Source organism: Eretmochelys imbricata, chromosome 6, assembly GCF_965152235.1.
Source record: "Eretmochelys imbricata isolate rEreImb1 chromosome 6, rEreImb1.hap1, whole genome shotgun sequence".
Lineage (NCBI taxonomy): Eukaryota > Metazoa > Chordata > Testudines > Cheloniidae > Eretmochelys > Eretmochelys imbricata.
The window spans coordinates 78,832,927-78,965,274 of record NC_135577.1 but is presented as its reverse complement, the minus strand read 5'-3'; the positions used below and the strand labels follow the sequence as shown (position 1 = coordinate 78,965,274).

Below are 132,348 nucleotides of genomic sequence, written 5' to 3'. Positions count from 1 at the left end.
AAGGCAATGTTAGATATCAGTACCTCTCAGGAAAGATAAAAGTCTTTGCAACCTGAAATTCCAGCAAGTATTTTTGATATCTCTAAGTCAACTGAGTCAGAAGGAATAATGAAAAGAACAAGTGGCATAATTCATTTTGAATCTGATGTGCTCACTGTACCCCAAGCCACTTTAGAGGCAAAATCCGAATCTCCACAGAAATCTAGACCAGTGCCAGCCCTTCCTAAGGTACAGGCATCTACCCAAGGCAAAAGAAAATGTAAAAGGTTACAGCAAAACCCTACACCTAAATTATCTACTGTTGAAGTTGCCCAAACTTGGGAGATACCAATTCCTCTAGAGAAAAAGAAACCTAGACTCCCCAATATAACCATGAAGGAGAAGAAAGAATCAATTTCTAATGCGGAACCAGTAGAATACAGTAATCATGTCTCTCCAATAGCCATGGTAACACATGTCATTAGAAGTTATCGCAAAAATGGGCTGATGAAAAAAGGAGATCCAGTGGCTGCCCACGCAGCACATTTAGAAACAGTAGTGAAACTGTTGCTGATAGATTAAGAGAATTTGGATAAGATTCTACAGTTAACTGTAGATAGAGCCTTATGGAATATGTTGCCACCAAAACTTCAGGAAGGGAAAAAATCATTCAAAAAGACTGTGTGACTGTTAGAAAGAACTATGCACCCAGGCCAGGAGTTACTTTGGTAGTTAACAGGAAGCAACATGATGGTGAGTCACTGCATGAATTTCATAATAAACTTTCTGCAGCTTGGATAGCTAATGAAATGCCTGGAAAGGAAACAGAACCACAGTATATTAATTTGCTTGTTAACAATTCATTACAAGCAGTTTGGGGTAAGTAATAATGCATGTCAACCCCAGGAGCACTCTTCCAGAAGTGCTGGACTTTTTGTCTAAAGCCCATATTCAAACCCAACAGAAAGGTTCCAAAAGAACTCACCCTCCTATAGCAGTTGCTCAAGAAGCCTCAGGCAAACCAGTAATTAAAGTAGAAGGCCCACAAACTACGACACAAGGACAATCACCTGGTCCAAGAGGGTTGGATAAGATTATTAAAATCAGATCAGACCCATTATGTCCTCGAATTCAAAATCCCATATACTATGACTGGAAACATGACATAAAGGAATAGGGACATGCTCCTTACTGTCTTCACCAACCACAAGCAGGAAACAATTCATGCCTGACATGAATCGTTACTGATCTCACCTGAGAAGCCTGACCTATCGACCCCCTAGTCTTATAATGGACATAATTATTAAAGAACTCTGTCAAACAGGGAAAACACTAGATTCTCACAAGCATGAAATGCAAAAAAATACAGCAGCAAATCAATTCCAGGTTGTTGAACAACCAGCACACCCCATCCCAACCCACTGCTGTAGCAACTGAACCGGCACTCTGGATTTCAACTCCATGCGTGGAGAATGAGAACCACCAAGCAGAGAAAAATGTAAATCCAGAAAAACAGAATGGGTGATGCCAAAAGTCCCCATGCAAAGTTGTAGCTTCTTTAGAAAAAGATGCAAATGGGAAACCCACAGTATCAACAATGGTGAGGGGCCACCATTTTCAATTTATTATTGACACTGAAGCCTCAATCAGCATAATCAATTATAAAAATCCAAAAGCATCCCCTAGATCATCAGGACAACCCAGAGTGTTAGCAACATTTGCAAGTAACCAAATCACAGCTGAGTTCTCAAAATCAGTAGTGACAGAAATAGGGGACATAAAAAAACCACATGTATTTGCACTAGCGAATTTGAAAGAACCCTACAATTTACTGGGAGTAGATTTTCTGAGGAAACATGGATGCATTATAGATTTGACCAATCGCTTGCTATGCATAACTACAGTACAGGCATTAGACAATCAACCTGTTTTCATTTCCATTTGTGACATTGTTTCAACTAACAAAACCAGAAATGTATATCCTAGAAAACATTGCAAAAGGGAGAACTAATGTGCAGGCTTTAGTAACTAAGCATGTTGATGCTTTTGCTAAATACAAGCATGAATGTGAAATGATGGATGTAACTGCTAAAATTTCAGGAGAAAATTTTCCCCCACAGAAGCAATCTCTTTTCTGGATCAGGCCAGACCTTACAGTGCTAAAACCATTGAATCTCTGTTTCAAGAAGGAATCATTCATAAGTGTACTTCAGTATGCAATTCTCCAATTTGTCCAGCCCAAAAGCCAGATGGGTTATGGTGTCTCATTATTGATTATCGGAAATTGAATCACATGACTCCAGCTTGTCCAGCTATTGTATCCAAAATGTCTAACCTAATTAAATCTTTGAATCCCAAAGCAAAATGGTTTTCTACCATTAATATTGACAATGGTTATTGGTCAGTTCCTGTTTCTAAGGAAAGTCAACACCGTCTAGCTTTTACAGTAGAAAGGGTTCAATACACTTTTCAAATTTTACCTCAAGGACTTCATAATAGTTCAGCTATCTTCAATGGACATATAAAACAAATTCTGTCTAGGTTTTCCAAACCATCTGTTTTATTTCAGTATGTAAACAACATTTGTTTAGCTACAGAGACTCAAGAGGAACATCTGGAGTGCCTGGATGAACTCCCCCAAATCATCAAGGAAGCAGGACGAAGCATAACACAACAAAGGTAAGCCTAATGGTCTCAGGAGTTTCTTTTTTAGGCATCACATGGTCTCAGAAAGGTCGAACACCTGCCCAACAGAAGGTGAATGTGATTCCGGAATTGCCTATGCCCACTGATATAACTTCTTTATGCTCTTTTTCAGGCTTAGCAGAATACCATAGGGACTTCATCCCTAACTTTGCTCGCATTGCAGGTCCACCCTATATTCTCTTGAAAAAGGGAGTTGCTTGGGTCTGAACAACATGTAAATACATTCATCAGGTTAAAGGAACCCATAATGCAGGCACCTGTGCTGATCACCCCAGATCCCAGCAAACCATAGCATCTAGAGGTATCTGTGAGCACAGCTGCACTTGCAGCAGTAGCTTCTCAAGAGAAACATGGAAAAATCAAACCAGTGGCATATGCTTCTAGAAAAGTGAGTCCAGTGAAATTTAAATATTCCACTTGCAAGAAGTGCTTGTCAGCCACCAACTGGGCAATCAAACATTTTGCATTTTTGATTGGCTTAAATCCAGTAGTCTTGCATTCTATGTTCTTGCTTTCTAATCAAGTCAAAGACGAACAAGTGTCTAATGCTGAACTGGCACACTGTTATTGCAGGGCAAAGATACAACAGTGACCCCAGAACAGATTCAATCTCCATTGCCAGAGGCTCTGTTATGTTCTGAAAACCCTCATGTGTGTCCAAATGTAGATCAAAAGAAACTCTTAAATCAATTCCTCACATTAATGCCATCCCATATAAAAATCACAATCTTATTGCTTTTTCATTGATGAATCCAGCTATCATGATCAAAGGAAAGTATGTGCAGGATTTGGAATTTATGGTATCCCTCCAAAATCAAATACCTACTCTACCAATGTCCAGATTAAAGTAAATCCGAGGGAAACGGACATGATTTGGGAAGTATCACACAAGTGTGTTCCACATCCTGCTCAATATGTGAAACTTGCAGCAGTAGCATGTGTATTGGAAAAGTGCCAAAAACGATTTATCACTGCAGAGAGCCACCTCTTAATTATTTTTTCAGATTCAGCTTGGGTATGTAATTCACTTACAGATTTTTTAGTAGTATGGGATGCTTACGAATTTACATCCTCAGATGGAGCTCAACTTAAATATGCATCACTTTTACAATATATTGTCAAACTGGCTGTACAAGTATCCACTCTAGAACAGCAACACATAATTCGAAAGGTGCATAGTAACATAGGGCCATATGCTGAGGAAAATCATCATGCTGATTTGTTAACCAAAAAAAGAAGCCTGTAGTGGAATTCTATGGGAAAAACCCAGGCAAATAGATCCTGGGGGAAATTCAAATTTGACCCCAGTCGGAGCAGCAAAAGAACAATTCAACACAGGGGTACCAGATCTAAAAGCTCTGCAGGCAAAGAATCAGAAGATAGTAAAAATAATCAGACAATTGTCAAAAGCAGAGAACAAACAAAGAGCTTGAAGTTCTCTATCAGAAGATTCCTACGTCAAAAGTACAAATCAGAGATGTATATAAATAAGGTATATTGATGTATCTCGAAGAGCATTTTCCAGTGTGGGTAGTCCCATCCTAGTTGTGTAGGAAAATGATCTACCTGGTCTATGACACAGGATCAGGACAACATCAAGGGGTAAATAAAACCATGCAGCACCTCACCTCCGTGGGTTGGTGGCCATGTATGAAAACAGATGTGCAACAGTATTGTGAAAATCGTTTGGCTTGTGAACAAAACAATCATATCCCCACAAAAAAGAATGCTCCCTTAACATCTCAAATGTATAAAAGTCCATGGCAAGCTTTGCAAATTAATTTTGTGGGACCTTTATCAAAAACTCAAAGAGGAAACCAATACCTTTTGGTCATCATTGATCCATTCTCTAAATGGGTAGAAGCATTTCCTTTAAAAGCAAACACTGCTTTGGCAACAGCAAAAATCTTAATGAAACAAGTCTTTTCTTGCTGGAAACTACCTGCTAGGATCATGTCAGACAGAGGAGCACATTTTACTGGACAAATGTTCCAGAAATGCCTATAATTGTTGGAAGTGCAACAAAAATTGCATATTTCATACAGACCTCAATCATCAGGGATAGCAGAGTGAACAAATGGCACCATCAAACTCATGCTGCGAAAACTGGTAGATGCCAACGGACACGATAGGAACACCCTGATTCCACTCATTTTAATGGCACTCAGGGCGACTCCAGCTGCCTCCACAACTCATACGCTCATTGAGGTAATAACTGAACAAATGATGCCAATGCCTAAACATCTTGTGTAGCATACCAGTGGCACACAGCTAAAGAAAATCAAACTAAAAACCTATCTGCAAGCATTACAAAAAAACATTTAAATCAGATCCACTTGCAGGTAGCTGTCAAACTGGAAAAATTCAGACAAAAGGCAAAACCTATTTTAATAAGAATCAAAGAGAAAATGCTTGGGAAATTGGAGACCAAGTTATGCTTTTATCTTTTATGCTGTACCTGAACACAATTCATGTCATCAATGGACTGGGCCACATGTTATTGTGAATAGACTCAGTACTTCAAAAGAACATAAGAACATGAGAGCGGCCATACTGGGTGAGACCAAAGGTCCATCTAGCCCAGTATTCTGTCGTCTGACAGTGGCCAATGCCAGGTGCCCCAGAGAGAGTGAACAGAACAAGTAATCATCAAGAGATCCACCCTCTGTCACCCATTCCCAGCTTCTGGCAAACAGAGGTTAGGGACACCATCCCTGTCCATTCTAGCTAACAGCTACTGATGGACCTAACCTCCATGAATTTATCTAGTTCTTTTTTGAACCGTTCTAGTTTTGGCCTTCACAACATCCTCTGGCAAAGAGTTCTGCAGGTTGACTGCGCATTGTGTGAAGCAATCAAACAGGGTGCGTGGAAGCAGGGGTGAGAATGAGCAAGGAGGGTGTAGCCTTCCCACAGCAGCTATACGCCAGCACCTTATACAAGCACCAGAAGCAGCTGGACTGTTAGCACCACAGGGGTGGAGCCAGGAGAGGCTGGGAATTGCTCTGCCTGAGGAGACACACAGGAAGAGGAGACACACTGCTTCCAAGAGCTTCTGATTCCACAAGGTCCTCCCAGGAAAGCTCCTGGCCTCCCGATACTCCCCTTCCCCACCCCCTCGCACTTGCTATCTCCCCAGCTTTACACTTCATGGCACTGTTGGGGTGTGGCGTACAGGTTCTCCGTCATCAGCTTCTCCAGATCCAAGGGGAGTGAACCACAGCTAGTGACTCAGGGTTTTCAGCGTCCCCTGCTAGGGTCCCCTAGTGCTTTGCCAGGGTCCCTTAGCGCCCTCCCATTACAGCAGCCCCCGCTGGGGTCCCTTAGCACCTTCCCGGGCTCACTGCTGAGCCCTCCTGTTACAGGCATTTTATACCTCTGAGTATAAAATTAGAATCTTACAGGGAAACAAAAAAAGTTAATAAATTCTACCATGCAAATCAGTTAAAACTGTGTTAGAAAAAAAATATTTTTTCACAGGCGCAGCAACCAGAAACAATAATTGTGCAAGAAAGCCAATACAATCATCCCAGTAACAGAAACTAGAAAAAATGCAAAGCACGACACTAATCCTATACTTCTGCTTGAATGCTGCCATCCAAACTGAATCACAACTGTTTCACCACAAGGAACACAAACCGTTAGTGTAAATCAAAATGTTGCATTGGGACTGGATTCAAATTTGCCTATTGAAACTAAAGATTTGCAAACAACAGTAACTGGGGAACGAAAAAGAATGAAACCAGGCCAAGATCAATCTGAAATACCATGCCAATCAACTACAATTTTCTTTAAATGGAATTATCAACCAAACCAAGAACAGTTTATATATAAAACTCGAAATAAAACTTTGTTTACTGCATCAACTAGTAGTACAATTGTAACAATGCATAAAGTAACAAATCATATGTCACATCTGTATAAATTGGAATTACATATGGTATTAAAAGAAGGGCAAAAACTGGTATTATGGAAACATTTCCCACTGATGGTTCAAAGATGTGGAGAAAGGTATGTACACTATTTTCCAAAAAAAATTAGGCAGCCAAATACTTCATCAAACCACTCATAACAAATTTTACCCACATGTTAAAGAAATAATAGGGAAACATATTGTTCTTGCATAGAATATAAAAGAAAATGAATACATGCCTTAGTAAATTGGAAACAAATCTCCCCCTTACTGGAGGAATCTAGAGAGGGAAGAATGTAAAACATATATTCCAGGAAAAATTCACTCTTTGCCAATCAGTAATGGAATTCCATATGAATCATGGAAAAACAGAACCAAATGTCAAAGTTTGGTAAAATGTGAAGCAATAATCATATACAATCTAAAGCATAAAAATAAGAAAGGATATGAAGCCTGTATCCAAATTAAGGTTTTGGATAAAGTCAAAGTTATTATAACTCAAAGAACAGGTATAGGCAATAATAGTGAAAAAAACCCACATAATGCACAGAATTCAGTGGAATGTCTAGAATTGCAGAAAGGCCCTCACTGCCACACCTATGCCAGGGGTGTTAACCAATCAAGTATAATTCATGCATATCCCTGTTGTGTTAAATTTATCTAAATTGGCAAATGAGCGAATTTTGTTACTGTAAAGACACCAAAGTGGCATCTTTTTTTCCAGTACTCCTTGTGGATAAAATTACTGTTTATCAAATTGGGCACAGGACATTGATAATCTGGGTTTGGAGATACACAGTAATCTGTATGCTCCTAAAAGAAAACAAAAAACAAGTACTTTGGAAATTCTAAATACCATTACAGGATTGTTTGGTACCGAAACATTAATTTGGAATAAGGTGAATGTTAAAAATATCAAAAAGCATATCAATTATGTAATTCAGGAAGAAGCTAATCAAGTAATTAATCCAATGTTAAAAGGAATTTATGGCTTATCAACTAAGGAACTATTTATAGTATACAATGTGCATGAAATCACTAAACTGTTTAATAAAACAACAAAAAAATAATCAACTGGTAAACTATAATAATGATCAGAACAAAAATCATTATCTTGGGAAAAATTAATTATTCAGCATATAAAAATATGTAATCAACACTATTAAGAATACCTTACAGTTTTTAAAACTAAAAAGATACCAAAATTAATTAAAAACCAGCAAATTTTAAATTGGTATTGCCCACAATGTATTTAAAAGTGAGGAGAAAAGTTAAATGCCAAATGAACTGTAAAAATATTATTATTCGGGGCAATAAAAAACTTGGGATCTGTGACACAACATCCAAATCATAATACATGTTATTTAAGGAAACCTTGTGACATGTCACAATCCTTATATGTTTCGTTCGCTTTATCACTACCCAGACAGGGCCGGCTCCAAGCACCAGCTTTCCAAGCAGGTGCTTGGGGCGGCATTCAGAATGGGGCGGCAGTCCCGTGTCCCATGGCTGCAATTCGGCAGCAGATCCATTGCTCTTCTGGTCACCGTGGCAATTCGGAGGCAGCTCCGCCGCTGCTGTGGAGGCAGCAATTCGGCGGCGACTGCTTGGGGCAGCAAAATTGGTAGAGCCGCCCCTGTACCCAGATACAGTGTTCAATCCAGCTAAAAATGTGTTTGACCAATTAGCTACTGTCCAGACCATAGGCCACCTAAAAACCAATATTTATAAAAAACAAATGCAAGTGTATCATGTAACAAGCTGATGGTGTATCATCATGATACCCAAACACGAAAAGTCCCGCAGATGGCTTGTTGCTCTTAAAAGGGGTGTCAATGTATCTGTAGGTGTAATGTGTTTAAGGTAATAACTCCACTAGGTGGTCAGCTGGAAAGGTACCAACAAGATTTACTGGCAGTGAATGCAACAGAAATATGTCCAGTACAACTAAGCAAATGGAATCTCCTATGGAACAAATAGCATATGCAAAAGAAGGGCAGTATTGCATAGTAACTAAATCATAAAAAAATTCTATCATGATCAACGTAAATGAATGATCACAAATCCAAACTTTTGTTTTAAACCACAAGTGCCTACAACAATTGGTCATACAACAATATCTCCAGTGCACACTTTAAAAAATAAAAATAAAACTGTTATTCTAAGTAACCCTAATTATCAGAAAGAAAAGGAGTACTTGTGGCACCTTAGAGACTAACCAATTTATTTGAGCATGAGCTTTCGTGAGCTACAGCTCACTTCATCAGAGCTGTAGCTCACGAAAGCTCATGCTCAAATAAATTGGTTAGTCTCTAAGGTGCCACAAGTACTCCTTTTCTTTTTGCGAATACAGACTAACACGGCTGTTACTCTGAAACCTAATTATCAGGATTTAACTAAACAAAGTACTCCAGTTTTTCATGCATATATACCACCACTAACCTTACAACTAAAACAATTGTTAAAAAAAAAGACTCACATTTAATTAAAATTAGTAACATGAATAAAGTAAATCAAGCAAGTGTTAAAATTTTAAATAGTGGCAGTTCACAAGATAGTACACCTAAAGAAATGAAAACTGAATGAAAAGGATGAATTATTGGTCACAGTATCCTTACTATGTGCACCATCCTAGCCCTATGTCACATGGAAGGAAAACTTAAATCACCACGCACAAGAAGCGTTAACCCCTGCCGCATATAACTCAGCCTGTTTCCTTTCCCTTGTTGTCAACTGTCACAGCCGCAGCAGAAGCCAAAGCTAATATAAAAAAAAGTACACAAGGAAGTTAATACTTATAAAAAATGCAAAGTATAAGTCCACATCAAGTCCCAAAAGCTCCATATAATTGTAATTATGTACCACTATGCAGAGGAGCAATTGCTCCCCCCGTGCAAAAATACCTAAAAAACCCCCAAAAAACAATCCCTAATAATATAAAAGAATGGCATGCAAACAGAGTTAAGTTACATATAATCTTTAGGCATTGTCAAGGTTCCTTCCCCACTCTGAACTCTAGGGTACAGATGTGGGGACCTGCATGAAAACCCTCTAAGCTTATTTTTACCAGCTTAGGTTAAAACTTCCCCAAGGTACAAACTATTTTACCTTTTGCCCTTGGACTTTATCACTGCCACCACCAAGCGTCTAACAAATATATAACAGGGAAAGAGCCCGCTTGGAAACATCCCCCCCCCAAATCCTCCCCAAACCCTACACCCCCTTTCCTGGGGAAGGCTTGATAAAAACCCTCACCAATTTGCATAGGTGAACACAGACCCAAGCGCTTGGATCTTAAGAACAACGAAAAAGCAATCAGGTTCTTAAAAGAAGAACTTTAATTGAAGAAAAAAGTAAAAGAATCACCTCTGTAAAATCAGGATGGTAAATACCTTACAGGGTAATCAGATTCCAAACATAGAGAATCCCTGTGGGCAAAACCTTAAGTTACAAAAAGACACAAAAACAGGAATATACATTCCATTCAGCACAGCTTATTTTATCAGCCATTTAAACAAAACAGAATCTAACGCATATCTAACTAGATTACTTACTAAGTTCTAAGACTCCATTCCTTTTCTGTTCCCGGCAAAAGCATCACACAGACAGACTCAGACCCTTTGTTTCTCCCCTTTCCAGCTTTGAAAGTATCTTGTCTCTTCATTGGTCATTGTGGTCAGGTGCCAGCGAGGTTATCCTAAATTCTTAACCCTTTACAGGTGGAAGGGTTTTTCCTCTGGCCAGGAGGGATTTTAAAGGTGTTTACCCTTCCCTTTATATTTATGACAAGCATAAATTTAAATTACATGTAATACTGAAACATTACATCAATTAAATTTCTTATGTGCTATTGTATTAATCATTACTGTCATATGTATGTAACAGGGCTCTTATCTAATTGTTGCTTAACAACAAGATAACACACCCTGTCAAGGTGGGGAATGTGGCCAATGATTTTAGTTTCGTATCCATTTATCATGTGATGTTATGATTAATCAATATGTTATATGACATATAAACACTATGTTAATTAGAGTAATCTGTAGGATTATAAAAGTATAAGATTGATCAGTATTTAAAAGGAACTATGTGGTAGACATAAGTAAGGCAAGCTGAAACACAAAAACCCATAGGCCGAGGCCTGCAAGACCTTACCTTAGCTATTTTGGGCTTTGGAGACAAAAAATAATAGCACAAGTCAATGATCGAGAAATAACCCAAAAGATAATGGAAAAGAGGTACCAACTGGTAATATTGCAAAAGTATAGCTGGAAAGATTAAATTAAGTTATAAAATGCTGTGACAACAAATATTGTCTCTAACACATACAATAACCACAGAATAAAGGTGGTACATCAATGTTAACAAAAACCTACCCAGCCTATAGAATTCGGGGTCCCTTGTGTTTTCAGGGGACACAAACCAATAAGAAAAAGAAGGTTGACACTTTTATGTACATGCGGAGAATGTAGGTATAGACAAACTCACAGTATAAAAAAGGTTGCTCAAAACAGGAAAATTGAGCTTCCTAGGGAAAACTCCAGCAGGAACCACTCCCATGTTAAGGGTCAAAGTCTCCCAGCAGCACCATAAAAGGGCCATCTAGAAAAATGTAAGTATGTCTGTAGTTATAACTGGTCCATTATATTTATCTTTAGAAATTGTATATGCTGTAACATTTATAGCTTTGTCAGTAATTTTAATAAAATTTCACTAACAAATAATGTAGTTGTATGTGTTGTTTTCCTATGGTTTCATGTGTTCCTATGAACTTTAAATATAAAACAGAGGTAACTCTGTTGAACTTAAAACTATAGCCACCAGAGCCAAACCCACTGAAGTATAATTAACCTTAAATAAAGTAAAAGACTACAGTCATAACATTTTAACAGTGAGGATAATTAACTATTAGAATAATTTACCAACAGCTGTGATGGGTTTGCCATCACGGGCAATTTTAAAATCAAGATTGGTTTAGCTTATGCTCTAGTCCAGATGGAATTACTTCAGGGAAGTTCTCTGGCCTGTGTAATACAGGAGGTCAGACTAGATGATCACAACGGTCCTATCTGGCCTTGAAATCTAGAACTCTATGCTGGCCGTCCAGAAACACCATTATGCAGCTAGAGCTCCCCTGTGTCCAAAGGGTCATGACAGAGTCGTGTAAAGCTTGCCATGCCAGCCAGAGATTCTGCTGAAAAAGGGGAAAATCCCAGCTACCTTGTTATGGTAGCGTTAGATCTCCCATGCTGCAGAGCAGCATAAGGGGGATTGTTCAGAACTGAGGATCTGGCCTACAGTCTTCAGGGATGGCTCTGGCAGCAGCATTTCAGTTCAGTAAACATCCTCTCTTTTCTACCTCAGGGAGAGGAGAAGAGGGAAACATCCATAGGGAGCCTAAGATGGATTTTAATAAATATATGGGTGGGATTCTGTGTGACAACATGGAGCTTGGTCAAGGACTGGAAAGGATCTGTTGGCTTACATGTCCTATGTGATAGTCTGGGTCCTTCAGTGCTAGGTATTTCTTAGCAGGGCTCAGATCCAGAAAGGTTTTGCTACAGTGTGATAGACACAGTCCTGACATTAGTAGTGCCCAATTGACAGGGCCGGCTCTACCATTTTTGCCACTACAAGCAGTGAAAAAACCTGTCGCTGCCGAATTGCTGCCGCGGCTGGCGGAACAGAATTGCAGCCACGGAAACTCTGCCGCCCCTTTCTGATTGCCGCCCCAAGCACCTGCTTGGAATGCTGGTGCCTGGAGCCGGCCCTGCCAATGGAAACAACAATAGTTTGGAGAAGGCCATGTGATGGAAGTAGCGTAACTGGAGAGGGGAAAAAAATCAGTGCTCCAAAATCCCCAATGGACTGTTGCTGTGTTTGTATCAGTCACACATTCACTTTAAATATTTCCAAATTCCTCTGATATAGTTCAGATTTTTTTTTAACCTTTTTCTTTTGTTGGGAAAAGACAAATATGACAGCATTTCTGTAGTTGGTGAGACACTTTCATTTTACACCTCAATTTGCTATTTTGGATTACCTTACAGTAAATAAAAGGTATTTGTCATACCATAAGAAATTTTGCAGGTGACTTTTCTCATTCTTGGATAGCTCAAAGAAAGAATATTTCTTCATTCCACCACCCAAAAATATTCCAGCAGGTAGCCCAGCTGCATGCCAGTTACAGGCTTTGGCTCGGATCACAGATATTTAAATTCTACATCCTACATTCAAGATATATACATGGTAATCTGAATCTTATATTGCCATCTCTTGTGCAATTACAATCACAAATTATCATCAATTGCCACTGAATTTTTATTTTCATTAATAAAATTTTCACTGTAAACTATATTAATGCAATATTATGATTGCATTATGATTAAATGTACAGAAGTCATGAAATTCATAGTTATGGCTTTCACAGCATCCTTGACGTGGACATATTGCAGATATATTTCTAATTTTGGAGTTAACCTGCGCAGGAAGCAGAGAGTCCTTTTCCATTAGCTCTCGTCCAACCGCATCTTCCCTGAACAGCTCCATAACTTCCAATTATAGCAAAACATTTTTGTCTTTTAGAGCTTCATGAGGCTAACCTTTACTCTGAATAGATAAGCACGCAGTGCCAGCAATCTCACAAATTACTGCTCAGTTTCCAATCTCTCTTTCTTAAGCAAGTTAATTGAAAAGTTAACTAAAAATAGGCTGTAACTAGCCTCTCTGTTGCCAACATCCATCCCAATAAGGCTTCATGCCAGGACATGGTGGAGAGACAGCCCTTGTCACTCTGGTGAATGACCTCCTCATGCCCATAGTTTGGGGCGGGGGCGGGAAGGGGGAGGAAGCAGGAGAGGAAGCACATAGCTACTCAATGTTTTGGAGTCACCATGGCATGTGAAATGGTCGACAACCTAATTCTGCCATTCTATCTACAAGGCTGAAATTGCTCAGGTCTTTCTGAGGACAACTGTTCCTCACTCTCCAGGACTCTCACATGCAGGATCCTTCAAGGCTCCATGCTTTCCCTCATCCTATTCAGTAGCTATACAGATATATTCACTGAGCTGTCTCCTTAGTCCATTGACTCGTAAGCTTTTGTCCTGAGAAAATCCTATAAAATCAGAGTCCATCTTTGGCAATTTGTGTTACTTTATGTTTATCCAAGTTAAAGATCATCTGCCATACACTTAACCAGTTCCCCAATGTGTTTAAATCTATCTGGAGCTCCACATCATTCTTCATAGCTTTTACTAAATTAAATAACCTAGAGTCTCCAGCAACCCTCATCAACCTGCTGTCCATGTCCTCCTTCAAATTATTAGTACATTAAATAATACTGATATCAGTACTGACCCCTTGAAGTGTTCTACTATTCATTTCTCTGCAGCCTGAGGGGCATCCATTCACTATCACTGGATTTTGTCCCTAACCACATAGTTCTTTATTCTCCTTACACGTAAAAAACCACAGACTATGCCTACATACCTGATTTAGGTGCTGAGCCAGCAAAGCACTTTGGCACGTTCTTAACTTTAAGAACCGGAGTTGTCCCCATTGACTTGAATGCAATTACTTGGGATCTTAATATTAAGCCTGTGATTAAATGTTTTGTTGGGTTGGGCCTTTATGCACATACAATTCCCGGTCACGTTTAAATTCTGTAATATTAATAACACTTTGCATTTTGATAGCATATTTCACCCACAAATCTCAATGTGCTTTAAAGAACCTACTAAATTAAGCTTCCCTTTATCTGCATTTTAACAGACAGAAATTGATGTGAGGCCAAAGGTCAAAAGCAAGTCAGTTGCATAACTAGGAACTGACCTTTGAACTCAGGGAGGACACTGAGGGGACATGCTTTAAACACACACAGACAGACACACACTGTCACTAATTTAGAGATTGCCTTTGAAAGTTTGAGTTGGCCAAGCATTGTAGGTGACAGATTTGTACTGTCCATGTAAAGTAATCCCTCTCCTATTCATCATACTTCTTAGACTTACTCTAATGAACTACATCCTACCACCAGAAGCTGAAGACACAGATTTAAACTGGGTTTTCAAGGTGGAGGTCAGTTATGGCATTTAATTAAGGTGATCTAAAGAAAAAGAGGAGATGGGTAAGGGTGCAGGAGCTAAAAGGATATTTTGTGCCAAACACAAAGCTGCCAAAGAGAAGAGGATGGAGAGAAGTCAGCAGACAGGGAGAATCAGGCACATGAGAGGCATGCGTTACAAAGAGGCAGAGACGCAGCCATCAGCTTTTACAGATTTGATTAGTGAACCATTTTATTGTAACCTCACTGATTATTTTGCATATTATTCTTAGGGTTTTTGGCTTTAGGTGGAGACTAATCAAACTACAGAAAGCCCCTCTTCAGCAAAAATTGGAGAAGAGACTTTTTTAAAGATACTGGTCACTTCAAATTGGTAGTGTATGTTACATGTATATTTGTTCCACAGGCACAACCGCTAGGAGAGGTTAAGGTGGAAATTTCCCCCATAAGTTTCAGGTGTGGGTGGGGGAGCTGCAATGTTCTTCCCCCCTGCAAATATGCATCGGTGACAGCAGGGAGGCAAGAAAGGGAAAGGGAGACCATTTCTAACTTCCCAAATGCCGCTGTGTGCGGCAGCAGCTGTCTCAGCATTACTTGACAGTTGAGGAGTAGAGATGAAAGGCTCAGTTACCTAACTTATAGACAATATCACTTCAGACAGCAGGAGGAGCCAGAGAGAAGAGACCTGCTTGCCTCCTCCAGTCCTCTCCCCAAAGGACTGTAGCACATGGCATGGGACGGGACAAGCACCCCCTTCCCTGTTAAAGAAGAAAGGTCTGGCTGGGAGGGAGACAGAGATGGCCTGCTGGGGAGATTGAACAGAGACCAAAGGGGAATACACAGTGCTGTGGGTGATGTGACACAGAAAGATGCTTGGACACTACAGGGAGGACACTGCGGGGACGTGCTTTACACAGACACACACATGGACAGACACAGCCATACAAAACTGCACATATAGACTTTCAGATACACATAAAGGTGGAACAACATGGTGCTGCTGGGGGACTTTTGGGAGGATGGGAACTGAGCTCATCTGTGAAGCCAGATCCTTGCCCCGCGCAACTTGGAGATGAACAAAATGACTCAACGTTGTCTTCCCCCCAGAATTTATTTTTTTGTGGTTGCATTGACGATTCCCTTAAAAAAACTTTGTTAAAGTTTTTTAAGGTGGAAAGGTTGCAAAAGGGTGTTAATCCTGACTACAAAACAACACCCAGGCACATATACTTACATCTCTGTCACACACTCTGCTTGTAAGACAACTCCTCATATAATGCCTCCCCTCCTCAGGTCTAATGCCTTCAATCACTGCTCTCTGCACACTGCCTTCCAGCTCCAGTTGCCCACAATAGCACAGTCCCTCATACAAAACAGCAGCTCAGATGGTGCATCCTGGGAAATTAAACTTTAAACTAGGGCTGTCAAATGATTAAAAAAATAATCGCAATTAATCGTGAGATTAAAAAAAAAGTTGTGATTAATCACAGTTTTAATTGTACAGTTAATAATAATAGAATAGCAATTTAAATTCAGCATGGAAGCATGTCCTCTGGAATGGAGGTCAAAACACGAAGGGGCATATGAACGTTTAGCATATCTGGCATGTAAATACCTTGCAACGCCTCCTCTCACTTTCAGGTGACATTGCAAATAAGAAGCAGACAGCATTATCTCCTGTAAATGTAAACAAACTTGTTTGTCTTAGCGATTGGCTGAACAAGAAGTAGGACTAGTGGACTTGTAGGCTCTAAAGTTTTACATTGTTTTGTTTTTGAGTGAAGTTGTGTAAAAAATATAATTCTACACTTGTAAGTTGCACTTTTACAAGAAAGAGATTGCACTTCAGTACTTGTCTGAGGTGAATTGAAAAATACTATTTCATTTTTTTTTTTTACAGTGCAACTATTTGTAATCAAAATAATAAATACTTTGTATTCTGTGTTGTAATTGAAACCAATACATTTGAAAATGTAGAAAAACATCCAAAATACTTAATAAATTAAAATTGGTATTTTATTAACAGCTAGTAAAACTGCAATTAATGGAGATCTTTTAAAAATCTAGTTAACTTGTTTTGTGTTAATTGCTCGAGTTAACTGCAACTAATTGACTGTTCTACTTTAAACAATTAAATTTGCCTGCCTGTGAATTTTGCACTAATGGGGAGAGCCAGGGGCTAAGGGGATTGGATTTAGAATGGTCTCCTCTCCCCGTGGTGCACTTGAGTTTAGATCAGAGATGCTCTCTCCTCCCATATTCTCCTCTTCTTCCCCAGCGGAGTCCCTGAGCAGAGGCCTGGAGGAGAGATCCAGAGCTCATGTCACCCAGGCGACATATAGTGTATTTATAATGTATACATTTTTACTGCAAACATGTATTACCAGGTACAATTGCACCACAGCAATAGTTACTTGTATCAGCTCTATATCTTTGTAATTCCCTCTCACAACTTTCCTAAAACATTAAAAAGCACCAATTTGGAGCAAGGCCACCAAAACAAAATAAAATTGTAATTTGCAGGGCAAACCTCTTTCAGAGAAAAAAATCAGCATTAGAAAATATTATCATAATTGAAAGGCTCCTCATATACCAAGCCGTAAGATTTCCAGAATCCCTCTACAACTTTTGAAATTGAAACAAATTGAAACAAACTGTCCAAAATAAGGACAGAATTTAGGTAAGATGCGTAATGTACGTCAGATGGATTTATTTCATATTGATGAAATTAGATGGGTGTATTAAGTTTGGGTTTATAAGAGAAGCTTGCTTCAAACTTTAACTCTGGAGTTATAACCTGTCTTCCCATAAATATACGTGTATATATGTAGACAAAGAGAATATATAATTTATTTCATACAATAAGGAGCCACACATTTCCTAGAGTCATCAGTAAATCTTGATTCAGCTCAGAATTTTATAGCAGGGCACTGTGTACAGGACTGAGTGATAAGTCAGCAACAGCAGCTGTCCTCGATGCCTCCTCTCATTACATAGTGCAGGCTGATAGAATGCCAGTGGGTGAACGCTGTGGGAGTAGGGAGCAATTTAGGACAGCTGGCCCACTACTGAAGTCTGAGCTGTATGCATGCGAGAGATTAGGACCTACTGCATTAGAAACCTCTGTGCTCAGTGGGGATTAAATCAGCTTGCGAATGGGAACATACATTAACAGAATCTGAATTATGTTTGGATCATTTGGTACCTATGAGTGAGCCTAAGGAGTCCAGGAGTGATGGGAATGGATAGTCAGGCTAGGGGCACCAAGTCAGCTCAGTTTCACTTCTAAACTGGAGGGGAGAAGGCAGGGCACAGGTTACTTTAATCTGAGCCTTGTACTTCCTTCAGGTTATACTGGCTCATTGATTTCTATGACAGGATGTGACAGTTTTCAAAAATGCAAACTGAAGCAGCATGGCAGATACTAAGGGCTTAGTCCTCAACTGAGCCAAGCTTACATACAATGCAGCTGGGAAAAAGTTCTCTCTAAGACACCTCTCTTTCCTCTGATCCTGAGCTGACCACCTCTATCTACTAAATTACATTGGCTGGAGCAGCCCCTTAGAGATTTCTGTTTTGGCCAAAGATCTAGCGGAGCCCCACGTGTCCCGCCCACTCCTAGTCCTAAATTTTCCTTGTTACATGCTTAAATGCTATAGTGATTAGAGCAATAGACAAATCTAGATAGATGCACATCACACTCACTCTTGTCAGTAGAATTCTCATGCTAAGGAATGACTTTAACAGTCCCCACAAGGTATGTATGTAATGTTCTACTTTAGGGTGCATACCAAGACAACTGAGCTAATAAAACTGGAAGTCAATCTTTTTTGCAGTAAAGGTTTTCTCTATAGGCGGGGCACTGAGCATAGGCACATTCTCCTCATTTATAAGCAATTCCAGAGTCATGAAAGATAGTAATAATTTCCAACATACATCCTTGCTAACCTAAGCCACTCTTTTTCAAAAATACTTGTTACAAAAATTTCATTTTAAAAGTGACTTACAAATGAGACTGGGGCTCAGATCCTCAAAACATATTTAGCTTGTATTGATTTCAATGGCAATCAGGTGCCTAGATACCACTGAGAATCTGGGCCTTAGACACTTGAAAAGGCTTCCTGAAAAAACAGTTTCCAACATGCAAAATGAACACAAACTTTTACCATTCAGTGGGGTCTTTGTCTCAACCAGGTCCTTTCATTTCTCAGGGTGGTTATTCTGGACCACTCACTGAAGGGTATAGATACTTCACCAATATCAAGGTTTAAGGTTATTTTATGCAGTGTTATATAAATAGATTCTGTTCAAGCTCACACACTCTTAAATATGGTGAATAAAAACACTGACCGGGCAATATCCATTCATATTTCCAAACAGTAGCCAATACATGTCCAAAAGGAAGACTCCTTGGCAACTAAGCATTCTCCCAATACTCTTGTTTCAGTATTCTTGTATGTGTCCTCAGCTAAAGGGGATGATTTTTTAAGGACCTCTCTCTCCCTATCCAACTCAGCATCCCAAATGTATGTGGTAGGTCTCACTTTAGAAAACACAGTGTTATATTGTTCAATAGGATGGGGAGGTTGCTTACTGTAACTGGAGGTTCTTCGAGATGTATGGTCCCTATTTGGATTCCAAAGGCGGCGTGCATGCACGCCATGCGCCGAAACTGTTTGTAGTAGTATCCATTGACTCTCACGTGTTTCGGCCGTGTGGTGCGTCTAAGGCTTTAAGAGGGGATGGAGGGAGGGTATTGGAATCCAAATAAGGACCACACATTTCAAAGAACCTCCAGTTACAGTAAGCAACCTCCCCTTCTTCTTCTTCGAGTGCTGGTCCCTATATGGATTCCAGACATGGGAGACTAGAGAGCAGTGTTCAGCACGGAGGTGGGTGCGAAGACACGCAAGAAGTCACAGTCTGTAGAATGGCATGGCCAACTGCCACATCCGCTCCTGGGGCAATGGCATCATGAGTGGAAAAGATGTGGACAGAAGACCACATGGCCACCTTACAAATGTCCTGCCATGGTACATCTGCGAGGAAGGCATTAAAAAATGGGAACATCTATAGCTCTTAGGGTTTTGTAAAAAGTGCTTATTTACAGTTTGCATTTCAGTCAACTTGGGACAATGAAAATATATTATTCAATTTCATTATCTGTCTCTCATTCATTAGCACAACGCTGCAAACACTAAAAGGAGATGTTAAATCCCAAGAAAATACTGTCTTTCAAAAACAAGGCACCAAGACCTAAATTACGGACTTGAACTTGTGTTATATTTTCATATGAGAAAAAAGGTCAACAGTAACTATATGCATTTTTGGAGGAAAGATTTCAATATATTTAAATCATGAAGGCTGTTGGCTTTGAATGGAAGGATTCAAAAAGCCAAAGCTTTCCAACCATTCAGTAAACTATCCATTCTCCCAAACTTCAGAAATTTGATCCCCTCCCCTTTCAATAAAATGAAGCCTATCACACTCCCCCTACATTAGAAATGTACATTGGTATACCGACCTAACCGTTGACCTAGCTACCACCTCTCAGTGGATTACCTATGTAGATGGGAGAACCTCTCCTGTCGGTGTAGATAACATCTATACTGAAGCACTACAGCAGGACTACTTCAGCATTTTAAGTGAAGACATACCCTAAGTTTATAGACCTTTAACTCTTCTCCCCTCCCACTCCTTACCTTGTTAGTCCCTCAAACCCCCAGGGAGGCATGCCCCAGCCTTTGGGAAATGAAGATGCAGTAAAGCAGTAATTCAAATGTTTGCTATTTGTACTAAACTATCTCTGTTCCCTTCCAGTGGCAATCCCCTTCACAACTCTCCCCACCATTTTAGGAGCAAATCTATACCCATACTCTCTGGGTCTAGCAGGGCTCTGGACACAGCAGAACAATTACAAATTGCTTCACATACACTGGGGAGCCAAGTCTCCTGGAGACCATGCAGAAGGGTCTGCACATGTAGCACAGCTCAACATAGACTGTGTGCGCATCAGCGTGTGGGGTGGGCATGCGGAAATAGCCAGGGGGCCTGCAAATACATTCAAAAGTATCTTCTCATTCCTTTATTCCTTCTACATCTTCTCCAGTTGCTGTAGGCATTCAGTCAGGCTCTGTACTCGTTACTGAGATAGTTCCTGACTCCATATTGTCGCCCAGTGGGCCAGTTTACCTCTATTATATTCTCTGATTTTCATTATACTCTGCTTTATTATATTCAGCAGTAATTCAAGGAACCTAGAGGCTTGTAAACTGTAAGACACTGGCTTTAGCAGTTAGCATAAGGCTTGACGCCTACAAACTTTGGCATAGATAAACTTAGGAAACCCATAAATTTTGGAGAACAGGAAGTAGAATGTAATGGGGAATTTTGTCTATAATGACATCAGCCAACCACAGAAATACGAGCTAACACCAGCTTCTGGAAAGTTTTGGACAGAACATCCAACTGCAAGAGTGCCAGAGCAACAAATTAACATATATGATAATGACATGAAATCAAATATATTAACCTATTAAAAAAAGGACACCTTAACATTGGTAAGGGGAGGAAATAGAAATAAGGAAGAGGGGGAAAACCCCTAATGAATAGACATGGTGACAGCATAACATATTATAAAAGGAGCATCCCAGGGCAGTAGGAGAGGGAGATGCAGACCTTGGGAGAGGCCAGAATGATGACGAAGGTGATGGTGATGAGGAAGATGATGGCTAACATTTCAGGTTGTTCTGCAAGGGATGGTGAGAGTATGGATGTTCAGATGTACTTGCTGTATTATCTCTATCTATCTTATTGAGTTAGAGTGTTTGTGACTTTGCTAAATGTATTAATAAATTTGTAAATATAAGCATTCCTATAGTGTGAATGTTGCATCTGTGCACATAATTTCCCAACTATATAATAATTTTAATAATACTGGGCCTGATCTTGGGACAAGAACCTGTCAACTCTCAAAGTGATAACTGTAAATTCTTATTCCTAATCTATAGACCAGGCTACAATATTCAACTACCTATTTTAGATAACCCCCCCTTTAGTTGCTTCATTAATTATGTACAAGTACCGCATGCTCCCGCTCCAATTTTTTTTTTTTTTTTTTAAAGAACCAAGATAGATTGTCAGACACTCAAATATTTATAGAAAATAGGTTGGAAAGCAGAGATGACCCTCAGCTGAGCTGGTCACATGTTGCTCGAAGGCCTTGTACTATTCATCCCTGATTAAACATATGCATGTTAGTTTATGAAACTGTATCACCCATATATTTAACTCTGCACCATTCACCCCTCCACTAGCAGATAGAAAAAAAATGCACAGGTTCTTTTTAAATTTTCTGGTAAAAGTGATGGATGGAGACACACACACACACACACACGTTTCACAAGTGATTCATTTGCTGGTTTGGCTGAGAGTTCAGAAAACAAACGTAGCAGCTCGCTAGATATTGTGACGTGCAATAGTGGAGACATGGGAAGGGAGATTCATTTTAATGAAGATGATGGGGGTGGGGTTCTCCTCATACATCATGTTGGCAGTGTGTGTGTGTTCAAGTTTTGCTTCTAATTGTATTTCTTTACATTTGATTCTCATTTTACTATAAAGATATTAAGAAAACTTAATGTTTTAAGCTTCATTAGTATGAATGATTCTCTTGTCTATATTTTGTGAGGAACTCTTGTTGGCAATTTCACAACTGAATATCTTTCCTTTGCCAGCAAAGAATATGAAGGATGGTCCTATGCTTACTGCTTTGTCTGCAAATCTACTAGGAAAGAAGCGTGTGTTTCATTGAATCACTTGCCAAGTTGGCAGACGCTGATGCCGAATCAGCGGAAAACCTTTTACTCCCTAGGAGCTTATGAAGGATGCACGTTTGGAAGTTACCCCAGAAAATCCACTCAAGCACTGTCTCAATACATGTTTGATGTTTTGCAGACCCAGTTCCTATGGGTGGAAAACAACCTTCACCTTTACTCAATGTTACTTTATCATGGGCAATTACTGTCTCTTAAAATAAAGATGAAAGTTTTTCTATTGCCTATGACGACATACTAGGAACAGTAACAGAAGGCAGCAATGAAACGAGCACAGCTAGCACATGGTCTTATGCTGCTCTCAAAGCCCCAGTTCAGCAAAGCACTTAAGTCTGTATTTAACTCCCCTGGAAGTCAATGGCACTACTCATATGTCTAACTTTAGGCACATGCTTAAGTGTCTTGCTGAATTAGGGCCCACACCCACATCTCTGCATAGAAGCATAGGCAGTTTGGTTCCGAACCTCTCCACTGTACACTTTATATGTAAGCGTTAGGGAAAGTGAATGTGAAGTGGGCCTGAAGATAATTACTTAAAATCACTAGAAGTTTGATGGTTGAATCAGTGAACATATTAAAAATTTCTACTTTTTCTATCTAAATCATTAAAAACAAGTATAAAAACATTTTTACTAAATGAGTCATGAAAGAAAAGCACTTGTCACTTGAGATGAATAACTACAAAGTATTGATACTGATAAGAATTCAGTACCCATTAATATTTAACACTGTTTACCATTCATTAAATTTGTTGACTGAAATATTCAGTGAAAAATATGCGGAACAGGTCGCATTACACAGCCAGCTATTAATAAGGTCCAACTTATTTTTGCTCTGTCACCATCTCCAGTCGGTGCCCAAAACATATTGAGGGTAAAGATCACTTTTCAGTCTCAGTCTCAGCTTCACTGTCTTCACTATCACTATCTCTTCCTGGATGCTCTGGCATTTTCCGATGCTCTCCCTCTTCTTTCACCGTCTCTCCCTCTTCCTTCACTGTCTCTTCACTCTCCACTGGTGTGCTCTTGGTTTCAACTTCCACTTCTGCTTCCTGTTGAACTGTTTCACTTTCTTCAACCAGGGCGGGTGGGGGCAATAAATCCTGCTAATATAAGAGGAGGATTATTCAACACACACAACTTCAGGTTTTATGATGACTTGCATACCAATTTCTGTTTTAGCTCTAATTGCTCACTTTAGATCTAAGACCTAAATACCTTTAATCATTTGTGCATAAAATCAGAAACACTAACCACCAAAGTCATAAATGTCTTTCTCCCTTACATTCACAAGTATTTACTGTTTCTGAACGTTAGGGAACAATTAATGAAACCCCTATAGAGATATGAATGAAAATGAATTTAGCATATACTCATGTCTTACCAGTTCATCCTTCTTTCCAGATTAATTAAATCTTATAAAAGAAGGGGGAAAATTCACCCCTAGTAAATTGGGGGTAGTGGAATTCACTCAAACACCCAGATAAGGATAAAAGGGGTAAAAAACCAAAGGTGATGTCATGGAGGGGTCTACTATAGACAACCTAAGTAGGAAGAAAAGGTGGATTACACATTTTTTAAACTAACAAAATCATCCAAAACACAGGACTTGGTGGTGATGGGGGACTTCAACTACCCAGACATCTGTTGGGGAAACAATACAGCAGAGCACAGATTATCCAGCAAGTTCTTGGAATATACCGGAGACAACTTTTTATTACAGAAGGTGGAGAAAGTGACTAGGGGAGAAGCTATTCTGGATTTGATTCTGACAAACAGGGAGGAACCGAGAATCTGAAGGTGAAAGGCAGCTCGGGTGAAAGCAATCATGTAATGACAGAGTTCATGATTCTAAGGAATGGTAGGAGGCAAAACAGTAGAATACAGAAATTGGATTTCAAGAAGGCAAATGTCAAACTCAGTGAATTGGTAGGTAAGATCCCATTGGAAGCAAGTCTAAGGGAAAGAACGGTTCAAGAGAGTTAACAGTTTTTTAGAGACATTATTAAGGACACAAGAGTAAACTATACCAATGCATAGGAAAGATAGGAACTATGGTAGAAAGCCACCCTGGCTTAAACAGGAGATCTTAAGTGACTTGAAACTCAAAAGGGTCCTCTGCAAGAAGTGGAAACTAGGTCCAATTACAAAGGATGAATATAAAAAAACAACACAAGCATGTAGGGACAAAATTAGGAAGGCCAAGGCACAAAAACAGGTTAAACTAGCTAAGGATATAAAGGGTAACAAGAAAGCATTTTACAAATATATGAGAAGCAAGAGGATACCCAAGGACAGGGTTAGGCCCATTACTAAATGAGGAAGGAAAGACAACGACAGAAAAGGTAGTGATGGCCAAAGTCTTAAATGTATTTTTTTGCTTCAGTTTTCACCAAAAAAGTTAGCAGCAATTGGACGACTAACATAGTGAACATCATTGTAAATGGGGTAGGATCTAAGGCTAAAATACGAAAGAACAAGTTACGAATTACTTAGATGTCTTCTAGTCAGCAGGGCCTGATAAAACATATCCTAGAACACTTAAGGAACAGGCTGAGATTTCTGAGCCACTAAGTGATTATCTCTGAGAACTCGTAGAGGATGAGAGATACACCAGAGGACTGGAAAAGGGCCAGTATAGTACCTATCTATAAACAGGAGAATAAGTATTCCTGAGGGAATTGTGCACCAAACACAAACATTCTGTGCAAAATATTTTAAAATGCTGCATATTTTATTTGTCAATAAATAAATGTGGAGGCTCCAGCATGGCAGTGGGGAGCACAGCACGCTGGCTGCACGGAGGTAGGAGATCACCCTGCAGCCTCCGCCAACTCCTCCCCCACCCTCGGGACATGGACTCCGCGGTGAACCTGCACCCGACCCTGACACGGCGCAAGGGCCTGGCCTGCCTCAGAAACACCCCAGGGACCTGGCGCTTCTGCACCAGGAGCACCAAGATAGCGAGCGGGAGGGACACAGTTCTGCATGTATGCCCAGCCCTGGCCCCCAATCCAAGTGTGGAGCAGGCAGGTTCAGTCCGGCTGAATCCAAGTGTGGAGTGGCTAAGTGTGGGGGGATCCAGGTGCGGGGTTAGAAGGTTCTGTGTGGGGCAACTGGAGTGTGGGTGGCTTGGTGGGGGGCATCCGGGGGTGTGTGTGTGTGTGTGTGTGGTGGGGGGCAATCTGGATACACAGGAGCTCACTGGGGGTTTCTGGGTGCAGGATGAATAGAACTCTGCAGGGGGGTCCAAGTGAAGGTAGTTGGGACTCAGCGGGGGCATGTGGATGTGAGGGGAATGGTGCTCGGCGGGGGGTCTGGGTGCAGGGGGGTTCGGGGTCCCGCGGGTGGGGGTTTGAGTGGAGCGGCTCAGCGGGGGTCTGGATGCAGGGGGGTGGAGCTTGGCAGGGAGGTCTGGGTGCAGGGAAGGGTGGGGCTTGGCAGGGTGCAGTTTGGGTGTGGGGTTTCTGGGTGTGGGGCAGTGAGGCTCATCGGGAGGGTCTGCGTATGGCGGAGTCTGGATGCAGGGGGGTTGGGTGGACAGGGGAGCAGCTTTCCATACATACAATGGCCCCTTCCCCATTGCTCCTCAGCCACAGGAAACAGAAAATGGGGGGAGGAGAGGTGTGCGTAGCTTCCTGCAGCTGGGGGAGGTTCTGCCTTAGCCCTGGCCACTCCTTACAGGGGAAGAGCAAATCCCATTTCCCCTCCCAGCACAGCTGACACCAGCCGTGAAACTAGATGGAAAACCCAGGGAATCATAGACCAGTCACCTTAACTTTGGCTCCCAGAAAGATAATGCAGCAAACAATCAAACTATCAATTTGTAAGCACATAGAAGAAAATAAGGTGATAGGTAACAGTCAACATGGATTTCTCAAGAACAAATCATATCAAGCCAACCTAATATATTTCTTTTACAGGGCAAAAAGCCTTGTGTATAGAGGAAAGCAGTAGATGTCATATTTCTCTACTTTAGTAAGGCTTTTGTCTCACATAACTTTCTCATAAACAAACAAGATAAATATAGCCTAGAAGAACCTATTATAAGATGGGTGCACTACGGGTTGGAAAACTGTACTCAGAGAGTAGTTATCAATGGCTCTCAAATGAGCTGCAAGGGCATATCAAGTGGCTCCCACAGAGATCTGTTCTGAGTCCACTTCTATTCAGTATCTTCATAAGTGACTTGCATAGAGTACACTTATAAACTTTGCTGATGATACCAAGGAAGGAGGCGCTGCAAGCACTCTGGAGGACAAGGTTAGAATTCAAAATGATCTTGACAAATTGGAGATATGGTCTGAAATAAAGAGGATGAAATTCAACAATGACAAATGCAAAGTACCTCACTTAAGGAATAAAGAACTACAAAAACACAAAATGGGAAATGACTGCTTAAGAAGGAATACTGCAGAAAAGGAACTGAAAGTTATAGTGGATCAACCTAAATATGAGCCAAGAATGTAATATTGTCACAAAAAAACAAAACATCATTCTGGGATGTATTAGCACATGGATCTGAAACTCAGATCACCACGAGGAACACATAAGGACTAGTACATTGGCCCAAGGGCCGCATCACTAAAACCTTTTCATACAACGATACAAAAGTATAGTCAAAAACAAAGAAAAATGAAGAGTAATATAGTATGCTATTAAAAGTCAATGTATTAACTTTTTAAAAACTGTAATACAAAGAGGGGTTTTAATAAAATATAAACACCTGTAACTATTCCTTATGTGGTCGGTAACATTGATGATGATCTACACTAACAGTCTATCCACACAGCTGTAATGGTAGGAACTTTTTAAAGTAACTATTCATATAAAATACTTTGCCACTTTTAACAAACATTCTTCCCAACTACTCACAGCAAAGAATCATACATGCTGAACTTCATTCCTCAGATTGCTCGTCTAGTCCATGAGGCCCTGCCCCTACCCCGCTCCCTCCTTGCCCCTATTCCAAGCCCTGCCCCAAATCCCTGCCTCCTCTCCGCCTCCTCCCCTGAGCGCCCCTCCTGGAAAGTTCTAAGCACTGCCGAACAGCTGTTTGGTGGCAGGAAGCGCTGGGAGCTAGGCAGAGGAGCGGGGACGCAGAGCACTCAGGGAGGGGAGCTTAGCAGCGCCTATGGCGGGCCACCGAAATAACTCCAGGGGCCGCATGCGGCCTGTGTGTTTGAGACCCCTGTATTAGCAGGAGTGTTGTAAGCAAGATACACTTCTACTTTACTCAGCACTGAGGCAGCCTCAACTGGACTACTGCATCTAGTTCTGGGCACCACACTTCAGGAAAGAAGTGGACAATCTGGAGAAAGTCCAGAGAAGAGCAACAAAAATTATTCGAGGCCTAGAAAACAACCTACGATGAAAGATTGAAAAAATTGGGTTTATTTAGTCTGCAGAAGAGAAAGCTGAGGGGGGAAGACACAATAATTCTTCAAGTACGTAAAAGGTTGTTAAAAAGGGGAAGGTGATAAATTGTTCCTCTTAACCTCTGAGGACAGGACAAGAAGTAATGGGCTTAAATTGCAGCAAGGGAGATTTAGGTTAGACATTAGGAAAAACTTGCTACCTGTCTAGGTAGTTAAACATTGGAACAAATTACCTAGAACCAAATTACCTAAGTTGTGGAATTTCCATCATTGGAGGTTTTTTAAGAGCAAGTTAGACAAACACCTGTAAGGGATGGTCTAGATTATGTGCAGTCCTGCCTCAGTGTAGTGCACTGGACCTATTAAGGTCCCTTTCAGTCCTGCATTTCTATGATTCTAAGGAACATCAGTGGGCTGCGCTATGCCTTCTTCCTACTCCACGTATGGCTTGAAACAGGAAGCACAGCCCCTTCACAAACCTTCGCTCAGACATTTACAACCACTGGGTATTCTTGAGATCTGATCCAGAAATCCTTTTCCAGGTCTGTCTTCAACAACTCTCTGTACCATCCTATTTGTAGCCTATATGTAGCTAGCACAATGCCCCTTCCAGGGAAACGCTATCACACAGATTAAAAGGTGTGGAACGTGTTGTACAGGCTACACTTGTGTGATTTTTATCCAAAACAAAGAACTTAGAACAGTAAGTCTGAGTAGTTGATAGAGCAATCCTTAGACACCCCATATTCCATCACAGCAGTATTGTGAAGATTATTTAATATATGCAAAGTGTTTTTGTCATCAGGTGGGAAGGCACTAAGTAAGTACGAAGCATTAAGAGCAGTAGTATGGATAACAGCACTATGGATACCTGGCAGAGAAGACTGAAGATACGATCAGCTGAAAAAGATTGCTAGTGCTGGGCACAACTCCAGGTTGAGGAGAGATGTGAATGTATGATTCAGCTACATGATGGGCACTTTCTGGTAATACTGAGAATGGTTTTAATGAACTCAAAGTTCAGACAGCTCCAAAAAGAGCATTGTTTAGTTGTGTTTGCCTAAAGGGAGTTTTCCTTCACACTATAAATTATATATTTAATTACAGTGAAATCTTATCTACAATTAGCTGACATTGCTATTACGTGTTTATGACAACGATGATGAGATCTATGTAGCTGTTATTATGGCTAATTATGAAGGTAGAGAAATAATCTTATGAATTTAGAAGTTACCATATGGGTCTTTATAATGTATGGTGAATACCAATTATGGACATGTGAAAAAGATTAATTTCTCGAACTGAGATTCTTTTATCCTTACTAAAGATATGCTTCCTGTGAAGGCAGATGTAAACTGGGACTCCTGTGATGCACCTGGTCCCATTTTGCCTCCCGTGTGATTACTGACATTTCTTTTTTGTAAGAATGGATTACTATAAAATCAAAAGTAACCTCTTGTACTAAAATGGATTATGGAAAACACATTACAATGCTTTCTAATATCTGCATTTCCCCCCAGTTTTTGGCTCCATTTTTTCCTGCAGGGAGAGCGTGACTCATTGTCACAGTAGGAAACAAGTAGTTGCACTGCTAGTGTGGCTATTAAGGAGTTAGTTTTAGATGCTAGCAATGGTACAGCAACTCCTCACTTAACGTCCTAGTTACGTGTTCTTGCAAAATGCAACTTTAAGCGAAATGATGTCAGGAGAATCCAATTTCCCCATAAGAATTAATGTAAACGGGGATGGGGGGGGGTTAGGTTCCAGGAAAAAAAATTTCACCAGACAAAAGACATATACACACACGTGTGTGTATGTATGTGTATATATATATATACACACACACACACACACACACACAGATATATATATTATACACATATATATATACACACACACAGATATACAGTATAAGTTTTAAGTAATTTTAAACAAACAATTTAATACTGTACTCACCAATGATGATTGTGAAGCTTGGTTGAGGCAGGGGCGTAGCGGGGTCAGGGGTTTTCCCACTTGCCAGCAGGACCACTGGGTGGGCGGAGAAGCCCCCACGCCCCAGCCCCACTTCCCGGCAGGAACACCGGGTGGGCAGAACGGAGCAAGCCCCCGTGCCCTGACCCGGGCACCGGCAAGAACGCCAGGTGGGCAGAGCGGGGGGAGCCAAGCAGTATTATAAGGGAACATTGCAGGACTTTAAAGGAGTATGTTCTCTAATAGGTCAGCAACCTAATAGCGAAATGTTAACTGGGAGGACTTTAAGTGTGGAGTTACTTTAGTTAGATGCTAGCAAAATTATGAAAGCATCTGTAAGTTCTTTTACATTCTTAGGTGCAAAGAGCTATGCAAGTGCAAAATATCATCTTTAGTGCCTGATGCCACACACAACTGTTTCTAGCATGAGCACTACTTAATGATTATTTTTATTATTTCAACTGCTGTAGGACCCTAATCAATGATCAAGAACCCACTATACAAATCACCACAAAGACTGTTCCCGCCCCAGAGAGCTCACAAACTACAATTTAGACAATAAGCAGCAGGTGAATAAACTGACAAATGAGGAAGGAAGGGATAAGAAGGGGAAAAAGAGGCAGAGACATGTGTTTGCATAAATTAGTGCCCACTGATGATTGCTGTGTTGGCTGCTAATCAATACTTGGACCCTTCTGCATAATTATCTGCTAGCAAACCCTATCCCTGACTCTTTGCATAAATGATGAACCATCTCTACCTACCATATGGAACTGCAGAACCACATCATCACCACCACATAGCAAGAGAAAGAAAGACGCATTTACATAGGTTTTGGATAGTTGTGGAGATAGCCAGACAACTGGCTGCGGTGGGAAGAGGAGTGGACTGGTCTGCCTCAGGTGAGAGTGGCGGTATTGGAAGAGAAGAACTAACTAGGGGACAAACTCCATACCACATGATGTGTATATTCTATTTTCCTTTAAAAATGAAGATTTTTATTATTGCAACTGTTTCTTTTTAAAAACATTGGTCTTCCACTGAGTTTGATGGATGAGGTAGTCACTTATTGTGGATCCTGGGATGAGACCAAAGTCCATTTTCAGACTTGCAGCCCCATCTGCAAGTGCTACAGGTGAAGACAATTGTAGATGAATGTGGGCTGCTTTTAACTTTGCAGATTACACCTCTCTCCTTGACTGCAGCAATCAGCATGCTCTTAAAATTTTTCGTTCTGAGGTGGCAGAGCTACCACCATTGGGCCTTGTCATGGACCTAAGAGCTCCCTGGTCAACACTGACAGACAGGCCTTGAGAGAGTCTTTGTAATGTTTTCTTGGTCTGCCCCTAAAATGAGTTCCAGTCTGCCATTCTCTGTAAAAGACCATCTTCAGTATTCTGTCAGCTATATGGACCACATGACTGCAGCACCTTAGCTGCGCTCTCATTATAAAAGCTTCAATGCCTGTGATGTTGCAGCATTCAAGGGCTTTGGTGTTTGGAACCAAATCTTGCCATTTAATTCCCAATATCTGCTGTAGACATCATAGGTGGGATTGGTCCAAGTGTTCTATGTGGCATTGATAGTCCACATATCTCAGCCATAGAGGAATCTGGTGATGACGATTGCACAGCAAACATCAATTTTTGTTTGCAGTCTGGCACCGTGTTCATTCCAAAGATGACACTAAAGTTTACCGAAGGCATTGCTGGCTGCCCCAATGTACTTTCTAATGTTGTCGTCAAATCATTCCATTTGGTGAAGCTACACTGCCTAGGTAGCAGAATTTGTCAATGACCTTGAATGATACATCATCAATAGACACATCTGCCTTTCCTTTTGTAAAGGTGAATAATGTTGGAATCTGTAAGTTTCTGTGGCACAGTCTCCCTTTTCTAAAACCTTAAGTAGAGGTCAGTGATGTTCCTGATCAGCTCGTGGTCTCCATATTTGAAGATCTCCATAGGAATACCAGCTGGATCCACTGCTTCACCATTTACCACCTGCTTGACAACTTTCCATACTTCACATATGTTCGGTGGAACTGAGAGTTGGTCTTGAACTGAAAGTTCTTCAAGATCATCAAGTGCTGATGCTGATTGTAATGTATGGACAGTTCAGAACCTTATTAAAGTGTTCAGCCATCTTTTCAGAATTTGACCACAGTCCTCCTTTAGCAGAGACTCAGCCGCATTCCATACAGGGGTGATACCATTACACTGCGGGACATATGCAGTCTTCAGCTCATCAAAAAAAAAAACATTTGGAGTCTTTTTGGTCTGCCAGTGATTGAAGCTGTTCAGCTTTCGTTTTCCACCAGCTGTTCTTCATATGGGGAAGCTTAGCTTGCATGTTATATTTTAAATAGCTCATTAACTACACAATACATTGTTCTACACTTTCTCCCACATACCTAGCACAAATTTGTTTTTAAAAAATAACTCTTGTATGAAGAGAGGCCACTGCTCAGAAATGTTAAACTTCTTTAGTCCACTGATGGACAACTTCCAGCTGTGTTACCCCAGTAACTGCTGCATTGATACTATTGTACTTGAAGACACCCGAATAATATATCAGTGTTGGTTGTGTTTTTTGTTTTTTTTTAAACATAAAACAGTTCTTGCTCCTTCCTCCAAATAACTCTTGCCAGCAATAAAATTTGATTCCTTACCACCATTTTGTTTCTATCCATCACACTCATATATTTGCTAATACAAAGGGAGTTTTGAGTGATTGTGTTGCAGGAAGCTTTTTTAATTAAAAAAGGAATCACTTCCACCCTGCCTCACTGATCTAAAAAGCTACAGGGACTATGGAAACCAATGTAAGATAAGAGGAGGTACATCAAATTTTAGCCTACCCATCTCAAAAGCATCCCTTGAATGGGTTATTTTCTACAGTGAATTACATTTTAAATGCATGCTTCCCAAAATTTATAAGCCTGCTTACCTGTCTGTAGTGGCGTGTACTCTGTATCATGTGCATATACATGTTGTACACAAAGTTAGCCATCTGAGGCATGTTCTTTATAACATGTACTTGGTGAGAAGGTCTTTCTCCATTCTAGGGGAAAAATAAGAACAGTTAACGTTCAGTAATACAGAAACACCACAATGGATCTTCAGACAGGTGCTTTTCCCATGTTAGGGAAGACCTGGAAAAGCTCTAAAGTGAAATTAAATGTATTTTAAACAAGACTGTGTGGAGGGAAGGGGACTAGGTTCTTGTCTAGATATGCAGCTCCTATAAATGTAATGGAAGGTTATCTATCTATGCATCAAGAGAAAGATGCATCATTTGATTTGGAAAATTTGTAAAGGCATAGGCAAAAAAATTACAAAAATAGTCACCTTAGAAACACCTTTATTTTTTTACATGCGCATATTGCCATAGGGGCTGAAAGTCCCATTGCTATGCAGCATCAACTGTTTCATTTAATTTACGGTAGCAATATTAACCTACAGGTTCGGAACATTAACCTCTTGATTCCAAGATACCAAAGTGGCCACTTGCAAAAGGAGGAACAAATACCATTATAATCTAGACGCACAGACTAAAATTCCACTGTTATATTTGTAACTTCTATCCTATCATTCCAGGAAAACACATCTATTAGATTCCAGATATCTCAATTCAATATATGTGACACAATCACACAAAAGAATTCAAGTAAAAGACAGTGATGATTAATAGATCAAACAATACTTCTCAATATGTTGTGTCAAATGTTCAGTGTATACTTCTCTTATTAAGAAGCCACGTGTTTTATTTCAGAAAATTTATATGACTCCTAGTAGTGGTTTTTGCTGGAACAAAATATACAACATACTGTACTCATTGTACTGAAGTGTTTAATGTAAAATAAAATATATTGTAGATTCACAGTGTTGCACAAGAAAGCTCAATAAGAAAACATGCACAACTGAACGAAATTATGCCTATAACTAAAATACAAACAATTCAATTAATGACAGCTGGTGCAACATGGCAAATTCCTGGGCCATAATTATCCAAATGACATTTGTCTGTAAAGAGTAAGCTTTGCAATCCTGTCTCTTTTACTATGCACCCAGTGAAGAAAGTGGACTGCTAACACACTATTCTACGTAGTACAATTTAGAACAGATGTGCTTACCTGTCTGATCGTTGGAAAATACTCTGAGGGAATTATATGCAGTTGAAGGGGTCGAGCTGCGAGTTGGCTGAAAGCTGGAGTTAGCTCAAAGCAGTTCTGGAACAGGGATACTCTTGCAAAGATATAAAGCCCAAGCCGGGCTCTTGACATAGCAACCACTAGACGTCTGACATCCCTTCAGGAAACAAAACATCAAATAGATCATGGTCTTTTTACTACCTACAGTGCTTTGATTGCCACTGAAATGTCTTCATAGAACATTAATCTCACAGCCACACATAATTAAAGGACATATACTGCATTAGGAAATCTGTAGATATAAGGGAATATCTTTCTCAGTTTTTTCAAGTTTATTCTAGTATTTACAGTAAAGGTTTACATTTGAGTTCATATACAGTAACAAGACGTTTCTACAAAACTGTGTCCATCTTTTTCCTCCAAAGGCTCTTTTCTCCTCCACAGCTGAAGTGCAGATATTCTAAAACGTGCACATCAGAAGGGAACGTCAAAAAGGCCAAACACCTCTCAGATACAAATCAAGCCCAGACAGACCATTTTCTCAAGATTATTTCAAGCCTTTACTTGAACTAGCATTGCATTCCCTACTATTTTAATAACGTAATATTAAGTTCACTGTACCTACAATAATATGCACAAATTACAGTATTTAGATAAAACCCAATAGTGAAGGGCAAAGTGGCTGTGAAGTGGGTACCAGACAGCTATATATGAATTAGTTTTGAGCTTCTTTCAATAAGTCACATTAAACTTTGTTACTACAATTTATTACATAATTTGTACATGTAATATGGACAGTCCTTACCAGAAATTCTACTCTGGTAAAATTAGGCAAAGTGAATAATGCATTTTAATGTATTTGGGAAGTTATTTTCTTACATACCTAAGATGACCAACAGCTTTGGTTCGCACTAATGAAAGGATAATATAATCATTTTGTTGACCTTGAAATCTGTCTACAGTTGTCACCTAAAAGGTAAAAAGAAAGATAAATTAAGATTAACTCATCTACTGTATCTTCCAAAAAATATTTGCACTTCCAAAGGTATTAAGAACAACTTAGAATTGTAGAAGCAAACTGGCCTCCTGCAGCAAAAAGTTTCATGCCAAACTGATGCTGAACGTTGACATGACTTGGGGAGAGGGGAAGAGCATGCCTTCTCTCTCTCTGTTATGGTTCATTTCTTACTACTGCCTCAAAAACATCAACCTTTATGGGCTGGAACTATGACAAACACAATTCCCCCCCCCCCTTTTTTTTTTACTAGAGAGATTGCAGTGGCTTGAAGACTATGAAAGAATGCAAAACAAAAATCAAGGAAGGTATCAATAATATTTGTATTTAGCTCTGATTCAGAGATGAGGCGAGTACCTGCAATTTCCAAAGAAATTAAGATGAGTTGAACACCTTTAACATTCATTGATGTCTTTTTAAATGTTGGAATACTACTTCTAACGGGACACCCATAAAATCAGCCTCATGAGCTTCCAGCTATCCTTAGTGGTTACTGGCAAGCGAAAACAAACCTATGTATTTGGGGCTGAATCTATGTTCTTTTATATTTAGCCTGCTGTTAACCATTTTCCTCATATAGTTTTGACATCTGCCATTTAAAGTTCACTGTCACTCAGCTGACCAGCTAACATATCAATTCTAATTGAGCAGCAACAACTGTTAAACAATGGATCTCCGACACTCACCTCTCTATCTTACTTGTTAAGACGAAGTCAAAAGTCACCACTCCCTTGTTGGCAGCAAAACAAGCTTTTGTTTGAGGTATCGAATTATTTCTCAGCCCTATATCTACATGCTCCGTTCAACCAACTAACATTGGGGTAATATTACCAGCAGATTTTGCTATGGCATCACTCTCTTAATACATCAAAAAGCTCATCATAGCCTAAAATCCTGCAACAGATATTCCAAGGTAAATTCAGTGCCCCTTTTGCAGAAATTGGTGTTGTGCATGCAGAATTTCTTTTTCCCCACAGAAATCGGCTGCAGTGCTGCTGGCTGCCACTAGAGGCCGCTGTGGAGGGGTGGGGAGAAGAAGGGAAGAGATGGGTGTCTGGGCTGGGGCGGCCACAGCTGGGCTCTGGTGGGTGGTGGGTGCCTGGGCTCCGGGGTGTATGTGTGGAATCTGGGCAAGAGGGGGCCCTGTGGCTGCGCTCTACGAGGAAGGGGGTTTGGGTGTATTGGGTGTGGGGGCATTGTGGCTGGGCTCCGGCAGGGGCAGGGGGTTGTGGGTGTCTGGTCCCCCAGCTGGGCTCTGGAGGCATGGGGAAGAGGGCAGAAAACAGGGACTGAGTTGTCATAGGGGTTTCTTTAACTTTCTACTCCTGGGAGAATTTGTGAGTGTGTCTGTATTGTTACAGACATACTCGCCGACAGGTATTTTGCAGACATACTCGCCGACAGGTATTTTGAAATAAATTACCAAAATAATTGAAGTGTGTGTGATTAGTAGTGTTATTTTGACAAATAAAATTTGCAGAATTTTAAAATATTGTGAGCAGAATTTTTATTTTTTTGGCGCAGAATGCCCCTAGGAGTAAACGGACTCCTACAATTATTTCTGTTAATTAGGATGTTTAACCAGATATTTCACCAAGTGGGCACCTACACTCTGGAAAGATCTTTTGTTAGTAATTCTGGTCCTTCTGTTATGTAACACTGATAGCCATCTAATTTATCCTTCCTGTATAGCTTGCAACCTGGGAGCACCATATTTCATCTAGTTATACAGCCTACGCAAGAGTCCAAATAAACAAAAGTAAGCAAAGAAATTAATGTACTGTTGAGTAACATCTTGGGAACAGTGGTCTATCCACAGTATCCCAGTGAATATAACATTTGTAGTCATCAAAGAACCCATCACGTAGATATTGGTGAAACTATATTATTATATTGTTTTGTAATTTATAATTCTAAAAAGTCAGAGAATGATAAGTTATTTTGAAAATTACCTTGTTTGGTCGGCCTATAATTGGGTTAGTCCCACAACGCTGATTAATGATATCCCGGATCAGGTGCTTTTGTCCATTATAGGTTGTCAGAATACTTATCTTGTCGGCAGGGTAACCAAGCAGGCACATGTACATGAAGAGTGCTACAACATACTCTGCTTCACCAAGATTCTGCATTTTAAAAGGAAAATAAAATGTTAGTTGGCTCATTTGTGCCTCTGACTTTGGGAGTGAGTTGACACTACTGAGGCATCCTGGTGCATTCAGAAGACACACTGGAAAAGAAGCGAATTGTAGAAAAAAAGAGGAATAAACCAGATAGCCTTAAGTTTCATCCATCTAATTTAGTTTTCTAAAGGGATCGCTGAAAATCCTTAAGTTACCATATTATTGTTAACTGATGTTTCTGTGGTTACAACTGCTGATGCGCTGAGCAATTAAAAATACATAAATTGAATAAAAATTCTTCTGTGACTATGGGTGTATGAACAGATGAATCAAGGAAATATTTACATGAAAAGCTTAATGCTAATAAGCTATGTGTAAATATGCTTAATCAGTCCCACCAACCAATAACTTCTTCAAAATGCTCAAATACTCTTAGTTCATTTCAATATAGGATTAAAACTGAAGTTATCAGAAGTCCTTGAATCAGGGATTGTGTCTTGCTTTGTACAGTGGGGTCCTGATCGGGACCTTTGAGTACTACAATATACAAACTAATTTTTCATTTCTTCCTCACGGGAGACAATGTGAAGTTACAACTCTTATTTATACTGCCTCAAAACCATGGAATCATGGTATACAGATACCTCCAATTAAGTAAGTATCATAGTTTTGAATAAGTTTTACGGCTGAGATTTTTCAAAAGTGCTTAGCAGTGATTTAACTCTGATCCTACTGAAGCCATTGGTAAAATGCTGACTTCATTGGCAGCAGAACTAATCTAATGCTGAGGATGTTTGAAAATCCCACCCTCAACCATTCATCCAAAGAACATCATATTACAATTTCAAATTGTTATATTTATATAAATACAGGCTGCAACTCGTCCCTCTTTTCCCTGTTTCATTTCTGATTTACTTGGTTGAATTTATTGCTACAAATACTAGAACACTTTACTCATGGTCTACAAATTCTGGTCACCGTTAAGTCTATACAAAAAGACATATTCTTACATTCATGAACACAAATAGCATTCTGAAAGCCATATTCATCACTGGCTATTAACAAACCTTGAATCACCAATTACACATTCCATGTGCTATAAATACGCACACAGTGTGTACAAAAACCTCACATTAAAAAAAAAATCAGAAATTACATGGAAAGGATAAAAACTACTATGATGAGAAAGCGTCTACATTTTTTAGTATTATATCTTCCACAAACTACAGAACAATTAAGTTCTTATGAATAAAGAAAATGAAGGGAAGCTGGTGTTATAGCAGTGATATATTCACTATACCTGAATATTGGTTTAATTTTTAAAAAAGTAAAAGAAGACCTCAGCCATAGTCTACAAACATCTTTATACACCTTAGAAAAATTAAAAGATTCAAAAATAAAATCTTCACAGACACACTCTTGAAAATCCTTACCTGTGTAAATTATATCCAAGACTTACACAATAGGAACCATAACATAGGATCCTATTTTTGTACATCTGTACCACAGTTTTTAATACAAAGCTTTAGGTAAGAAAGGAACAAAGAGTTGATGGTTTGGGGCATTTGATTTTCAGCGCAATAGAGGATGCACGTGTGATTAATGGGGCCAGATGAAGATTGCGCTTTATCTAAGCCGGTTGTTGGCTGCGGTATAGCATTTGACATAATTGAATTGTGAATTTCCTAGTGTTTTAATGTTTGCTTTGATGGTGGTTATACTTGAGGAGCCTGAACTGTTCCACAACATTGTGCTGAAATATACATATCCATGCACACAATATACACATAGTACAGTTTGATCCTTTTGTGAAGGCTGGTTTGGGAAACCATTTTTTGGAACACTATACACAGATCAATAAAAACTGTGACTCTTCCAGTCTGGACGTGTATCTCAAAGCAAATCCTCCTTCTTCTAAGGACAGAGAAGCTCTGCCACATATTTTAATGATGAAGCAGATAAACAGGATTATAATTGGCTATAATTGGCACTGGTACAAAAAACTATTTATCTGCAACAAAATATGCAGTCAACAACAAAAAAAGGTGAAATTACTTCTACTTTTCGGGGGTCGGGAGGGAGAGTCAAGGAAAATCATAGTTCAGTGTAAGAGGCAAACACCACAGACTAATTATTATAATTTTATGACCTCCATAACTAGATAATCACAAGGACTGATCATTAAAAACTGATTTCCACTGTGTATGCAAAAATATAAAAAAGATGTTAATGCTCTGAAAGCTTACTTAACTTCAGTTAAAGAAATCAATATTCCATCTTCATTTCTTTCCAGATTTAATAAGACATAATGCTGCATTTCTAATAGGGCACTGAATCTCTATTCTTACCTGGTAGAAATAAGGATTGGGTTCAGACTCTCCCACACCATGGAAATCTTCTACATTTATAAGCTGGAAATCATACAGAAATCCAGCGTTTGCGGTTCTGAACTCTGGCAGAAGTTGCACATGAGGCAGATTACCCAGATTCTTATAACGCCAGTTGTAGAGGTTACACAAGCTTTCAGAAAAACAAAAACAAAAACAGTAAGAGAAGCTTGAACTTCTTCCTGGCACAGATGAAAAATATTTCTTAAAAGTCACATGCAAACCAGATAGATACAATCATGTTTCTGTTTTTCTCATCACTATGCCTTGCTTTTCAAAGGTTGCGTGGTATTTTTATTTTAAAGTTTTTTTTGCTTCCTTTTCCACAGTAGGAAACTTGGGGTCTCACTTCTCTCTGTTTAATGGGAGGAATGTGGCAAGGTATTTGGAGGATGTGAATGGTGATATCACACATGGCTGTAGTCTGAACTACAATTCTCCCTTCCTTCAACTGAGGGGGCAGGAGATCATGGACATATCTTGCCAAGATCCTCCTGGTAGAGAGTGATGTGAGGACCTGATATTCCCATTTTACAAATGGAGAATGTAGGCAGAGACACACTAATGGCAAAATTTTCAGAAGTGTTTTTAAGTCCCATTTTCAGAAGCGACAGACATTTCGGAGCCTAAGTCCCAATTAAAGTCAACGAGTCTTATGCTGTTAAGTGCAAGTAACTTATGAAAAAACACCTTTGAAAATTTTGCTGTAAGTAACCTGCCAGAGGTCGCACAGGAAGACTGTGGGGGAGCAGGAAATTAAACTCTGGTCTTTTGAATGCCAGGCTAATGCCCTAACCTTTGGATCTTCCTTCCTTCTGAACCAACCAATTCCTTCTGAATCTTCCAAGTGCAAAAGACTATACCTCTCTTACTGCAAATACTAAAGGCAGTTAGGTTCATCCATGGGGATTGAACGTGCCCAATCTACCTTTATACAGAGCCATATGAAAATACTAAATTATTAGTAGATTAAATATAATTTAATGATGATACTTGGGGGCCTTGAAAAGACCATGGTATAGGGAATTGGAAACTACCTCAGATGGGGCAGACTGAGGAGGAGAAGCCAGTCTCAGAAATGAGGTAACATATGTTCCATTCTGTATTCTGACGGCTCCCGCAGTCTGAAACAGTTGGGATGCAACTACAACAAGAAAAATTGGTAGGAAAGAAGGAAGAAGAAGAATGTTCTTCCACCTCCTCCTCTAAAATTAGTCTATTTTCGGTATACTGCTGAGAGCACCTTCCTGCCAAGAGATGTTTCTGCAAAGGAATGCAAGTCAAGCCTGTGGGGCTTTTGTAAGAGTGTTGAGAGATGGCCAGGTGACAGCTTTACAGATTTCCTTTGTGGCGGCTGATGTCCTTTCTGGCCAGGATGTTAACATGAATGTACTGAGTGGGCTCTTACCCTCTCTGGAATCAGTTTATCTGTAGCTGAATACACTGCTGATATAGAGCTTGATCCACCTAGCCAGGATTGGATTAGATCAGGGGTCTTCAAACTTTTTGAATCGCACACTCCCAGGGCCAGCTCTGGGGAAGCAAAAAAAAAAGGAAAAAAGAAGAAAAAAGCTGCCGCCGAAGAATCAGCGCTGCTGCCGCCATGCCAGTGGCACTCCTTCGGCGGCGCTCCTCCTGCCGTGCACCCCCACGGATGGTCTGACGCATCCCCTAGGGTGCACGCACTCCACTTTGGAGACCATTGGTTTAGATGCTTCAGACCCAGGTATGAAAATAAAAGAAAACAAAGATGTTTTCCTATATGGATAGGATCCACTAATTTACATTTTAACATATTAAATAATTTTTCTTTGGGATATTGAGGCTTTGAGTAAAATGAATGTCTAGTGGCTAGGGCACAGGAATGAGACTCAGGATCTATTCCTGGCTTTGCCAAGGGCCTGCTGGGTGATCTTGGACAAATGACTTCACCTCGATCAGTTTCTCCATCCATAAAATGCAGATAACACTGACCTCCTGTGTGTAAAGCGCTTTAGAGAGCTACTGATGGAAAGCACTACATAAGAGCTAGGTATTATTTTTATTAATAAGGCAGATTTATTTCCTGTCAAGTACCGAAGGAAGAAGTAATCTTGATACAAATGACTCTGGAGAACGAACAACAGTGTTGGTCCTGTGGAAGATGCAGTAAGCCTCACGTCTTCTGAGAGCTGAGAGCCATAGAAGTTTGAATGCCTAGATCATGAAAACATACAAATATTGTGTACAGATCCCAGGTAGGAAAAAATTGCCCTAATTGTTGGCTTGGGTAGTCATGCTGGACAAGGAAACTGTTACCATCAGGTATAGGAGACTTGAATGGGCCTGCATTAATGATGCTGTTTAATGCTGAGACATGTAATGCAATAGTGGAATGTCTTGGGCCCAGGTCTAGGCCACGCTATAAGACAGTGTTTTGCAATCATTTTTCATTTGTGGGCCTTTAAAAGAAATTTTGAATTTGAAAATCTTAGACCCCCCACATGTTGAAAACCACTGCTGTAAGAAAATCCTGGCTTCAAAGAGTTGATATATTTCTGTTCTGACACCAGTAAAAGGTTTTTTGTCTAGACTCTTGTAGGACAAAAGGGTGTAAAGCCTGCACAAAGGTAGCAGAATCTATTATTTGGAGGAGTATCTTGTTTTGGACTTGGTGATCAATTAACCAAGCTATCAGGTTTAGTTAATCTTGACTGAGATGTGGCAGACAGAAGAGAAGATTCTGCCTGCAAGGAAGACTGAGCAGAGTAATAACTGTGCATAAGACCAGAAGACCTAGGAGCAGCAGATAAAGATGGATGAGACTGCACTCCAAGGCGCCTAGGGTAGCCCACACAGAAAATACCAAGGTCAGGGCTGGCTGCAAAAAGGAGAGCAAATTGTACTGGTGAGTCTTAGCAGCACTGGTGAGTTTGCTGGCTTGTAAAGTCCCTGTGGAACACATCCAAAGCTTGGATGGGTCTATCAGTCCTTTGTTCAAAACTTTAGTTTGTAGAGAAGATATTCCAGAGGTAAGAAGCAAGATTGAAGGCAAAATGGAAAAGATGCAGCTGCCTTTTTATATCCTTTGCCATATGGCTTGTATATCGTCTGTCCCAAACAAAAGTTCACAGCACATGGGCATGGAAATGCTCTTGGAGTCCTCTGTCCACAAGCGTGTCCCTACATGTCCTGCTGTCTCATAGGCGGAGCCACGGGCTTCTCTCAATGGGTTCATTGTACAGCTGATTGCCCTTGATGGGCCATCAAACAGGATAGATAGTGTTGATGCCAATCTGTTTGGGGGGGTGTCACCCAGAAACACAGCATGGGTTTGAGATGCAAATATATCACACATATTTGTAATTAACGATATAAAGATAATACATATAAACCAGATCATATTTAGTAAATCATAACATTTCCACTATCTTACATGGCATATGCTGTAAGATTCACTGAAATTTTGTAATATTGGTACCAATATTATAATAAATGGTCACCCATATTCCATACAGCATCACACCTCCCCAGGCAAGACATCAGTGCCTTGGATCCTGTCAAACCTTTCCTAGTTCAAGAAGGCTGGTCTTCATTTTGTCCATCTCAACTGTTAGTGGGATCATATGGTCACATAGAACCAGGTGTCTGAGAACTAGCATATCCTGCTATTACAGGTCTGTTGCTGATAAAGGCAGACCAGTTCCCTGATCCCAGCTTCCCTCTGGTGGTCTTGGGCTAGGTCTTAAGCTATGGAATAAGTAGAGCCCTTCTCTGGTACCTTTGTTGCAGTTAAGAACAAAAATAACTTCTGTCTTCGTATGAGGACTCATTGCCCTTCTTGGACTTTGCTGGAGTGGAAAGCAAACACTGGTCTGTCTGTGTCCTCAATCCCATCCTACCAACCTTCTTCCCAACCAGGATTCCACCCAAGAACTTGGAGGCACAGAGGGGATTTACTTTCAATAGTTATCTACTGTTCAAAGGAAAAGCCAGAGTTGGCGTTCATTTAGTCTCATGGATCAGTCCATCACTAACACAGTAGGCATCTCTTTAGTATTAACTTGAATTCATCAAAGGATCAAGGCTTTTTAGCTTATTACACCAGCACACTGTGGTGCTAGAGATTGCCAGTGTGGCTCTAAGGGCTGGTAATGCTTCAAAGTCCCTTCTATATATGGCTTCTATGTTACTGTCTGAAAGATCTTTTGTGAAGAAATCCCCCTCAGCAAAAATTACTGCCTTTTGCAATGGACGCCACAGTTACATCAACTCTTGGTAGGGTGAAGAGTGTGTGAATTTGGGTTCAAGGCTTTTTTTTTGTTGAGTCTCAAAAGATGGGAGAGGATGGAATCATTTTTGCAGAGGTATCTCCAGAAGAATCCTGACTGGTTTGGGCAGGGGGATGCAGCGATCCCAACAAACTGCCCTAACTTTGAGCTCTTTCCCTTTGCACAATAAGGATCTTCAAATAAATTCCACATCCTTGACTCCCAAAGCTGTCACTTCACAGATTGAGCACCTCTTAACTATGGGCTTGCACCCTTTGGTAGGCTATATTGTGATAGGGAAGGAAAGATGGAACAAAGGATTTGAAGGAGTTTGGGGGGTGGTACCAATTGAGGAGCAAAATGTTAGGAAAATATTGGTTTCCACCCCCCACCTCCAAGGGAAAAGAAAGAGGTGGGGGAAAAGGGATTTTGCCAACTGTTGCCAACAAATCATTTTAAAGGTTAGCAATCAATAAGACTGAAGTGCTGCTGTTTGTCCACCATATTCAAAGAATCTGGCAGAAGAGGAATCTCAACCCTGGAGCATCACGGAGAAGTCTGAATTGTTTCTCACATTTGCATAAAGGGAGGCCTAACCCAAACATCTCCAACAAAGGGGAAATGGTCAATATCCAGAGAGACAGAATATTTAAAATAAGTAGCTTCCCATAAAGTGTCCATTCCACCAAAAATTGGGGAGGTGAAGGGAGATGGGGTAGGATAAGTGAAAGCCTTGATCAGGAGTTGTTTGCATCAAAATGTAAGAATTCTTCAATCCTTTTCATGCAAATTTTCTGGGGAGATGCAGCGCAACACATGGCAAAATTTAACTATCATTTAGTTGCATTAGATACTCAAATATTATAATTTAAAAATGCAAATCTCCCTGAAAAATATTTGTAGTGAATATGCTCAGAAAACAGATATTGTGCAAAGCTTTTAATTTTTCAATAAATTTTTATAATGGAAAAATTAATTTTAAAAGTTTTCATTTATTATGTTCATTTTACTTTAAGCTTTTAAAAAAGAAGACTAACTGCAGTAAGTTAGCTCATTTAAAAACTTATTTACCATTTTAAAATAGCAGGATTTTATAGTACAACATTAGAATCAATGTCTCACATGGCAGACGTCAAAAATGCACTGACTGGTGGTCTTTTCCTTACAAAAATTTCAACAAAATGTAGACCCTTTGCATATAGTTCTTTGCCACTGTGCAATGTGGAAGACCTGAATTAGGGAGCAAACTTAAAACTGCAAGCACTCAAGCTCCAGAATCACTGTGGAAGTGCTCCTTTTAGCCGACCTGAAATCAGAACTGGTGCTAACTTTGGAGAAAGACATAGGGCAAGATCTTCAGCTGGTACAAAATGGCACAACTCCAATGGAGCCAATTTACACTAGCTTAGGATCTGGCCCAAAATGCCTGCCCTCAGGGATAGCGCTAAAATAAAATGCACTGATATCCAACAATGACAAAGAATTTGGAAAATAAAAAAAAGTCAATGAGTTGGTGTTTACAATAAAGTTTATGGATAAAGGGCAAGATATAGTCCCAGTGAAACTCAACTGACTTCAGTGGAGTTGCACTATGTATCTATTTTAGTTATATATTGAGCAGAAATCATATTATCCAGGTGCTAAAACAGAATAAAGTAGATGCTACTCCTACCTACCTAGAGTTTGGTGGTTTGTTCTTGAATTTTAATCTATCAGTTTAGCTTCTGTTATTGTGGACAGACAATTGTGAAAAGTGAGATTTGCAGATTTTAAAGGTGGCTACTCCAGATCACTATTTGATCTCTTCTGACAATATGTTCTACAGACAGAGATCCAGAACTGACTACCACCTAACTCAGTTCCCTGATGAGCACAGTGAATTTGGGATAGTTGTGGCTGGAGAAGATCCAAAGGCAGCTAAGTCGCATCCTGTTAAAGGATTTAGTGATAAGGACCAGTACTCTGAACTGGAGCTAGAAACAAATGGGTACTATTGTGATAATTGGGCCTACAAATTTACCCTAATTGTAAGTTTAACTGCAAAAAGTACATGAAAGTTCATAAACTGTCACAATGACCAAAATTTATAAGAAGGAGAGAGAAAGACTGAAATAACTTAAACAGAAAGGGTTTTACTGACACCACTCAAGGACCGTATTAAGATTATGACTGGTAAAGAAGAGGATTAGACAACTTGAAATCAATGACAGAAAATTAGTGCGTCAGAAATTAGGTTTATTGATAGACAATTTAATGAGAGGATGGACTATTTCACCCCAACACTCCCTTTAATAAACTCAAAAGACGACGACTTTTGGAAAAAGTTAGCAGAAGAAACAGCTGCCTGCCAACAACCGTAGCAGTGAGCTGCCACACTCATCATCTCCTAGGACCTCAGACCTTCTTCATCCTAATCCTGAGACGTCTGAGCAGACTGAGCCAGAGGGAGGGAGGGAGCCAAATGACACCATCACTGCCCTTGGCTTTGGCTAAATCCTAACCTTCACCTGTATGTGAGACTGTGTCACACATATACCCTCCCATTTGTGTGTTGTTTTCTTTCCTAATCTTATTTCTTCTCTTTCCTATCCCTCTCCTTTTGCCTTCTGTTTAATAAGGGTCTGGCTTAGTCAGGCAGGACTGCATATTTTGCATCACTCCTGTAAGTCTGTGACCAGAGAGAGGCAGCTAAAAACAATGCTCTAAACAGCCCTATGCTGGTACGAGTTTGCCAAGTCTTGGAGTGGATGATAAGACCATGTGCGGTGCCAGTGTTGGTAGAACAGTGAGATTGCAAGTAAGAGTCAATACCAGAAACAGAAGCTGCATTTTTCTATCTTTGCTGTTCTTTTCTCTCCCCTCGTGTGTTTGTCTTCTATGAATCGGGATTGAACTTTAACAGCTCATCTCATCTCAACTACTTTTCTCAATTTTCCCCAAAAAGGAGAGTTATCTCCATCTAAGAGACTGTCAAAAAGGATTTTTTTCCCTTTTAAAAAAAACTCTCTACAGCTAAAGGGAACAAGGGTTGTTGTTAAAATGAAAGCACTATTTAATACATTTCAAACGCTTTAATTGTTTTTCCTTCTTTTATGTATTTTTAAATAAACAGTTAAAAGGATTTTAAATAGTGTGTTTGCCATGGTAATAAGCAGGCTGAGGTCTCTGTATACTAAACCCAGAGCCCCTTGTTTAAAACTGTTTTATGTTGGACAGTTTCAAGGTCATGTTAACACATTTGACTATTTGGGCCCTTCCTTCCATATAAATGAACACAACAGGACCCACTGGAGGGTATGGAATACTGCTGTGATGTCCTCTCTAGGACTAGTCATTCTCAAGTTCCTGAGTCTGGAGTTTAAGGTTGACCGTATTGATAGAATAAGCTTGCACTCCAGCCCTGAAATGACAAATGTGTGAATCATGGATGCAAGGGAGAAATGGAATGTATTGTATTTAGTTGGGGGCTGAAGGTGATGGCTAGTGGCATTCTGTTATTTTCTTTGTTGGGCGTGTCCTGTAGTAGGTAACTTCTGGGTACTTTTCTGGCTCTGTCAATCTATTTCTTCACTTCAGCAGGTGGGTACTGTAGTTGTAAGAACGCTTGACAGAGATCTTGTAGGTGTTTGTCTCTGTCTGAGGGGTTGGAGCAAATGCGGTTGTATCATACAGTATGGCATTTGCTCCAACCCCTCAGAGACAAACACCTACAAGATCTCTATCAAGTACTCCAGTTCCTTAGAAGGCTACTTCTACCTCCACTCGCTGTTAAAGGGATAATGTCAGATCCAATTTGGCCTTAATACTTAAGTAAGTTATTCAAAACCATATGTTTTTAACCTGGTACCTGTGAATAAGACCTCCTGACTTTTTTCCGTTATCTTACCTTGCTCTTGCTCTTCCTTGAGCATCCAAGTCAACAGTTGGTACCCCCACACGAACAAAGCGTGTAAAGAGAGACTGTTCCATGTTGGAGTATTTTTGGAAAGCCATGTTCTTAATGACAGGTGGCAACTGATGATGGTCACCAATCATAATCCATCGTTTCAGTCGGCTGAATCCATCTTGGGGGTTCTATTAAAACAATTTAAAAATTGCAAAAACCTGGGTTATCATATGATCAGGCATTACCTTTATTAAAATTATAGTAAAGTAAGGGCCAAATTGGCTTAGTTATAAGCACTAATTTTCAATATTGAATATCATTTGTTTTTAAACTGCACTGAACTGCAAATAAAATGTCAGTCTAAAGCAGCAGTGGGCAACCTGCGGCGTCGGGGTAATCTGCTGGCGGGCCGCGAGACAGTTTGTTTACATTGACCGTCCATAGGCCCAGCTGCCTGCAACTCCCAGTGGCCGCGGTTCCCTGTTCCAGTCCAACTGGAGCTGGGAGCTGCGGGCAGCCATGCCTGCGTATGGTCAATGTAAACAAACTGTCCCACGACCCCCCAGAGGATTACCTTGATGGGCACCATGCGGCCCAGAGGTTGCCCACCACTGGTCTAAAGGCATCTATTTCTACCCTTCCAATGTCTCCCATGACCTAAAAAAGGAGAGTTTAATATTTTATGCTAAATTGCTCTTTTTAATTAACATAATCAGATAAATTTGTCCATTAACACAATATGAGTTATAGCAAGAATGAATTTGACCCACTGCAATGATGATATAACAGAAGTACTAATGCTCTATTACAAAGGGCAAAAGGAAGAATCATATGTACCTTCAGAAATTCTGGATACAAGTTAAAGGAAACTGCAGAAGCAATACAACTGTGGTTTCTGCAAGCCTTATTATGCTCCTAGTTTTTACCTTTGACAATACCTCCACTTAAAGGGAGGCTGCGTGGGGCAACCAATCAGGGCCCAATGAGAGCTGCAAGGCAGAGCAGGGTAAGTTGGTGCTGGGACCTCAAGGACTGAGCACTGTGTCTCTAGAAGGCTGAGACACCTGCACTTTGAACAGAGCAACTGCTGCCAAAGACTGGGGGAGCAAGAGGAGCTGGCTGCCGGGACTGGGTAGTTGCATGCCCTGAGGAAAGGCAATGAAGGCGCTAGGGCCATGGGAAAGTGTCCCAGGGAGATATGACAGCTGTAAGAAGAGTAAGAGGCACAGCAGGAAGCTGCTATCCACAGGGTACCTGGGCTGGGACCCAGAGTAGTGAGCAAACCTGGGTCCCCGCCCCACTTGCCACTGGGGAAGTGGCAGGAGTTAGACAGACATAGCTACCCCTCCTCCCTGCAGAAGGGGGTAAATATGGATGGTGGGCAGAGTCATGAAGAGGACACTGTGGGATTTGGACTGTGGCGGGTCTGCAGGCAGAGATGACAACGGGAGAGACAGCACCTAGAGACGTCATACCGAATGGCAGAGCGAATCCCCAGGATGGCTAACAGGAGATGCTGCAGTGAACCTCGTGACACAGGGAGAAGAAAGAGGAAGGGGGAAACAACTGCAAGATATTTTTCTGCAGAAATCAGGATCTTTGTTATATTGGTCACAATGTATTAGTAATGTTAAGTTGCTTTCAGAATGATCCTTTTACTTATTGAGGGGATCAGACACAAACTACTGTTTTGGAAATCCAGTTCATCAAAGTTCTAGCCATCAAACTGGGTTTTCAAAAAGTGTTTGAATGATTCTTTACGCTGCTAAGTCATTGTCCAGGGGTGTGCTGGCCCCTCAGGAGCTATGCCAGAGCACAGCCCTAAAGGGCAAACATTGGCAAAGGGACAGAATCCCCGCCCCCGCACCTTCCCAACCCCCTTACATCGTCTACACTTCAACCCCCTCCCCCGCACACATACACTCCCTCCTCACTGCTCTGAACCACTGTATGCCCTAGCTCTGCACCAAAACAGTTACATGAATCTGAAAATTTTATGAGCAGTGCATGTTAGAGGGCTGAATATCAGGAACCCCTTGCCAAAGTAACTCAGCAAAATGCTTTCTTATGTTTACACTCTGTTCCATTGTTCAGGAACAGGGTGAAGTTGTGATTACATGACTCTGGTATGCATTCAGCATATTTCATCTTTCCACCATTTAAATTAATGCTAATTTCATTGAGAATACTTCTAAATTAAAATCAAAAGCTGTATGTGGATTTTACAGCACTTTACAATATTGCTCTTAAACCTGAAAAGTTTGGTCTCAGTGCAAAGTTTCTGAAAGGAAACGCTGCAGAATGCGGGCAGAGAGCTAGGAACACACAAAACACATTCTCAGAAAGCTGCCATGGGTAGGGTTTGAATTCAGAGTGAACAGGTGCTGCTCAGATTCAATGACCACAGCATGTCATCTTGAGTGTCCCAACTCCTCTAGCTGTTAACAAAGGCCTAGTCTTGCTGCACATGTGCATTTCACTTTTAGGCATGGCAGAATAACTCGTGCCAACTGGGAGTTACAAACTTTGCCCTTAATAACTTTTGCAATGTTGCTTCCCCAAAGGGGCAGTGGGAACTGGGCACTCCCTGAGATCATTCCTGAGTGGCTGTGATCAGTTAGTGGAGGATTAGAATCATAGTTTGAGCCCCAGGTGCGTGCAAAGAGAGTGTCTGAAAAATCAGGTGATTTCGTAAACAGCTGATTTTGGGGGAGGGAGGGGAGGTTGTATCTCAGGAACCCCTTGTTCAAATGATTCAACATTTGGATCAATAAGTCTCCCCTGGATCCCACGAGGTACAGAAAATTTCAAGAAAATCTGAGTAAGCATGTCTGTTTTAGAGCACTTACAATTGTCAACTTGAACAAACACTCAACCATAATTACATCAGGGCTAATGAATTGCTAGAATGATTCCACAGGTTACAAGAACAAAAAAAAGGATTTAGGAGAGGTCACATGAAACAGCTACATTTATTTTATATGCAGAATATTGTGATTTCACAGTTGCCATCTTAGGTCTACTTTAAGTGAATTTTGAAATAAGCAATTGTTACAGAGAGGTGCATATAGCTCAGACAAAGATGAGAATTTTAGTCACTGAGCCACACACTGCTAATCAGCATGTATCAGGAGTAAATCATGAGTAACTTCATTTATACAGGAGTAAAAATCTGACATCAGGCCCATTATACCCAAATCCACTATACCGTTCTCGAACACCTAATTGCTAAGGACAGAGTTAGTTACCTGGAAGCTTTCCCACTACTACACACTAAGCAGCTAATTTTGCTTCTGCAACATATGACTTACGGGAACTAAGGAGTTCTCTCTGCTTCGCATTACAAATTAGTGATGCATTGAGCTGATCCATGTCAAAACTATTCGTATATTATTTCAAAGCAGATGGAACCATATAGCCACAAACTGTTCTGTTATGAAGTCTCTGTACCATTATTCTTGTCTTTCCATTATCTATGTTTATTGTAAAATATGTATGTAGGTATACACAACTTTAAAAACTGCCTGTTTTACAAAAACAAAGACTCTGATAAAATACACTCAATGCTTCTAACACGATACAGGAAAACATTAAATTCATAATAAATTCCTGTACTTTATAGCAAAAAAGTCTTCCGTAAAATACTTCCAAAAAACTTGTTAATCAAGGGAAGTAACAAAAGTAACAAGTCCAATATCAATAACACAATTATTTTGATTTATTACTTTGGCATTTCAAACCAAAGGGCCTAATCCAGCTATCATTTAAGCCATTTCAAGGTAGTATGATCAGACTACACACATATCAATCAAAAGTCAGATAAACTGCATAAAATAAAAAGAAAAAATACAGAAGAACCAATAACTCATAATAAAGGCTACGATTTCGTCACAGATATTTTTTAATAAAAGTCATGGACAGGTCACAGGCAATAAATAAAAATTCACGGCCCATGACCTGTCCATGACATACTATAAATACCCCTGACTAAATCTTGGGGGTGGAAGGGGCGCTGCTGTGAGGGGAAGCTGGGGCCAGCAACACCAGCTGCTGGGGGCCGCTAGAGAAGCAGTTGCACCAGCTGCCCTGAGGGCCACTGCTGGGGGCCGCCGACAGTGGCTGCTTCAGCTGCTACTGGGACTGCTGCTCGGGTAGTCCGCAGGGCTAGCTGCATCAGCTGCTGCTTGGGTGGTCCCCGGGGCCAGCTGCCTAGGGCCGCTCAAGCAGCAGCCAGTGTGGCTGATGTGGGGCTGCCCGAGCAGCTGGCTGCAGGCTACTCCAGCAGCAGCCAGTATAGCTGTCCCCAGGGCCAGCTGCTTGGGCAGCCCTGGAGTCAGCCACACCAGCGGCTGCAGAAGTCACAGAAAGTCATGGAATCTGTGACTTCCGCGACCTCCATGACAGACACGGAGCCCTACTCATAATGAAGAGAATTTACGAACTGATGGCCTGATCTTGAAAGCACCAACCGTTCCAAACTCCTACTACTTCAATGGAAACTGCAAGTACTCTGGAACTTTCAGTAACGGGCCCTCTTTTGAGGATGAAACGGATATACCCATGACGACAAACTCATTTAAGTGTAACAAGAAAATACTATTCTCAAAAATGCATACCACGCTTTCAGTCATTAGCAAAAGCATACTGTTCAAGATTTGAGAGAGAAGTAATTTATTTTACAATGAAATTCTCACCTGCAAGAGGAGAGGTATAAAGGTTTCTATCTCCAGAATCTGAGCAGACTCTTCCATTAAGATGTTATCATACTGAGAGAGAGGGGAGGGAAGGGAGGGGGATTAAATATTCTGATCAATAAAAACATAAAAACAGAAACAGGAGTACATTTTTGATGGGGAGAAGTTATTTCAGAACCACATATACAGACAGTTGAAATTAACTTTTCATAGACTTGTACCAAAGGAGCAGCAACATTTCTTTTCTGTCTCAGAAGCATCCATGAGCATGAAGACACATCTCCATTAGAACCTATATAAATAAGTCCACATGGATTCTTCTGTGACTAAAATTATCATTATCAGGATCAGCCTATAATGCTGCTCAGTACCCAGTCAACAAGGCTCTAGCATAAAATGAATGCTATGCCTATCTTTTCAGAGGTAAGTGTGGCTTGTATCACTGACAGAATAAGCTGAATACCAATCCTGTTCTATTAAGTTTTTGATTTACTTTGCATTGGGTCCCTATCTTATCTTCTCCTTTTCTTTCTTGTTCCAGGAATAAGCCCTAAGCTCCTTCTTCCATTCATACTTCTGAAAGTCCACTGGCAGGAAGGATGGCGCGGAGGGGGGGACTTGCTGCTGAAGACAGATTTACCAGGGAGACAAGCAACTCCATTTCTTCTGTTTATCCGGCTCCATTCCATTACCCACCTAATAGCTATATCTAGTTTGGAGGTGGGGAGGACAAACCTGCCCAGTCACATCTCCAAACAGATCTGCCTGCCTTGGAAGAAGGACCAAACTCTAAAATCAAGCTAACGTTTTTTTAAGTAAACTAATTTTGGTCTATAATTTATTTTCTATCTAACTGAAATAGCTATAACAGTATAAAAACTGTGTGCTGACCAAACCTAAGTGAAAATGCAGCAGTGATATTTACACTCTACAATAGAATAAGCAAGTGTTGCTGCATGAGCCTCTTCTTCAAATTGTTCATTATTTAGCTAAGCAACACGTTAACAGGGTCTTATTTATTTCAGCTCTCCACCTGCTTTTATCTTGGCATGCAATCACTTCACTACAATTTATCATACTAGTCTACTTCTGCAGAAATTTACAATTTCTTCAAACAGAATGATATACATTTGCATAATGCATAAATGCAAGAAAACAAGAATGCATAAATGCAAGAATGCATAAATAGCAAGAAAACAAGTCATGACCATATACACAACAAGAACACTCTTTGATATATGCAAGCAATATTCAAATTAACATCTTTATGACTTTCAATACTCATAATACCTTAACGGATCTCAACTTGTACTTACGTTGATTATTTTTCATTAAAAAAGGAAAACTAGGTAATTTAACAGATTAAAAATTCCAGTGAGTCAACATAATGTAGTGGTCTATGTTTACAATATAGGATGTTTAATGTAGGAAAATATTTTAGATTAGCATATTGCCATTATTGGAATCACTACCTTGAAGCCTAATTCAACCAGGTCATGTCGTTTCAAGGCCGCATGAGTACAAGTCATTGCAATGATCTTTGCTTCTTTCACCAAGAGGTATTTGGATCTATCCAGGCCACTGCGGAGGAGTTCAAATGCCCTGAATTCCTACAGGAAGAGAAAAAAGCACTCAAGAATGAGAATACAAAATGATATTGTTTACAACAGAACTATGCACTCAAAAGCTATCTGACTTTACTCCTTCCATTCTTAACCCAAAAAAATATAAGCAAAAAGTACTAGTCTACAACAATTTCATGTCTGATTAATTTCTTAGCTCTAACAAAACATAGCTGTGAAATATAAACAAAATTTCAAAAGGACCTATAAAAATATACCCACAAAAAACTGGAACACCTATTTGTGCCTGCAAATTTAAACTTACACACAAACAAAATTGCCTGATAATCTGAGGACACATACATTTTTAGAAACAACTTGCTTTCAACTGTTCCCTCTTTTTTTGGGTACTGTTTTTATTGATCACAGGATCAAATTTAGAGATTAGAAAATTAGGCTCATATAGTTTTAAAGCCACTAAATACACTGCCTAGGTCAGTGACTAACGTTCTAGACTATTGTGCCCCTTTCAGAAGTCTGATTTGGCTTGCGTATCCCCAAGTTTCACCTCATTTAAAAACTACCTGCTTACAAAATCAGACACAAAAATATAAGTGTCACAGCAAACTATAATTAAAAAATTTGCTTACTTTCTCATTTTTACCATGTAATTATGGAATAAATCAATTTGAATATAAATATTGTACTTACATTTCAATGTATAGTATATACAGCAGTATAAAAAAGTCGTTGTATGAAATTTTAGTTTGTACTGACTTTGTTAGTGCCTTTTATGAAGCCTGTTATAAAGCTAGTCAAATATTTAGATGAGCTGACGTACCCCCTGGAAGACCTCTGCATACCCCAGAAGTATGCATACCCCTGGTTGAGAACCAATGGTCTAGATTTTCTTTTATACTATCTGGTTTAAAAAAAAGCCTCCTCAAATAAATAATTCCAAAATTTCCAGTAAAATGAAATTTTACAAATCTTACCTCAAGTTGAGTGAATATTTTCTTAATGTGTCTGAAACACCCTTCAGCAATTTCCATGTCCTCTTCATAAGATTTGCCTTTAAAAATTGGTTGAGGGGCATTTGCAAAATACTGATGAAAAGGGAAGAAACTAGAGACATCTGCAACATCAGGAAGCTTGCCACCTTTAACTTTCACTTTGCTAATATACTCCTCCCAACGAGACATTACCTGCAGCAAACAAAGGTGTCATGATAGTGTATATATTTTTTCTATTCAACAGGGTTGTTTTTTTTTAAAACCTTAGACTACCTATTTTTATTTAGTACATATTTGAAAAAAAATCACAGGTTTATATTTGGGTTTCAACATAATTTCATAAAAATAATTTACAAATATATCCAAAGAAGAGAAATTACATTTCTTTAGTAAGACTAAACTTTCTCTAAAACAGATAAATTACTATTTTGATGTTGTACTCTCCCATAAAAATCAAATGTAAAGTGAATTTCCAGTTATTGTATGTACTCTTTGTTTTCCTTCATTTAGTTATCTAACGAAAGCAAAAGCAAGTTACCGCCTTGAGATCTATCATCAACAGCATGAAGAAACTTGCCGAGACTGTCATATCTGAAGAGGAAAATCCAGACCAGAAATGTTGCCAATAGTTGTACAAAAAAGCAAGAATGCTGGCCTTTCAATTTGAGAGTCATCAGGCACAGAGTTAAAAACAATAGCAACACAAACAAGTAACATTATAATTATAGCTTCAGTTGCTGTCTACATTTTGAGCCACCAAACAAAACCATTTCTTTAGACTCAATTCTGAGAAATTCACTCCAATATCTATGTTGTGCTTTATAACATAGGGAGGTCCAAATCTGCTCTTTGGAAAAATATTTTATCTCTTACTTGGTATAAGAAGAAGTGACCAGCTGTTTCACAAGTATAAGAAACATCTCCTGGGACCCCCAGGCTCTCTTGTAATCGTCCAACCTCCCGTAGAAGCTCCAGTCTTCGACCCAGGACATAATTAACTCTTCCATACCTACAGAAGGGATGCAATGTGATACAAAGAATTATGTATTCTGAGTTTCTTTCTCAGCTGAAATGAATGTTGCTGAATGCCCATACTTGGATGTCGCAAAAATAACTACACAGAGCAAGCACTGGCCTTTATTAGTTACCAATAAAACCAGAACAAAAACCTGCTACCTGCCAACTGTTACTATATATATCTATATAATACTTCTATGCCCCCTCTCACCACAGAATCAGAGTGCCTCAAACATTAATGAAGTTATCTCACATATTCCTGTGAGGAAGGGAAGAATTATGCAAATTTTACATGTGGAAAACTGAGGCAGAGAGATTCCGTGACCTGCCCACAGTCATATGGGAAGTCTGTGGCAGAACTAGAAATTTCACCAGTAATTCCAGAGTCTCACTCGCACATGCTTCCTTATGTGAACACCAAAGCTCTCTGTGGTTATTCTTTCATAATGCAGGCTTAGCATTCTTAGAAGCACCTCTGTGTCCATCCTCTGATGGCCGCACCCTAGACAGGTAATTGGACCCACGGGCGGGGGTAGGGGGGATACCTACTGTCTGTGCTCAAAGTGTTCATTTTACCCAATTCAAACCCAGAATTGTTTCCTTTGCACAGTCAGTTTTCCCAGTTTAAGTCTTTCACACAACAATGGGAGAGAAAAAAATTAAACAAAATGAGAAAATGTGACTAAAACCATAACAAATGGCACAGGAAATCAGGTGTGGCAATAGTATGTGACACTATTTTAAACTCTTTCCCCTCCCACCCAGTTATATTGACAACACCCCCTAACGGGCAAAACAAAAATGTGTTACTGAACTTAATGAGTTTTCTATACGTGTGCTTTTAAAAGATTATTTCTGAATGTGAGAAAAGGCTAATTTTGAAAGACAATAGAAACTCCTAACAAAACATTTATAAAAGCAAGTTTTTCTCATAATGACTAAAAATGCAACCTCCTAGGACTCATGATTATTTCTATTTTATCAAAAAAACAGGGTAGCTAAAGCTGGAAATTTGAATACCGTAAGTTACAGAACTGAAAAGAGCATTCTTTTACAACTGAAGCAACAAAATTACTTTTCCAGCAGCCATAATCAAATATGCTTTCTGGAGTGTTAAATACAAAATCCAGCCTCCAGAGTTACAAGTGGCCACAACCAGATTTTTCACTAAAAAGAAAAATGTTCTGATTCATCACAATTCATGTCACAATTCATGTGTCTAGTTTTGTTTAATTAATATGTAAATAGCATTCACACGGGGCTATAACCACCTTTCATATGTTAAAAAGACAATGGTACTGGTATGAAGAATAAACCCAGAAACAACCAAAACACCAGAAAGTAATCAGTCAGAGAAAAATATCAACCACCCCAAATCCCTCTCTCCTGCCCCAAACAGCATTACTCAGCATACTGTTTTCTCCCACAAAAGCCCGAGGCATAGAGCTGTAGGTTTGTAGAAAGACCTGAAGGTCAACAGTATTGGATCATTTTGTAGGGGGAAATGTTAATGCATTGTGTAAATAACTGGGTGTTAATATTTGTTTGAAGTGTTAATGTAGCCATGTTGGTCTCCGGATATGAGAAACACAAGTTGGGTGAGGTAAATCAATATATTGTCAAAATAATTCAGTACTTGTTCAGTTCAATTATTTTCCAATGCAAGCCTCTGATTCTACAAACATTTACTAACATGTGTAGCCCCCGTGAAATCACTGGGATTACTCACACATGTAAAATTAAGCATGTGAATATTTACAAGAACAGGGCCTACATCTGTACAAAAGTTAAGATGAAGAACGGAAAACTTTATGAAATATGTATAATTGTTAATCACGGACACATTCTTCAAAATGTATTACTTACCATTACAGTATAAGCCCTTTAGTTTCAGTGGATGTTAAAAAATGCTTTAAAAATTGCAAGCAATTCTGTAAAATAATTACAAGCAGAAGGGATCTGAGTTTAAAATTTCAGCCATTCTATAATATGCAATATTCAGCATATTGCAAATCAAAAACATGAATAGCTGCAAAGAAATTTGAAATTGCAAAGAGTGCTTTATTTTAGCCTTCAATTTGCATTTCATTAAACAAAAGCTCCATAAAATGTGTACATGCTTAAAATATATTTACAAGTTCAAACATCTAGATGAAGATAGGTGAATACACAATTGCCTTGATATGTATAAAAATAGAAAAGTACAGTTTAACTGAATTAGCTACAAAACTAGAAAAAAAAAAGAATTAGCTAACTTAAGCTATACTGAAAATAAAAGCCCTATATTCAGGGCTCTAAGGGTATGTCTACACTGTAACTAAAAACCCACAACTGGCCTGGGCTTGGGCTAAGGGGCTGTTTAGCTGCAATGTAGATGTTTGGGCTCTGGCTGCAGCCTAAGCTCTGGGACCATCCCACCTCACAGATCCTAGAGCCCAGGCTCCAGCCTTAGCCCAAGCCCTGCAAGCCCAAGTTAGCTGACATGGACCAGTCAAAGATGTGTAACTGCAGTGCAGACATAACCTAAGTTACAGTTGTAGTAATACTAAGTTAGGACATAATTTTATGGGAAAGGAAGCATGAGTCTAAGCAAACTGCCCACTGTTTATTACCAATGAAAGTAGACGTTTAAACATACACTTGCCATGTTTACACAAATTAGCTTATCATTAGCACCTTCCTCTTACCCATCAGCTCACCTGCTGAAATCTTTCTCTGTCTCCAATTCCTCCTCTCCATGACCGAGACGCAGGAGGTGGCGCTCATCAATGTCTAATGCCATGATTTTCTCAAACAGCTGGTTCAAGGCCTAGAGATTGACAAGAACAGGGGAAAAGGCAGTTTTTAGACGTTCAGAGGCTCTTGCAGGGAAAACTGAAGATTTACTATTGAGCATGCTAGTAAAGGATGCCTAATTTGGTAAGAACTGGAACCAAAGCAAACATGAAGGCAGCACCTAAATTAGAGCTCTTAATCTTGGGGAGGAAAAGAAGTCAGTCTACTGATACTGCTGCCTTTATATGCTATAGATACACAGTTAAACAAAATAAAACAGCATTCACCTCTACTTCAAGGCTCTGCTTAAAAATACTGGCTATCCATTTACAAAACCGTTTCAAGTACTAGACTTCTTAGCATCCAATTATTTTTTGCTAAGAAAGCAACAAGTCATGAAGAAATTACACCCAAACCAAATTTTGTCCATTTACCATTTATTGTACGTGAATTGTATCAAATAATCCGGAAAAGCTTTATCTAATCCTGGCAAATGTCCTGGCTACGTTACAATTGCATAATTCAATTCTGCCTTCCTAAAATTCCCCTGTAGTTTTAACTGGATAGGATATACTTCACATTCTGTCTTAAACAGTAATGGAGTAGTGCTGCTTATAGGCTTTCACCTCAGGTATGACTTCATTTCACTGATGACTAAAAGGAATCCTTGTGTATAGAAGTTTGCAAACACTAGCCAAAATGCAGGTAATGAACTCCCTAAGGATTACCTCTCCCATCACCCTTTGCTTCATCAAAAGCAAGACTGCTTCAGACTCAGACAGAAGCCACTGTACCAGCACAGCCTGGATACCACTATTCCAGATTGTAGCCAATTAACAGAAGGGTGGGGAGAGCTGTATGTCAACTGCATGACTGCTTATATTTGTTTTGGTGGAAGATACAGAAGTGGTTGCTCTCTTGTTGTGCCAATCAGAATGCCAGTAGAGGACTGAGGTGGGATGTGGAGAAAGTTACTTAGAGAGGTTGGGAGGTATGTACTAAGAGTGGCTGAACTCCCCGAGATGATGATAATGTTACATGGCCTAATGACTGATCTGAGCAAAGGGGCAAGCAGAATTGGCAGGTTTATACTGCCTGAAGTGAGAGGAGGCTGCTAAACAGGGCCTAAGGACACTTTCTGACTAAAAAAATGGTAAGAAATGCAAGGGTGTATGGTGTAGTCTATGGCCAGTGATCAATAACTCTCTCTCTCTCTCTATATATATATAGACAGACAGACAGACACACACACATGCACGGTGGATGAGTTAAAGGTGCATCTCTGGACTGCTATAGTGGTAGGTTTTCCTGATCACATCTGGAAGATGAACAGATAAGGGAGACAACTAGATTTCTTGACTAAATAATGATAGGAAAGGTAATTAGGTCTCTATGGCTGTGATGAGACGGTGGATGTAGGGAGGTGTTGCGTCTGGTCTGTATGTTGAAGACAAGACACAAGCATTATAAGCCTGGATTCTATCAAAAAAGTTGCATATGTGTAACTAAACTCATCTAGTCCAGGGTTTGGCAAGCTTTCAGAAGTGGTGTCCCGAGTCTTCATTTGTTCACTTTAATTTAAGGTTTCGCGTGCCAATAATACATTTTAACATTTTTTAGAGATCTCTCTCTATAAGTCTATATATTATATAAATAAACTATTGTCATATGTAAAGTAAACAAGGTTCTCAAAATGTTTAAGAAGCTTCATTTAAAATTAAATTAAAATGCTGATCTTATGCCGCTGGCCCGCTCAGCCTGGGGTTCCGTTCACCTAGGCCGGCAGCAGGCTGAGCGGGGCCTACGGCCGGGATCTCGGCAGGCAAGGGGCTGGCAGCCAGAACCCCAGACTGGCAGCAGGCTGAGTGGGGCCAGCGGCCGAGACCCCAGACCGGCAGTGGGCTGAGCGGCTCAGCCCACTGCCACTCAGCCAACTGCCGGTCTGGGGCTCCGTCCACCGGCTCCTGCCAGCCAAGGTCCCAGCTGCCAGACCTGCTCAGCCCGCTGCTGGTTTGGGATCCTGGCTGTGCTCACATAGAGTGGGTACCTACCTTCTCCCTGGTTCTAGCCCATTCTCTTCCTCTCTCTCTCTCTCTACACTGAGCTGTGGGGGGGAGTGCACTGAGCACAGGTCTGGAGGTGAAGGAGCAGGCTGGGGGTTGGGGTGTAGGGTCTGGCCAGGAGCTAGAATGAGGGAGAAGGCTCAGGGTTGGGGCAGGAGGTTTGGGTGTGGAGTGCTTATCTGGGCAGCTCCCATTTGGTGCGAGGGAGGCAGGTAGGAATGTGGCGGGGAGGGTGCTTGAGCTCCCGTTTGGTGCTCAGGGTGGGGGTGAGAATGTGGGGGGTGGAAGAGTCAGGGCATGGGGTGTGGGGAGGCTGGGTTTGTGTGGGGGGTGCTGGAGTGAAGGCTGGGGTTGCGGGGGGGTGCAGGGGTCAGGGCAGGAGGCTGGGGTGTGTCAGGGGTGCTGGATCAGGGCAGAGGGCTGGGTGGGGGGGTGAGGACAGCACAGGAGTCAGGGCATGGGGTGCTGGAGTGAAGGCTGGGGTTGTGGGGGGGTGCAGGGGTCAGGGCAGATGGCTGGGGTGTGTGAGGGGGTGCAGGGGTCAGGGCAAGGGGATTGGGGGGGTTGTGAGGAGGGTGCAGGAATCAGGGCAGAGGGATGGGGTCATGGGGGGTGCAGGGGTCAGGGCAGAGGGCTAGGGGTGTGGGCTAGGGTCGTGGGGGTGCTCCCAGCCCCCTGCCCAGAGTGGCTCACAGTGAGCGCTGGAGGGAATATGCCCTACGTCCACCCCCCTTCCCCAAGGCCCTGTCCCCACCTCTTCTCCCCAGAGCAGTTGTGGGGAGGAGAAGAGCGGGCTGGGGCAGGCAGGATTTTTAATGGCACGCTGCTGCCTGCCGGGGTCCCAGCCTGGGTTTGGCAGTGGGCTGAGCGGGGGCTGGTGCCTGGGACCCGGCAGGCAGCAGGGTGCCATTAAAAATCGGTTTGCGTGCCGTCTTTGGCACGCGTGCCATAGGTTGCTGACCCCGATCTAGTCCCACAGTGCAAACCTTAATATACACACACTTAAGTGAGTTTAGCTTTGCACAAATTCACCTAAATTGACTTAAATAAGGATTAAACTGATTTAAGTGTGTCTATATTTGGGTTTGCACTGGTATACCTAGATGAATTTTATATTAATTTAGTAACACTAGTGTAGGGTGACCAGATAGCAACTGTGAAAAAAACAGGACAAGGGGTGGGGGGTAATAGGCACCTATATAAGAAAGTCCCCAAAACGGGACTGTCCCTATAAAAATGGGACATCTGGACACCCTACACTAGTGCAACCTGCCTGATATCTGAAAGCCCGTAGTATCTGGCTTGTCAAAAGAAGTTGGACTGGGATGGTAGTTCAGAGGTAAGTGTAAAATTGAGATGTTATTCTGTAGTCCAGATAGGGCGACTGGGGCTATAATAGGTATTTCAGATATAGCAGAAGCAGAAAAGTCCCATACATTTAATAGGAGAACAATATGTAACTTTTTTGATTTCCACCCTAATCGCTTAAATGTCCTAAACAGAAAATGCATCTGATAACATACTTCAGAACGTTTTAAATTTTGATTTCATCGTAACTTCCAAATCTGTTTTTGTCTAAGACTCCACACAAACTTGTTCAAGTCCATATCAATGGAAATAACTGTACTATTGAAGCCACATAAAATAGAGCAGTACAAGAAAGGGTCACACAGAAGTTGTTCATTTACCTGGTTGGAATGTGTAACTATCAGGGTTCTCTGTTCTGGGAAATTATGATAGAGATTGGATATTATCTGCACAGCCACATCAGTTTTACCTGTACCAGGTGGGCCCACTACCTACAAAATGAAAAATGAACAAAGTATAGATGTGCAGTAATCTGTAACATATGACACAACTATCCAGTTGGAAGAAAACGACGTTATTATGAGTTGGGTAGAACAAGATGGCTTGCCAGGAAGTATCTTTATTTTGACAAAGTACTGACTTAGGAATCTGATGACCAAAATTCTACTCTAAATTGCCCCATTCATTGTCAATTGTGTGTAATTTGTAACTTGTTTCTGTGGACTCCAGATATAAATACAACGAGATACAGTGAAAAATTTAGCCATGTGCAAATGCAGAGTCCTGTGCAATGGGAATATACCTGATCATACAGACAAACTGCTGTCTCTGATTCCACGGTGTGCAATCTGAAACCAGTAGGCTCTGACCACTGCTTACTTTGTGCCAGGGCTTAGGGTTGGCAGTTAATTGCTCCAGCACCACTGTGCCTGCTGCATCAGTTACAAGTGTTAAAAAATTGCTTGCGCCCCGGCACCTCTTTCATTACAAATTAAGCACTGGCTGTCACTGACACTTCCTCATACATGTAGGGTGGTCACAAGCGGCTGGGGAACCTCGGACATGGGACAATACAGAAAGATAAGAAAGAGCAGAGGCTTAAGTATCATGGATAAGAAAGGAGGAGTGGGACAGATTCATAGTTTGGACACTAGCTTGAGGAGGCCTGCCCTTTTAATTTACAAAAGGTCCCTGCAAAATCTAAGACTGTCCCTGGTGATATTATCAATATATCTGAGATTAATACATTTATAAGAAACTGCACAGAATTTAACATAATAAATACATTATAACGCTGCATCTCAGTTATAATTCTTCATATTAAGAGTTTGGCTTTGAAATTCAGACATTATATTTCACTCCATGCTGCCTATTTAGGATTATAAATACAGTATTTTCACTTTATTCACGTGATATAGTTACCATTGATGTAGCTGCATTATCCTTAATATCACCGCTTTTTGAAACATATGGATTTAAAAGAGTTAAACCATCTGTCTCTGTCTACCCCGGTTCTTATATTCACGTCTATCAGAAATATATTTTAATTTACTTTACATACCCAAACTCAGTAGAGTTGCCAAATGCTATCCTTGAACCTGAGGGAGCTAATGTGAAGAATACTCTGAAGGAGTTCTATGGTTAAACTCAGATCTACTTTGGAGACTGAGCACCTCACATTTGCATCCTGGAGCCACCCCTATATACTGAAGCAAACTAACTTTCTCTACACCTAAGATTTTAAATATGAGCAAAAATACAACTTGAGCAAGGTTTCTAAATATTATGGACAATCTCAAATTGTAGTATTTTGAAGAGAGTTAAGAAATACAGCACACATCTGATTCAATGTCACAAGAACCTACATATGACATTTCAACCAATATGGGCCAAGTCCTACTTGCCTCCTTCAGACAAGCAGTCCTATGGACATGTAATTTGGACTCCTCATGTCAGGACAACAGGATCACACCTCATTACCATAAATAAGCACAATATACTCTACAGCGGTTCATTTTCTCTATCGTAACTGGAATGAAAATATGGGGTCACACTGTACAATGAACTGGAAAGAGGCTCAAACAGCTGCCCATACACACACACACACACACACACCTGTCCACACACACAGGCCACACACACACACACACACACACCTGTCCACACACACAGGCCTGTCATTTACGAAATGCTCATTTTAAGTGTAATTTTTCCCATTATGTCTAAGAGAATGCTCTCTGAAATCAGAGAAGATATTTTTAAACTGAAAATAAGTGATTAGCAAAATACAGCCAAAAATTTACGTGATTTCTCTCAGTAGTTATTTTTTTCTTTATGGATTGCGGGAACTAAACACTGTCAGGTACTACAATTTATCCCTAAAAGCTTTCCAATAAAAATATGCAGATGGTACTTCATAATACATTGTGCTTATACTGGAAAAGTTATTCTTACTGATTCATCAAAGATTAAATTATATTAATTAACAGCACATAATACTAGATTAAAAAACAAGATTAAAACAAAGAGCTACATCACCTAGAGTTTTCCCCCCTAGTATTTTATGTGTTGATTATATATTACAAAATGGAAATAAAGATTTTAATTTACTAGTCATCTTTCCAGCTGACAAGTAAGGAATATTGGTATGAAAGGAGACTCCCATACACAAATGTGTGTATTCTTAGCCAAACGCTATAATTATTAAAAAGCCAGCAGTTCAAATCAATGGGCTTGTTCCAGAAAAAGCATTATTAACTAAGCAATTTTTAATCACTTATCACTAGTGAATTTTACTGTCGCCCAAAAACTTTCTTTCATTTTAAAAGAATCCCTCAGGAACAGCAGATATAGTATAACTATAAGCCATTTATTTATCATCATTCTCAGGGTAGTCATTCATCTTAGTGCAAACTATGTTGTTAACCAATCCTACAGCCTTTACTCAGCTGAGTAGTCCCACTGATTTCAGTGGGCCTACTCACATGAGTAAGGACTGCAGTATCAGTCCATAAAAATGAACTTAACTGTAACTGGAGATTCTTCAAGATGTAAGGTCCCTATCTGTATTCCATACAAAGGCACCATGCACCTGAGTCCAGAGATTTTTAGTAAGTAGTATCCGCTGGTCTGCACGGGCACAGTTGTTCTCCTCATGCTCCAAACCAAGAGAATAAAAGGCAGTGATTGATGCATCTCCAGTTCATTTTCTCACAACAAATCTGATTATGATCTGCAGGAAAGGGGACGGAGGGCAGGTAATGGACTAGTCAGGGACCACGCACATCGAACAACCTTCAATGATAGGTTTTGGAAAAAATAGCAATAAGTAGATGGTTTGATTCATGTGAAACTCTGAAATTACTTTAGGGATAAATTCTGGGTAGAGGAGAAGAGAGACCTGTTCTTTACGATGGTGATGATGGTTCATGGCAGATCTGCCGTGAGTGCTCCCAGCTCGCTCACCCTCCTGGCTGATGTGATGGTGAACCCCACTTTCATTGAGAGATAGGACATAGAACATGTGACTAATGGTTCGAAGGGAGATTTGGTGAGAACTGAAAGGACAATACAGATCCCACTGTGGTGTTGGTTTCACCTCTAGTGGGAAAGTTCTAATAAGTCCCTTTGGGAATCAAGTCATCGTAGGACGGATAAAGATAGTATGGTCCTCAACTGGAGGATGAAAAATGGACCCACCAGGAACTGACAAAGGCCCAATGTCTTATGGGTAGATAGGTAGTCTAGAACACAAGGAATCCCAGTAGACTATGGAACTAACCGGCATCGACGTGACCAAAAGGAGAAACACTTCCATTTGGCCAGACATCTCCCAGTAGAATCTTGCCTGCTTTGGTTGACACTGGATTGAACCACCACTGAACATGAGCACTCTATGTCAGATGCCCATCCAAATACCAGGCCTTAAGCTGAAAAGGTCCTGGGTTGGTGTGCAGGAGTGTATCATTGCGTTGTGTCAGCAGATCTGAAAATGATCAGATGTTGATGGGTTGAAATCCTCAGGCGATCAAAGAACAGAACTGTCTCAGTCAGTTGAGTGTGACGAAGATGACCTGAGCCACGTCATGATGGATCTTTTGCAGGACTTGTGGTATTAGCGGAATGGGAGGGAAGGCATATCTGAGATAGTCCATCCAGGATAGTAGCAGGGCATCAATCACCCTTAAAGCTGTGGCCCAGAGCTGCTCTGGAGTAGTACAGAGGTAGTTTCTTGTTCTCCTGCAAGGCAAAGAGATCCCAAGATGGTGTTCCCCACTGTGTGAGGATATCATTCAGAACAGAACCATTCATCTCCCATTCATGGTGTGTGGAAAAATATCTGTTGAGATTGACTTGCTACGGAGTTCTGCACCTGTTAGGTATGCTGCCAAGAGGGTTATGGATTTTATGATATACCAGTTCCAGTGGCCGACTCGCCCTATACACAGGGGAAGGCACATGGTGGGCACGTATGGAATACACATGGGGACCATCGCTCAAAGAAAAAACGGTTACCTACCTTTTTGTAACTGTTCATGCCCATTCCATTCTAGGTGTGTGCGCGCGCCCACGTGCATGGTCCCCGGATACTGCTAAGGCAAAAAATCTCCATAGGGTCAGCAGTGGTGCCCCCTTGAGTGCTGCGCTCATGTGTCAGTAGGGCCGGCAGCACCTGATATACTGACGCTTGAGCGCGGCACTCAAGGGGGAACCACTGCTGACGCAACGGATCCAGCTAAGTCAAAAATCTCCAACGACCGTGCACGTGCACACACCTAGAATGGAATGGACATGAGCAATACGTCTCAAAGAACAAGTTACGAAAAGGCAGGTAACTGGTATTTCTTCGAATGCTTCGTCGTGTCTATTCCATTCTAGGTTACTTGCAAGCAGTGCCAATGGAGATGGGCTTGGAGTTCACAGTCTTGCAGTTTGCAACACTGCTCTGCCGAAGCCAGCATCATCCTGCGCCTGCTGGGTACATGCATAATGGGACATAAACGTGTGGACAGACGACCAGTTAGCAGCTCTACAGATCTCTTGGACCGGCACCTGAGCCAAGAAGGCCGCTAATGACACTTGTGCTCTAGTTGAGTGTGCCTTGACTATCACCGGTGGAGGAAATTCACCAGTTCATAGCAGTATTGGATGCAGGTTGTGAGCCAGGATGAAATCCTTTGAGCAGACACTGGGCAACCTTTCATCCTGTCTGCCACTGCAACCAACAGCTGCGTTGACTTGAGAAACGGCTTTGTCCTGTGGATATAGAAGGCCAGCGCCCTCCTGACGTCCAGGGCTTGCAAACTGCAAATTCCTCTTCGGATTTATGGGGCTTCGGGAAGACGACCAGTAAGTATATGTCCTGGTCGCTATGAAACTGAGAAGCTACCTTGGACAGGAACGCCAGGTGCAGCCACAACTGGACCTTATCTTTGTAGAATACTGTATAGGGCGGTTCTGAAGTAAGTGCCCGATCTCAGACACCCTGCAGGCAGATGTAACCGCAACCAGGAAAGAAACCCTCCGGGAGAGAAGAAGAGGTTCGAAGGGAGGCCTCATGAGCCTTGACAGTACGAGATTCAAATCCAAAGGAGGGACAGGATACTGGACGTGAAGATATAGCCGGTCCAGATTTTTCAAGAACCGGGCTGTCATGTTGTGAGAAAAGACCAACCTGCCTTGGAACGGAGGGTGGAAAGCCGAAATAGCAGCCAGGTGGACCCTGATCGATGACAGGGACAAGCCCTGAAGTTTGAGGTGCAGAACATAATCCAGGATCTTCAGTGAGGCCTGCTCAGCCCGGATCCGTCGTTCTGAAGCCCAGCACATGAACCTTTTCCACTTGGCCAAGTAAGTCGTTCTGGTGGAGGTTTGGGTGCATGAGACTGACGTGTCTTGGGACAGCAGGTCCAGCCAGAGAGGTAGCCGCAGCGGAGCGGTTACCAAAAGGTCCAGCAGCATGCCAAACCAGTGTTGGCAAGGCCACTCGGGAGCTATCAGGATAACCTTCGCCCTGTCCTGTTTGAGTCATGAGGACTCTGTGGATCAACAGCACTGGCAGGAAGGCATACATCAGGGCCCCCGACCATGGAAGAAGGAAAGCATCTGACAAGGAACCACTGTCCATCTCCCAGAGTGAACAGAACACGTGGCATTTCCTGTCCTGACAGGACACGATCAAGTCAACCTGGGGAGTTCCCCACTTTTGGAAGATGATACTGACCGCCTCCAGATGAAGTGACCATTTGTGGCGAGACGAGAAGGTCCTGCTGAGGCGACCTGCTAACACATTCCTGGTCCCGAGCAGGTGCACGGCTACCAGACGAATGGCATGCCACACACAGAAGTCCCAATGGCGGAGAGCTTCTTGGCAAAGGGCCAACGAAGTCGCTCCACCCTGCCTGTTGATGTAATACATTAAAGCAGTTTTGTCCATGAGGACCTGCACCACCTTGCCCTTCAGGTGGGGCAAGAAAACCTGGCAGGCCCATTATGAAACGGAGCAAACATCTGTGACCTTAGAATATGGAAATAGGCATCCTTCAAGTCCAGGACAGAGTATAAGTCTCCCAGATCCAGGGAGTGGATGATGGAGACCAGGGAGACCATGCGAAAATTCAACTTCCTGAGAGACTTGTTGAGGCATTGCAGGTCCAGAATAGGTCTTAGGCCCTCTTTTGCTTTCGGGATTAGGAAATAACAGGACTAGAATCCATTTCTTGTCATGTCCCAAGAGACCTTCTCCATCGCCCCCATGTCCAGAAGATTCTCAACCTCTTGAATGAGGACTTGCTCATAAGAAGGGTCCCTGAAGAGGGACAGGAAAGAGGGTGGAGGGAACAAGGGAGGGCAGCAAAAACTGCAGGGTGTAGCCTTGAGCCACTATCTCCAGCGGTCAGAGGTGACCAGTGAGCAGGCTGAATGGTAGGGATGAAGACAGTTGAGGAAAGAACAAGCTGGATCCTGGGAGGTGATTGGGGTGTCGCTCTTAACCACACCCTCAAAACGAGCGCTTTTGGCCCCCGGGATGCTTTGCCAGACCTGGCTGCGCAAGTGAGCGGTAAGAGGAAGGGCAGTGGTGGATGAAACTAACATCCCTGTCCCTTCTCCTTGCAGACTCTGGACGAGGCTGCCAAGGTCTTGGCAGCCGGAACTGCTTTCTTGCAGACTGAGGCATATGCATGCCCAACAAGCAAAGGGTGGCCTCAGTGTCTTAACCCATGCAATCTCGCACTCTGGGCCAAACCCTGCAGGAGGGACTCCTTGAATTTATGGAGGGAGTCCCATAAATTGAAATTGTATCCCTCTAGGAGTGCCTGATGGCTTGCCACCCGGGATTGTAAGCTTGCAGTAGAATAAAATTTTCCTCCCAAACAGCTCCAATCTTTTGGCTGCTTTATTTTTGGAAGTCGAGCTGGTATGCCCTAGTTTATCTTTTACATTGTCCGCAGAGACTACCAGCGAGCCTGGGGGAGGGTGGTTGTAAAGGTACTCAAACCCTTTGGTTGGGACAAAGTATTTTTTTTCAGCCCTTTTAGAGGTGGGAGGGACGGATGAAGGAATTTGCCAGAGGGCCTTGGCAATTTTGAGGACACCGTCATACACTGGTAGTGCAACATGGGCTGGGGTAGAGCTGACAGGACACTAAAAAAGGTGTCTCCCTGCTTGGCCATTTCCTCCACCTCCAGGCCCAAGTTCTTGGCCACCAGTCAAAGTAGGGCCTGCTGTACTTTAAAATCATCTGGAGGCTAGCTCTCGAGGGTCCTGCAACCGCCTTGTCTGGGGATGAAGATGACGACTGTACCACAGGGGGAGGGAGGCTTACGGATGGGTGCAGTTTCCTCTACCTTGACCTACGAGCACGCCTCATGCACCAAGCCTGGTACCGTTGGTGCCGCCAGCTCTTGCGTCGAGGCAGCAGCAGATGAATGGTGCAAAGGGGGCACTGCCATGACCGGCACCCCTCCTGCACTCCAATAAGGTCACTGTGCTGGCCACTGGCTGTGCTGCCAAGGCAGCGCCGTCAATGTTGACGCAGCCTCGCATGCCCATTCATACCGGTGGAGTCTAGGCAAGGGGCTGAACTGCACTTCCATGCCAGAGGAATCCCCTTCCAGTGACCAGGGTGGGTCAGTCGATGCCGGAGTCTGCCTGCTGACTGTCGCTGGAGACCAGTACCCAGAGTGCGGCTGTTGCCCTGGATTTCAGGGGCGTATATAACCCAGAATGTGATCAAGTTAATTGCAACCATATTATGTGCACTCAGCCACTATGAATTAATGAAATAGAACACCACATAGTTAAAGGTTAATTTGGAGACAGGCTTTCAAAAACAAGGTCATAACTACTGGCAGTTTTGCTAATCACTATGGGAGGAGGGGAAGAAAATGTAAACAGAGTGAAAGAAGAGATGTGGATGGACAGCCATGCATCTAGACGCCTCTGATAGTAAAAGTTTATTGAAAGTTAGGAAAAGTGATGATTTACGATGGGTCATTATGACCTATGTGTTTTGTAGAAATTAATTATAAAAAACTTAGCTAATAGAGTGTATTTGGGAGCAGTCCTTGGGAGCCATCCTGGGAGAGATGTTTTCCTGACATCTTTACTCCGTGGCAGGAAGGTGTTTGGCCAACACTGACCTGTCATTGATTACTCAGTACCATCTCAGGATATAAGTAAACATCTGGGATGTTTTAAACCTATTGCTTATGTCTGTGTGTGTGCTTAAATCTAATAAAATGCAGTGTTAGACAAGAGCATGCTTACTTACATTATTCTTTCATCAGACAGAACTGCCGAGTTCCTGTGGATTTATTCCTTACACTGCCTGGAGTGAAACAGGTAAATTGCCCCTGTTGGGGATTCTGACATCCCCATGTAAGGAGGAGATCAGTGCCGGTATCGAGGGGACCAGTGCTGGGGGACTAGAGACATGATGGAGAGCGCTCCCACGGGGTAGGCGACCAGGACCTGCACCGAGAGGATGACTGGCAGGAGGTCGAACAGTACCAGTAGTATGGAGACCAGTCTCCCTCTCTAGGCAATCCGCGTTGAGATGGCAGGGACTGCGATTGCGGTGACCGAGGGCGAATCCCAGAGGATTTGGGCTGCGACTCCAGCTATCTATGGTGTGGAGGTGGAGAGTGCTGCTTTGTCTCAGGGGATTGGTGGCGCTCCACTTCCCAGAGGGGTCTTCGCGACTGGCTTGCCCTTGTGGGGAGTCTTTGCCAATACCTGCCACACATGCTGCATCGGCGGAGACCTCTGCTCTCTTGCCACTGTGGGAGCTTGTGAAGGTGTTAGTGACATCAGTGGTTTAGGTCCCATGCCACTCCTGACAGTCGCTGGTGGACCTTTTAAGGGGGCTAAGGGCCCCGACTGGGGAGGCACGAACACATGGCTCCGAAGTGGGTCCCTTGCCCGATCACCTATGGCCCTTCTTGCTTGGTGCTGGGAAGCTGTGTTTCTCGCCTTCTTTTTGGGCACTGGCGACATGGAATGGTACTTGGCAAGTCCTGGCAGGACAGCACGGACGCCGGATTCCATGAGGAGAGCCTGTAAACAAATAACTCGCTCTTTCTGCATGCGGGGCCGAAAGTTTTTACAAATACAGCACTTATGTCTCACATGTGATTCCCCCAAACACTTGAAGCAGCTGCTATGGGGGTCACTTATAGGCATAGGCCTGTTACAGTCCACACAGGGTTTAAACACGGGAAAGTGGGGCATGCCCCACCTGGGACTAAACTTCTAACTACACTTAACTACTTAAAACTAACTACTATAAACAAACTATTTACAAGGCCTTAAGGCTCAAAGTCAGTAAAGATGAAAAACTATGGCTATGCAAGGAAAAGCACTCCAACTAACCACCCCGGGCAGTAAGAAGGAACTGAGAGGGTGTCTGATATACTGACACATGAGCGTGGTACTCCAGGGGGCGCCACTGCTGACCCTACTGATATAGCTAAGACTAAATACTCCAGCGACTGTGCATATGGGCATGCACACACCTCGAATGGAATTGACATGAGCGAGCACTGGAAGAAGAGTAAAAAAGAAGTAAAGTTCCATTTTCTTTCCTTCCTCTGTGTTTGTGTGCTACATAAGAAGAGATGGACAGGAAAGCAAAGGTAGCATGAAGCCTAATTTCAAAAAGCAGCATTGAGTATCTAGACACTCAATCTCCTTGTTGAACAGTGGTGTGGAGAAAGAAGAGTCAGTGAGGTATTCTGAGTAGTTAATTTAAGGAGAGAACAGCTGGCTGGCAAAAAAGACACTTATGAGCAGAAAATTTACTTATTAAGAACTGTGACTCCTGTAAACCCTTCACTGGTCATGACTACATTCAAGCAAAATCAAATTCAATACTATAGATTATGTCCTCAGTTTTGGAAGCATGGAACTGAAATTCTCCTGAGGGGCCTGACTGAACTCACTGAAGTCAACAGAAAGGCTTTCATTGCATGCAGCGGGTACTGCATCAGGCCCAAGATATTGCAATTACTGTAAATACAACCAAAACAGTCAAATTCGGCACAGAATCACTATACTCTAAAATTAGTAATCTCCCTCTCCCTCTGCCCTCCCAACCCAAACACACACATGCATGTCAATTCAGAGATCCAGAAAGAATCCCCAACCACTGGAACACAGGACAGAATTCTGTTCAGAGGTTTTTTCGGTTTGTTTACTTTTTGTTTAAGGGAGAGGATGTTATTGGGTGTTTCCTTTTCTTTATCTGCTGGTAGGAAGAAAACACAAAACACAATTATAGTAGACATAGAAAATGGAAGTTACCTGCTCTTCGGAGACTCTCTCCTAAACTTAAACAGCATAATTTTCAACAAGAAATATGGTAACAACTCTTAATAATTATTGCCCTTACCATAGTCAGCCCAGGTTGCATTCCTGCACGTATAGCCTCAATCTGAGTATGAGTAAATTGAATAGTATTCCTGTAACGAACAAAAATAAGTTCAGTAAATGCAGAAAATATAAAAAAGGTGTTTTTAAAGGGACTGTCTACATGGGGCATTCAAAAAAATTAATCCAAATTAACTAAAGGTCTGAATTTAAAATGGATTAGCTAAACCGCATTAAACTCCTGTGGACACTCACTCACAATTAAGCGGCCTTAATTCAGTCTTCAGAGTAGCAGCCACGTTAGTCTGTATCCGAAAAAAGAACAGGAGTACTTGTGGCACTTTAGAGTAACAAATTATGCTCTAATAGATTTGTTAGTCTCTAAGGTGCCACAAGTACTCCTGTTTTAATTCAGTCTAGCTCACTTCTACTACCTACTGAAATAAATAAATAAACAAATAAATATAGAATAAATATTCTCTGATTGTTTTATATGCAGAAATTATTTCTGATTGTGTAACCAAACCAATATGGAAACTCATTTGCAACCTACAACAAACTGTTAGGTCTCCCAGACACTGGACTGTTACTTATGTATTTGCATAGGCACAAAGTTATAACAGTATTACCGTTTGGGTTGATTGTATGGATATGGTCCCCTATTGGGAATAACATGAGGTTCCACAATTAAGGTTTTAGCTTCTTCAGCCTTTTCTTCATTCCCATCCTCTTCTTTCCGTTTCTTCCCTTTTCCTCCCCTTAGTGGGAAAGTTATCCTGTAAAACATATTTGTAAAGTTTCAACTTCATTTCCTTCACAAGTAGGTCAGATAGTCTTTCATATACATTTTTAGAGCTCCATCAAATGACATGGCACTCTATATACATAAATAAGCCAGTCCATTTCCCAAAGATCTTACAACCTGTAAGACAAAACTCAACACTAGACCGGGTTGGAAAATGCTGATTCATTGGAGTCAAATGTTTCACCAAGTCTATTCCCCACTTGGGAGTAGGACAACCTGTGCAGCCAGCTGCCCCAGAAGTCTGAAAACCCTGGGGTCTTCAACACTGGGCAGTCCACATGGCCCCAGACCTTGGGAGCCAGCCCTAAAACTTCTAGGCTCCAAGCTCCACAGCAGGGACTCTGGAAGCTCTGGTTCAAGCAGGGAGCCTAGCAGCCCTGAAAGTGCCAGCAGAATGAAACTGACATTCTTTTCAATTTTATGGCTACTATTCAGGAAGTAGCAATTAGGAAATTGACATGAATGTCAATTTCATTCAGTTGGTCTCAGGAACACAGTATTTTGGTGTTTCCAAAACCAATTTTTCAGGCATCTCTGGTTTGCCAAGGAATTTTGGTAATTTTGGTTTGGTTCCAAATTTGAACCAAAAACAAATCTGGAAATACCAAAACTTCTCCTGAACCAAAACCGGAGTTTCGGCCAGCTCTACTCAAGACAAGACAATTGTACAACAATCCAGGAGAGAGAAAATGTGGGATTATTGATGAGGCACAAAAGGATGTGGTTGAAGAGGTTGGTTTTAAGGAGTAACAGAGGTCGAGAGAACGTGTACTTTGCAAATGAGGACAGGGAAAGTGTTCTAGTCATAAGACATGGGGTAGAAGGTAGAGAATTGGAAAAGGAGATAATATGAACAAATAGTTAAGGTGAGATACTATGGAATAACACAGAGGGAGTGGGGGAGCAGAGATGTAGGTATGGGTCAATATAAACTAATGATAGAAAATAATAGCCACTCTACAGACAGAAGCAATGGACTCTTCTGTAAACATTGGTGATACTTCACTCCTTGTAGTAGTGTCTCCTTTGCAGATCACCTACATTATTTTTAGGACACTAGCACAAGAGCTCCTGCATCCTCCAATTCCATTTAATATTGTATTTGACAGACACCTCTTCATGGTACAGCATATTAGTAAGAAATATCTTTACAATGTAATGGGACAATAAATTAAGGTGAAGGGCTTCTTTTTGTGGCAAGGGCTGTGTAAATCAAAGGAGAAATCCGTGATAGGCAATAAGTGCTCTCATCTTCTCTTTATGTGGAGACTACATCTATCATCAGATGTTACAGATGAAGCAGCATTTTGAAAGCCTTTAATGGACTTCTATTCCTCTAAAGTCAGGAAATCCTTACAATTCATTTCCCAAGAGAAATTAAAATAAAGATTACATGGCATTTTGAGATTTATTCGAATGAAACTACAGAATGCAATTTCTAGATGTTAAAACAGGGGTTCTCAAACTGGGAGTCAGGACCCCTCAGGGGATCGTGAGGTTATGTGGGGGCGTCGTGAACTGTCAGCCTCCAACCCAAACCCCACTTTGCCTCCAGCATTTATAGTGGTGTTAAATATATTAAAAAGAAGTGTTTTTAATTTATAAGAGGGGGTCGCACTCAGAGGCTTCCTATGTGAAAGGGGTCACCAGTAAAAAAGTTTGAGAGTCACTGTGTTAGAACATATCATCTTGCACCTCACCCACTGGTTGTATACAGTTTCTCACACATATGTATTTTCCCATTATTATATTGCACCTCCCTTTCTCCCCAACTTATTCCATCACCTTATACTTAGACTAAGGTCTTAGATCCAGGAATCATCTTTGTGTGTGTGTATAGTGCCTAGCACAATGGGGCCCTGCATCCTTGACTGAAGCTGCCAGCCATGACCACAATACAAATAGATAATAAGTAGTCTGCGTGCCTTATTCTACATTGCCCACTACAGATCCATAAGATACTGTCTTTCTCCCCCACTTTACAGCCTTCAAAACTCATGTCTGCCAAAACACACATCTAATTAAATGATAGCTAGACTGACAGATAGGAACAATTGACACTTTTTATATTTATGATAGAAAAGATGTCAAATGTAAAAGATATACACACACACACACACAGATTGTAACCCCACCCTTCATATATCATTTTCCCCTATAGACTGTCAATTGTTTGGGTCAGGGACAATGTTTTCATATACATTTATATAGGGTGTGGCACAATAACATCCTGATCCTAATTTTGGCCTTTGGATGCCACTTCAATATTACATATTAATAATACATTACAATAGCAGCTCTTACAAGCTATTTTCTCAGGCAAAAGAACATACTTGAGTCACTGAACTAAACTGACTTAGTTTTCCAGTACCAGCTTCACTATAGTACTTTTTAGGAATAAAACTGAAATGACTTAGATTTATACCATGATTTAATTGGAGAATTATCTGTTCAGACTATCTGAGACCAAGTACATCTGAGATTCTTAGATCACCTGAAAGGGGGTTTCTGTAGAGCTGGATTGTCAACAGTTACTTTTATGTTATATCCAGGAAAACTGGCTTTTAAGTGATCAATGGATAGGAAGGTGTCATTAAAATCCAGAGAAGAAATCTGATTTGGCATTTTTGAATAATGAGCGCTGCTTGGGTCTCCATATCCAAGGATGATGTCATGCAACCAATCAGGAACCACACAGTCTGTGTTCATCAGATTCCTAATAGTCTCCAGAACAGCCTGTGAGTGACAAAACAGAAGATGAATCAGTAAAAGTGACATCCTTTATCATCACAATATAACAAACTGAAGATTAATTCTCTGAACTACTCCAGCATCCCAGTGTGTTTCAGAGAAAAAAAAAAGTTATTTTCCACTGGACAGGTGTTTGGTTAGATTGAATCAGTTGCTATATTTTCTGCTGATGTCATTACATAGCCTGTTCAACAAAATGTCAATATTCAAGCAGAACAGTCTAAATACTGAACTATCCTATTAGTGAGAGCTAATTTAGCCCAAATGAAACAATGGATTATTTGGTTCACAATGGTGTCTGTACAGTGCCACCAATCATCATCAGTGAAGTGCCAGAGGTCTTAGAAGTGTGATTATTTAAAAGTGGCACTTCGATGCTGTAACTGTGTATCCTGTGTGTTTGACCATTATATGCTGAATTTACTAATAATGACACTTTTCTTTTCTCAATATTGCAAAGCAAATATACTGTATCTACAGATGGGCATGCTGTATTTTATTCTGCTTCAAACATCAGAATCGAAATTTCCAGGAAGTTTTTATTCCAGAATCCTTATGGATGGGAAAGGTGTCAGAAGCAGAAAAACATGGAAACAAAACAAAACACATACAAAATTCTTTTGAGATATAAGTTACAGACCAGGAATAAACTGGGAACACAAGGATGAGATAGCCTTATTTTTATAACAACTGTTCCATTTACAAACTACTGATCTTCCTATTCAGTGTTTCCACTAACCTGAGGTACGATGTAATTTAATGCTTGAGCACTGTTCCAGTACTGTACGTTTTGGAGTTGTGGATCCCTCAGGATGACTTTTTTTCATAATTCACTTAACAGTCTAGTACCAGTGTCCCTGAAAAGTTATTAATCTAAAACCAGTCCTTAGCTCAAAAAGCAAAATTATATGAGCTGTGTAAAGCTGTCTGCCCTCCTAAGCATCATCTGAGTGCATACAATACACACGGTACAAGTACTCAGAGGTTTAAGCCAATTGAGAAGCACAAATCAGCAGGAAACATCTGGAATTTCATTCTGGGTATAAATGACAGGTTTCCTGGCTCATAAAGCAACTTAAATGCATATTAGGAGTAGGTCAATTTATAATTCTTATTTCACTTCTCTCAACTTTAATAGCCCACGGTATCAGGAGGACAAGCAACTCAAAAGAGAAATCGGAAGAGCTTGTAAAGTTAAGGACTGGTTTATATTCATTACTTCACAGAGATGCCAGTACACGATGCCTTAGATGCTTCCTCATTCTTCTTCTGAGATGAGTCAAAAGCAGATAAAATGTCACATCTAGAGGATAATGATACTTAATGATGGGAGAGAGAAAGGAATAGATTGTGTGGTTTTGCATAATTTTGAACTTAGTGAGATCTTATTTCTCAGAAGCAGCACAACTAATTACAACACAGGGATATCCCAGATTATCCTTCTAAATGGTTATATGGGTGGAAATATTTCTACACTTTGGGTGGAAAGTGTAGAAATATGTTCCTAATATTAGTGGGGGACCTAATGTTAAATATTACTTTGATGAATTATTCACAATGTCTGTGCACGTAAACTTGGTAAAATAATCCAAGTAACATAACACTGCTGACCGAGAAGTGCTGACTATCATATCTAGCCATCCGATTATGTTTGCACTTCTGCTGCTGTCATATTTGCTTAATTTACTATATTGCACAGGTTTTTTTGGCTGCTCTCTCCCCTGCAGGCCTAGCGTAAATCAGGCTGTCTTCTATCTGCCTGATACATTTTTAACATTAATCATTCTAGAGTAATACCTTGCTTTCTGTTAACTGGCTGAAGCTGGTGAGAAGTATACAATAGATATGGATAATCTGTACTCCAATTTATGAAAAGCTAACAGCTAATTATGTGTTTTGACTTAATTGAATAAATGTGAAATTAAGGAAAAAACAACAACAAGTAATGCTTTGTGCAGTTGATTTTTTTTTGGTCTGTCCATTGGTTGTAAATACCCCGTACAAAACTAAAAATTACACTTCCATCCCTTGCCAAACACAGACCAAACTAAAGTATCCATTACAGATCAAAATGAACTTTGTTTTATTTCTTTATTTGCATCACAATGCAGATCTGGGAATTAACTGCTGCTATGACGCCAGTAGGAACGTAAGATTTTTTGGTGTCAATGAAAAAATGTTTAAGTAAAAAGTGATCTGCAAACAACATTAATTTAATAATTTTCTGACTTTTCGTGCTTCGCTTTGCAACTGTAAGCATAGTTTTTAAAAAATGAATCACGAGCCATTGTCTCATTTCAGATACACTCTTCCATATCATATATTAAAAAGAGCAGGATCTTTCTGCCTCCTTCCTTAAGCAGCTTCACAGATCATATTCCACAATCCCCTATGAAAACTAGAATTTCACTCAACTTTGTAATCCATGGATATACATATTTCTAATGGAATCCTACCATATCTATTCAATGGCAATTTCCCTTTGGTTTATATTTGCACCACGCACTCCGGCAGTGGAATGCACATAAACACCTTACTTAATGTTCTGTTTTGGTTTTTCTGTTTATTTTCGAATCTGAAGGTGTTTGAATATCCAATTGATAACAGGAAGCTATCTTCACTCTTAACTGGTGCAGCAGCAGCTGAGATGTTGAGCAATATATCAACTCCTACAAAATGCACTCTCACAAGAATTCTTTCCTCAATTTGGACTTTTATTTAAAACGACAAAAACTACGGTAAGTAGAAAAGAGCTGAACTAAGATGTGTTTCTCTTCAGCACATTGTGCTCATGGTACAATGGCTAGAAATTAAGATTTAAAATAGTTTCCTTTCTCTTACATTATCCTAACATTCTCTGAACAATGACAATCTGTACAAGAGGTAAGTCAAGGGCTATATCACAGGTTTGTGCTGGGCACGGCTCAGCTATGCCTTTGCTGCCGCTATCCATGGTAGTGCAGCTACACTGCTGTTTATACCCGTGCTAGCAGGGGTATCTGTACGCAAGCAGGGGAATCACCTCCCTAGTTCAGAGAGTAGATTAGCCAAAGATGGCTAACCTGAGCATTTTTAGCCACAAGATCTCTTCCCAACAGTAGCCTAAGACACACATCCTTATTTGGCAACAGAGTGGCAGGAAAAGGTCCTCAAGCTCTTGGAAGAAGTCAATACTAAAAATCTCTGAACTTTGAATAAAACATGGATAAAGTGGAAGAAACAACAAGTGGGGATAATAAGCAGCGATACACGATAAGAAATCTAAACAGATAAGTGATGTAACATTACCTCAAGGTCAAAGCAAAACAACAAATGACAGAGATAAGACTGCAAAGAGCAAAAGGGAACACTGCACATATGCACTGGAGACATAATGAAGGATAAAGCAGCTCTTACAGTATAACAAGCTTGAAAATCAATACTGTGCTTTAAACTTTAAGAATACTTGGCTTGTCCAAAACTAAGCAGGCCCTGAGCTTAATGCTTTTCTCGACATATGATTCTCACTTAAGCACGGCCATATTGGGTCAGACCAAAGGTCCATATAGCTCAGTATCTTGTCTTCGAACAGTGGCCAATGCCAGATGCCCCAGAGGGAACTAACAGAACAGGTAATCATCAAGTGATCCATCCCTGTCGCCCATTCCCAGCTTCTGGCAAACAGAGGCTAGGGACACCATCCCTGCCCATCCTGGCTAATAGCCACTGATGGACCTATCCTCTATGAACTTATTTAGTTCTTTTTTGAACCCTGTTATAGCCTTAGCCTTCACAACATCCTCTGGCAAGGAGTTCCACAGGTTGACTGCATTGTGTGAAAGGAGTGCCATGGGTTGACTGTGCGTTGAAGATAACTATATCAGAGTGTTATAAAGTATATGGAGTGATAGACAATGGAAATTAAGATACAGAGTGCATACAAAGCAGAAGGGAATGATCTAACAAAATGTGTAGTGGTTTCTCATTCGAGCCCTGCGCGGATACACAATTATACCCGTGGACATAAAGCGGTGAAAGCAGCAGCATGTTGGGAAGCCGCTCGCAGAAGCCAGTGCCCAGCCCACTCCTTCCACGCAGTGGTGTGCGTCTCCTGTCCGGGAGCATGCGAGGTGCTTGCACACACTAGCATGACCAGGGACAGCTGCCGATGAGCCTGGTGCCCACCCCAGTGGGGAGGGCAGGGGGTGGCACAGATGGTCTCGTTCACTAGTTGTCACTAGAGCCCTGCAGCTCCATAGATATCTGCTTTACATCCCAAATGTGTATCCACTTAGGGCTCTTTTTCTCAGTACCATTTTCTAGTTGCACCATTTTTTGTGACCTTTATATTTGTAGTCTGAAACTTATAAACAGACTTTCAGTAAATATTACCCTCTCAATTGTGTGTAGGTTCATTTCAGAGGTTGGCTGAAGTTTCCTAGCATTTATAACTTTTAAGATGCATCTTTAAAAATTTTCTTTGTACTTAACATACTGTCCACACGCAAATGAACATGCACTCAGTGCACCTGCACAGTGACCCCCATCTCAGGGGGTCCCCAACCATCAGGGGGTTGGGAGAGCAACAAAGACACCTACACGCACAAAAACCCAAGGACGGGAAGGAGGCAGGGCCAGAGAGGTGAGCCAGGCCAGCCCTGCAGGACAGAAGCTGCTCTGGGGTGAGTGTTGGGTGGGTCTGCCCTCCAACCACCCCACCCTCGGGCCTCCCATCCCCCGAGGGCAGGATCCAACCCCACTTGGGAGCCTCTCACTCTTGGGGGCTGGACCTTATTACCCCCCGCAACTTCAGGGCATCCCACACCCCAGGGAGCAGTCCCAATTGCCATTGTGTACCAGGACCCAAAACTCTTTAATCCAGCACCAACATTGCCATTAAACAGTTTAGGGAAATAAATTCTAGCCAGCGTTTTTCCACAAAACAATCTCAGTCAATGACATATAGTACGTATATTTCAACAATTCTTCCAACTCAGCACATTCAGAAACTATTATCCTAAGAACAGCTATAATGTAGCTTACCTTAAAGTTGTTTTCTTTTGGCTTTCTCCTCATGATTATATTGAATGTCTCATAGACATCTTCTGCTCCATTTTGGATTGTGTTTGTCATGTCCTGTTGATACTGGTTAGGATCCAGAAATACTCTAAAGGTTCTTGAGTCACCTTTAAGTCTTGGTTTGGGTTCTGGTCCTGTTCATATTTGAAACACAAATCAAAACTAGATTAAAGCAAGAAAAACAGTGTTGAAAGCAGATTAAGAACTACTTTTTAGGAGAAAACTAATCATTTGAAACAGAATTAAGATAAATTCACTTTAAAGCTCATATTTACAAGTATGATTTATTGGCATGCTTCCATACCATTTCTAATATTTTCAGAAATAGGCCTATTTTGTTCTAAAAAACGAGACCAAATGGAGCTATGCCAATTCATACCAGCTAATAGAATGGTTCATTATTTTTCCAAAGGATTATATAGGTGTATATAGTTTAAAAAGCATCATCATACCTTCTTCAATGACACGTCCTTTATCATCCAACATGCCCTGGATTTCACAACCCCTGACGTACACCAGGCCAGTTTGCTCAACAAAAAGCCTCCTTCGATCAAACTTTGTGCCATAAGGTTGTGTTGGACGCACCGTAACTAAAAAACAAACATCGTGCTTGCGCAGACCTGATTGAACACAGGAAAAAGTTGAGTTATTTTGTTTATTCACCAACAACTGTTGTGTTTGTTCCTTAACAAGCAATTGAAAAGGTATACAACGGGCAAGCTTCTTTTTAACCTTTTGGCTAAGATGAAGTGTCATATCCTTTTGGTGGTCAATATAATTTGTACTGGGGGACTATGTCCTGCTTTTAGAGGATATAGAATCAACAGTCTTTTTTAATCTGTCTTTGATCCTACAATTAGGCTAGAATACTTCCAAATTTAGGGATAATTATGTAAGACACTTTAAATAAAATTCTATAGAAAGGTAAGGAAAATTTGGTGCTCTACAGAGGGGTTTCAGTAAGTTCCCTAGCTAAATCTCTTCCAACTGTATATTTCTATAATTTTCCGCCTTCAAAACTCTCCTTTGTCATGATGCCTATAAAAAAACTCTTGTCAACTGCTGATATGCAAAGGCCACTGCCTATAATGCTGACTAGTATTGTCTCATTGTTTCCTTCTACTCCCCCACCTCTCTATAGCCATTTGGCATCTCATCTTATACTTCTATCGTAAACTGTTTGGGGCAGACAGTCTTTATTCTGTGTTTGTTCAGCGCCTGGCATAGTGGGGTCTTGGTCCATGACTAAGGTTCCTCTGTGCTACAGTAATGCAAATAATTAATACTCTAAAACCAATCCAGACTGGACCAAACGGTCGGGTAATCAGAGAACAATTTTTTAAAAAAAATCTAATTAAAAAAATACAAGTAATGACTTCTGGAAAGATTCTGCTCAACAAACAAGATGGAAGTGGAAAAAAACAAGGAGCAAAGACAGGACAGGGGAGCTTTAGACAATACAGTTAGAATGAATTATTTTGCAAAGAAAGTGTAAAAAAAAAAAGACCGATCTATGGAGACATCAGGGAAGAGAGAGACCAGGACTGCAGAATGTTTTTTAAATAAATAGTGTGGATTCAGGGTACTTGTCTGAGTTCCTAGCACAAACCTCTCAGACATCCAGCATACATCAGACACCCTGCTTTTCAGACAATACTCTAGTCCATCTTCTGCTTTGCTGCCATTGATAGTCAATAACAGGTCATTGATCAGAAATATCTGAAACTGTATAACCATTGTAGTTGGCTTACTGTACTGTACATAAGGTACCTATCCTTTCCATGTGACAACAATAAACTAAACATGGAAATATCTATTAATACTACTGAGAAGCTACTATGTTACAAAGCCGTATCTTAGCTGGGACTTAAACTCATATCACAATCCAAAAGTTGTATCTATTGCCATAAACTCAATCCATTTTACTGCATGTTCTGCATTTAACATTTGTGCTATGTGACAGCCTGCATAGCCAACACACTATCCAACTCTAGCATATTTAACAGATCTCGCTCTAACTGAATTTAAGGACTATCAGTCAATGTCACTGCAGAATATGAATAATCGCTTCTATGCAGCTTGCCAACAAGGTCAACTCAAGTGTAATTCCCTAAGCACAAAGTGTTGCCTACTGATACTACACTAGGAAACATAGGCTACACAGTGCCAGCTGGCAATTCCTGACAGCATTCAAAAGCAAAACCGGAAAAACACTGGCTTTAATCAAGTCAAAGCCCATCACCATTCCCCCGTAATATAAAAGGGATCAGATTTTCTCCACAGCTTTAACAAAGAAGACTACCAGCATGCAGGCCACACCATCTCTCCACACTACTTGTCTGTTCCGTTCTTGTTAGCAAGCAGGGTATTACTTTTACAAGAGGAATGGAGTCAAGGTGTAACAGAAGGTATACAACTGAAATATTCAGCATGTTGGGCTTGCTATCAGCATGCTTATCCAGTTGAGTAGTTTTCACTCAAATAATCCCACAATTTTAATTTTGGAGGGCTCTCGGATAGGTCTACAGTACCCGCCGGATAGGCGGGTAGCAATCGATATATCGGAAGTCGATTTATCTCGTCTAGTCTAGACTCGATAAATTTACCCCGAGTGCTCTCACGTCAACTCCGGAATTCCAGCGCCGCGAGAGGTGCAAGCAAAGTCGACGGCAGAGTGGTGGCAGTCGACTCACCAGCGTGAAGACGCTGCAGTAAGTCTATCTAGGTACGTCAACTTCAGCTATGCTATTCTCGTAGCTGAAGTTGCGTACCTTACATCGACCCCCCCCGCTAGTGTAGACTAGACCTTTATTTCTCAAAGTTTTAGAGGATTTTAAAATGACCTATGGAGTTTTCCATCTTGATATCCCATTAAAGTAAATCATACAATATAAAAATATTATGGCAAGCTTTTTTAAAAAATAAATACTGAAGGCAGATCTTATGTAAAATCATTACCCCACACACTGCAGACACTTTCACTTTTCATGTTAATTATTCCAACAGTATAGACAGAGACCATTTTTATTTTGGAGACATATTTCCTTTTCAGAGTCAATGCCAATAAACGTCTCTAAATCAGTACATACAGAGATGTAAACAAAATTAAGATTTTCAACTACTACTTCTGCAAAAGTGACACCCAAGCCTTGTCTAGATATAGCATATGTCTTGAGGAGGAGTGCTTCTGCCAGCATAATAACTCCACCTCCCCAAACGACATTAGCTAAATGACAGAAGCATTTGTCTATCAAGCTTCTACAGTGTCTACAGAGGGTTTTTTCCCAGCATAGCTACGTTGGCTAGATGGTGTAGCTTTTTCACATCCCTGACCAACATAGTCTATGCCAACAAAACTTAGTAGTATAGGCCTGCGCCAAGTTTCCTTGGTTTGTGTAGTTCTCAGCTGTCTAACGAACAGATGACAGAACAGGGCACTGCTGCCATCACGACAAACTTGATTTTCAGAGTTTTATGCAACTACCACTCAGCTAAAAAAAGGTGGAAAGTATGTTCTGACAATGGCTTAAATTGTGGTTGTTACTTTGGCGAGCACCACATGTACACATCAGAAAGGGGACAGCTTTTGAACAGGATGAAAAACACTATGTAGGTTCTTTAAAAAAGAACCGTTTCACCGTTCAGGTGAAAGATTACTGTAGAATCCTGTAGTGATAGGTGAAAAGCTGAAAATGTAGTGGGGCTTTATCTTGCAGAGCTGAGGGAGAGAACTGATTATTTAAAGCGAAGTACATGAGCCAGAATAAAGAGAATGGAAGACTGTTAGGAACAGCTCCTTTCTGCCTTGCCTAGATGGAGAATGGCTGTCGTTTCACAGAAGACAGTTTGAGTCTGCTACTGATGGAACTAACAGAGCTAGTTCTTTTAGCTCAGGCAGTAGAAGATCAGGTTTTTAGGTCCAGAGGTCCCACGTTCAATTAAAACTGCTGACAACCTATCCTAGGGTTTCATTTTACAGAAGTTTTCCTGCTTTATTTTATGGACTGCTATGGAACAATCACAATGCCAACTGCCAAATACTAGGTAAAAACCTCTTAGGGCTGTGGAAAGTTCAAACAACAGAATGCAATGCTGATGTTAGTATTCTACAAAGAATGTGCTATTTCCATTAATGGCGTGAATCACAATATAGAGGAATGGGTTCTGAGAGGGGATTATAGAAAATCATATTTGCTTAGAGATTTGTTTAAACACCCATTATGTGATTAGCCTCCAACCACCCCTTTCGTTGTATGTATTAAGAGTAAAGCATTCAGTGGCTATTCCCTAACTATCTTCTAGGTTGGAGTTGATGGCTTTAGAGAACTGTATGAGAATTTTAACAGCAGTTAAGCGGTAAGATTTGAATTCTTGGCATATTCTTTTCCAGCTCAGGGAATGTTCTCCTAGGCTATAGGGGCTATAAAGTCTCAGTCTCTCTCTCCTTTATTTGCACCGAAAAGTAAGTTACAGCATTTGAGATACAGCAGATTTATAGTCAATTAAAACATGGCATATTCAGTTTCGTGTACATAAATTTCCACTGTAGATAAAAGGTTATAAAGCACTCTACAGACAAACACAACCTATCTATAACTAATATTCTAGAAATCAGCAGAAGTAGTATTTTAGATTTCTTTCAAAAAAGTACAAAGAAAAGTGAGGCAATTGGGGGGAGGAGGGGGAAGGAGATCTTCCACCAGGGTGATTTTTGAACTCTTATTTTTTTCCTATATCAATTTATTTTTCAAAGCACCACAAAAATATTCAAAGTTTATATTTGGATTTTTTTATATTTTAATTCGATTTTTACAAAATAAAGGTTTAAATCTGTTAAAACTGAACTCCGTATACCAACCTTAATAGTGTAGCTACTTTTGTGCCATAATATTGAGTAGGATCAGGGTACTTTAACACTACAAGATTATGAGAGCTCTACACTTATCCCAAATTCTGATAGTACTGTATCTACAATAGGCATGGAATGTTCATTACTGAAATAAAAATGAGCACCTTGCCATTCATTTTTGATGTGATCTCTGACGTTCAAATGAATTGTAACATCTGCTCGTACTCGCATTGGCCAGTTTTCACCAATGTTGGGCTTTGCCACCTCTACCACAGTGAAAGACACAATGGGTTGTGCCATTCGAGCCCATCCACCAAACACAATGCCTCCATATTCGGATTTCCTAAAAAAAAATAAAAAATAAAAAAAAAATCAATAGTGTGTTAGAACCATCAACCATTGCTGCATTCAGATTTTCTTTAAACTGCTGAATAATTTAAAAACCACATCATCAGCTCCAATATTTAAGGGACACGAGGAAGAATTTAAAAGGCACGAAATTTCAGCATATCTTGTATCAAAGAATCAACATATAATGTAAACTAACATTTTTATCTCATATTCTCACCTCCTGTGTGAAGGTAAAATTTGTGATGACATTTCAAAAACAGTCATTCAAAGAAAGAGAGAAGATGAGACCACCACAGAAAGATTTAATGGGTATGAAAGGGAGAGTACACCCTATGCACTACAGAAAATGGTGACATATAGGTGGGATTTTCAAAAGCACTCAGCACCAGTGTAACTCTGCTCCTAGTGAAGTGAGTGATAACATCTTGATTTCACTGGGAGCACAGTTAGGCCAATATGGAACACTTGTGAAAATCCCACCAGTATTCCACATCCATAACACTGATACAAATGATCAACAATTAAGAACAATTGTTAATACAGTGAAGTTTGTGGTTAACACTTAACACAAATAAGGTCTCAATGTTACTAAAAAAATACTAGTCAGCACATAGTGGTCACAAGCATTCTTCGTGGGCAACAATACCCAGAATATATTTTAATACATTATTTTAATATATTATTAGAAGATTAATCTTGCATGAAGCAGTATTTTAGAAGAGATTATGGAACACAACATTTATACCTTTATAACAACTGGAAACAGTTGGTTACTACTTACATGACTATATCCACTTTATATTATAGATATCACTAATTATTTATTCCCCAAAAAGCTTTAGCTACTTCCTACATTGTGGTGTTTGGTTTGTTTTAGTTAATACAGAAATATTACCAAGGTTTCATCCTACTGACACTATCCTCAATGTCCTGTCTGATCTCATATGTAGACTCTAAGCGGAAGAGATTAAAGTTCCGTAGAAGGTAGTCATGAAGAGTCAGAAACTGTAAATTCAGTTTAGGAAGAGCGAGGCAGCCTAAGGGGGAAAAAAAAAAAAAAAAAAACATTAAATCCATCTTCTGTCTATTAATGTAACAAATTCATTGGTTTTACGTATTCATAAACACTATATACAATTCCATCATCATGCTTTAGTCATGATATGAGAAGATTTAAATACTTTCTTCTAAAGCCACATACTACACCAAAAAAAGGAGGGGAAGGAGGGGGTGGCACAAAGGCCATTCCCCCCACTTTGTAAATCACCTTCAAGCGATCTAACTGTACTATTTTATTCTTGTTGACCATTTCTCTGTATGCAACTGTCGTACTTAAAAGACACGTGTATTTGCATTACCATAGCAAATTATTTGCAGTCATTGGTTAAAAAAAAAAATCATCTGACTTCACCAGAAGTGACCACAGTTAGGACAACCATACTGGACAATTCCCACAAAAAGTTTCTGATGTAGAAGAATTGGTCCAGTGACACATGCTGTGGACAAGTCAGATGGTTTCTTCGCCAGAAACCAAAAAAAAAAAGCAATGAGGCGGGTGGATTCTGTTTATTTTTACATTAGAACTTCAGCCTTTCTAGGCTGGAAGACTGATGACTAGAGAACTAGAGCCAAGAGAGCGAAGGCTGAGCAACTGAAAAAGGGAGGAAGTTTTTTTATTACTATTATTAAGTTGATCTCTTTATTTTCAGTGAAGAAATAACATTTAACAAAGAGCTGCTTTGTCCAAAGATTCTTCACCATGATTCCTTCACTTTATTAGGGCTCACAATAACCATTACCAACACCTACCAGAAACCCTCTCATAAAACAAGACAAAGCCAAACTTGACATTAACAATACACTTGAAGGAAAAAAAGGAAAAAATCCCCCTGCTTTCTGTGCTTCTATAGACATTATGAAGCAGCAGAAAAAAAATTATCTGAAGGTCACCTTTAATTTTCCTATCAGTAATATAGTAAAAACATTTGAGGATAGGGTTCTCTCTATTTTGGATATATCATGGCAATAGTGATATGGGGCAGAGTAAAGGCACTTTGGCGACTAAGATTTGTGCTAGTGTTCAATGTTTTCCCCCTCCTGAAGTAACTGATACATTTTTGTTGATAGAGCTATGCAGAGGGAATAGAAGGGGCAGGAGGAGAGAATTTATCTATGAGAGAAGTACCTATTCTACTTAATGGGCCCCCTTCATTGTCCATACTGTACTCACCCATTAAGTACTATCCCTCTCACGTGTCAACTAAAAACCACACACCTCCCACCCAGCACACAATTCCCTACCATATCTTCCCAGCATTGTAACCACCCATACTTAGCTCCGTCTGGCTCCAGAGATTATATTTTATGCAGAAAATGCTTTTAAACAGCTAAATAATGACAGCAACAACCTCCCCAAATATCATTGGCACCAGGTTTGGAGATTGAATAAATTTTGGAGTTTCTATCTGAGCCAAGCTCATGGAGTTACCATGGGACCAAAAAACCAACAACAAACCACAATACGAAAATGTTCTAGAAATGAGTTCACTGCATACTTCGAGCCATCTTCTCCCTCAAATACCCTGCCCAATTAGCCCCAAATCATTTCCACGTTGGCATAAAATCATTCCTATGAAATTTCAAGTGGATGGATTAGTTTTAATTAAGTCAAGCTAATGGAGGGAGACCTAAGTGTGTTAAAAATTGGGCACAGAAAGCCCAAAATAAATAGCAATGTTGTTGTAGCCATGTCAGTCCCAGGATAATAGGCTACTTAACCTTAAATGGTCCCTCAGAATATGTGCTTACTACTTATGCTATTCTATCTATTTGACCTTGTATTTAGCTGTGACACTCCGAGTACTTTTCTCAGAACTCAAGAAGAGTTCTGCGTAGTTTGAAAGCTTGTCTCTCTCACCAACAAAAAAGTTTGGGCCAATAAAAGTTACTACCTCACTCACCTTGTCTCTCCAAAATAAATAGCTGCATTTTTAGCCTACACTATGGAAATACTAGTGTTGCTCCGCAACTCAAGTTCTTACACATTGCTCATTTAGAAGACCTTCTGTTTTTGGTTTTTAATTTTAGCTTCCCAGGAATTTAAAAGGTTTTATTTAAAAATGGGAGAAAATTGGTAAACAAAACAAACCGCTGGGGGGGGGAGGGAGGGAGAGAGGTACAGGGGAGGAGAGGAGGTATGCACCAAAGGGCAGGTGAGGAAGCCTTCTTCTCCATATAATGGCCAGGTGGTCTCAACTGCCAGGACCCAGTTCCCTGCTCTTCTAACTCCCCTCCTGCGCACAGGAAGCAAAACAGAATCATACCGAAGGGCCAGGATGAGGAGAGGAGTGGAAGGCTGCAGCCCACGAGTACCACCACCTCCACCTGAAAGAGCCCCATCTGCTTCCCCCACAAAAAATTCCCAGGTCCCAAAAAAGCCAAACTTCCCGGGGCGGGGGGGGGGGGGGGGATTTAACTGGTAAAACCCTCTGTCTTTTTTAAAACCCAGACATTTTCCGGGGGGGGAAGAGGATAAAAAAATATTGGTAAATATTCATAACAAAGGGCTTTATACATTTAATACTTTCACTTGACTACTGTCCCAGTTTTACACCTTTGTTTATGAACTGTGAAAGCGTGAAAACTCTTGTAACATGCAACATTATCCTTGAAATCTTTCTGGCACACAGTACATGTTGGCTTTCACAAGCACAGAGACACACTGCCAATAAAGAAAGGTGATAGAACACAATTATTTCTATTCCGTGAAGCTATATGAAGATAAAATGTCCGGAGGAATGGGCCAAAGAGTCTGTGCCCAGTACAGCATACCTCTCTCCAGAGCCTGGAGTGAAATCCAAGACTTCTGAGTCTCACCAGTCCTCTGCTGTTTGCAAACATCTGTGAAACCCACTGATAAAAGTATCCAAACACCCTCTAGTGTCAGTCCACATAGCAAATGACAATCTTCTACTGAGAACAGTTACTCCCTTAATTCAAGTGGCAGAGGTCTGTTCAGTGGATCTGGAAGTTCCAGCCCTGCTGATGGCCTATGTGGGTGTCAATACGGCAGCACACAATGGGGTGACTGACAGACAGTATCCTATAATACCCTGAAACACCCTATGGAATTAAGATTAGCTTCATTTAATTAAGTTAAACCTTACTGAATTAGGGTTAATACCTATCGTGGCATTGCATGTACCTTCTCTAATAGAAAGTGGGGGGAATGCTAATATACTTCCTCTGTTATCAACCCTTTGGAGCACCCCCAGAGAGATATTCATATACTAGTTCAAACTGGATTCTCCAGGGACCAACCAAGAAAAAGGGTTTTTGGATAAACATGCTGGTGTAAAACTGGCCCATGGCCTTCTTCCTGATCCACCAAATAGGCAGGAACCCTGGTCCACGGACCCTCTCAAGCACTCAGAAGTTAAGAAATGCCAGAATTAAGAGTGAACAGGCAACCCTAGTTCTGGCATTTCCTACTTTTGAGAGCTCGCCTTTGCAACCTTAATAATGTTCTTTTAACGAAGTTTTGTGTGAGCAATTAGACACAAATTGTATAAAGGGCTGACAGCAATTCAGCATAGCATCTTTATAACACAGTATACAATATTCATATTTTGCAAAGTGAAAGCATAAAACAAGCAACACAGAAATGAGTAATTACACAGGACTACAGAAAGTTTTTCCAGCCATCGGTTAAAATTAGTGTTTCAGTTTACCAGTGTGAAAATAAGTCTGTCCATTTTTGTTGCATATATCGTTAAGAATCCCATATACCAAAAGGTATAAGAGCATTTGAAACGGAAGTTTCACTAAAAAGGGCATCATTGAAATAAGGATTTCTACAGACTCTCCACTATGAGAAGCAGCACTGATGGACTTAACTAATCTACATTCTGCTGGCAATGAAAACTGTTACTGTAGCTATTCTATTCCATGTCACCCCTTGGCTTCAAGAATACAGATAATTTTTCAGGCTTAATTTTCACAAGGCGTTCTCCATTTCCGCGTGCAACAACTCATGTACACACTGCTCCTCTGCCCATAGTAACAGGTTTTGCACATGACAATTCTATCTGTTGTGATGGAATCTACCACAGCTAACAGTGCACAAAAATGCATATGCAGGTGTGCAAAAACACAAATATGTATTAAATAACTGAAGTGATTCTCTGAAACATGTCAGACTGTTTCAAAGAATGGCCTTCCACTGGAGTCCGTATAAGACTGTGTTGTTGGAGAAAGCTGTACAACTGCATGGCCTTGTACCCAGTTAAGAATGTCGTCTGTTCTGGAATGTAGCCAGCTTGTTTGCCTGATTAAGAAGAAAACTTGATTTTCAAGCAGTTTAAATATTACCTTCCTGGAGAGAATAGAGTGTTCAAGTTAACACGGCAGTTTCCAGATATCACTGCTATAAGGAAAAGGGAATCTCTTACTCTGCAGAATCTCAATCATGTTACAAGACAAAATACTGCCATAATACTAGTGCTGTTATCAGTGTAAGTTGTTATTATTCTGCTCTGCGTGCGCTGATCTTCAAAGAATATCCATGTGGCTATTCAAAGTGGAATTTTTTGATTGCTTTTTAAAAAAGAATTCAGATGTAAAAAACCAATTTCAGTTCAGAGAATGATCATGTCCCTAATTTAAACATCTTCCCTAGACTGTTATGTTCTCCACCTCAACCAAGGAAGAGATATAGCTCTACATTTCCTAGCAGTGGCAGAGCTCTAAGCTTTATGGCATTACTTAGCTGACAACAGGAACAGATCTGTGCCAATGAGGGAAGAGGTTAAACCGACATTAGAAATTCCACGTATTCCCTAAACATTCTTAGGGCACCTGACTGCCACACAGACTATGGAATCCATCCTGAAGTGCCCATTGGTACAATTCTGCGACAAATGTAGACTGGTGCTTTTATCCTTAAAACTATATAAATTGGTTCACTGACAAGCCATTACTGGCAAACATAAATATTTAAAATATTTTAAAAACTAATCCCCAATATTGAACATAAGCAGTTCTATAGTGCAGATGTTAGTTTTCAGGATATGTATTAAGAGTTTGGGATTTCAATTTAAACTGAAAGTGACAAAACCTCACCACATGAAACTGACTTTTCAAGAATCAATTTGGAAAAAGAGCAAATTCTTTTAAAAGAACTCAACAGAATTCACTTGCTGCTCACTGTCAAACTATGGCATGACTCACTTCTCTCTCAAGCTCTCTACAGTTCACTTCTTGGGAGCAGGTAGTAGCAAGGTAGAAAGCAGCTTTTTTCTGTGCTTATATACAGATAGAGCAAATGAGATTGTTTTATGATTTACTCCAAGTTTTATTCTTCTTTTTTAATCTATGTTTATCTAATTGGTAACAAAGACATTCATTTCAGATCAAATTTATGCAGTCCAATTCAAATAAGCCTATAAACACAGATTTTTTTTTTTCTTGGAAGTTAAAAGGCACTACAGTAACCAAAAGTAAATATTGTCCAGATTTAGAAGCTGTGGAATAGTTCTTAATGAACCAGAATTAACGACAAGTCCTTTGAACTATGAAGTTTTAAGAGCAATCCAAATATATCTCAACAAATATACCTTCTCCAGAATAGTACTCAGTTGGGACAATATTTTCATCCCAAATAATCTTCTCAGTGGGATACAGAGGCATCTGGTTAAGCTGCTGAATTTGAGATATTCGACGTGCATGACGAGACACCTAGGAAAGCGAAAGTGAACATTTATACCAAAGCCTAACCAAGTCAACATTTTTCTATGCAAGTGACAAATAACAACATATAGGATGGTCATCCAGAAAGTGAACATTAAAAAGATCACGTCTTCAGCTAACACAACAAGCTGAAGTGATAAAAGTACCTTAAGACTTCAGAAATTAAAAAGTTACCGCCAAACTGTCTATGTTTTATTTTTCTTCAATTAATCAATCTTGTTTGTACATTGAAGGAAATCATAAGATGTATTGCTAACAACGTTGGGCTATTTCTTCAAAAAACAATGAAAGAGGTCCCACTTTACTAAGATGACAAACAAGCTCAGGTGTAATTTTAAGAGGCCAGGTTTATGCCTCTTTGAAAACTAGGCCTGTTTAATAATTCATTAATTAATGGTCTCATCCAAAGTCACCTGTAATAAAAACTCCCATTAACTTCAAAGGGTTTTTGGATCAGGTTCTTGGAGAGTACAGGTGGTATCCAACGATGCATTATCAAAACGCAAATGAAGTTATACGACTATCACAGAAGAGTTAGCATGTAGCTCAATGGAATCGGATCATCAATAGTTCAAGCGTGGATCTTAATACTGCACATCCCACTATAATCTGGATGTCCTACTTTTAACATTACTCTTTGAAAACACAGGAGAAGAAAGGTTCTCTTTCCCTATTAAAAATGGCATAATTTGTTTTCAGTAGTTTTAAACAGCACCAAAAAGGTATGAAATGGCTGAAAATATGTAGTCAAATTTCCCTCACAAGGTTAAAATCTAAACTGAAGATGAAACAAATTTTCCACTATATTTTTTCTGAACACCAATGTTTACCTATAGTAGTTAAGTCTGATACTTTACACCCAGCAATAAATATTTATATCCAGTGCCTAAACAGAAAAATGTATCTGATACTACTGCATCCTGTTTGAATAGGCTCTGTATTAGGGGGATCATTTCACAATTTGACTTAAAACTGCTCATACAATAACATCAAGAAAATATTCCAAATAATTTTAAAATATGATCAGCTACAGAAAAGTCAGCCTTCAAAGAGGAAATGGAACAATGGATATGTTGAGAAGCGTCCCATCATTACAACACAGGTTAGAGTTCCTTGCTCAGATCAATATCTACTCGAGTGAATTTCCGCCCCCCCATTTCTATACTCCTGTGGAGATTTTCAAATCTGCCTATGGGATCTGAATGCTCAATTCTCACTTTAATTTATGGGAACGGAATGTCTACATCCCTCTAGACAGCACTGGAAAAAAAAATCACAGCCTAATTATATTTTAAACAGGTCTAAATAACTAAGGACGCAGGTATAATGCAAGCATCTACACATGGTGTAACAACTTTCATGACATGTGGACCTTAAGCAACTGCTGAAGAAACACTGGTAACAGTCCTCTAAAGTTGCCACTGTTCAGACACACCACCACTTTCCCAGAGGAGTCATCTTTTTCCCTGTTTGAAGATTAGTCATTAATTACTAGATTTAATTCACATCTGTTTCCAACTCACTCAGTCATCATACTGCTGTAGTTCATAAGGCACTCCTAACTGTGAAAGCCATCATGTGGTTGGCAGCATTAGAGCTGCAATTGCTGTGATTTTATTCAATTTTAGGAAGTGAACGCAAGCTTTCTTGCGAGAAAAAACATAGGTGATAAATGTAATTAGCATGTGTGTGCTTTACCAGTAATTCTAGCAGAAATTCTTTGTCATAGACTGTATCTTCCCCTTCAGGTAGAGCCGGTAACAAGCAGAGGTATGATGCCACCTGGTGGAGTGTGTTTGGGCTGCATAATATGGGGGGAGGGAGGAAATACAAAAGCCACTGAGTGATTTTTTACATTTTATAAAAACTGTTGTTAGAAAAAAAAAAAAAAAAAATTGAAGATTTGATAGTTTTACAGTTCAGGTAACACAATCAAGAAAAAACCTTAGAGAGTCTTAAAAGTTACGTAAAGTTTTTATTTAGTTGCTTTACCTGGTAATTGCCTAGAGGAAATCAGCACAACATTTACACCACAGAAAGTGACTAAGAAATAACAAAGGATACAGCACACCACTCAAAGAATTCAGATACAAAAATAGGGAACATAATCAGAACTTCCAGCTAAGATTTTCATTTCCATATATATTCACATATATTTGAACAGACAAGACACGCTGCCTTTAATATTTGCTAAAGTGGTCAAGCTAAAGCCCAGGGTAGAGTCTGTGTGTTAAAGGCAGAGTACCTGTCCACATTAGACTTTTAAAATGTGTTTGCATGTTAGCTAATACGTACTAATATCATACTTTTAAACGTTACTCTAGAAAAGTCTCCATTTTTCAGGATGAAGCTATTATGTTTGAACAGGAGAAAGCCAATTCTAACAAGTAGTTCAAGAGAAGATGGTTTTTTGTTCACTGCTACTGCTATTGTTTTTGTTAGTTTTACTAAGACTAAATAGTGGGAAAATTTACAGAATGACAAGACAGGCAGAAAGAAAGCAGTTTAACCTATCCTATAGTATCAGAAATCCCAGAACTGCATTAAGAATTGTTATAATAGCAGGCATAAAGGCACTCCCAGTCAACTTACAATACTTATTCTGTAACTACAGCAAATATACACAATGTTACTTGTATGAAAATGTTTGAACTGTAACTAAGATTAGTGAAAAGCATTTATATTTTTTCCTGTTTCTTTATTTTATGAACTTGGCAGAACTTTGGGAGAAGGAGTAGCTCCAACTCAAATTCCCCCAGTGATTTCTGTGGGTCTTTGATGCAGCAATAAGTAAAGAAAAACATTTTGAAAATATCATCAGGAAAACCTGAATTATTGTAAAGCCATGAAAAATGGCAGGACGACTCAGTGGCATGTATAGTTCCAAAAACTATTAACTCTTCTACTTTTAAAATGACTAGATTTCAAATCGATGGTGTTTCTTTCACTCTACCCAGAGATCAGAATTAAGGGAAAGATGCATTTTACAAGCAGAAAGTAGCAACCCAGCAATAATAAATTAAACTTCACCACACCCAGAAGTGGCAAGTAGTCTATGTACTAAGTTCCACAAATGAATAAACTGAAGCACAAATGATTTGCCCAAGGTTACCCAGCAAGTCAGAAGCAGAACCCAAGAGTCCCAACCCCAAATGTCTTCTTCAAACCAGGAGTCATAATTTGCAATGTCACATTTAATTACAGCATTACACATGTATTACTACAATATACATAAAAACGCTAGAAGACTAGTAACAAACAATGGAGAGAAATAAACTTGAAACAGAAGAACTGAATTTCCATCTTTATGGCTTACCTCAGGGGTCCACACAGCTTTTCCAATGAACCACGAGTGTCCACTGCTGCCACATTTGAAAGTGCAAAATCGTATAGTTCCGGGAAATGTGCAAAAGCTGCTCTCTAGAAAAGCCCCCCAAAATTTAATGAGAGGTTAAATTGACGTTTTTGGGGGGGGGGAGGGGGAGGATTGCTCTGACAAGAGTTTATTAATAAGAGACCATGAACATGTAAGAACTCCACCTTCCTCTGTGCAGCACCTAGCACAGAGTGGGCACTACTGGAGTAAAAATAATGAAAAAGCAACTATTTTTCTGCTTAGTAAATGTGACATACAATTCTTGTTCTTCTGAGATGTATTTATTTTTCTAACGTGTCTGATAAACACTAGATGTTTTGGCATTATAATAGCCTACTAATTGGCAGTAATGAAACTTTGGTAGAGACTGACAAGGTTGTGAAACTCCGGGATTTCACTCACCAAAGTTCATCTAGTTCTGAACTTTAAAAGACATGAAAATTTCAGTGAACCTCCGGAGGTGCAATTCAAAACTGCTGTGAAAACCCAAAAAGAAATCTCTTCACAGTCCTAATTAGCACCATGTGAAACATGCATAACGCTCTTGTGAAAAGTCCCATAATAACCACAGGTAGTGAGGATGTGGTTTATATCTCACCTGAAAGACAGCACTATTAGCAGCAGTATGCTGAGTACTTATTCTGAGGAAAAGTGACATCTATTGCATAACCAATACCACTTCCTCCTGTACCTAGGTTTCCCACACAAATAAGTCTTATGGAGACTGACCCTTTTTAGTTAATGAGTTGACAAGATCAAAACTGGAGGTGGTATTGTTTTGCTGAAACAGATAATAAACTTACTAATATTGACTATCACTTTAGTTAGGTTCTCTGCACATACACACAGGCTAATTGCTCTTTTATCTGCTCATGCAATTCGAAGTGTGTGTTATATGAAGTTCTTCAGAATATTTTTGAACGAAGCTATGCAAAGTTAGGAACTGAAAGACTAGCGCCATTCCTTTAATACAGCAGAAAAAAGCAAGATGTTTCCTTTTGGAAAGACCAGAATCACCATCTCATTTGCAAATTATATTTAAAAAAATATATTAAAAATGAAACCCAGTGTTTGCCTACCTGTAAGGAAGTAATTCTATCATAGTGAATTGTAGTCATCTCATTTTCTGTCAAAGCATTCCCAGTCTGGTCATTAATTTCAAAGCCGGTGTAGAATTTAAGCATGTCTAAAAGCTGAAACATGATACATGTAAATTAGTGATGTATGAGAATGGGATCAGCAACTACCATATAAAACCTTGAACAAAAAGAGATGGAACCTAACATCTGAACTTCAGGCACCCCTGTATAATATATAATCTTACCAAGATACCAATAATCTAGACAGAGAAGTGATGAGGTATAATCTGGTAGGGTTTGCTCCAATAGTATCATAATGAAAAAGTAGAATTAATTTTTGAATGCTGCACTGGGATCATAACCACCCCTACAGTAAAGAAAATTAAATGAGATTAAAATAAGCAAGAACTTCTTGAAACTGCTGGCACACTGTTTGCATAGATACAGGGGCCTGGCACACTGACTGTACTGCTATATACTAAGGGGTTACCGGCTAGCCTGTTTTGGCCACAGAAGGCACCTTTCTTTAAAAAGAATGTAAACCCCATACAGCACCTCTGGAGGGCAAAGCTCCTCCTATCAGCAGAAAGACTGTATCTGGATACATCCAGGTAACAAATGAAATTTGCTATGAAGGCAAGGCAATCCAGCTGAAAATGAGAGGATCAAAGTTCACTCTCCTATGAGTGGTCCAGGACAATTGCTACAGATACTGGTCCTGAAAATAGAATATCATAGAATATCAGGGTTGGAAGGGACTTCAGGAGGTCTAGTCCAACCCCCTGCTCAAAGCAGGACCAATCCCCAACTAAAATCATCCCAGCCAAAGCTTTGTCAAGCCTGACCTTAAAAAGCTCTAAGGAAGGAGATTCCACCACCTACCTAGGTAACACATTCCAGTGCTTCACCATCCCCATAGCGAAAAACTTTTTCCTAATATCCAACCTAAACCTCTCCCACTGCAAATTGAGACCATTACTCCTTGTTTTGTCATCTGCTACCACTGAGAACAGTTTAGATCCATCCATTTTGGAACCCCCTTTCAGGCAGTTGAAAGCAACTATCAAATCCCCCCTCATCCTTCTCTTCCGCAGACTAAACAATCCCAATTCCCTCAGCCTCTCCTCATAACTCATGTGTTCCAGACCCCTAATCATTTTTGTTGCCCTTCGCTGGACTCTTTCCAATTTATCCACATCCTTCTTGAAGTGTGGGGCCCAAAACTGGACACAGTACTCCAAATGAGGCCTCACCAATGTCGAATAGAGGGGAACGATCACATCCCGCAAACTGCTGGCAGTGCCCCTATCTATACAACCCAAAATGCTGTTAGCCTTCTTGGCAAGAAGGGCACATTGTTGACTTATATCCAGCTTCTCGTCCACTGTAACCCCTAGGTCCTTTTCTGCGGAACTACTGCCTAGCCATTTGGTCCCTAGTCTGTAGCGGTGCATGGGATTCTTCCCTCCTAAGTGCAGGACTCTGCACTTGTCCTTGTTGACCCTCATGAGATTTCTCTTGGCTCAATCCTCTAATTTGTCTAGGGCCCTCTGTATCCTGTCCCTACCTTCCAGCGTACATACCACTCCTCCCAGTTTAGTGTCATCTGCAAACTTGTTGAGGGTGCAGTCCATGCCAACCTCCAGATCATTAATGAAGATATTGAACAAAACGGACCCAGGACTGACCCTTGGGGCACTCCGCTTGATACTGGCTGCCAACTAGACATGGAGCCATTGATCACTATCCGTTGGGCCCGACAATCTAACCAGCTTTCTATCCACCTTATAGTCCATTCATCCAGCCCATACTTCTTAAACTTGCTGGCAAGAATACTGTGGGAGACCGTATCAAAATATATCAAGAGGACTCAAGCCTTTCTAGCTTTGACAGACTTCAAGATAAAGGACCTGAGCAGAAAAAAATTCACATCATTCTGGTTACCAGGTCCTTTTTCATTTCAAATTGGAATTGATTTTAACAGCTGCTAGCCTATTAAATTTAGAAATGTTTTCTTTACCAGCTTTCTCATGGTGTAAAACATTGACAACTACCAGTTTGTGAAATATTAACTGCTAAGACCTTGTCAGCACATTAAAAGAAAAGGACGGCAGTTAGAATAATGTGATTCTAAAGTCAAATTTAGTAGGATGTTCATGAAGCCTTGTCAGTTTTGGAATTCACTCCCGAGCTATCTGGAATCAGGGCCTGCAGCAGAGCTAGTCTCCACCCAGCCTCATCAGTACAGGCAGCCTGCAGCTGGTGGCCTGACTAGTTACACAACCTGATTGGCTGCAAAGGCCAGCAGGCCAACTCTTAAGCCAGCAGCAGCAGCTCATTGCTTCTCCATGCTCATACCCACTACTGTGCCCACTCCTGCCTTGCACTCAGCCTTTCCTCTGTCCAGCCCCTGCCTTGAAACCCTCCTGGCTGATACCCTGCTCTCTACAATTCCTGACCTCCAGTTTGACCCTCAGCTCCTGTTCCTGATTATGGACTACAGCTGAACTCTTGGGTCTGGTACCCAGTTTCTGCCTTCCGGTTTTACCCTTGGCTTTGGCTCTGGCTGCTAGGCCAGCTGCCCCTCCAGCCACTAGGCCAGACTGCCCTCATCCCATTCAGCTGACACCTACCTTTGGTCTAAAGTAGCCCAAACTGTTGAACTTCAGGGCACGCTACATAAACCATTCATTTCCTATGGCTTCTGGGGAGGACTGAGTTGGGCAGAAGAAAATTTGAGGTCACAAATACAGCAAAAGATTTAAACTGATTTTTGTTTTCTCTGTGTTAGGACACATTGGGTGAATGTTGTGTAGACTATTTTAAAAACTGCTCAAAACAGAGACAAGGATATAAAACACACACTACATAGGTAATGCAAAAATAATGTTTTGAGGATTTAAAATAAATCTGTGCACAAAGTCTACTCAGTAATAATCCAATTTTTAGTTTATTTCTAAAAAAACGTGACACAAAGTAATCATTTTCAGAAGACAGACAGATAACATAAGAAGAGGCAGCAAATATTTTGAGCTGCTTCAGAACTGAAGCGCTCTCTTCAGTAAGATCAAAACTCACCTGGCAGAAGAGATGGCCCTCCTTTTCCCTTTTAGCAAGGCTAGAGAGGTAACAATGAACAACAAGGTGGGAGTCATCTAATACTGTATTAAACCACCGCCGTGTGGGAAGCAAGGCCTAAAATAAATAACTTGGCATTAGTAGTAGTCTTAACATACATGATTTTGAAACCCATGGCTTTCCATATATATCTTCTCTGCATTTCAAGACGGCGGGTCAGGACAGTCCTGCATCAACAGATGGTGATGGTTATTTACATAAAAGAGAATCTTCCCAGAGTCATCTATCCTAGCATGCAATTCACCTGTGCTGACTCCTGTTTAAGTGAGTGGATTTTGTGCAGGTATCTGAATCCATGAGGGTGGAGCCTTTTACAGGATCAGGGCCTCAGAATGCACACCTCACTATTGAGGTGTATTTGATTTGTTTGATTATTTGTATTTTGTGTTTGATTAGCAGGACAAAGAAGCAATTATTTTATTAACGATATCCTTGACCTTCATATCTGTTGTACAATGCAAAGAGGCTTTTTTGAGAGCATTTTTTAAAAATGTAAAAGCTGAGTCATTCCCTTATATTGTGTGCATATTTTATTTCTAAATTTAAATACTATTCAAGACTTGTATTTCTCATGCCACCAATATCAGTAAATGTACTTCGCTAACTATAAGATGATAATCATTCCATTAAAGTTTACTGAAAACAATGGATCTCACAATTTTTCACACATTAAACTATTTAAGCCTTATTAAAATCTTTCCTGATGTAAGGGAAAAGAGAGACATGACTTCACTCCCACCACTGAAATACAGATATTACTTTTGTATATTATTGCAGCTGTTCAACAGCGCGTATTAGGTAACAGTTTAGGACAAGAAATGAAGAATACCATACTCAATTGAAAATAAAGATAGAATTGAAGCAGCCAGAATGTAGTTACCACCACTAAGTAATCACAATGGGGGGAGGAGGGGTGTGGAGGAAACAGTATGTCAGTGCAGTAAATAATAACTGTCATTCATAGTCACACACACACACAAAAAAAAGCCATCAGTCAAACCACTACAGTTTCCTTCAAAAACATATCATTTGCAAGTGGCAGAATGGCCAAGTAACTTAGATTCAACTAAAAAAGAAATGGAGTACTTGTGGCACCTTAGAGACTAACCAATTTATTTGAGCATGAGCTTTCGTGAGCTATAGCTCACTTCATCAGATGCATACAGATTCAACTGTAATGGATGTAATTTAATATGAAATGCCCTGCAGGAGGCAGAGGCAAGAGAGACCTAAAATGTATGTAAAAATACTCCATTCACATGGGACATGCTACAGAGAAGAAAGAACATGATGGCTTTTTATAGCTAGTTTCTAGTTCACCCGTTCCAAGCAGTACAGCAAGCTTCACAAACTATTTGAACTCGAACTCTCCTGTAATACACATAGTAGAGATAGCAGACACTAAATTTACTGCTTCTTGGCCTTTTGGCTAAGATCCAGCATTGTACCCCAATCTGCTTATGTATTATGAACGTATCTTGTGAACCTTGTAACTGATACTTGTAATCTCTCATAACTCAAGCCTGACCCCAGATGTACAGTACCCTCCTTCTTCTTAACGTGTATAAACTTGATTTTAAACATTAGCTTTAATAAAAATGTCCTCTCTCCGGGGACAGTGCCCTGTACTTTCAAAGGGGTGGCCTGGATGATCTAATTAGTCTTTTGTTACTAACTGCTATGATCCTAGGAAACTAGGGTGTTTAGCAAACGGCGAGTTAACACTTATATCACTGTATCAAACACTAAATCACCTGTACTTATGGTTTCTGTAAGTGCCACCATCATGATCTTTACAGAGTTTAATGAAGTTGAAGTAATTTAAAATAAACCTACTATTTATAGTGAAACTATATCAGCATCACTGATGTGTGAACTAATGCCTTTTAATTTTCAAAGTAGCTGAACTAGAGAAACCCAGAACAATGTCACACCTCCAGTACTTGCAGAGATCATATTTTATAGAACCTCACTGCCCCCCGGGGTTGTTTTACAATACACTGTACTGCTTTTGTGGCAGGAAAACAAAAAAGTCTTAATTTCTGAAGTAATTTGGCTGTAGTAATAGAGTAAATCATGGCTTTTTTTGATACCTCAAATGATAATTAGTTAATTTGCTAAGACTATAAATACATTGACAGAGGCATAAAAATTATAAGTACAACTAAAAATTAAAGGAATTTACAATTAGAATTTTCCTCTGAATTTCCCTCCTACAGTTAACCAAGGTATCACTTTGCTAGCTACATTCTGAAACACCATACAGTTGTTAAAAAAAAAAAAAAGGACATTGTGAACTTCACACTACAGTAAATGCTACTTATTAGCAAACCCCTCAGTTGACAGCAAAAAGTTGCCATTATCCAGCAGTTGCCAATAAGCAGAAGGCAGGTTTGTGGGGCTATAGCCAGGGAAGGAAGCACTGGGACGTGGGCAGGACGAGAGCAGAGATATGCTCCATACAGCTCTGTGGGCCCCCCTGGACCACCACTTCCCATGGAAAGCCCAGGCATCTGAACTACTGCCCTGCCCATAAGCCTTCCCTCCCAGCTCGGATTCCAACAGGGGGTTCCCCTTTGGGCAGGGATACAGGAATCCCAGCCACTTACTTCCTGTGTAGTCCGCAAGTGCAGGAAGGTTTGAGGGGCTGCAGCCAGTGAAGGCACATCCCAGAGCTTCCTTCCCTAGCTGCAGCCCTACAAACCTGCCTGAGTAGAGGCATATCTTCCGAAAAAGAGTTCTCAATAAGTGGCATGCTATTGCCAAAATCCAAATCCCATTAAAGTCAATGATGGACCGGTTCCCAGCAAAATGTTGCTATTAACCAGAAGTTGTTAATATCGGGGTTACTATTAAGCAGCATCCACTGTATCCACAGAAAGATCAATATACAACATTTTCCTATTACAGCCAGTGAGGGAAACCAAGCCAACTGTAATTCCATCCAAGGAAAGGTTCTGTGACAAAGCAGTGTTTTTCTCTGCCTATCAAGCTTGTCATGAACACAGCAGATATTGAAGTGAAAGTCCTAACCCCATTCAAGTCAGTCAATTACAAAACTTCCATTGACTTCAGTAGCACCAGGTGTCTGTTCATCTTTGCTCATACCAGTGGTGCAGCATAGCTGCCGCTATGGCAGGCTCCCTGCCGGCCCCACACCGCTCCCGGAAGCGGCCAGCGCAGTCCCAGGGGTGGAGGGGTAGGGGTCTCCCTCCGCACACTGCTCCTGCCTGCAAGCACTGCCTCCGCAGCTCCCATTGATCAAGAACGGAAGGCTGTGGCCAATGGGAGCTGTGAAAGTGAGTGAGGGTGGGGTAGAACAAGCGGCCGGGAGGGTGGGGGGAGGGCTGGGAATGGAGTGAGTGGAGTGGGGCCTCAGGGAAGGGGCGTGGAATCTGGGAAGGGGCGGGGTAGATCCTGGATTGCCTTTAAATTCAATCAGTGAATTTGGGCGTAAAAAGGTTGGAGATCACTGCTCTAGTGCCATGACCACTGCAATTTAATGAATCATCATTTAATCATGGTGTTAATAGATGCAGTCAATACCTCTTCCATAAAGACTCATTGGTTTCACACATCAGTTGCAGATTGAAGTTTCTAAATCAGTGCTTGCAAACTTCTCACTGATTTTGAAGTCTTGTTGTATAGCATTTCAGGCAGCTTTTTTTTAAAAAAAAGGAATTATCTGTGCTTTCTGAGGCTGCAATTGGCAATCCAACATGTTTCAGATGGCCCAAGGTACATTAAGAGCACAGCTCTTGTAATGGATCCAAACCTTTGAACATTCTTGTTGTTTTCCAGAATTATTGCCTCTGCTCCAAACACTGTCTACTTGTTTTGGGCAGTTTAAGTTCAACACTTGCACACACTGGCAATCTGCCCTGCTTATAGTCAACAATGATCAGTCGTCTATGCAGCTGCCATGGGGCAAACCCCTAACTATAGGCAGGCAAAGCCACTGTTTGCATGGGTGCAGCTTACCCCATTTTAAACTGGGGACACGCTTCACCAGTGCAAACTGTGGATTACTGCGCGAAGAGGTCTGGTTTGGCAAGTCTGTGTCAGTGCACAGGACGACACACGCTAGGCTTTTTACAGCCAGATTTAGTAATACATTAGAAAATTTTGTTCCCTCCAGACATGGAGATTGAACCCATTTCCATCTGGACTAGTCTATGTACAGTTAGAGGTAAATGAGCAGTACATGTTCAGAAAATATTCAGTATGTTCTCTCCAAAAGCATTTCCTTTGGAGAGACACTATCTTACCTCTAGATCTATCATGAGTTCGATGAATCTTTCACAGTAATGAACTTTGTCCATGGAAAGAGGACCTAGGCACAAAAAACAAAACATCCCTGCAATTCATCATTTATTCAACATCATTGTTCCACCACATTTCAAAAATTAAAAATATTTCACATTTAAACAAGAGCTAAAAAGCTGAAGCTCCCACAGCAACAATATTAGCCAATAATTAACATTTCTTACAGACACAAGGTGGGTGAGATAACATCTTTATTACCTCACGCACCTCTTCTCTCTAATATCCAGGGAGCAACATGGCTACAACAACACTGCAAACATTAATGTTTCTTAGCATTTAATCAGTATTAGATTAATAAAATTACGGGCTCATTCTTCCATTATTCTGAAATGCTCCCCCAAAACCAAAACAGATTTTCAGATGAAAAGAAGTCAGAGGCTAAGATATTCAGAAATAACTAGTGAGTTTGAGTGCCTCAATTTAAGATTGGCCAATCTAACACACCATGAAGGGACCAGATTTTCCCAAAATGCTGATCACCCACTCTTCGAAAATTAGGCCTCTATAGTATCTCAAACCTGAGCATGCAAAATTGAGGCTCCTAAAGTCACTAGTCACTTTAAAAATTCTTGGCCGTGACTTTTTTTTTTTTTAAATAAAAGGACTTTACAATTTCAAAGCACTCAGTTCTGATTTTTGGAATTACCTATTAGAGCTCAATTATGGATCCTAAGACTCGGAGTCACACTAGGAAGTAGAGGAAGGACAAACAATAAGCAGCAAAACAGTTATCCTCTTAAGACTCCTGGGCTGAAAGACCTGCTGTTCACATCTAGCAAGTGTACTCAACTTTAACACAGAGCACCCATTGGGCTTCCCAGTGCCTGCAAGCAAACTTTGGCTATCCATTATAGGGCATAATTAACATTCAGAAGTAATAAAGGACAGCAAAACAAGAAACTAGATTTCACTTGGAGAAAACATTTTCTTTGATAATTAAATTTGAGATGCAAGTTATCCTTGGACCAGTCACCTTTAAGTCCTTTCCCCTAGCCTGACTGTATAATAAACATATGCATACTGTGGCAATGCACTCTCATCAAATAATACAACTGCATTTCCATAAACCAGCATATGTAGGTAAGAAAAGCGGTGTGAATCCAGTGCACGGAGGGTACAGAAGCACGCACAGGATTGGGGACATTCTGGAACCCTGCTTCAAGAGGATTACCAATGGCTCTGCATAGTAGCTAGGTTTGGAGGTTGACAGCAGTTGGCCAGGGAGGATCAAAGTCAATGGATCCACTACTATACAAATCCAATAGATTTTGCCCCTTGACAAACCAAGGACATTGGAATGGAAATGGCTGCAGCAGCAGCCACAGCTTGGACTGTATAGCAGAAGATTCTTTTCCCCATCCCTCACGGAATCCCCCTGCATCAAGCTTGATTATTCTAGATTGGTGCAGAAAACAGCCTTAAGCGACACACACAAGGTCACACAGCAAGTCTACAGCACAGCTGTGAATCATAAGGTTTTATTTAAATAAAGCTTCTCCTGCTAAGGTATTAAGATAAAAGATATAAATATAATTAAAATACAATTAAAAATATAATAAACCACTATAACTCAAAATTCAAACAAATAAAACCAATCACAAGGCTCCAATATAAAAAGGGAATAAGGGCATGGAGAAGTGGGCCAAAAAGGGGGCCAAGACTAATCTTTCTAAAAATAAACTCTCAAATGAAATAGCTTTGACTTTTTTTTATTTTATTTTATTATTACAGGGAAGAGAGATGAGCCCTGACAGATGTCGATGTTAGTGATTTAGGAAGTATCTTTTCCACTTTCTCTGCTGCTTTACAAGATGACTCACTAAGGGTTACACTGACCCAGATGAAGGAGGCATGAGCAGAGCAGTCATACAGGAGCCTCAAATAGGCCTGTGGGGAGACTCTTAGAATCACACCAGTGAGGAGGGTACTGGGTCTACATTAATGAATATTCAGTTTTCTAGTATCTTCCAAATGCTAGGAATTTTGGTCTTATAGCAACCTAATGCACTACTACAAGCTAACATTTTCCAAAACTAAGAACAGGGGTCCTGAAGGAGCTATAGCCTAAGCTGATGCTGAAATTGTAGTAATAGCCTTTATTGCAGGTTTAACACTGCTTCCTGTACTAATACATTTTCCTTCAAAATTGGGCATGCATATTTTCTTGTCAGACCAATTTTCTGCTGAAGACACATGAAACCCCACTTTTCATATATGTTTTTGTTCTCCTTACTATAACCCCACAGTACTGAGAGTGCAGGTTAATGTTGTGGACTTAAGTTCTTTGCTGAATGTGGGACTTAAGTATTTGCTTAAATTCTGTTGTCAATGGGACATAAATCCTTTGTTGAACAGAGATGAACTTCAGCACATGTCTAAGTGCTTTGCTGAACAGGGGACTTTGTTCCCTCTGAAGCTTCTGGCACTGCCAATGTCAGAAGACAAGACACTAGGCTAGATGGACCATTGGTCTGACCATGCATGACCATTCTTATATTATTACAACCGAGAAGAAACTCTGTAAAGTAGCATTCCAATTTATTTTATTTTAAAAAAATATAGAGATTTAAACCCCCCCGAAGACAGATCCATGCAGGCAGATCCTATATCCACACAATTTCTCACTGAAGTAAATGCCCAAACCTATTGGATCTGACGGAAGGATTGTGGCCTTAATAGTTGGTTTAGCACCACAGGAACTTCTAAATGATACCTGAAAAAATACACACATATTATATACATGCATGCACACAAAGTTACCTGAATGGGGTATTGATTTTAGCACACAGATAAATTTCTGGATGAGCTGTGAAAGAAATCTTCTCTCTCGATATGCCCTAAAAATCAGACATAGGATCAAAGTATTAATATTTCATAAATGCTGCCTAGAAGTATGTTACATTCCTTATTAGCATAAGAGGTTGTACACTGAATGTAATTTATATCCAGGGTACGTTTATTTTACTAGAATTGTTTCTGGGAACTTTGAAAATTGTACCTTAACTCTTCTGCATCATTTTTAAACAGCAGCAGCAAAACCAAGATATTTTTTGTCAGCAATCATTTTCTCTTATCACCAATCAAAGTGACTTACCAGTTAGCATAGCCAGCGTTTGTAACTTTACTGCAAAGAACTCACTCACTGATTACCACTTTACCATTGAGTCAAAGAAAGTACCAGTAAGTGATCACAATGCAGACAGCAGGTAACTACTGATGCATCACAGATGTATGCTGCATCTTATGCACAGCAGAATGTAAGTGTTTGGAACAGTTAATATTGCTGGGTAAGAAATACATAAACTTCTTCAAAATACACCATTAAGTGTAAGCAATAAGGCTTCAATAATTTCTAAAATCTGTGAGAAAGGGAAATATTTATTCATCAATTATGTGGAATGTTAAATGTTCTTTTTCGGTTTTCATCATATAGATTTTTTCAAGATCTGGTTAATCTGTTGATTAATTGGCGATGATTCAATATATAACCCCTATAAGCATTTCACATGGGATAATCTGCTGGAATGTTGTTCTATAACGCTGTGTCCAGAAGCAGTGCACTATCAACTGCTGATTTCTGTCACTCTAAGATCTATTTAATTCAAACAGATTTATCTCAGGAATACTAAACTGAACCACTACATTACATGCTTTGAATTTAACATAAAAAAATGTTTTTATAACATACTGCATTCGGGTCTTTTCATCCATTTTCTCATCATTCTTCTTGATCAGATTCCAAAATTTTCTAAGCTTTGGTGTCTTTTTCAGTTCTTGTTCCAGACGTGCCTGAAAAGGTGAAATGGTATTTAGCCACCAAAAACAATTATGAACTCGCTTTCATTATACAGGATAAAAATTTAGTTAGGAGGAAAGGGGGAAAAAAATGTAGCACAATGCACAAATAAAAATCTAAAACTAGCCATCCAATAACATGATCAGGTTTCCCCAAACCTTTTCTCAAGTAGTACCTCATACAATCAAGGTTATAACACTTCATGATAGAGACACATTGCACGAATTAATAATCTACTGATTACTCAGACCTAGATGGTCTGCTGAGAGTCTTTAGAAAAGAACCATCTTCCAATATTCGCATCCTGAGATAAAACATTTTTAGAAAACAACAACAGAAAACCTCACTACGAAAAAACCCTGAAAATCTGGTTACTATTTATTGACTTAATCGAAAGATCTGCAGTAGTGAAGCCCACAGAGTATTTTTGGTTTATGAATTAATAACCAGTGTAACCAAGTTCCTCCTCTACCTTGGTGGGTCTTGTGCTTATTGGCGGATTTGCTCGCCTTGGAACTTGACGGCAGCCCTCAGCTTGGCCGTTTTACTGAACCCACAGTCCAGGTCGACTCCTCCTGTGTCTGACCAGGAGTTGGGAGGATTTGGGGGGAACCCGGGCCCGCCCTCTACTCCGGGTTCCAGCCCAGGGCCCTGTGGAATGAAACTGTCTAGAGTGCCTCCTGGAACAGCTGTGCGACAGCTACAACTTCCTGGGCTACTTCCCCATGGCCTCCTCCCAACACCTTCTTTATCCTCACCATAGGACCTTCCTCCTGGTGTCTGATAATGCTTGTACACCTCAGTCCTCCAACAGTCTGCGTTCTCACTCTCAGCTCCTAGTGCCTCTTGCTCCCAACTCCTCACACGCACACCACAAACTGAAGTGAGCTCCTTTTTAAACCCAGGTATGCTGATTAGCCTGCCTTAATTGATTCTAACAGCTTCTTGATTGGCTGCAGGTGTTCTAATCAGCCTGTCTTAATTGTCTTCAGAAGGTTCCTGATTATTCTGCAACCTTCCCTGTTACCTTATCCAGGGAAAAGGGACCTACTTAGCCTGGGGCTAATATATCTGCCTTCTATTAGTCTCCTGTAGCCATCTGGCCCGACCCTGTCACACCAGATAGTAATGTCTTGTTTAGTGAATTTCCTTCCTTTTGTGTGGTTATTTTCAATTGTTTGTATTAAGAAAAAAATGAAACACCATACTCTACTGTATATTAACTTTCCTTGTCTCTAAAAACAAAATTTTTCAAAATACACAAATACTTTTTCCCTGGGAAAAACAAAAAAAAATAGATCAAGTATAAGCCATCACAGACCATTCATTACAAGAAACATAATGTACTAGAAGCTCATTAAAGAAAGTTAAGCTGTGCAAGGATCAATTGAAGCATACAGGAACATAAAAGTGAATGATCATGCTATCCTTAGCTATAATAATTAGAAACAACTCATTTGGACACCCCAAAAAGATTTTAGTTAATATTGCATTTCTCTCACAAAATGACATAGGTATGTAATACACATTAGCTCAGTATATTTATTCAATTAAAAAATCATTACGGTTGCAAAATCAAGCACTCAAAAGTTAGGAAATGCCAGAAGTAAAGTTTCCCCTATGGAAAAATAGTACATGATCATGGACTATCATAATTCATACACACAAGGGGGCTAATTTAAGATTTTATGGGCCACCTTAATTCAGACTTATCCTAACTTCTGAATTCTTCACTTTGCAATTATATAGAGGGTGGTTTTGCATGCAATTTCCTAGGTTTTTAAAAAATGCAAACTGAAAAGAGAAATTTCATCATGTGGAAGCTCACTGACTCCAACATGGTTCATCAGTATGGTTAGAATCTTTGGACACAGGGCACAGAACTGTGCCATTTAAGTTAACAGATAGTATATAGAAAAGGAATACTTGTGGCACCTTAGAGACTATGCTCAAATAAATTTGTTAGAATTTCATGAGCTACAGCTCACTTCAGCTGTAGCTCACGAAAGCTTATGCTCAAATAAATCTGTTAGTCTCGAAGGTGCCACAAGTACTCCTTTTCTTTTTGCATATACAGACTAACACGGCTGCTACTCTGAAACCTGTCAGATAGTATATAGGTTATCATCATCATCTGTGTGAACCAGCCTCTATAGGGAGATTAGGTACACACTTTGCCAGTGTGTTTCAGGGCTACTTGCTGACAGCAGTGGAATAGAGACCCAGAAATCTTGGGTTCTATTTCAGATTCTGAGGATAGGGTATCTAATGCTTACAAACCCTTCTGTCCCTAGCCCCTCCAGTGAGTCCTTATCCACGTCTCCCTGTCACCTCACAGCTCCTCACACCAGTTCCAGTCCCCACCACAAACATACACATCTTGGTTCTTGATCCCAGCTCCCCCAACTCAGCTCCATATCGCAATCCCTAACTCAATTCTTACTCTCTTCATCAGCTCTATCCACTAGTCTTGATCACCACCCCACCACCACCACCACCCCCCTACATTCCTCTGCATTCTAGTCAGGCTGCATTCCAGTCAACGCCAGCAGGGGAGCATTAACAACACAGGAGACATTCTCTCTGCTTACAGTTCCTGTTGCCACAGTGGCCCCCTGGCTGCCAGACAAAGCAACTGCAAGGAAGGTCCTTCTTAGCCCCTACAGGTGCAGCCTAGAGCTGGAGCATGCTCCATACAGATGGAGTCTACAGAGAATTTAGGAGTCACAGTAACAGGTACTGAGCATATGTAAACTGAGGTTCATAACTTGGCCAGGTTCATAACTTGGCCAGATCTGAGCCCTTTTCACAGGGACAGCAGAAAGCACATTCCTGACACCAAGGTGATCTCCCCTGACAAATTTCAAGTCCCTGTTCCAAAGCATGGAGGTGCTAAAGTTTCTCATATGATTACAAGAATGTTTTAAAATGGTCAAAACAATGCATTTTTCCCTGAGCTTGTTCTGAGAAACAGTTGATTTGTTTTTGCTGAATTTAAAAATTATTATTAATAAGACACCTGGCATGGAAGATCTCTCAACCCAACTGGTTAAAGTTTGACAAAAAGTTACAAACAACCAAAAACAGGTCTCATAATGGAAAGTATTAGGAAACCTTAACTGCAATAATTGCTATCCCTGCCGCCTAGAATACAATTAAACTAATTTTTGTAAAAGAATGTGGTAGGTCAAGTAAAGAGAAAGTTCTGGCAAACGTAAAGGAGTTTCTTTTTAAAAGCATTGCATAGGATTTTAAAGTATGTGTCTTCCATTAAAGTTAATGGACATTTCATACTTAAAGCCTTGTGCACTCTTTGGAAGGTGTTTTGCCATTTTTTGTGATAAAATACTTACATGTTGTAGGCCCATCCACATTGGCAGGGAGATGAGCTGCTGCACCTGACCCCTGATCAAATCCACTTCCTGTTACAAGGTATTAAACAGAGAAGTCAACTTAAAGCATTTAAAATCTGTTTACAGAAATATTATCTTGCAAGCATATTCCGAACACCTTTATGGGCTCTACCCTTCACATAAAAAAAATACACACACTATTCTAGATTTAGAAGGTTTCAAACAGTTAAGAAAGAGTTGAGCTCTACACAATGCCATGCTATCTAACAACAGTAACTGGATTATTTTAGGAATCTTCTGTTTTGGTTTGCTTCCACAAATCCTCTGTCAGTACAAGACACTTCAGTTTTCTATTTAATCCATGAAACCCTTTTACCTAACTAACTCAAAGCAGTGTGTCCAACTTAGCAATTGTCACTAGATTTAGTGACTTTTTGGTTTCCCGAGCAAGAAAATAAGTGTCAAAGTGACCAGTGACAAATCTAGCGATTTTCACTGCCAATTACAGTGACATTCAGAGAAAGAAGTCACCAATAGGTATAGTCACAAAATCATTCACAAGCAGCTCAACAGTATTAATAAAATCCATTCCATGCCCTTCTTACTACATTCTGTTGCACACCAAGTCAACGTCATTACGTCTCAATTGAGCATATCCTTGGAAAGAATTGCATTCCAAGGCTTCTTGGGCTAAGATCACTAGAATCTGCAGGCAAGGAAAAGAAGTTTGTGGAGGGTAATTAAAGCCAGGTGCACTTTGGAGAGAGCAGCACATTAGCCAGGGCTTGTTTTTACCCAAATGTGTTCTTGCTTGCTGCTTCATAGTAGATAGCACACCCTGTAATGCAGGGAAAGAAGGCTAACAAATTAGGCAGGGTGGGGGAGGCAGGTTAGCTAGCAAGGAGAGCCACACTGATGGAATGAGACAGGGCCATGTGCCCCAATGGGGCAGGGGAGGCACTGTGCCTCTAGGATTGAAGCCATTACTACAGGATCAAAGATGGAGTTAATTTGATTTCAGTTCCCCTTTACTCCTTCCCTTGGGTTGGCCTGGGGTTAGCTGCCGAGCTGTTTTCAGAAATGAAACCCTGGAAACAGGGGGAATGGGTCTGGCTAGCAGATTTTTGTTTTTAAATCTACTTTCTTGGTTCCCTGCAGCACTGAGCTCAGGTCAGGCGAATGCCCTCTTCCCCCTGGTTCTGAGCTCTCCCTTTCACTAACCTGTCAGCTCAAATCCAGGATGGCAAGAAAGGGAGGCTCAGCTGAAATTAACCTACCCCAGCCAACCAGTGCTGCAGTATACAGAGCGCCTTTCCCAATGAGCAGAGGGCTGAGGTTTCCTTCCCAATGAGCAGAGTGCACCCTCTGATGATGACTGTGTACTGTTGTAGTTGCAGCAGAATGTAGTAAGAGGAGCATGGAATGGATTTTATTAACACTATTGAGCTGCTTGTCAATGATTTTGTGACTATACTCGCCTGTATATGTGGTGTGTGTGTGTTGAATTCTTTGGAAATGTTGTTCGGTGACATTTTTGACTCCTTCAACAGCTACATCAAGTGACTTTTCAAGGTCTGTCTGGTGACTTCCTGCTATATGGAGTTGGCAATTCAAAGTGAAGACAGACAAGATGTGACATGACCATCTCAATCACTCCCTATGCTCAGTGACAGTGAATGCTCTCATTTCCTTCCCTCCACATACCCTAGTAGCAGCACAAGCCTCATTTGTCTCATGACTCCCATTGCTCCATTCACTCCCTCACAGTTTTCCTCAACCTGATGAGAGGATTTTTTCTCCACTCAGAATAGAAGCTTCTTATAGCCTCCCCAAAATCTGAAAAATCCTCCCTTGACCCAACTTCCTCTTAATGCACCATCTATAGAATTACTGAATGCTCCATCTACAACTCTGCCCTTGCTCTCCACCCACTTAGTTTTTGCCCTTTCCACTCCACTGAAACTGCTTTCCACCAAGGTCTCCAATGACCTCTTTCTAGTCAAGCATGAGAGGCTCTACTCTATCTTTGACCTTTCAGACCTCCACAATTTAGCATATGCCTTCTTAACCACTATTCTAAATTTATCTTGTTCCCTATTCCATCTAAGATTCCAGCCTACATCACCAGTTTGATCCCAGTTCCAGTCTCCTCCCACAAGCGCCTTCATAATTCCTTCCATACTGTGCTATGCGTATGGAACATCCTCCCCATATTAGTCCATGAATTCCCACCATGTTCTCTTTCACAGCCCTGAAGATCTACTTTTACGATGATGCCTTTGAGAAAAATGTTAACTCGTAATAGCTAAGCAGAAGAACAACAAAGACGCCTAATATTTATCTTATTTGCTTTCTTACAATATATTTTTACAAAAAAATTAAAACCACCTAGTTATGCACACATCTGGTCAAGGTAAACACATTTTTATTACTGTTTCTCTTAACCATTCTTTCCCATTCCTGCTGGTCATTACTTCTTAGATCCTGTCTTAATTTTATCATAAGTTCTTTGGGGGACAAGCTATATTTTAATCTATTTCTACAGCACCTAGTGCAATACATGTAGGCTTGGAATGATTAAATATTGTATCTCTAAACATCAGTAAAAGTTGATTTCACCATACACACATAACCCAATCAAAAATAATTTGCATCACTGAAATGTACACTGAAATATACAAATAGTCAAAGAAAGAAAAATGCTGCTTGAGAATAACTTAAATTTAACTCTAAGGATATTTACTTTATACTTTGACTTGTGAACAATTTGTATTTTAACAGTTATAAAGCTTTAACTTTTTGAATCTCAGTGATTACTGTCATTAAATAATTATTGTCTGACCCTCCCCATAATGTCCCGCAACTATGAAGATTTAAATTGATTAAAAAACTAAAAAAAAAAAAAATAATCCTTAAAAATAAATATTGTATTGATATTATCCATAAAAAAAAACCAAACACCAGAATTCTCCCAAGCTTAACTACAACACTGAATTTGATTGGTGATTTGTAGGTGAAAACATAATACAAATAATGAAAAACCATCACCACCATGAATGACGGGGGAGCAACATTTCAAATAATGTGTGCATGTAGAAAACTTATGCTCCAGAGAAGCCACACATTGGACAAAAGCTAGTTCAGCATCAAACATCCATCGTATGTAAAATGCAAATTGCACCAAGTTATAATCTATAGTTTTATACTGCTTCCACACATACTTTTGTGTGTGCTTTTTAAAGCAACTATTAGTGCGGCAATACATTAATAACTAGAACTGGTTAGAAAGTGAAAAAAATTGCTATGTCTTTTTTCGATGTTTCATCGAAATTTCATTTACATGGAAGTTTTCCATCCAGTTCTTAAGACACAATTATAAAATAAAAGCACATTTCCCAGTATAATATATAGTTATAAATTTTACTGAGCTTAAGACTCAAATAACAGTCTTACGCTCTCTTAAGTCTTCTATAGTACACACTCCACTTATTACAGCAATAAGTGTCCCTCTCCCAACTTTGAGATAAGACACTGCATCCCCTTGCATGCCCTTTGCCATAACAGGAGTCAGTAGCTGGAAGGAGGGAGAAGGGAATGGAAGAGTACACAAGGGCCACAGCAACTACCACAACCTTCCCTACTGCACCCAACTCCTGAGGATAGGAATTTCAATGTATGTCCTATTTAGCAGACTCACCAATTAAATCAATCCAGCTCTCACCTGGAACACCACAACCATATGGAAAATATTCAAACATGTTCAGCATAACTTACTAAACTGTTGAAGCAGTGATCAAGGAAGAGAAGGAGGACTGTCTGTTCGTGCAGAGACAGTTCACTGTCACTCTCATCTAATGATGCTTCCAATATACATTTGAAAAAGAAAGGAAAGTGCTCTGGCTTCTTTTTGAATGTCTAGAAATAGAAGGGAAAGTTGTATTTTCAATTAGCTCCAGTCAAAACTATTTACCATCTAAAAAAAAAAAAAAGAAAAGAAAAAAAAATTTAAGTTCCTATCAAAATCCACACATGAAAAACATTGTGGCTGATTCTCTGCCCTACTTTGGTCCCTTTATGCTTCTTACACAGTACAAATGGAGCAGAGATTGGCCATATCTTCCTGTTCCAGAATTCCCATGGTGTGCAGGAGTCTCCAAGGGCAGAGCACTGGCTGGCTTTGACACACACTTTACCTCGTTTGTGGCCCACGTGATGTGCTGGGGAGGAGGTATGTCAGAAACCTGGCAGGAGTACTCCATGTTTTGGTTAGGCTCAGCTAGCAGAGGGGCCTATGGGACTGTTACCAGCTGGTGCCAGTTAGATCAGCCCCCACACCACTCTAACCTGTGTCCAGTCCCAGTCAGGGAATCAGGTGGATTCTGACTAAAAAAAAAAGTCACAGCTGTTTGGTGGTGAGAGCAATGAGTCTTGCTCTAGCTCCTACCCCACAAAGCCACCATAACAGGGGCACTCTCAACAATCTCAGCAGAGAAAACAAGAACTGGATAATCATTGGGACCAGTTGCCCCTCCAGAACAAGACTCAAGGACACGGATAGGAAGGTGTGAGGAGGCTTGCACCTGTCACTTCCCATGCTGTACCTTTGCTGATACAGAAGCTGCAGAGACCTGGGCAAACGGAGTCACTCAGGCTCCAGGTTATTCATCTGTCCTGTTTCACTAACACTGAAGTAATTTCCTTTCCTTTCTCTTGTAAGATCAATATAGTGGGCACTATTAAAAAGTAAACTAACATACTACTGACTTTACTGTATGATCACCTGCCTATACTCGGAATGTATTGAGGTACAATGGGATTTTTAGTAGTAGGGGTTTTTTTAAACTTTGCGCATGGTATATTTTTACATCTAATGGGGATCACTATTTCATTGATATATATATATATTTTAAACCAGTAAATCATATTAGGAGGAAAATGTGCCTCTGCTCTAAAGTTTGCATATTCTATTTCTGCCTAGATTATTTTTAAATATATATAAGCAGGCATCAACAATATAAGAGGTTTACTTAAGAAATGGTATTCTGAACTAGTTACTAGTAAGTTCAGTTCATAAATAAAGCATTTTCAGTTTATATAAGCCACAAAAATATACTCAAAGGTTTCAAACAAGAAGCTGACAGAGATAAAATAGTTGTCCTACTTCCAGTGATACATTTTTACACACACAAATGTAGTTTCCTCTTGGCATTTTTCTTTCTACTACCAGAAAAAATCCTTCACCAAATGCCTGACTTTTTGTCAAGTGTCCAAAAAAAACATATCTGAAATGCAAAGCCATTACACAGTAGAACAAATGATTTCATATCAAAGGAGAAATCCATATGAAAAGAAATCTTTCATCTGTCTACTACTTTTCTCAAAAAAAGAACATACAACTGTTTAAAGTACTCTGACAGACAACCTCAGAAAACACACCATTTACTTTTAACATTGTAGGCTCTGCTACCTTCCATCACTTTAAGTGGGCACAGTGTGAAAGCTGCAACTTGTGGATCAAAGTCAATGCTAGCTGTAACTGAAATTGGTTACCTCCCACGCAGGTACATTTTCTCTGAACTTCTCATTCACCATACAGCAGATTGACATTAAATAGGCCTTACTGGACACCTCTGGAGAATAATTCATCCACAGGTAATTTTCAAGGTACTGGCTGTGAAGAGAAAGAATTTCTCATTAGTTTCCACCACCCACCTAATCTGTCACTTATCTGAAAAAAGCATAATTATCTACAGATTTTTTTTTATAATCAATCTTTACAATCTGTGAGTAGTTCCTGAAGTTAAATCTAATCTAGGTCATTGCAGCAAAACTTACTGGATAGGCACAGTATATGGAGAGAGATGAATTACTCACTTGGAAGACTGTTGATTAAAGAGATTTTACGTGTACTAGGTGGTCACAGCAGAATATCATAAGCCTGGACATTATTTCATGTTGATTTTCCAGTAGCAGTAAATTGAGTTATTCTCTTCATATGACACACACTTCAGATGCTTCCTCTAGTACTCAGATACAAATGCCAGCTTTCTCTCATGAGAGAAAGCTCTATGGCATAACACCACACTTTATGAAAGGATTATTAATATATGTATTTTACTTGATAACAGAAAATGACTAAGCAAAGATTATACATAGAAGTGGTCTACAAAGGCAACAAAATGGTGTAGTTCCACAGGGCAAGCAATCTAAAGAAATTAACACATTAGACTGAATAAAACCCAAAATCCTAATTTGCCTTTGCAACTGCAGAGCCCACAAAAGCTCCATGAGCTCATTTTTATTTATTTACAGCAGTTCTACCCAAAACCAGAATGCCTGAGCACCACACACAAACATTAATGGATTTAGCCTCACAATGCCCCCTGTGAAACAGGTAAGTATAATTATACTACTTTTACAGATGGGAAAACAACAGAACAGTTAAATGATTTTCCCCAAGGTCAGAAAGAATATCAATGGCTGAGTCAGGAACAGTAATCAAGTCTCCTTAGTCCCAAGATTTGGCCTTACTTGCCCCCAGCCCCTTTCAAAGACTGCAATCCATCTGTGGTTTGTATGACAACTGGACTCAGAGGAACTATATTGGGGAAGTAAGGGCATGTTCAGTTTTCCTGTAATGTCTTAGCTGGGAGGCTTTTTCTTCTTTGACTGATAAGCTAAAGCCCTCTACATGGGAAACAACTTTAAAAATAGAGGTCAGTCAAAAGAGATGAATCAAGGTCACTTCTGACAAAATAGGCCTCCACTCTTGATGGGAGCCATGATTTGGTGCTACAAAACAGGCAACCTCCAATTCCCCTAAATCCTTCACTCCTGAGGGGAGCATATAAGGAAATTCTGCATGCTGAACCAAATGGAGGAAGACAGAATATCTGGGAAGTTTCCACAGGCTTTTCTTTGAGAGGATACGATATGAGCCCAGAGTAAGTACTTAAATAAACAAAGTCACTAATAGTTACAAAAATTACACAAATAAAATAAACCACTATAAAGTAAACAAGAAATAGTGTTCTCAGTAATTCTCGCTTTTTACAATCTATGACATCAAATTAAGCAATTTCTTTACAATTAAAAAAACTCCAACTAATATGTTAGAGTGTGGTCTGAAGTTTCACATACCTTGCTTATAATTGAGAGGTAAACTAAAGCCCTTTATCAAAAATAAATAAGCCTTGAAGTACTACAGTTTGAATAAAGGAATGCTGCTATTTAATTTGCTATTGTTATTAATTTGCTTCCCAAACATTACAAATATTTCATAAACACTTATCCATCTGACAACAAACTTCAGGTTACCCATGGATATTAGATGAACTATCCCAACAATTTTATAGAAAAAAAAATAAATACATTTTATATCAAAAGGGTATATAGTGCTGCACAAGAGGAGAGCAATGCCTTAGCAGTAACTTCTCTGCCCAAAGGGACCTGCATTCTAAGGACAAGGTTGGTGCACCACAATACAGTGCAGAAATGGAGTGGCACATGGCCATTCTAAAGATGGAGGGTTTGCAGGATTAGCCCTCTATGTATAATTTGTTGGGAGTTGCACATATGGACAGTTTGCACAATTGGGCCCAGAGTATGGAGAGTGGTCCGCCCCAATAGGTGAAGAAAAAGCCTCACATCACTCAGAGACACTTCTGCGCTCTTTGAAGATTCTCTGGTTCTTGCAAATGTGCTTGCCCAGTCATCCTCAACTGGTAGAATGGTAGCTGATGGGGACTCAAGGATAGGGAAACATGAAATGTGTATATGAAGATGGAAAAGACTGAGGCTCTGATAGGGAGATGGGGAGAGACAGAAAAGACACAGGGTTTAGGGAAATAGTGGGGAGTATCAGCACAAAGAACCTCTAATACAACTTAAAGAATGGGGGCTTATTGGAAAGATTAAAACAGTACACACTACAGAGTACAGTAAAAGCTGGGTTATCCAGCCCTATATTAACCGGAAAGCTCTATAAACCGGCATTTCTAATCTTCATTGAAAGTCTGGTTTATAGTCCAGTTGGCACGAGGCAGACAGGCTTCCTACCTCACTCTGTATGGCTCCACGGAAGCGGCGACATGCCCCTGCTGCTCCTAGGTGGAGGAATGGCCATGCGGAGTTCGGAGTGCAGGAGGGGGATCGGAGCAGGCGGTTGGGGTACAGGATGGGGCTTGGAGTGCCAGATCCAGGGGGCACTCACCATGGGGCCGAATCCTGTCCTGGCTGCTCCTAGGCAGAGGTGCAGTAGGTGGCTCTGCACACTACCTCTGCCTGCAGGCGCTGCCCCTGCAGCTCCCATTGGCCACCGTACCTGGCCAATGGGAGCTGCGGAGCCAGCACTCGGGCAGGGACAGCGCGCAGAGCTGCCTGACACGCCTCCGCCTAAGAGCGGCCAGGACAGGTCGCCGCTTGTGGGGAGCCACCCGAGGTGAGCTCCTCCTGGATCCGGCACCCCGAACCCACTCCTGCACCCAAACTCCCTCCCAGAGCCCACCCCCCCAACCCCAGCCCCACCCCCCCACCCAAATGCCCTCCCTCTTAGTTAACTGGCATTTTTCATTTACTGGCACCCCCCATTACCCCAACATGCTGGATAAGACAGCTTTTACTGCATTTCTTTAGAAGGGTATCAATGCCAACTGGAAATGAAGTAAGCAGCTACTTAATCGCCATCATCAAAACCAGAATTGTATTTGATGTTGTCCTCATATCTTTTCAAATACAAAAGGGAAGAAACGGGAGAAAATACCAACATTTAAAAAATGAACATTTTGTTTCTAAGCTTATCCTACATTTCTAATAAATGGGCCCATTTGTATATCACACTCCTTCCCTTCATCTCTTGTCAGCAGAAAAAGGGATAAAAAGCTTGTGTTTCACAGAGGCGAAGGGACAGTTTAGTCCTGGCCAAGTGCCAGCTCATGCTACCTCCCCAGTAGGTGAGAAATCAAAGCGAAATCAAATATTAATTTACAATTAATGATGGCATTTCATACATTTTCTTTTTTTGTGGTTTATCCATTACAGTGAAACTTTAAAACAATAAAGCAGACTTTTTCTTAATCATTTCTAAATATCAGATTTCCTTCACCTGACAAGTGAACAAGTCATACTACTGTCCTTAAAATGCAGCATACCTCACAAATGTTGCACATTAATTATGTGCCTGATCCAAAGACTCCCACTGACTTCCATGGGCTTTGAATCAGGGCCTGTAAGAGGTGTCCACAATTTATCACTACTCTCTGCATAATTGGTACTCCTTTTCAGTGCTCTATATTTATTTACATTACAAATTCAGGGTCATGAAACAAGACCTTCTAAAAAGCGTTATCCCACATCATATCCAGTTTTCTGCACTAAATTTTCCTATTTGTCTCATTCTGAGCGTTAGCAAGTGTAGATGGACGAAGTGTACTACCTTGCAAGCTCCTGCGTCTGACCTTTAGTTTCGCTGGTTATCATAGAGAGTTAATTTTTATTTCACTCCAAAACTTACCTGAATTCAAGAAGCATTATCTTTCTAATGGCAAACCTAAAAAGGAAAAAAGGACAAAAGTGAAACAGAAAAGAAAAACTCTCATGCTTATCTTCAGTATAGACAATGACTCAGAAAAAGTGTAAAACTTTTCCTTTACTTCATGATTTGTAAATAAAAGTTGTACTCTTCTTCTAAAACTTCTGTGCAACTTCTTTCAGATATTGCCTTGAAATGACAGCTAAATGGATCCCAAATTAACTTCAGTACCTATTCTTCAAAGGCAACAGATTAGATTTTGAAGGAATCCCACATGAATTCACTGTAATAAAAATCTACAAATGGTAATTTTTAACCCAAATTATTTTGGTTACTTTATAGGTAAAGAGGATTAAAAATAAAGCAACTGTAAATCAAACTCTGATGTCCCAGATTTTAAAATCATATCTCTAGATCCTGAATTTGCTTCCAGGGATGTTAACTTATACGGATTCCATGAGCCTTCAAGGATATCAGTTGCTGCTCCCTCTCCTCTGGATACAGTCATGGAATGTTGTTTTTAACCTTACACAATGCTTTGCCTCATCCTCTTCTCTATTTAATATTAAGGCTCATTAGAGTATGTTCAATTGTTTGTGCATGTGAAATATTCTTTTTAGCAAACTGTTATTAGTAAACTAGGGAAAAGACATGAATAAGACAACAACCAGAAGAGGAGGTCTCCCTAGCTGTCAGCTCCTTTACACATCTCAAAGAGGAATAAACTGCAGGGAGATCACAGAGGTTAGGAAGGAAAGATTCATCTCCCCATTGACTGGGAACTGGGGGAATGCTAAAATTAACGACCACTACAAAGACCACCTTAGGCTACAACAAATCACATAAAGGGAACAGAGAACGGAATTCAGAGAATGATTTATTCACTATATCAGACCATAGTTAGATCATAGTTCTAGCCATAAAGAAAGCTCACATTTAATCTCTGAAATCACATAAGTCAACCAACAGCCATTACTACACTTTTCATTCATTTTCTAACTTTCATATTATTAAAGTACCTTAAATCAGCATGAATACATGTCTTCAACATATTCTAAATAATAGAGGAGCAACATTGTACTGACCTTGATTTGACAATTTCTTTTGTATACACATCTTCAATAACCTATTGCAAATGATACATTAAAAATTATATTAATTAAGAATTCATACTTTTGGTTGGATTCATTTTCATATTCTAGACATTAAGGTTTCTGAAATCAGAATTGCCATTAACTAGATGCTCTGTGTTTAATAATATTTGGGGAGTCCTCAATTATATCAATACTACCTTGCATCCTTATTGCACTTTTCCTCCACAGATCTTAAAGAGCTCTACAAAGGTAGGTAAGGTCTCACAGGAAGTCTTTGGCACTGCTGACTAAACCCAATTTTGAAACTAACTAGTAATTCTGGGTAGCCAATTTAAGTTCAGTAAGTATTGCGCAACTGCCCTCAGAAATTCAGACCCCTTTAAGATCTTTCAAGTTGGGCAAACACACACACAAAAAGAGGTATCCAAAACCACTAGAAACTTTTGAAAATCTGGGCCCATGACTTGTATGCTAGATGACACCATCACTACAGAACTTCATCCAGCAACCACACACTATATTTTTCATTATTTTTGCTTCCTTTAAGCCAAGAATTGAGCGTTAGGGTTGTCCTTGCAAAGCACATGGAAGCTGCCTGTAATATTTCATAAATATTATATATTCCATCTGTTTGCCTTCGTTACTGTGTTGTTTATAAGGAATTAATTCAAAAAGAGGATAGTTGCACATAGGCAGAAAGAGAGACAATAGCTTCATAAGCCCATCTCCATAAACACTGGATTGACAGTGCTAGAGCCATCTGCTGTGATGCAATGGCCAGATCCCACAACTGGTCTTGTTAAACACATTTCTACAGGAATGTCACAGCCCTGTAAAGATTGTGGGGAGATCAAAAGCCTCAAAGTTTTAAAGACAGACAGGAAGAGGGAAGATGGTAAGGTGAAGAGTGAGGCAGACTGCTGGGGAGGAGATTGAACCTCAGTCCCCATAGACAAAGAGGGTCCGGGATAAGTTAGGCCTACATAACCCTTTAGGTAAAACTGATATGTGCATAGGCCTTGTACTGTGTTAAAATCCTTTTTTATTTTTATGCTTTGTTTTGGGTCACCGGTCACGGCTGAGCAAGCACGGTTGGTGCATAGGGTGCTATCCTATCATGGTCTATGATTGGTAGGATCATAGTATTCCACCCCAAGACAGGTGAAAGCAAGACACCTGTAAGGGTGATGCACTCTGGGAGTGAAAAGAATGGGTCAGAGGTGCAAATGGCCCTCTGAAACATGACAGTCCCTATAAATGTCACTGGTTGCCAACATGACACGTTTGTTCCTTCTCTGTGGAAACTTTTGTATTTCAAGTATTTAAGATTATACTGATCATGTTTACATGAAGACAGCCAGGATCTATCTACACTGCAATTAAACACCTGCAGCTGGCCCATGTCAGCTGACTCGGGCTCGCAGGGTTTGGGCTACCGGGCTATAAAACCGCGGTGTAGATATTCAGGCTCGGGCTGGACCCTGAGCTCTGGGACCCTGTGAGCTGGGAGGACCATACATCTACACCAAAATTTTACAGCCCTGTAGACCGAGAACTGCGAGACCAAGTCAGCTGACACGGGCCAGTTGAAGGTGTATAACTGCAGTGTAGACATACTGCCAGTGTCAAGCAAGCAGTTTCACAGACCTGCTGCTTCCGTACATGTCAGAAGATGCTAGTAAAGTTTACAAAGAGAATCTAAAATATTAGGTCTCCTGAGCACATATTCCTAAATTTACTTGTATAACACTAGTAATAAAATAATAATAATGATATTGATAACACTGATTCCTTATATAATGCTTTTCATTGGTGGATCTCAAAGTTTCACAATCCTTTAATGCATTTATCCCCACAACATTTATCCCCTATTGTTGTGAAATAGGAAGGCATTTTATGGATAGGGAACTGAAGCACAGAGGCTAAGTAACTTGGAAGTCTATGGCACAGCAGGGAATTGAACCCATGTCTCCCACATCCTAGGCCAGTGCCCTAAGCACTGGACAATCCTTCCTCTTAGTCTATGCTATCACCACAAAGATGATCTGATGCATCAAAAGACCCAGAACATTAAGGAGTCATCTACTATACAATTATAACAGGTAGATGAGCTAATTACAGCTCAGTTTCAATTTATTTACAGTGCAGACAAGATCTTAACTAAAGCCCCAGACATGTTATAGTGGAATCTATTGTAATTAGATCCACTGACTCACCTGTTGCTGTTGGGTACACAGAACCAAAGTTGGGTTTGGATTCTGCACTACTGCGTAACACAAAATTTGCGCAGAATTGATGTTCCCCACAGATTTTACTCCCCCCCACAGAATTTGTGATTTCTCCCACCCACTGACAGCCCCAGCCACCCGTGGCTGATAGCAGGAGCATGATTATATTGTTATTCCGACAAATAAAATATGCAGAATTTTGCAGACCTTTAAAATATCATGCACAGAATTTTTATTTTTTTGGCATATAAATCCCCCAGGAATAGTTTTGGATGCTCTATTATGCCTGATCCTGAAACCTTGTGTACTTAACTTTATACACAAGTAGTCCTACATAAGGAACTGATGTTGCTGACAAGAAGAAAACTGCAGCCCTTCAACATGGTGAAGGCAAAGACTCTTGTCCATCTCCTGGATGGAAAAGACCAAGGACTCTTATGTTAGAAATATTATTGGACAGAAGCTGACTTATGTACTTTGATCGCATCAGGTGAAGAGCTGGAAATAACCTTGAGAAAATTATCATGGAAGAAACGGTAGGAAGTCATCAGAGTGGGGGACGACCAGTGAGGAGAGGATTAGCTGATGTGCGACAGATCACAGGTAGGTCATCTGCTGAGCATGTAAAGTTAGCAAGGGATCAATAAGTCTTCAGAAACTTCTACTATGTCGTCCCAGCATTCAGATATGAATAAATGGGTTTACTACTACTACTTCCTAGTCCTACATAAAGTTAAGCATGTGCATTTGCAAGATTGGGGCCTTATTAACATGCAAGTGTATTTATCAATAAAAATCAGAAAGATTAGCTGATAAAAAGTTAACTAGGTTGTTTTGGGAAATTTTCAAGACAATACCAACAAAATTTAGAATATCAACATTGGTTGCCTAATACCCTAAAACTGGGTTTTCTGTTTTCTTGTATAGAGAAACTCTACTTCGGTGATGAGTTCCACGGGCTGGAGGGAGGACTGGGGACGACAATCTTACATACTACTAGCCAAGAATTTTTCAAACGTCCTTCACTCTATTACATCCTGTTAATATCAATGCAAGTAATAACCCAAGTTTTTACCTTTGAATCAAAAGGTAATTTTTTCTTCACATGTGGAGCCCAGTACTTATTTGCCAACTGTAAGGGGAAAAAAAAAGTTTTTCATTAAACATATGGACAAATACACAACCATCTGTAACTAGTCTGTCTATTTTATAGTGAACCAAAATGTTTTTATTCCATATGCTAGCTAAATTTAATCTAACAGATAGATACACCTAATAAAAAGATGCTAAGTCATGCACCGCTCTGTAGATGATGTGGGAAGGTTCAAGTTTGATGAAAAACTCTGGAGTTTGAGAGCTCCGGAGCATGTTTCTCCTAAATCATCTTGATGGTGCAACAGGAAGGGCAGGCGGGCTCCCCACACAGTATGCATTGGTCATAGGCCTCCACCCAAGCAGATATTCTAAGACCTCCTGAGAAATTTCAGAGGTTTCAGGACATTCAGAAAGGGCCATGGGACTTCTGTTAAAGGCCTAGCACCTCCTCACTACTCCCCATCTCCTGCAAGGTTAATGAGATATGCTGCCACAGGCTCCATGGTCATCTCTGAGGAAGTTTCATTCTGAATGAAAGAGAGGAGGATGCATTGGACAGAGAAGAACAGGAGTTCACATAAAACTGCTTAAAACCCACCTGTTTCATGATACATTCCAATTACATGAACCTTCAGCCACAGTTATGATGTTCTGGTTATTCTGTACCATTACAAATTGTTTTCTTATAAAGTCCCTCAGGTCAGAGGACCTATTACTCGCTTGGCAGAGACCTTCCTGTTGTACAGCAATATATTTCAATACTACCATACAATGACAACTTGAAAAATCCACTCCCCTACAATAAATAGAGAGCTTGCTCTACAAGTTTCATGAAGATCTGCTGAGTCAAAAACTGCAACTAAAACTTAGATTGATCTAAGTATGTCGTTCAGGAGCATGAAGACATTCACACCCCTGAAAGACATAGTTAAGCTGACCTAAGTCCCAGTGTAGACACCACTGGGTCAATGGAAGAATTCTGCCTTTCCAGGGGGTGGATTTACTACAGAGATGGAAAAACCCCTTCTGTCGCTGTAGTAAGCATCTACACCACAGTGGCACAGCTACAGTGCTGCGGTTGTAAGGACTTGTAACATAGACATAGCCTCTGACGTTGCCTCTTCCCGTGCCGTCTCCCTTCACAGAACTTGGGCAGGCGTGTTAGGTGTGCATTCCCACAGGGTAGGTCTCGGGAGCCACAAAGAAGCAGCAAGGGACAAAAATCATGCAGGGCAGTGGGCACGACAGTGAAACGGTGACTGACTGTGTTCACTCAGTCTCTATTCATTGAGTTGGGTTGATATAGATGGGATGGGAGACAGCGGCAGGGATGAGGGCAAGATTTCATGCACCAATAGAGCTTTGTATAGTGACAGCTCATGCTTGGCTTTTGCAGCTGCTCTTGCAGAGGAATTGTCCAGGAGCCCTCGCCGGAGAAGCAATTGGCAGAGGTGGACCTGAGCAGCCTGAAAATCCTTCTTAGGAGACATGAACAGTCCTCAGCTTTCTGCCTTCCGCATAACTGGCTGTGAGTAAGCAGTCAGTGCTTTGAATTCCTCATCTGTACTTGCTGTCGTTTTCTTCACATGCCGTGTGCTTCTTCGTTGGGTAGGGGGACCTGTGGGATTAAGGCTGGGGAAGGGACCAGAGTCTGCTGTGCAGCGTGACTATTTCAGGTGCAGTTGCAAGGGGTGCTTTTTAGCTGTAATACTTCCACTTAAAGAAGAATGAGATTTTAGCCCTCGTGGTTGTAATGATAACCTTCCAAACGTGACCCAACTGTGAGACAAAGCTACCATGTTGAGTCTGCTTACTGACAACTCAGATCATGTAATTAAAGAAACCCAGGCCAACCCTCCATTAAACCACTGAACCTCGTGCACTTAGACCGGGTCAGCCAAGGCTGCCAGTTGGTGGCGGGGACTGCAGGTGAGTGGAGGGAGTGTGCGAAAGGAGACAGGCCACACAAGCGTGCGAGGGAAGCACGGACAGACACGGTGTCGAACTGCCCAGGCACTGTACACACCTTGCTCCATAAACCAGAGCAACGCGCTGCCTACAGAGGCCCCTAAAGCCAGGAGCTCAGCGGGATCAGACACTGCAAGGCCAAGGGGCTGACCCGCGCTTACACCGGGACAAACGTCTCCAAGGCCCAAACCCCCAGCCGCCCGAGGGGGGCCGTTAATCACTAGCCTCTGAATGAACTGGCCCGGGAGAGCCCAGGGCAGCTAACGGGCCTGGCAGCGCAGGGCTCCCACCCCCCGTGGCCGGTGCTACCCCTCGCCATGACACTCGGCCGCAGTGGGGGGGGGGGGGGAGCAGATATTCCCCACCCCGGCCCCTCCCGCCCCTCACCTGGGTCACGAACTCCGCGTTGATCTGCGCCACAGTGGGCGCCACGATCTTCTTGGGCTGAAGCGAAGCCGCCGCCATGCCGAAGCGCGTAGGGGGTCCCGGCGCCTCACACACTCACTCCCGTCTCCGCCCGGGAACCGGTCTCGAGGCACGATAGTTCTGTTCCGTCCCCCCGCCCCCGAATGGACTCTCCCAGCCAGAGCCTCAGCCAGCCCCGCTGAGTTACTAGCCTCTCACTGGGCGCTTGCCGCTTGGGTCAGGACAACGGAAGTTTGGGGAGAAAACGGAAGCGGAATTGGCGTCCGGGTCACCATAGAATCTCCAGGGCTAGAGAGGCAGACCGGCGGGGTCATAGAGATCGAGCGCTCGTTGCTAGAGCGGCAGTTAGTGTAACTGCAGCAAGATGGTAATGGGCGCCCTCCTCCCCCCACACTCTCTCCTTTTTTTGGCCAGGTGAGTCGGCTGGGAGCCTGCGCTGCTGTGGGAGCCAGGAGGGAGTGTGGCAGTGACAGGGCACCATCCCATTCTACAACACAGCTCGGTCTCCTCCTTGCTCACACATCCCGCCCTGTGCCCTTACACCAGAGATTGGGGGCAGGTCCTGGGGTTGCCCTTTAACCCCATCGTACTATTCCAGGGACCAAAAGTACGGGGGGTAAGCAAGAGGTGCCCGGGGAGAGAGGCAGTAAGGGAGACCATGGCAGCGCCTGACCCCAGTGCTGCAAAGGAGAAGGCTCTCTCTCCAACAGTGATAAGGCAACGCCTAGGGACCAAGAGGCTAGTGATACCAGCTGTGAAGAGGGAGCAGAGCAACAGGAGTGAGAGAGCTCAGCTACCCCAACCCTATTTCTAAACAGAGCAATTTTCATGTATCATTAGTGATTCGTTTTTCTTCTACACCTTCTGCCAACATAACTCACACCCCCAGCACCATCCCACTGAGTGGTTGGATAATGTGAGAGTTGAATGAGCCAGCAATGGTAACTAACTAAGACCCAGTGCTTTAATTCACACTTTAGAGGCTCATAGTTATTGCACTATAGGTCCCCGGTTCAAACTCATGTCAGGCCAAACAGTGTCAGTTATACCAGCAGATCTCTGTCAGAGGAGAGACACAGTAATACTACAATATGGAGGAAATTTTCAAGCTCTATTGTCAAGGGGACAAATTCTCATCTCAGTTATGCACATACAGCTGTGAAGCAGTGCCAAGGAAGTGCTATTCCTGTCAGATTTTGGAATTGGGTTGGACAGAAGAAAGTCTCCAGCAGATTGGGAATTCACGGCACAGAATCTGGCCCAGGAACTTCCAACTCTTTGTGCTTAAAATAAATGTATCTTGTCACCTTTTTATATATGCTGTACGCTATTTTGTGTTAATGGCTGTGGTGTTAAATTTTACATTTTTAAACACATATTTCAATATGCCAACACTACATGCAGGATAAAACCAACTGTGCTGGCATCTTAAAAGGTTGTGACATTAAATTGTATAAGATTTTAAGCCTGTTTCCTGATTTTGCATTTGTAGTATGAAGAATATAGAATAATAAGAAATAGATAGTAGCTTGATATAGAACAGCAGTAAATTCACTTCTAAAACAAGTGAAAAAACACTTATCCGAGTGATCTGAGCAACTTAAACTCATGGTGGAACTATAACTTTGAATTCCTTGATGTTCTTAAATTAAACTTCAGATTATTTTTTAAAACTCATATCAAAACTACATTTATTTAAATTTCAGTCCTACCTATTCATTTTAGATTTTACCATGTACTACTGTACCCCAGAGCCAGAATTATCCTTTAGAAGTGAATTATTTCATTGTCATCTCATTGCGAGTTGCTCCTGTTCCATCATTCATTTAATAAGCCTTATCCCCTATCTCTAAGAGATCTGAAAACATCTCTTAGGTGTTACAGTAATACACAATAATAATGTAAGATCCCTAATTTGAGTTCAGATGTACAGTAAAATTTTGTGTCTGGAATATATAGTGAGCCTGATTCACATTGAGTAGTATGTTATGATGCTCTGCACTAGTACTTTGCAATCCACCTCAAGTAAAGGACAGAGCAAAGCTGTATTATTCCAGGAGCAAATTAGGGACTGAACTGCAACTCTGACAGTCATAAAATGATTCCCCCCCCCCCCCCCCGACTCCTTGGGGGCCTTTTTCTGACACAGCTTGCTTCCCTTTCTGGTACTGAGCAGCTTATTGGGGTGGGCTGCACAGCCCAGGCTCCATCTATTCCTGTTTCTGCCTCTTAGAAGCATCAGCCCAGTGGCAAATCTTCCCCACACTGCTGCCAGCAATATGGGAAGCCTGCACAAGGAAGTCCTTAATGACGTATATATAATGGAACCAATATTGTTAGATGATAGGTTTTTAATGCAAATCAAAGTAAAATATTGCTATCAAGAGTGATGTCTAGCTGACAATCACCACAATATAAAACTTTTTCCAGTCCAATATGCAGTAATTGGGTGTCAGAGTTAAAGAACTTGGAAAGATACAATGAATTATGGATACAGATATAGATGGATATAGTGCAATAGTAGATGTATGGGTGGGAATTGGTATGTCTGCCATTTTCAGTTACCACAAATATGAGCAGAATATGTATCCCTTGCAACTGCCTAAATCTCATTAAATGTAAGGCTATTGATTAAGGTTGGATAAAAGGAAATGCCTGTTTTACCCATCACACTGGGTTCCATATTATCCCACACGATGCACCATTACTTAATGTAACATGACAAAATTGTACCAAAGATGTAAAGAAACTGACAATCTTCCCGTTGGGTAAAAAGGGCCAAGAGTAGTGAAATAATTATATGAACCTGGGAGTCCTGCAATTCACAGAGTCCTGAAAATGATTTTCCATCAACTCACTGCAGATCTATGGAACATAATTTTATAAGTAACTATGGCAGGAGGGCATATATTTCCCTTCTCAGTAAACAGATAATACTGTGACATCAAGACATTCTAATGTAAATATTGTATTTTTCTAAAACCACTTAACATTCATCTGACTTCAGTTCCTTTAAAATAAAGTATGGGGGGGGTGGGGAGAGTAATACACATTTTGAATTATGTTTGCAGTTAAGAAACAGAAGCAGACAAAATATTTTCTACACAGCAAGCTGGAGACTTCTGGGATAAATATTTTTCCACAGCAACTAAAGGAAAATGTGGAGACATGGAACCTGCAAACACCAATCCCAGCCAAGTAAACTGGTTTATGAGTTGTCTAAACATTGGTAGTTTTTGTTTCAGTTTTTAAAATACCATAATCCTTCAGTGACAGCAATAGAAATCCTTAGCGGTGCCAGAAATATCAACTGTCAGTAAGTGTTGTCCTCCGTGGTATATTACTTACAATAATACAGGATGCTTTCTTGTAATAGGCATGTTTCCATGGTGCACAGGAAACTAAAGAAATGGTAAGC

General features: G+C 40.6%; 1 protein-coding gene across 3 annotated transcripts; it reads right to left on the bottom strand.

The window, feature by feature from the left end:
* Window positions 1–16,125: 16,125 nt before the first annotated feature.
* On the bottom strand, window positions 16,126–129,168 carry AQR (aquarius intron-binding spliceosomal factor). Of its 3 annotated transcripts, none has more exons than XM_077818957.1 (35): window positions 128,892–129,168; window positions 126,517–126,573; window positions 123,205–123,245; window positions 122,102–122,137; window positions 118,141–118,261; window positions 116,365–116,505; window positions 112,591–112,659; window positions 109,130–109,230; window positions 108,202–108,278; window positions 105,384–105,448; window positions 101,056–101,172; window positions 97,978–98,091; window positions 96,839–96,942; window positions 95,221–95,323; window positions 93,390–93,510; window positions 87,671–87,812; window positions 86,589–86,767; window positions 82,028–82,195; window positions 81,540–81,709; window positions 76,261–76,502; window positions 73,591–73,737; window positions 72,984–73,053; window positions 62,473–62,583; window positions 58,646–58,755; window positions 55,803–55,938; window positions 54,912–55,121; window positions 53,827–53,964; window positions 52,355–52,426; window positions 47,661–47,848; window positions 39,486–39,657; window positions 36,970–37,140; window positions 34,886–34,971; window positions 33,985–34,159; window positions 32,799–32,912; window positions 16,126–23,600 (listed from the first exon to the last, which is right to left on the bottom strand). In XM_077818957.1, the coding sequence occupies exons 1-35, from the start codon at window positions 128,967–128,969 to the stop codon at window positions 23,379–23,381; spliced, it is 4,368 nt and encodes a 1,455-aa protein (XP_077675083.1). In that variant the 5' UTR covers window positions 128,970–129,168; the 3' UTR covers window positions 16,126–23,378. The 3 variants fall into 3 exon arrangements, with proteins under 3 accessions (XP_077675083.1, XP_077675082.1, XP_077675084.1); XM_077818956.1 differs by having other exon boundaries at window positions 16,126–23,603; window positions 128,892–129,167; XM_077818958.1 differs by lacking the exons at window positions 122,102–122,137; window positions 123,205–123,245; window positions 126,517–126,573; window positions 128,892–129,168 and adding an exon at window positions 118,465–119,850 and having other exon boundaries at window positions 16,126–23,603.
* Window positions 129,169–132,348: the final 3,180 nt, after the last annotated feature.

Bases quoted from the DNA above. Each gene is read 5' to 3' on its own strand.
- AQR (XM_077818956.1), bottom strand. From the start codon at position 128,969: ATGGCGGCGGCTTCGCTTCAGCCCAAGAAGATCGTGGCGCCCACTGTG. The intron at 86,768-87,670 runs GTAATATTTCTG...ATTTTTTTTTAG, and splicing joins GTCAGTAGGATGAAACCTTG to GAAATCCGAATATGGAGGCA. The intron at 52,427-53,826 runs GTAGTGATTCCA...CCTCTCTCTCAG, and splicing joins TGGTTGAATTAGGCTTCAAG to TATGATAACATCTTAATGGA.